This window comes from Rhamphochromis sp. 'chilingali', assembly GCF_963969265.1.
Source record: "Rhamphochromis sp. 'chilingali' genome assembly, chromosome: 3".
Classification (NCBI taxonomy): Eukaryota; Metazoa; Chordata; class Actinopteri; order Cichliformes; family Cichlidae; genus Rhamphochromis; species Rhamphochromis sp. 'chilingali'.
The window spans coordinates 37,942,064-38,086,242 of NC_137931.1; the positions used below are offsets into that span (position 1 = coordinate 37,942,064).

At 40.4% G+C, this 144,179-nt stretch overlaps 5 protein-coding genes across 7 annotated transcripts in view; 3 read left to right on the forward strand and 2 right to left on the reverse strand.

Moving 5' to 3' along the window:
• Positions 1 to 3,404: 3,404 nt before the first annotated feature.
• On the reverse strand, positions 3,405 to 49,459 carry prdm5 (PR domain containing 5). 2 transcript variants are annotated; one of them, XM_080878007.1, is made up of 16 exons: positions 49,168 to 49,457; positions 48,370 to 48,453; positions 45,806 to 45,928; positions 43,146 to 43,311; positions 42,841 to 43,018; positions 41,963 to 42,055; positions 41,719 to 41,840; positions 40,952 to 41,031; positions 37,486 to 37,570; positions 37,232 to 37,389; positions 36,633 to 36,726; positions 33,993 to 34,153; positions 29,641 to 29,734; positions 19,035 to 19,120; positions 8,690 to 8,794; positions 3,405 to 5,138 (listed from the first exon to the last, which is right to left on the reverse strand). In XM_080878007.1, the coding sequence occupies exons 1-16, from the start codon at positions 49,264 to 49,266 to the stop codon at positions 4,974 to 4,976; spliced, it is 1,893 nt and encodes a 630-aa protein (XP_080734133.1). In that variant the 5' UTR covers positions 49,267 to 49,457; the 3' UTR covers positions 3,405 to 4,973. The 2 variants fall into 2 exon arrangements, 1 of the variants encoding a protein (XP_080734133.1); XR_013971059.1 differs by lacking the exon at positions 19,035 to 19,120 and having other exon boundaries at positions 5,001 to 5,138; positions 49,168 to 49,459.
• Positions 49,460 to 62,959: 13,500 nt separating this feature from the next.
• ndnf (neuron-derived neurotrophic factor) lies at positions 62,960 to 73,424 on the reverse strand. Its single transcript, XM_080877810.1, has 4 exons — positions 72,984 to 73,424; positions 66,668 to 66,865; positions 66,192 to 66,316; positions 62,960 to 65,102 (listed from the first exon to the last, which is right to left on the reverse strand). The coding sequence occupies exons 2-4, from the start codon at positions 66,862 to 66,864 to the stop codon at positions 63,715 to 63,717; spliced, it is 1,710 nt and encodes a 569-aa protein (XP_080733936.1). The 5' UTR covers position 66,865; positions 72,984 to 73,424; the 3' UTR covers positions 62,960 to 63,714.
• An 18,203-nt stretch (positions 73,425 to 91,627) lies between these two features.
• Positions 91,628 to 109,920, forward strand: cpeb2 (cytoplasmic polyadenylation element binding protein 2). 2 transcript variants are annotated; one of them, XM_080878663.1, is made up of 11 exons: positions 91,628 to 92,995; positions 94,698 to 94,967; positions 99,120 to 99,210; positions 100,738 to 100,788; positions 101,773 to 101,796; positions 103,625 to 103,798; positions 103,907 to 103,996; positions 104,191 to 104,309; positions 104,629 to 104,743; positions 104,940 to 105,121; positions 106,211 to 109,920. In XM_080878663.1, exons 1-11 carry the CDS (start codon positions 92,051 to 92,053, stop codon positions 106,436 to 106,438), a joined length of 2,289 nt encoding a protein of 762 aa, XP_080734789.1. In that variant the 5' UTR covers positions 91,628 to 92,050; the 3' UTR covers positions 106,439 to 109,920. The 2 variants fall into 2 exon arrangements, with proteins under 2 accessions (XP_080734789.1, XP_080734790.1); XM_080878664.1 differs by lacking the exon at positions 101,773 to 101,796.
• A 5,825-nt stretch (positions 109,921 to 115,745) lies between these two features.
• On the forward strand, positions 115,746 to 128,700 carry c1qtnf7 (C1q and TNF related 7). Its single transcript, XM_080878384.1, has 3 exons — positions 115,746 to 115,911; positions 117,644 to 117,877; positions 120,654 to 128,700. Exons 1-3 carry the CDS (start codon positions 115,890 to 115,892, stop codon positions 121,280 to 121,282), a joined length of 885 nt encoding a protein of 294 aa, XP_080734510.1. The 5' UTR covers positions 115,746 to 115,889; the 3' UTR covers positions 121,283 to 128,700.
• Positions 128,701 to 132,853: 4,153 nt separating this feature from the next.
• Positions 132,854 to 144,179, forward strand: part of cc2d2a (coiled-coil and C2 domain containing 2A) — a 22,779-nt gene continuing 11,453 nt past the window's right edge. Inside the window, exons 1-24 of the mRNA XM_080878381.1 lie at positions 132,854 to 133,058; positions 133,167 to 133,248; positions 133,490 to 133,543; positions 133,710 to 133,790; positions 133,883 to 134,033; positions 135,439 to 135,521; positions 135,603 to 135,704; positions 135,781 to 135,861; positions 135,952 to 136,134; positions 136,241 to 136,397; positions 136,485 to 136,621; positions 137,106 to 137,237; positions 138,927 to 139,136; positions 139,214 to 139,320; positions 139,420 to 139,560; positions 139,943 to 140,099; positions 140,301 to 140,572; positions 140,825 to 141,002; positions 141,118 to 141,271; positions 141,376 to 141,523; positions 142,712 to 142,850; positions 142,934 to 143,137; positions 143,254 to 143,346; positions 143,438 to 143,529. Of these exons, the coding sequence (XP_080734507.1) occupies positions 133,538 to 133,543; positions 133,710 to 133,790; positions 133,883 to 134,033; positions 135,439 to 135,521; positions 135,603 to 135,704; positions 135,781 to 135,861; positions 135,952 to 136,134; positions 136,241 to 136,397; positions 136,485 to 136,621; positions 137,106 to 137,237; positions 138,927 to 139,136; positions 139,214 to 139,320; positions 139,420 to 139,560; positions 139,943 to 140,099; positions 140,301 to 140,572; positions 140,825 to 141,002; positions 141,118 to 141,271; positions 141,376 to 141,523; positions 142,712 to 142,850; positions 142,934 to 143,137; positions 143,254 to 143,346; positions 143,438 to 143,529 (3,008 nt within the window). The 5' untranslated portion in view covers positions 132,854 to 133,058; positions 133,167 to 133,248; positions 133,490 to 133,537. The remainder of the gene's footprint in view (positions 133,059 to 133,166; positions 133,249 to 133,489; positions 133,544 to 133,709; positions 133,791 to 133,882; positions 134,034 to 135,438; positions 135,522 to 135,602; positions 135,705 to 135,780; positions 135,862 to 135,951; positions 136,135 to 136,240; positions 136,398 to 136,484; positions 136,622 to 137,105; positions 137,238 to 138,926; positions 139,137 to 139,213; positions 139,321 to 139,419; positions 139,561 to 139,942; positions 140,100 to 140,300; positions 140,573 to 140,824; positions 141,003 to 141,117; positions 141,272 to 141,375; positions 141,524 to 142,711; positions 142,851 to 142,933; positions 143,138 to 143,253; positions 143,347 to 143,437; positions 143,530 to 144,179) is intronic.

The window sequence follows — 144,179 nt, forward strand, 5'->3', positions numbered from 1 at the left end:
GTTATGGGACAGCCCCCATTAGGGGTTAATTACCTGCGTCTCTCCACCAGTTGTTCTAGAACTGAAAAATCTTCTTGGATGAGAAGTGATTGTCTTCAAAAAACTAAAGAAGTCCAGATGTCTTCTTTTCAAGCTCTCAAGATTGTTTTGTATTCTAGCATGTGACAGACTGCTGCATCCTAGATGCATGAAGGAGCGTTTCCGCAGGTCCTTCCTCCCTGCAGCTGTCAGACTGTACAATCAAAACTACTCCCAACAAACATAAATGTTTACATCAGCGCTGTAATTTGCACTAATCAACCAAACAACTACTACTGTTATAACTCTTACATTATTTTTCTCAGTTCATATAAAAAACCCTGTACTTTAAACTTAATAACTGTACAGTACTGTTTTTGTAACTATTGTCCATGATGTAAATATTTTTTCTGTAAACTTTGTGTGTGTTTCTACTCTGTATCCTGTTCTGTTTTCTTTCTTTTCTTCTGCTGCTGCTGTTACAACCAAATTTGTAATTTGTGGGTTAATTAAAAGATTATTCTATTCTATTCTATTCTATTCTATATGTTCTTAGTCTGTTCCTTGGCATTAGATAATTGTGTCTCTGCTTTACACCTATAAGTTTATTAATGAAGCTTGCTAACCAAGCTTAACACTCCATCTTTTCACTGATAAAAGGCAACTTCTGGCTTCAACCATGGTGGCAGCCAAAACACTGACATCAAAACTTTAAAAAGTTGAGTCCTTGATCTCACAGTATCTACTTCCGTGTTTCTTACTGTCTTTTTACCTATTGAACATTTTAATGTTTACAGTTGGCTAGCTGTACATTCGAGACATTTAGGGTTGATTGAAAAAAGTAATTTCATGATGAAAGCTTTACCAGCCCTTATGACATTACACGCCCTCTTCTCACTGTTATACTTGTACTTTCGGGGCGATCGTGGCTCAAGAGTTGGGAGTTCGCCTTGTAATCGGAAGGTTGCCGGTTTGAGCCCCGACTTGGACAGTCTCGGTCATGGTTTCCTTGGGCAAGACACTTCACCCGTTGCCTACTGGTGGTGGTCGGATGGCCCGGTGGCGCCAGTGTCTGGCAGCCTCGCCTCTGTCAGTGCACCCCAGGGTGGCTGTGGCTACAATGTAGCTTGCCATCACCAGTGTGTGAATGGGTGGATGACTGGATGTGTAAAGCGCTTTGGGGTCCTTAGGGACTAGTAAAGCGCTATACAAATATAGGCCATTTACTTTCTGTTAAGGGGAAGTTTGTCTACAACATTTTTTAAAGTCACCTTTATGACAATGTTTGGTGGGTAGCCTTGTTTGCTGGTTTATAAAACCAAGCAATGGTTTTAGTGTTACAAAGTAAACAATTCACAGGAAAAAAGGAAGGAAGAACTCATGTTTAAGTGCTGGGTTATCTTGAGTATGGTGGCGGTGGAGGGTTTGGTTTTTAATGATGGTCCCCTTCCTAATTTCCACCTAATGAAATAATTCCCATCTACCTGCAGTGATACACCACTTTTTTTGCCTGGAGTGGTGTTTGGAGATTAAATTAAAACCATCGTGTAAGTCACAGAGCGAGAAAGAATATTATGAGAATTGTGAGTGTGTTTTTTTTTAATTTCCTCAGGCAGGCAGGTTTTCATCTGAGGCTCTTGTGTCAAGCATTTGACCTCTTTGCTGGTTTTTTAGTGTCAAGGATTTTTAGGTACTCAAGAGCCACAGTCTGCTTCCATGGAAATATGGCTTGAGGGCATGTCCATCACTGCCGAAAGGGTGACCCAGAATACCCAAACACACCCTGCCCAATCGTATTAAAATTCCTCTGCATGGCACACACATTCCACTTTATTCTAGTCTATAGACGGGAAGGGTACCTGTTGCTACGAAACACCAGCCAAACACACGGGTCAGACAAGCGTGTCCGTGTCATTCCTAACATGACAGTGGTTTGCCATAAATCTGTACCGGCACGGTAATAATACTCCTGCGCAGTGGGCGTGGCTGGTGTTTGGCTCTGTGATCGCTGGTTGGAGCCCAGTCTGGCCCACACTCACAAATGGGGAGGCAACACAGGAAACTGGGGCTTCCAGTAAAAACATGTAATTAGAAACACATTGACTGGGAGCTCTGGCATGATACACCCATCAGGAAGGGAGAGACACATGCAGGCAGGGATGCACGTAGGTTTTTTTTTTTTTTTTTTAAGTGATTGAAGTGGAGGACAAGATCACTGGGTCACTGGGAAAGTCCCATGAGAAAATCCAGTGTTGTAAGACTAAAATGGAAAAGCAGAGACATGGACTGTGACATGTTGTTACAGACACAAGCTTAAGAGAGCAGAGCGATAATCAAAAGCAGGGACATCTCAACACCCAATCTGACCTGTCAGCCACTTTAGTTTGATATGTGGCAGACAATAATATTCCACTGCTGCAAATCCCTACTATTACTACTGTTTACAAGATGCAATATAAATGCCACTGTATTTAAGATTGCGTCAGTATGGCCTGGAGGCCTCGCCACTAAAGAGCAGACGGTGCACAGCACGAGCTTCGCGGAGAGCGTGGGCCTCAGCGTGGCCGGGCGGCTCAGGCCATGCCCTGCATGCCCATGTGGTGAACCAAACTCCAGAGGGAAAGCCAGTTAACCCGGCCACATGTGATCTGAGAATCCTCACTAACCATGCTCCCCTCGAAGCATGTCAGGAGCTCAGAGACACCCTGCAAGTTTATATTTATGTGCAGGGGAGCTAAAATGTAACTAAACACAAATACCTGGAATTAGTTAATAGTTTTAAAAAAAATGCACATGAGCTAAAATGTGAAGTTTACTGCAGCATACTGCAACATTTGTATGATTTCAGGAAGCCAAAGGCACATGTGGCAAGATTTACCAAGTTTGAATAAGACACACAGCTCTCCCGCTTCAGTACGATTCTCACAGTCATATCCTGGGATACCAGATAGCCTCTGCACAAGGACAGATGTGAGAAAGAGTCCCTACATCCACAGAGAGAAACCATCAGAGGCACTCTTTAGTGTGTGGTTTTACAGATCAGGCAAGTGGTGACTGTGGCTTCAGAAAGGGAAAAAAAAAAGCCTTAATTAGCCTTCACTCCCAGCAGACTGCCAACCTAAGAATAGGGGATAGATTAACAACGAGAACTGAACACTTTTAATCAACTCTCAAAGCCTCTTTTTCCTTGTACCCACCCCCACCTTAATGTCAACAATCTACAAACACATAATTACAAAGAGTAGAGGAAATGGATGTTTCATAGGTGATGAGGTTTTATACATTTTAAAATACAAAGGTGTGAAGTGACAATTCACAGTCTCAGAATAAACTGCTGGAAAATGGGCATTAATCAAATGGGGAGTAATTGAAGGAGCAAATGGAAGTAGATGGAAAAAACAGAAAAGAAGTGCACTTTTATTGAAATGCATGAAGTTCTGGTTTGAACAATGATTTAAAAAAGAACAATGTAAACACATATTTTAAGGCACAAAACCCTTGGGACATTTATATGAAACCATACTCTACAAATCATTACCAGAATCAACAGAAACAGTACTTTGCATTTTTTATTTGCCCCAGATTTGGGAAACATTTGTCCAGAATCTGTGACACAGGTATGCTAACAGGCTTTAAGCACCGCTGGTTTTCATACAACAAGGTGTGGGAAACGAAGGAACTGCTCAACCCATTCCTCAAGGTAAAGATGAAGGTCACACCCAACACATTCATCCAAAAACAGATTTCAAGAAAGATGCAATAGCAATATGTTTACAGCTATTGTGTAAAAACTATTTAGGACCTATTTCAGATTTTCTAGGCATTTTCAGAACTCATAATGCTATAGCATGCTTCTAAAAAGTACAGTACATCTGAACAGGTTTGGACCTGTGCCTTGTATTTTCATCTTTACATATAATCTTCCATTTAAATCAGTAAAACATGAAGTGAATGAATGAATTTTTTGTGTTTATTAATTTAAATAAGACTTCTGGCCTGTGCTCTGTGTTGCTATAGGAACCATAAAGCTCAATAGAAAGTCTGCATAAAAAACAACTGACATGGACATCTTGACACCAATCATTGTCCTGTTTTAAGGCCTGTAATTCACCATTATGGCTACTAGAGTTTGTTATTTTTTGGAGCCAAAAACGACAATATTTGGGTGAAAGACTAAAGTGTTAAGTTGACATTCAAATCCATAGATTATGGATATCGATAAATTAATAAACTACTAGATTTTACTCACCAAAAGTGAAATACACTTCTCTGCCACAGACCAGGCTGTGAAATTTGTCAGATAAATGTATTCAAATACTCAAAACAGCACCAACACCACAAATATGGTCAGAATCTAGTTTAGTGGCTCCATTTAGCTAAACAATTTTAGCCGAGGCCTGCAGTTTTTGTCACTTCGCTGGCTTTATTTTTCTGCCCTTGAGACCCATGCTTTGTTTTGCCTCCTGAACAAAAGGGTTTAGCCTCCCAACAGGAAAATATGTAGAAAGTGTACAGATAAAACTAAAGTGCACAGAAAAGTTTTTGGTCACAACTTGTCTTCATCATTTGGCAACTGGCCACAACTGTACAGTAAGATATTCAGAGAACAGTGGAATGGGTCATGTTGTGGCAGTATGTACAGTAACACTGGTTAGAGTTCAGAAAGACCGGAGCAGACACAGAGGCTCCGGAGGCAGATCAAACATATCTGGGATTCTGTTTGTTCAGATCTCCAAAAACAATATGGAAACAGTATGACCGAAAGAAAGTACAAATACACAGTCAATGTTTCAATTTTGAAATACTCGCCTTAATCTTTTCCATGTCCTACATGCATGTATCATTATTAGCAACATTTCTGCTATCTTTCTATCTGCATATCATCTTAGAGCACAAGACTTAAGTTTATCTGAAGAATAAGATCTCGTTTTTAGCCAGTGCTTCCTTAATTGGCTCTAACTCTCCGTTTCCCCGTGGACATTCTCCATATGGACTTTGAGGTAGTCGTTCCTGGTGAACTTCTTGTGGCACAGCTGGCACTCTGCCATCGGTCGGTTGGGGTTGTGCGTCAGCTTGTGCCTGCTGAGCATCTTCTTCAAGCTGAATGAAAGGTCGCAGACCTACAGAAAACAACAAATAGAGGATTATAGGAGTCATAATTACACTATTTAAACACACTTTATTTAAATCTGGCAATATCTGCTCACTGTAGAGCCTCGGTGCAACAAAAATGGGACACGCACTTGGCAACAGAAACGTCTCTTTTCTCCACACTGGTAGCAGGGGGAGGGGGGATGCACGCAACTTAACATCCATCTTAAATGAGGCATTTTACACTGTACAAATGACTTCAGGGCCCTCTATCAATCAGGATAATCCGCCAATGGCTGGCGTTCAGCTGCAGTTTAACATACAGCTTGGAGAATCGCAGCATGTGTCCTCCTCGCTCCATCTGCGAAGAACGTCAGCGCTATGAATTACATTCAGAAAATCTCACAGACAGCTTACATCTGTGGGTGAACGGCAAATATAGAAGCTATGAATGAAAACAGCAGAACCATCACATGATACCATTCCAATAGTTTATCAGGTGGACTTCCACATTTTCATTGATGCGCTATCATGTTGTCATTTATGTTGCTCCAGCAATCTATAAATCTGCTGCTGTGTCAGGAAAAATATTTTCAATTTTGCAAAGTGAAAGAAGGACAGCAGCTGATGAGAGCGAGAGAGAGAGAGGGGCCTCCACTTCTCATGGTATCCCAGATGTTGCTTGATGCTTCGACAACATTTTAATGCTGGTTTGACAGACGCTGCATTCAGAACCCCTCCAGCTCGTCTGGAAAATGTTCCTGGGACTGTGTGATCTCTTTGTCTGACTCAAAATCCACCCCAAAATAAAATCCACATGTTATTTCTATTATTTCTAATAGTTTATATGTTGAATTATTTCTTCCAAAGCTGGGAAAAAGGATCCAGATGAACGCTTGATGTTGCCGAGAGACACGTTCCAGTGATGCTTCACCGGAGATGAATGGGATACTGATTGTGTGTCCTCAAACGACAACTGTAGATGATTCTCAGTGAATATGGGCGCATATGCTGTTTTAGAATTCAATGATCTTGTGGATAGAGGATTAGTGGCGTGTTAAAGCTCAAATGATAATTTAGGAATCCAGACTGGTGCTTTAAGCTTTGTTTGAATAAGACATGCTTGGAATCTACAGTTACGAGCTTAAAGTACTCTGCGTGACTTCAGCGTCCACATCAAAAGTCAATAACAGAAGTTGCATCAGTTTGAAATCTTCTGAGCTTTTGCCTTGAAGACTTTCAGCACAGGGAAAATCCATGCGAGTCGTATTATTATCATAGTTTTGGTTTTGTAGCAGTTTTAGTCAGTGTCTCTTTTTAGTTAGATCACTCACCTTATTTCTTAGTGTTGAGCTTTTTCCTGTATTTCCTGTGATTGTGTTGTTTTATTTTCTTTATACATAGCATAAGTTTGCTCAATATTTGCTTCAACTTGAGCCCAATGGTAGCATTTTTAGGGTCTACTGTAACAGGCCATGTTTTTGTTGAACTTTAGGCTAAAATAAATTTGCATAAGAAATAAACATTCATATTTCACAAGACTAGAATGATTTAAATATGCATTATCAACTCCACATGGAAAACTAGTGTAAGCAACATGAAAACATGCCATGGTTTATCTTTATTATATAATGCAGGTTACTAATTCTTACTGTTTCTCATTTCATATCCCTGTAGCCATTTTTGGCAGGTGGGGGTCAGACAGGCCTCTGCCGCTGACCACCACCAAATTCACCCAGGATACAGCCAGCTTAAATGACTTAGTGGTCAAATATCCAACCAAAATTCTGCCAGAAGTTTGTTAATGGCTAACAAAACTGTCTTGCTAAAGGGCATTTAACCAAATATTAGGGGGGATGTATGTATATATTGCAGTGTGTATCTATACTTTTGACCCTGTGTGGATTAATTAAAATCCCCAATAAATTCAAATTTGTTTTTTAGTAATTAATAATATATTCTGTATAATCATTCCACCCTGGAGAAAGCACAGTTCAAAGAAGTCATTAAAAGCCCCAAATTAACATGACATTCAGGCTCGTGATGAGTGTATGGAAACTTCAGACCACAACTGTGGATGGATGGATGAATGATTTGCTGACGCTTGCTGAAGCAGTGACGCAACCCCTTTGTTTCTCTGCCGTGGCTGTCACATGATCCTACTGATATGTCTCTGTCACCTAATCCTCTTACTGTTTTATGTATGTTTATATTTATGTACCAAGTTGCTGCACTTTTTAATACATCAATGTCATATTGATGGCTCCATTGTGAAGGTAATATGAAGGTAATGAAAGCAAAGAAAATAGGGAGTTAAGGGAGTTGTCATATGGGAAAATGGACCTGCTTGATGAGTCGGTGAAGATTTGTGTCATGATTTCGCTTTCAGAGTTACATTCCTAATTTTGAAAAAAGGCATTTTCAGCTCCTGTTTGTTGTGTACTGACGAATAAACAAGAAACAGTAACTGCTTTTCATACTGAAATCCCTTGAAAACCTCACAATTATTAGGCAAGTTTTAAATAACATCTCTTTTTCTGTGATTTCAAAGAGACTTATGTATATTTATTCACGATAGACATGAGAGATAATGATGTTCTTGGAAAGTGTTAGTCACACTAAACCAAAAAAATATGTGTAGCATCTGTGTGTACAGATTGGACTGTTATGACTAGCAGAAGCGGCTTACATGAATGAGTGTCTCTGTGACCAGGTCAAATCAACAGAAAAAGCTCCAACAAAATAACTTTCTTTTCAAAGTCTGTAAACCGTTGCTTGGGAATAAAAAAGCAATCGCAATGTTAATAATGTTTAAAGGTGTCCTGCAACCCAGACCCCTGTATTGTTTAGCCAGCACCATAGTTCGGCGAGTTCAACTTCCAGGACAGTTGTGGCTTTATAAATGAAAAACAGAAAACACAAAATTGGACAAAAACAAAAGCAGGGAGAAAATTTTTCCAAACACTAAAAACAAATTCTGTCGCGTGTTCTCTCCTCAATCTCTGAGAATAATTATTACTCCTGCAGCATTATAAGCAGAGAGTAATTTCTCCCTCTGATCCTCTAAATGTGTTTATGTGAATCAGCCCACTGGGCCCCTCTAAAGAAGAAAGATCGCTATCTGCCTCTAACTGAGCCCCAACTCTTCCACACATCTGGCCCTATGCCAGCAAAACAAGAAAGAACAGACAGTGGTTGATGGTACGGAGGACCAAAACCGCCAAATTTTTTTAAAAAGACCAATAAATTGTTTAAAATGTAATTAAATTAAGAATTAGATATGACATAAATTGATATTTCTGGTTTAACTTGTTTTTTGGGAAAATAAATGTTGTAATAACTCCCCCATTTATTTTCTTTTTGAGTAAATTTCCTTTGTATTTATTTTTATTAATTTTCCATTTCTGTTGTGATGCTCGCATCAGTCAACCAATAGACACAAAGTTGAAATAAATGATGAATAATTAGTTGAATTTATTTTTCTTTTAATTCTTTAGGCACATTTATAGCTATAATTAATTTACTGAGTCAATTTATATATTTTAGGCAGTTGCAGTGTTCCACAGAGCTGCGCACTCACATCACATTGAAAAGGCTTCTCTCCTGTGTGAGTCCTCATGTGCTCGTCCAGTCCTCGTTTCTGACTGAAGGCCTTGTTGCACTCGCTGCATTTATACGGCTTCTCCTGCAGTGAAAAACACACAAAGGCACAAATTTAAAGAGGGCACTTTGTCTGTCAGTGTACAGCAGAAAAATACATTAAACAATAATTCACCAGCTTTGGTCACATATGGACAAAATCTGGAGGGAAAAGTGTAATGACAGACATATGTACAAACAGGCATGCACAGCACAGTGGAAAACACAATAAGATGTGGAAACACATACATTCACCTTCACGCACTGATGTTTTCTCACTTCACACCACAGCGGTCTCCCTGTGCGTTTTATGAAGATATGAAATGAAAGATTGTACAGTGCCTGCAGTAGAGAGGAAATGAGCACCATAGAGGCCATCAAAAACACATGGATTCCTCAAAAGAGAAAGGAAAACAAAGGAGAGAAAATCTCTTTGAACGCGTATCAGTGCACTGGCACTCTGGGGCTGTAGAATATCACTCCTGCGTCTCCACACCTCATCGGTTTACCGAAGAACATTTCCTCTATGCCTTTCGGAGGCCTGTCTCACTGTCAGTCAAAGCTGCTATATCACAGTGGGTGTGTTCACAAAAATCTCCCAAGTATGCCTGTGTGTGTATGTACAGTCGAACGGTAGGCGTGTGCTCCCCACTTCGAGGGGAAACGGCGGTGACACCTAAAAGACTTGAAGAGAAGTAAGACGCATGTAGATAGCGAGGAGCTGTTTCCCAGTGTCACTCTTTGGAAAGCTGTTTTTGACGAGTCTGGCTGATAGCAGCGACTCTACCCATTTAAAGCTTAGTTGTCATGGGAACAGGGTGAATGCAGGAAGTTAGGGTCCTGGGAAAGGCACTATCATGTGGGCGGGGCAAGGAGCGCCCAATGACACAGGACACAAAAGGAGGTAAAGATCAGGTCCACTGCATGAGCGGCTTTAAGTATGCAACAGTTTGTGTGAATGTGACTGAATAAAAGGGACGATAAAGCTGGATCTGTGTGTGTGTGTGTGTGTGTGTGTGTGTGTGTGTGTGTGTGTGTGTGTGTGTGTGTGTGTGTGTGTGTGTGTGTGTGTGTGTGTGTGTGGGCGAGAGACCGCCGTCTCAAGGAAACAAACTCTGCCTTGATCAGTGTGATGCAAATTTCCACTTAAACCTGCAGCCATAACAAGTTCACTTCTTTTTCCATCAGGGGAGGAGGGTTCTTCTATGAAAGACTGAAAAGGTCAGTGTTCAAAGGTCCCGAAACACATGGATGGACTTAGGTGATGTGGTGTACCCAGAATGCATCACTACGACCCCGGTAACATTGAACATCTGTACCTGGTGGCCTTCACTGTTCAGCAGCTGTTCCCCCTTTGACATCTGACCTGGTCATTCTTCTGGATCTGACCACTCTCCAAAAATGTGCACATCTATACATGCAAGGATGGAGTCTCGTTTAATTACTCCGACAGAGCACATCTTCTCGTATGACATTTGAAAAGCTGGTATGCCAACGGCACGTTGTTGTACTCTATTAGGCTTCAGGCTCCAACCAGATATCAACAAACAGCCCATTGTAGGTTTGAATGGTTTTCAGACATGCTAGCAGCACGGCTCCAGGCTGTGTCAGTCTGCCAGTCTGTCTGCTTGGTTGTTTTTTTTCTCTCCTTTGATCGAGAACGGAATATCTTAACAAATACTGGATGGAGTGCCGTGTTCTTTTGTGCAAACATGCGCTGTCCTTTTTTGTCTAGAACCACAACAAGATTGTATTATTGTGGTTCACAGTGAAATGCCAAAAACAAGAAATCTCACCCAGGTCTTTATGATATTATGGCTTTAATCAATATTAGTCGGTCCAAAAAATTTGCAAAGGTGCAGTGTCAGCTTTGAGTTAATGTGCAAAAACTGACTTGATTAAGATGTTGCCCAGAAAACAAGGAGAAACTGAATGTATTCAACATCGTTCATTTTGTGGTTTAACTTAAAATTGTTTTAATTATAAAGGTGGTGACATTATCAAAATGACAAGCATAGCTCTAGCTTTTTCTTGATCTCTACTAGAGTATTTGCATGATTAATTATTAAAGTTATTCTTTATTTATCTTTTGAATGGAAGATGAATCCGAAAGATAAATAATTCAGAACCAGGACACGCTGGAGAAATTATATCTCTTAGCTGGCTTGAGAGTGCCTGAGTGTAGCTCCTGGATGAGCTGGAGGAGATGTCCAAGGAGAGAAAGGTTGAGACCGGCACTGTTAGTGGATGGATGAATGCGTGTATGAATGAATGACTAATTGAGCTTGATGCACCCACTCAGGTCATCCGCTATCTTAAACAAACAGTTTTAACTCAACTCCATTTAATTTTATTCATTTTTAATTCTATCTATTTTTTTAATGTACTGTATTTCTCACATTAATTAACTGTACATTTACAGACCTCACTTTTTGAAACTTGGCCATGTTTAGTATGAGCATCCACACTGGCAAAATACATATTAACAGAAACTAAAGAAAGGCATAATAGATCACCTCTGAGACTCACGCATGAATCAGGTAAAGCTTTTGCCTTTTGGGAAAAAGTGAAAGGGGCTAATTTCATGAGTAAACCTTAGTGTGACACATTAGTCTTATTAAACTTACATATAAAGCATTAGCATTTAGAAAATAGGAAACTGGGGAATTGGAAATTCTATTCCATATGGCTGAAAGATGACTGGCTAGTGTTTCTGTAACCACAGAACAAACAGCCATATCAGTTTTCATTGAAGATCAAAATTGTTTTAAAAATCCTTTAACTTCCAAAATATCGTCATCAGACGTGTTCCATTTTGGTTTGCAGATGATGTGGTTTGCGGTATAAACACAAATCACACAATCTCCAGTCACATCCATCTCACATCATCTGTACATTAACAGTGAGCTGCAGCTCTTTCAGCCAAATGACATTAATTTTTCTCAACAGTGACTTCATCTGCCTCTGCTGTGTGTAACTGTTCAGCCCATTTCTCCGAGCGCTGTGAGCGAAGGCAGATCTGGGACGCTGGGAACAAAACATCAGTCAGTTTAATCAGCTGCACGCTACAAAATCATACCTGCATGTTCTTACGGAGTCACAGCAACCTGGGCAGGTTACCTTCATTATCGGCACAGTGTAACAGAGCGATGTGCTCTGGACAGCATTAAAGAAGAACAAATCTTTGAAATTAACTATGCTGACAGGCTTCGATTGTCACAGTCAGAGTTGTATAAACTGATGATGGAAGTCTATGATGAAACGCATATTAGGTCTCATTCGTCAAAAGTGACACTAACGCACACATCCAGATGGTTACAAAGAGCGCATGGAAAGTGTCGCTTTGGCAGAGAACTTTAGTGGGTTGAGAAATGACGCAGGAAAATGAGCCGTGTCCCAGCACAGGAAATGACCTCATGACATTTAGAGGGAAGCCTACCTTTTCTTTTCTCCATCCCAAACATGGCCTCATTTTGCAATTACATGTTCACACCATAAAACAAATGCTTGTTATAAATTTTCTACATCCTCAAACAGCTGTGTCTGTTTATAATGAAGTAAAAAAAAAAATCTCTGAATGTGTTCAAAGCAAAGTGCAAGCATTATTTTTCCAATTCTCTCTCCTGTCTTCACTACACCACTGCTGCCTTTTTATCCATAGGCCTTACTGGACAAATTATGAAACTGGTGGTTATTGCCTTATAATTAAATTTACTGGGAAAGTCACATATGTTAGACACGGAGTTCTCACACTATCTTGCATTAGGCAAGGTGTGTGAGAGTTAATTCATTCTTCATGCAAACGCTGCACTTTACACAGTGGTACACAAAAGAAAAACCCAAAGTGTGCGCTCAAGGTAACCGTGGAACAGAGCCGGCATCCCATTCACTCTTTCTGTGTCTGCACCTATTCACTGTCATATCATCCTTTATCTAATCCGTCTGAATTATGCATGGCAGGTCAAATGTCTATTAAGCAGACATCACATATGCTGATCTATTTACTTTTTGAGGTCAAAAAGAATAGTACCAGACACCTGGTTGGCTTGTTAATAATATCAGTGAACCTAAAAAAAACCTCACAGACAGACAAGCAAAGATTATGTCTTCTGGAGAATGGCAAACCACTGACAGAGGTGTAATTATGCGTTAACTGGCAGCAGACAATGGCCTGACAAAGGCTACGTTCACACTGCAGGCGAAAGCGCATCAAATCCGATTTTTTTGATCCTATGCGACCCATATCCGATCATGGTATGACAGTGTGAATGGCACAAATCCGATATTTTCAAATCCGATCTGGGTCACTTTCGTATGCGGTACTGAATCCGATACATATCCGATGTTGTAGAAAGCGACCGCTGTTTGAATGGTTATGTCGCATTAAATCCGTCTTTTACGTCACTGACACAAGACAGACGCTAATTATCAGCGCCGGAGAAGACATCGCGAACGCTTCCTGGCCATCCCGTGTAGATGTTAGTGAAACTGTTGGGAAGACAACGTGAACATTTTATTTGTACTGTATAATCTGCAGATTCTGACAGAAATCACCAACTATCCTTTGAAGCACCGCCTCTCTCTAAAACAGCAATAAGGATAATTATTAGGTTATTTACATTATTATGTAAATAACAAAATAACTTAAAGCAAAAATTGGGAAACGTAAAGTCCAAAGTCTTTATATTAAGGGCCATCAGTTAAATAATACTGTTTGCTCTGGGTCTAAACAGAGCGCGTTGTGAGTGACGTCTTCTTTTGCGCATGCGGGCCGCTTTGAGCGTTCACACTAGAGCGCGTTTGCTGTCGCATTTTATTTGTAGTGTGAACAAGCAGACAAAAAAAATCGGACTTGATCAAAAAATCGGAATTGAGCATTAAGACCTGCAGTGTGAACGTAGCCAAAATCTAGCAAAGAAAGAATGTTAAGGTGTCTGATGGCCGGACGTGGAGCCACACAACTCTGAAGTTGGGCAAAAGATTTGCTCTGGGATGTAGCACTAAAATATACAGCAAGTGCTAACTAGGCCAACCAATATGGAACGCCAGGACTGCCATAATGAATTAATTAAATACACCATTAAATAATTAATTAAATGTGTCAATAATTAATTAAAATTGGAATTAATTAATTCAATAAATAGTTATGACACATGTAATTAATTAATTATTGACACATTTAATTATTTATGTATTTCACATTTTAATTAATTATTGACACATTTAATTAATTAATTATTGACACATTTAATTAATTAATTATTGACACATTTAATTAATTATTTATGTATTTCACATTTTAATTAATTATTGACACATTTCATTAATTATTGACACATTTAATTAATTATTTAATGATATATTTATTTATTTCATTTTGGCAGTCCTGGCGCCTGGCTCTCGTCATGAAATAATTTTATCTGTCAGCCTCACCCATCAAACTCAGGGGGCGGGGTTAACGCTGCCCATGCAGCTTCTCTAACATTTGATTGGTTGCCGTGCAAAGTAAGTCAAAACAGGTCGATCCTAGATAATCGATTGCTTGTGTAGACTTGGGGCAGCCAGTTATCCCAGAATGCAGATCAAATCACAAGCAGCAATGGTGGTGGTGTAGTTTTAAAATACCCCGTTTTTCTGTCACCAGCTACACTTTTAACAGTGTTTTAGCCGCGAATGTCGCGCCGTATGTCTGGTCAGGTTGTCAACATAGAACATGCTTGCAAAAGTGCTCAGATGTTTTCAGAGATTTCACTAGCTCTGCTAACAGTTAGCATGCAGAGCGCACCGAGGGGGTACATTAACCGGTTTGTTTACATATTCCACTCTCCGTGTTCCACATGTTGCATTCGCAGATTCTCATTTTCACCGAACGATCGTCTCTTTCCGCCTGGTCTTGTGTCTCTGTGCTTCTGTAACATAAAGAACGAGCTGACATTTTTCTCACGAAACCAGCGATCAGCTCAGCAGACCCTCAGTTTACCTGCATGCATCCTCCTCCTCATCTGTCAGCTGTTTAACACCTGCTGCTAATTCAAGAAACACGCCTAGTTACCTGGTGATAGTCACAGTTTAACTGCACAAGATAAGTAAATATAGTGTTTTCCCCGAGCGCAGAGCTGCTGGAGCTTGTTTCCTTACAGAGCACTTTATAGGCGAGCCAGCTTTATCAGCGGCTGATGTCCAATCACCAGCACACAGCTTTCAAACCTCAGCTGAGTTTTAGCTCTCAGTGGTTAAACGCTGGACTTCATTCACTCAGGTTCTGTCTGTCGGGTCACGTTTACTTCGCTGTTTTATTTACAACTGAGCAAATCGGTTTGGCTGAGGTTAAAGTTACGTTTCATAACTGCATAGTTTCACAGACGTTTAATGGTTCACTGGCACATGTGTTAGACTGAACTATCATCTAAATATCATCTGTTTTTTAATAGTTATTCAACTGTATTCTAAGCACCAGCTGTCTGTTAGAATGTGATTTTTTTTCTCTCTCTGTTGGCAGAGGTATAAAAATGCGCAGGAAAATCTGACGTGCATGGCGAACTTCACCGACGATATTTAGGGAGGAATAAACACACATCAAACATAAATGAACCATTTGCCTGTCTCCATAATTGAGAGAATTTTCTCTTCTTATGTCAACACTCTCTCTCTTTTTTTTTTGCTTTTTTTTTGCTTTTTCGGTCATGTTATGTTTACCTGTCAAAGGCTTGTTACAAACTATGAAACACATTGTGCAGACTTCTGGATGTTAGAAGAAAACTAATACTGCTCATGAATGAGACTAAAGGCAGGAAGGTGTCCTTTAAAACTAAACATGTTAATAGGACCTCCCTGTTTATATCATAGTTTAAGATATAGCACGTGTATTTCAGTAATAGCCTGCTGAGGCCACTATACGTGCTGGCCTCATATCAAATGTGAAGGCAGACTGAGTCTATGTTTGACGTTTGTTTATATCTAATCTTCCTTTTCAAACATTTAAACAGCAGCGAGTCTGCAGCTGAGGGAATACAAATTCAAATTGTCGGAACAGGTTTGCTCGTTTCTTGGATTCATTTGGTGATTTATTAAATGTATAACTGTTATTCTAATCTGCTGCTGAGTCTCTTACACTTTTCTTTATGCTGTATATTTTCACGTCTCTGGAATAGTTGGCAGTTAGATAGTCAGCTGGGAAACTTTGTGTTAACTCATGGAGCTGAGGATATCGTGGATATGCTGACCTCGCTGCGTGGTGTACAGAGCGAGGTCAGCATGATTAATATTCACAATAAAAATATTAGCCGAACATCATGAAGTCTGTATGTGTTTCATAGTGTCGAACAACCTTTGTACAGTTAAAGCCAGCAGTTACTACATGACGGAAACACCAACGTTATCTCTTTTATGTGTTTATACACAGGTCACGCTGATTACTGAACAAAAACCCAAAGATCAGATGTTAAACAGATTTATTTGCTCTCTCTCCTCCTTAAACATGTTTTTAATGTTAGTTATAATTCAGAATTGGCGACTGAAACACGTAGGACACATAAGAACATCAGGAAATAAAACATCGATAAATATAACCTCAGTAAAAGAAGTCAGCGGGGGTTACTACAGCTGTGTACCGGGGCCTGAGCTTTGTCGGTGGGATTGCTTGCGAGGCGAGCGGGTCTATCCCACGCTTTGCCGTGAGACTGGGACGACATCTCCGAAATCATCGAAACACTTTTGCAAAGAGGCTGTATCTTGACAAACCGACCAGACACATGAAGATTAAACCACTACATTCTAAAAAAATATTAAAACGGTATTTGGTAACACACAAACAGGGTTTTTCAAAGCTCAGTTCTGTTAGCTTCCACATGCCGGTTGTTGTGTGCTAGAAACAATGGCCACCAGGCCAAAGCAATGGTTTTGACTCGATCAGCGTTAACCCCGCCCCCTGAGTTTGATGGGTGAGGCTGACAGATAAAATTATTTCATGATGAGAGCCAGGCGCCAAGACTGCCAAAATGAAATAAATAAATATATCATTAAATAATTAATTAAATGTGTCAATAATTAATTAAATGTGTCAATAATTAATTAAATGTGTCAATAATTAATTAAAATGTGAAATACATAAATAATTAATTAAATATGTCAATAATTAATTAATTAAATGTGTCAATAATTAATTAATTAAATGTGTCAATAATTAATTAAAACGTGAAATACATAAATAATTAATTAAATGTGTCAATAATTAATTAATTACATATATCATAACTATTTATTTAATTAATTAATTCCAATTTTAATTAATTATTGCCACATTTAATTAATTATTTAATGGTGTATTTAATTAATTCATTATGGCAGTCCTGGCGTTCCATAAACCAAGTGCAGCTTTTTCATGGAAATTTTTCTCTGGCCAACTTTGAGACAAACGACCACTGTTTCAAAACTACAGTGGAACCCCGACTTACGAAATTAAATCGTTCCCGAGGGTCTTTTGTAAGTCGAAGCACCCATCGCTCCTTTTGAGTGAACGATAGGCTATAGGCTAATTGCTAACTGAAACAACAATACTTCGTTCAAGTGGAACAGCGAAGCGCAAGTACGAAAGCCAAGGGGTTGTCACATGATTCGGAAGGCATTCTGGGCTCAGCCAATCAGAGCCAGCGGATTTCGTTACGTGGGCATTTTGCCGTAACACGGGCAGAAATATTGCTGTTAAGTGCCTTCGTAACTTGAATTTTTCATTAAATGGAAATGGGGTATTCATAAGTCGGGGTTCCACTGTATCACTAAATATAGACGGTATAAAAGGTAGGCATAGAGATGGTGGCTTCTCAGAATTAACATTCGGTTGCTGCCATGTTGGTTTTATTTTGTTTTGGACTTAAGTTACCTTATAGGCTAGAATGCTAATTTATCATTTACCGCTAGCTAACTTGGTTAGCAAGCTGCATTCATCAACTATGCAGGTACAACTCACACGCACACATATCAACTACTTGATAACAGGCTGATAAAACTGCACAATCTAGGGTGACCAGATCCTACAAACTAAAATGTTCGTCAAACCCTGTTTGTGTGGGACAAAGTTGGACACGTCAACAAGGCTGAAAGAGTCTGAAATGTTCATATCTAACCTAAAAAAACCAATAAGTTGTCCATTTTACCAGACAGTCCAAATATATTATTGCTGCTTTTCTGTTTAATAACACTTTTGGGTTTCAGTTTGAAAGTATCCATAGACTGACACACCTTTTTTGAGCCATATCTAAGAATTGTATCCAATTATGACACACATATGCCGAGTCTCCTCACACAGTGCTTTCCCTTGTGTAAAACTGAAAAATAACTTGTTGTTTCCATGATATTCAACAAAATCTGCACAGCTTTTTTGGTTATTTGGACATTTCCTTGGTGGCATTAGACAGACTAACTTTCTGACTATAATAAAAGTACTGGCAGTCTGTAGTACCCCTCAGCCTCCTAGTAGATGCACCTATAGTATAAACTTCCAAATTCAAGGTCACTTCCTTCTCGAGATGCTGCATTCACAAGATTTTGAGGAGACTTTGTATCTGACCTTAAAGTTGAGTTCATTGAGGTTCAAACATGTCTAACATTTTTAGCTGATACACCTAAGGTATCAATTTAAAACTTCTATGTTGTTTTTTGCCCAACAGGGTGACAGCTGAGGGGTAAAAAGCTTTCCCTTTATAGGTAAATAGGTTATCTTATTGTATATTTTTATTCTATTTTATTCTACTGTATATAGTATATTATTTTATTCTATTCTGTACAGCTGTGTACTGTATTTATTCTTATTGTATTCTAATTTTTGCGTCATAACTTTTGCACTGTCCACTTCCTGCTGTGACAAAACAAATTTCCCACGTGTGGGACTAATAAAGGTTATCTTATCTTATCTTATCTTATCTTATCTTATCTTAAAAGCCAGACTTTAGAAAAGTGCATGTGCTATAGAATGTCCCACATTTGAGAAAATTGGGGGGGATTGTCTCAAAATGTGGGATGGGACATATAAAGAAGGACATCTTTTGTTTGTGCCAGCCATAAATTAGTCATAAAAATACTACAAAAGGCAAAACAATACACGCAAACAAGGTAAAGGTCTGGAAACCGCTCTTTGGGCATCGCCATAATTCATCCACAACAGTCAGCTTTTGTCTGTGACAGCCAAGAGTATAACAGCTTCATTTCGTGTACAATGGTTAGTATTAACGAACAATACAAAACTAGGAAAGACAGGAAAGAAAAATTCAGTAAGAAATGGAAAAACTTACACGAGTGTGTGTGCGGATGTGCATCTTCAGGCCATCGTTCTTGCTAAATGCTTTGTCACAGTAAGGACACTGATATGGGCGCTCACCTAGGAAAGGAACACCATAATACATCATATATGTATATGAATTTGATATGGCATCACAGAGGAGTAAACAGTTTTTGAAACTCGTACGTATATCAGTAAGGCATCACTTGTAAAGAACCCCACAAAGAAAATATGAAAGAACACGTATGCTGCTCACTTTAAGGCTAGCGCTAGCAGCACAGAGGTCGGGAGATACAGCTACCATCAGTGCAAGAACTAGTGCAGTTAGTTCTTGCACATGCAAATAAATGGCATGAAAGTAACTACTTTGTGTACAGCCTTTAATTGGGACCATCAAACATGTGACTAATCTGGCCCAGTGGATGGCTTTGGAAACTGTGAAAACTACAGTGGAGTCATCAGATATCGACAGGTTCATTTGCCTAACTTGTGATTGATTTTAGCTGACAGGAGTAGAGTAGCACCAGGTGTTGTCTTCTCATGCTGTAGCTCATGTGCGTCTAGGTTAAATATGCTGTTTATTTGAAGCTCTTCTGCATACCTTGATTGTAACATGTGGTTATTTCAGTTGCTGTTGCCTGGCTATTAGCTAAAAGCAGTCTAACCATTCTTCCTCTGACCTCTGACATCAAGAAGGCATTTTCACCCAGAGATTTAGTCTTTTTTAGACTATTCTCTGTAAACCCTAAAGATGATTTACAGTAAAATTCGTAGTAGATCAGCAGATTCTGAAATACTCAGACACCAAACAGCCATGTCATGTTTAACCTCCTAAGACCCCAACTCTTACATGGCATGCATTTTTAAATTCTCTTTGCTATTTGGGCTGTTTGGGACCTGATGAATGTAAAAACAAAGAATTTCCAGATTTTTTTTTTTTTTACCTGATTTTTGTCTCTGAGAAAAATGAGATCCACATAAGAGGACATTCATTTGAAATTTCAATAGAACAGTGGCAGTAAAATGTCCTCGTAAGTGGATATCAGGCCGTTGTAGAGCAAAATTTAGTATTTTGGTCTAGACATCCCAAAATGTGATGTCCACATTTGTCAATGCCAGGTCCTAGGAGGTTAAAATCATTTAAATCACTTTTTCCCCATTCTGACCATTTCTCGACGCTGGGTTTGATGTCTAAAACTACCCCTGCTTATTCATATATTCTGCTGCCTTTGTCCTATTCAGTAAACTGTGTTTTTGTCCTGCCCCAATACAAATTTGACCTGGTTACTGGTGAAGAACTTCTCATTCATTGTGATGCACACTGTCTTTCCACTGCAGAGCTAAAGCTTGTGTTGGCTCGCTATCTTAGCTTCAACTGGCCAACCATTTAGGAGCACATCACAGGCAATGTGGCTTCTCTTGGTTGGATCAAAAACATTTAAGCCAACCTCCTGCAGATCCTATCTGAGCACACACCGCTGATGACAAAGAGAAAGTGACAAGCTGTCAGTCAAACGGTTCACTGACACATGGATCTGTTTACCTTGCACTGATCGACGGGCCAGATAAGAGTCACAGAATGGATTTCTAATCTATAGAAGGGATATGAGGTAACCTATACGACTGTGCTGAAATTAAAGATTCTGACAGGATAATACAGTACAAAAACTGACAAAAAATGCAGGTTCCATTATTGCCTAATTTAATTCATACTCTGCAAACTAAACATTAAATTCACCCCTATGTCTAGAAAACAGATACATCAGGAAATCACAGTGATCAGGATTTTTTTTCTCCATGTGAAACTTGGCTGAATTTATATATATATATATATATATATATATATATATTTCTGCCCGCAAGTGCTCACAGTACTATTTAATGAAACGCTATCAAAAACAGATACCTAAAGCTACACATTTGTTGTTCATTTCTTCACTACAAGCATCTAATTTCTTATCAGCTTCACAGTAATCTCTCTTTAGTGAATAATTGTTGAACAGGCAAGCAAGGAATTTTATTGATGGGGGAGATGTTTTACCCCTTTAAGTAATAAGGTTAATTAGCCGTGTTTCCGTGGGATTCAAAATGCAGAGATGCTTATTAAATCAGAAAATCCATCTCGGGAATAGACGAGTAATATTATCCTACCGCTATAAACAGGACTGTGTTGGGGTGATTTTGTGCTTCTGTTTCTACCATTAGGTCCATCTCTGTTTCAACAATGAAAGCTTGGGCAAGGTATGGCAATTTTTTTATATTATTTTCTAAAGACTAAGTTACAAAAACAGAAGGTCGAGGGCTTTATTCTTAACACATCCTACAAAGCCTGCATCTTTCAACATTAAAGCTACAGCAGCTGTCATGTGCAAAACATACAAATTGGGCTCTAAACACACCATAACCCCACCCACCCATCCGCAAGACAGCTTTAAAGAGGCATGAGGAAGAGCGCTCTAGTAATACAACGTGTAACCTCAGGTTGGTGTGCAAAGGATTTACGTGACATATGTGAACTGATTACACGTACTGAAACATGTGCACGAGGGCAGCTCGGCATTCTGTCCCAAAATCCCCTTCTGAGCAATTTCAGCCTCTAGGAGGCCTTTTGTTGACAAACAGGAAAATCTGAATCCCAGATGTGTTTTCAGACAAACCCTATGTCTTATGTAGCATGTGTGGTATCAGGTTAAGGCCCAGCGCTAGCCTTGGGGAGTCCTGGGGAAGGCATTAGTGTGCTAATAGCACCAGAGCACAGAGTGCTAGTGTACTCTGCAGCTTGGATCACATCCCTCCCAGGAGCTGGCTATTGTCAGCAAATATACAGCACAGACAACCACACCCTGCTAACACTGAGCGTTGCTACAAGTGCATACCAATTCACCTACTTAACCTATACATTGTTTGGTTCTGAACATGTGTGTTTCATCAAGAAACTACAAACAGATTAATTGATGGTATCCAATATTTTAAAAAGAGGTCAGTAATAAATATGGTCTCTTCAAACACCCTACTCAAAATCAGTTCTGTTCAACAGTCAAGGCTTTTCCAGGGTTTCAGTCTGATTGGACTAAAACAAGAACCCCTCAATCTCTTAGCGGAACAGGAAATAAACAAATGCTACTTGGAAACCAAAGCAGTAACTTTGGAACATTGGTCTCTATTATTCAGCGTCTGTTCTGCCGAGTGTTACTGTAACTAGAAACCCTCCACTTATTCTCCAGATTGAGCCAGATTGTTTGGGGATTATGAGGGGTGGCTGCAGCACTGAGCCAGGGCTTTATGTGTGTGGAGATGGTAACTGATTTAGCATGTGCTGAAACAGTACACCATCTCTTTGACCCTGGGTGTCTCCCCCAGCCCCCTGCTGTGGCCCTCACACTCCTTGTCTGCTAATCGATCCGTTTGGCACCCCTCGTGCGTTGTATATGTGTGCGCATACGGCCGTGTATCTGGTTAGCAGATGGTCGGCTTTGTCGTTTTGCCTGCCGCACGGCGTTCGTGTTATGGAGAATGCTTTGTAGCTTCGGGGCTCCAGTCTGAAAGACATTAGCGCTGTCCATCAGAAATTAATTCCTGGCTTCCTCCAGTTTGGGGGAGACAGTGGCCCTCCGCTGTCCTTCTCTCCGCTCTGTGCCACATGCCGACAGGGGCCAGGGAGGTAACGTGATATCAGTGTGTTAAAGATGATAAGAGATTGCCTTTGATGAGCCATAGGAACGTCCAACAACTTTTACACTTGACCTTTCCATTATAGCAAAGGGCTCAGAAGTTTTCACCACTTCCTCAAACAATTCGCTCAAAGTACCATACCAAGGTACCTCTATCGAGACGAGTCCGTGCCCGAGCCTCGCCACACATGGTGCAGATCTGATCCAGATGTACCTCAAAACCAAGCCCTCAATCCAAATTAACCATCTCAACACCCATGCAACAGTGACGTACTATTCATCATCGAGACAAACAATAATTCACTACATGGTGATTTTGCTTTACAAGATTGTAACCATGACCACAGTCAAGACAAACAAAGTCATCTGTACGTAAATAGGTTCAGTGATTCCAGAGTTCTGCCAGATGTCAGTTCAGGGGCAGCTGTTCTGGCGTGAGACCGCTACAAGCTGAAACGTGTAGCTTTAAAAACATCAAAATATGGGCTGCATATAATTACTATAAAAAATGATACCATGATCAAGACAATTAGTAACCTCCAAGCTGTGCCAGCAGTATGGATAGTATAAGTTAAAACATTATAGTATTACTATGTGTATTGCTTCTAATATAATTTGTGGTCTCGCTGAGAAACTTATTTGTACAAAGAACAGAGCCTTTCTTATCTTGTGCCAGGGGGCAATCTCTATTACAGCAACCCAGTGTTTAAAAAAAGCACATTGAATATTAGTTTTCTGGCACGGCCATCTGTGTAATTATACAAATGTTACAAAACTCAGGTGGCAATGATTTACCAACGTTATACAGAGCACACAACTGCAGCGCACGCCTCTGAGTAAATGCTAGCATTTACTGGCCCTTGCTCTACATCTGTGGAAACCATATACAGAGAGCTGTATTTACATTATCTACTGTATACAACCTGTTAATATTAGAATGCAGTGTTTGGCACTAATCAGAATCAGAATCAGAATCAGAATACTTTATTGATCCCTGGGGGAAATTATTTTGATTATCTAATGATTATCTGGTGGCCTGCATGGCTGAGATCTCAGGCTTTTCAAATTGTCGGCGTGGCAGGGTTCATCAAGCTGTTAAACATGATGACATTAACAGGTTATTTGTATGTAAATGTGCTTAATGAAAAGAGTAATCTCCATAAGCAGATACACGCCTGTGAATACAAAGTATCTATTTGTAGCCTGTAGTGTGAGTTCTACTGACCAATCACGATTAAGTTGCATGGAGACACACAATATGTGCGGTGAGCAAAAGAGGGACTGTGATTGTCAAAATGTAACCGCACACTGATTGGTTATTATCTGGCAATGATTTAAATATAACAATACAGCAACATTTATAACAACAGGTCAAACAGGAAGCTTTGACCACTGATATCAAAAACCTAAAAGTTGTCCCCAGAGACTAAGTTAGCAGACTAGATTACTGGCTCTCAGATTGTGGAAATAGATATAAGTCATACAGTAGAAAAGCTACAGTAAGCTGAAAAAATGTAATGTTATTGATGTTTTGTCACTTAAGCCTTAATTAATATTTATTATCAGCATGAGGGGCTAAAGTCAAGCTTCTGTTTAGCGAATCATTTTCATATTTTTAATGTGGATTATTAAAACATACACAAATGCATATAACCAGACGGTGCGCACACAAAGCCTGGCAGTGATTTAATCTATTTAGATCTAATTTATCCAACCAGATGACACAAATTAAAGCTAAAACTACAAAGATGAAGACAGCTATGGTGGTTTGATGCTTTTCTTAGTTCTCTGAACCGAGCTGCACCACAACCAGAAAATATATTTTTTTAAGAAAAGGAGCTCTAAGAAAGATCCCTCTCTTACAAATAACTTGACTATTTGTTTTCTTTAAGCCGTACAAGATGATGCTTAAATTAGAAATCTGATTAGAGTAATCTTCTCTCCAATGTCTCTCTGTGTGCTTAACCTTGTTCTGTTCCAGTACTTGATTAATCTAAGGGTATTTAGGGCTAATGTGTTCCTTTTAACCCAATCGTGCTAGGTGACACATAGTGGTGTTGATGCATCCCATCTCATTTAAACAGGACTTATTGCGCTCACTTATAGCTCCAACAACAAGAGTAGTTTTACATGATTTTCAGTTCAAATTAATCCTTATTTATCTTCTGCTGTTCCCTGGCGTGCTGCAGCCACCCTTTAAATCCTTGTTTGTGGTCACCACATTAGTTGTTGCATGTGAAAACTATAATGTCTGTAACTAAGATAAAGATCTCTGCATCAGCAGTGGTATAGGAAAAGAGAAAGATGAAACAGGAAGCAAGATTATTCCATGTTTGTTCCGAGTTTTTTTTCCTCCTCACATTCTCAGGATGTTTCCAACTATGTAATCTGGGAATCTCTAGGCACCTACACTGATAGATAATTGAAACTGCGATAAATAACAAACTGGCTGCAGCATTTGTAAGGGTGACAACGGCAACAATAAACGTTCCTAAACGCCAACCTCCCTTTAAAGACATGTCCACACTAATACGTTTTCGTTTGAAAACACATCTTTTTCTCTCCGTTTTGGCCTTCCACACTGAGACGGCGTTTTTGGTCAAGGAAAACTGAGCTTTTTGAAAACGCTCCCAAAAGTGGATACATTTGAAAGCTGTTTTCGTGTTGCAGTGTGGATTGTGAAAAACGGAGGCTTTCAAAAACGATGACGCATTTTAGTCATATGATGCAGTCATGTGACCAATTCAACTAAGATGGCGGACGGCATTGTACGGCAGTTGTTTTGTTTTTTCCCCATTTTTCTCAGCCCTATTAAAGATTGATATCAGTTTGTACATGCTCCTCATAGCTTTTCTTCAAAGAAGACGGAATGTTAATTTCAGTGTATTTGGTACGTCTCCCAGTCTATATTCTCACTCGCTTTTGCAACTTTGTACTCTTGTGTTACTCGCAGCAAGAACTCCACCTCATTGTCAGTCTATTTAAAAAACTCGGTGCTTTTCCTCGACATTTTGCCGTGATGTTTCAAAGAGCCGGAACATAAATAAACGGCAGACTGAAATGAGGCAGGTCGAATCATCTTACGTTTCATGCATCCGCGGGGAAAGTAAGTGTTTTCAGTCGTTTCAGTGTGGATGAAAAACTCTTCAGAAATGACTGAAAACGATAGTGTGGACGTGGTGCATTTTTAGACGAAAACACCTTTTTCAAATTTATCCAGATTAGTATAGGCGTAGCCTAGGTCATCTTTCTTTGGATGGGCTACCTCTATCGCATGGCTTCTGCAAGCAGAACATCATTCCTCACTCTTAATTGGGAATGGAAACTTCTGAAATCTTGTACATATTCAAGCCAAAATCTTACGCAGAACCTTGAGCACACGGGTGCTGTTTAAAATGTACCCCAAAAATCCCACTAATTGACATCAAATAGAGCAAAACGGCAAGCATTTAGAGCACCTGAAGGCTCATGTTTTAGCTCACAGGGGATCCTTTGCACATAAGCTGACATCACTATTTAAAACTGGCCATTTTTTACTGAGCACACACTATGTATGACAGAAAATGTGGAAAAGTCAGGTCAGCTTTAAAGCTCATGTTTTGTTGTCTTCTTTCTTCTTGTTAAATTTAATTAAAAATGTGCTTGTAATTAGTTGGTTATGTGGGTGATTATGAACTTAATTTTACAACACAATTTCCTTTATGGTCAAAAAGGAATGGTACACTGGAGACCAGTGCACGTGTCAAAAGTCTGACTGTTGGAGTGTCATTTTTAAAGGGTTAAAAATGACACTCCAATTAGTTGTTACGCAGCTCATGGGCTTACACTGCTCGTTGCCAACTTGAAATGTCCTATGATGTCAGTATAACAGCAAGTCACTGGGCTCTGTCAACATTTTCCCTTGGCACAAATAATTTTCATGACCCCACTATGGTTATTCACCACTTCATGGCACACGTGGTGGGAAAATCTGCTCTCACTGAGCTGTGATGTGGATTAGAACATATTCGCTCCATCACAGGGCCAAACAGAATAATTTAGAAAATGATAGAAACATCCATCATGACTACAGACTTCTACAGCGTCCTCATCCAGCTTTTTGACAGCTCGCATTTTATGGGTGATCTCATAAAGGGTGCTCTGTGAGAAGATGCCTGTCTTTGTGGCACTAAAACTAATTTGCCCAACATGATGTTCTAACAAAATTAAACTAAAACTAAATCCAAGTCACATATGCGCTACATCTCTTCCAAAACATTTTATGCTCTCAGGTTGATTTTCTTTCAATTTTCCCTTTAATCCATTTCACACTTTTTCTATCCTCGTTATTCGCCTGTTTCTCTCATAATGCTCCGTAGTGTTTGATGGTAAAGTGATACGGGACGGAAATCTCCAAGGAATCCTTACAAAGTCCTCTGTGTTTAGCAGGTAAACAATCAATGCTGTCTTGTTCCTGTGAAGCAGGAAAGACAAACAAGATCAAGCTTTCCCGCCTTCCATCCAGGGGAGCTGCCGATTTACAGGCATCTAACTCAGCTAGTGGCCTTCTTAGGAGATCACCCATGGAACAGAAAGCGGTTGTGGAGATCTGTACTTACACTAACAGGCTCATTTTATCTACATATTCACAGATGAGCTACATGAGCTGTGTGAAATCACTCTTCACTGTGTGAGAACAAGATGATTCTTGTTAGTGTTGTCGCTCAGGGAACGACTCACGCTGTTCACCAGAGCTTTTTTTTTTCCCCCTTTTGCCCAAAAACACAACAAATAACAACAACAACAAAAAACCCGGCCTATAGAATGAGGGGACAGATTTACAGCTAGTCGGGGTCAAGGGTCATCCGGCTAGATGCTTTCTTGGAGTGGTCTTTTCTCTCTTTCCTCCTTTCTTTCTTTTAGGTGTCCCCTAGGCTCCCACCCCTCCCCCAGCATTCCTCTCTTTTGTTTATTCTATATAAATACGATCAGACTGGGCTGCAGACCACACTGGTATACATTCACCCTTTCTGTTGGTTTGTCCTTCGCACATACACATGTACGCAAACACACAAACACAGCGCACGCACACACAGATACAAAGGGGGCTGTTGACAAAGCGTGGTACGCTTGTCTGTGGATGGCAATTCAAACATACATCAGGTGGACAGAAAGTCTAACAGGCTTCCACAAATATTCCTAAATTTGAGGAGCTAACGCTACAAGGAAGATGAAGCTTTAATGGGTTTAAACATTGATTACATTAGGTAGGCTTCATAAAAAACTGCATTTACTGAGTTTAAGAGGCTTACTACAGGTAAGGCTCAAATAGACAGACAACAATAAGAGGACACGGCTGAGGAAAAAATAGCAGTGGATGAAGTTTAAGTTGGAGTGAGGAAAAGAAGATTTCCAGAGACAGACAGAAAGAAGAAGAGGGAGTGAGGCCAAGAAGTGTGTGTGTGGCCGTGCCAGGTCTCTGCACCAGTCTGTTGGTAAGGAAACGCACAGGAATGTGTAGCTTTCCAGTTTAAGGCAGTTTAATGAACATGCAGGGCTTTATTTTTGTGGTGGTGCAAAGGATAGTGCAACCAGCGCTCCAACACGTTGCCATTTTCTAACATTAAAATGCACTCCGTCTCACTGCTTAGATGTAACATGTGCAGAGCGAAGGTGGGAGGACAGGAGCGTTTGGATCTACAGGATCTACGGATACTACGAAGAACAAACGAGGAACGGGTCTGTTTGTGAGACAACATCTATCTCGTGTGGGTGCATTCGATATAAAGCCACAGCAAGCAGATTATAAGACATGTCATTTGTTAATTGTGCACAAAAATAACTACAAGTAGTGGTTTTATGAGAATGTATGTGCTAGACTAATTCTTGGCTGTGAACATGGATAACATAAACAAAACATGTTCAGTTGGTGAACTTTGCAGGTGCTTATTGTTGGATTTTATTACCATGAGACGGTGCCAGGCTGTTTGTCCTTAACTCCAGGGTTTATGTATGCTCAGCTTAGCTACCCAGCTGTTGGTTGTAGCTTCATATTTAACTACAAACACGAGAGTGGTTTTGATCTTCTCATCTAACTTTGCGCTCAGAAAGTAAAACCATAAAATATGTGCATGATGTAATGCTTTTTTGCTATTTTCTGCTTTTTTTAATTACTTCACATACGAGTGACCTAGAAGATGGATTCATTTGCAGAAATCCTGACACCAAGTCATGCATGTGAAGATAATAAACAGCTACAGTGTGAACTCTGTTTTCACAATCTGACTTTAAAGCACATTTATATGATCTCCCAGGACATGCAACTCTATGGAGCAAGTTCTGCAAGGTTACATTTCCCACCTTCTTCCCAAATGGTATCACGTATGCCCAGTAATCAAAACTCTATGGACTCTCCTGCTTGCATTTGCTCCCTACCAGACTGCCTTTGTACTTCACAGGAATTTGCTTGTGGTTTCCTTCCTCTCTTGATTTTTATTCTAGTTTTTTCCTTGTGTATTTTTCCCACACAGTTCCCTGTTTCATCTCATTCTGCATGTGTATGACTTTCACCTGATTTCTGGATTTAACCTTTTGCCTGCTCTTCGCTTGGATTCCTTGCTATGCTAGCTGTCAACCTGCGTATGACTTCAGCCTGTTGATTAAGCATTTGAGTTCTGAACAAGCACACACTTGCCTCTGATGTCCTGCTTTAAGGCGCTCGCCTCTTCTTCCAACCAATTCAGGAATAACGTTGGTAACAAATTTCCAACCAAACACTTTAAATAAACACTAACCTTTTTAATATAATCATAAATAAAGTAAATGAAACAAAGTTCAGTGAAATGAAAGCACTGCAAATTAATCAGTTTGTACTAATCTGAACTGATATGTTACTCTGCAACTTCCAATGCAGGTGCAGCGGCTGTAAAGTCGATTTAACAAAGCACTGAACCACGGAGGGCCGCTGACCTGTATGGCTGCGGATGTGGACCCTTAGCGTGCCGTTGCTGGCGAACTTTTGCCCGCAGTATGGGCAGATCTTCTCCTTCTCCCCCGTGTGTGTCTGGCAGAGAAATGATAAAAGAGACATATGGTGGATGTTAAGGAAAAAATTTAGAAAATTCACATTTTAACATCTTTGCTACATTACAAAGTAAAATGTGATCAATGGTAATAACTGGATTTCAAAGTCAGAACATGTGTCCATAACCAAGTTATCAAAAAAGATAATTAAGGGGCTTTTTTTCATACTCGGGTCTTAGAATACATCTGTTCAACCAAACACTCTCAGATTTTAGTGCTTTTTTCATTTGGTAAAAGCAACTCCAGAACTATATGACTGTGTCCAGAATAAACAAGTTCTCATAATGCAAGTAAATGGAGATGCTCATGTTCACATGACAGTTGATTCTGCAAGCTTGCTGGATCAAAGAATTCAGACGATACACATTTGCCAGGGTCCAAAACCCAAGAGACCTTTTCTTCTCCCTCTTCTTCCTCTCCCTTCACCTCCCAGCTGTCCACCGTGGTGAGTTCCATGGACCCATAAGGGCCGCACATGCAAACAGAGAAGAAGAACATGTGGCAAGAGTGCACTAGCTCCTCTACCTTTCCCCACCCTACCCCCCTCACTCCGCTCCTTGCTGAAAAGTACACTCTAAATTCTTCCTGCTGGCCTGTTGTAAATTCCCGAGAATAATCGTGAGTATGAAAGGCTCAAACTCAGAGCGACAGTTTCAACAGCAGTACAACAATGCAGGAACACCTCCTCTCTGCCCCCATCCTTTCCTCCGTCACCCCACTGTGTCCCTCTGACACCTCTGGTGTTTCGTTACAAAGGCTCCATCCACACACACACACACACACACACACACACACACACACACACACACACACACACACACACACTCAGTCTCGCACAAACAAGCACAAACAAATCCATTTATATGAACACATGCATCCCAGATGGAGCAATGTTGCATTATTTAATACAAACAGAGAAAATACAATTCATATTCTACCTTTATAAACAGACAGCCCGCAGTGACGTCTGCGATTTCACATGGGAACATCACGTCTCAAATCACAAACGTGCAATTGGCTGGGGATTTCTTTTATGACAATGATTTTTATGTCTGTATCTATTCAGAGTAACCCGGCAATTTTCATTCATCTGTACATTCCTCCAGCATGCCACTAAAAGAGATAAGATTGCAAAGCACACAATGTGTGCACATACATGCTTTCACGCACACACACAAGCGCACACACCCCCTATGTAGAACCTAAATTCAGGCTCACTGAGGATAAAGTATTTACTGTAATACAAGAGAGCTCAGTGAATCCGCTGTCCTGTTCTGCCAGATATGTACATTACTGTTCATTTACATAAGCTACCATTACACACACACACACACACACACACACACACACACACACACACACACACACACACAGAGTAGTGCTTGAGTCACCCTTCATTTCTTTATATTCTGCTTCAGAAAATGGGAACTAGGGGCAGCAATGTATTGAAACATATAAAAACATCAAAGGAAATAAGGCAAAAATTCTAATGAGCTTCAAAGTCAATCTTTCTGTGACCACTTTCATTCTTTAACGCAGCCCAGACTCTCTTAGGCAAGCCTTTAAGTAGTCTTCAGGAATAGTTTTCCAGGTTTCCCGGAGGACATTCAAAGCTTTTCTTTAGATTTTGGGTGGTTTTTATTCCATTTTCTGTCACTGCTTCAGTAATGGGGAGGCCAGTCCATGACTTATAATGTTCCATTGTGTGTTCCAAGGTATGTTTTTACTGCACTGGCACTTTGTTTGGGATCGTTGTCATACTGATAAATGAAGCTGTTGCCAAACAGATGCTTTCCTCATGGATAAAAATCTGATTTAGGCAAGATTCCCAAACCACTGGCTTAAAAGCAGCCCCAAAACTATTTCTCTATTTCTTAAGAACCTAAACATATCGTTTATCTGCTGCAAATAGCTTTTTAGGCCTGCCGCTTCCACTCGGTAAGTTTCCTTGGATTTTTAAGCAAAGCCTGGAGAACTATGGCTCAAGACCACTTTAAAATAGGATAAGAAAGTCTTACTGCTTGGAAGTACAATATCAAGAAAGAAGAGGTTGCTCGAGACATTTGCACTGTACAATATAAAATGAAGCTCAAATTCATGCCATCCATTCAGTTTTGCTTGAACAAGCAAAGAAGAAAAGAAAGCAAAAACTGTTTGTTTCAGCAAATCAGTGTCACTTTCAACCTTGAAATATTTGATTTTTCCTCCTTCTTGTAACATAAAATCTTGGTTCAGGTGAGATGACAGCATTTGTCAAACGAAATGTTTCCATAACGATTGCGCCGACTAAATAAACTCACACTGATTAACCCTCGAGGGTCAAGCACTCAACTCATACTTTCCCTTGTTTCCTGTGGTTTTTGGCTACATGTGTTAAAGAAACCAAACACACACATTTCTTGTGCTTATTTAACTATTTCTGATACTAAGTAGAACTACAGCAATGCTGAATTCACTGAATTTAAAAAAAACTACTCACTGAATCTAGTGAGTAGGGATGCACTGATTTAGAAATTAACAGAAACTTTCAACATGGGCAGCACGGTGGCATGGTGGTTCACAGCAAGAAGATCCTGAGTTCTGTGTGGAGTTTACATGTTCTCCTCCTGTCATCCGGCTTCCTCCCAAAGACATGCACTTATTGGGCGTCCTGTCCAGGGTTTACCTTGCCTCTTGAAATAAGTGGTTATATTCTTCCTCATCTTTGAATATTTAGCACAACTAATGTGTCACAACAGATAAACACTGTAAAAACATGACTTTATTTGGCATTATAACCTGATATATCAGTTTATATCTAATAGAAAGAATTGAAGCAACTACCAAATGACAACAGAGTTCAGGGTGTGGTGTTTGCTGTTTATGGCAAATTCTGGCTGAGCATGGGTACCTAATGACGCGGACGATGAGTGAAACTGATTCATTCACTTGATGAACTAAATCAAATTATTCCAGTTCAATGGCTGCTTCTGTTTCTGTTCTAAAAGACGTCAGATGGTGGCCAGCTTACAAAAACATAACCGGCAACTAGTTTTAATAAACAAGCGATTATTTTTGTGTGTGTGTGTGTGTTTTTAAGTTTAACAGTTTCTTTTTTTCAAAAACTCCAACTGAACGACAGTAATTGAAAAATATCTGTTCTAATCAACCTGCAGCTGCAGCCCTGCATAAACGCCTCATGACCTTGGTAGTTAAAAAAGGGAAGTAAGCTCTTACTGTGATCATAAGAAGTCTGACTCACACGTTTCCTGAGGTTAAGAAAGATTCGTATCCTTCTACATATATTTTAGATTCTCGTCATGTGTTCCGAATTGTGAGCGGAGCTCCAGTTAGAGCGTGGGTGTGATAATTATTTGTGAAGCCAGGTTTGCAGAGACAAACAGTTGCATAGTATCAAAGTGCATATTAAAAACAACTTCAACAATAACGCGGCCAAAAGTGGGGTTGCTCCACGCGTGTAAACACAGTCGGCAAGTTGTCATCTCCTCAACAACCTGACTTTGATCAACGCCAGATTTCTCAGCAGCCTCCAGACACCCCGAGCACTGAGACAGTTCAACATGCCTGTCTTCAGCCCTACTGTTCTGAGACAACCTCCAAGACATTTTCTTTTGCCGTGTGCCAAGAAACTGTTTGGTTTCAATCTTGATCCATAACTGCACCGGACGTTGTCAGATTTAGGGCTCGCAATCTGCAGCGAGATCTGTTCGGGACTCTGAAAGCCTGCGGCGCTAATGGACTAACTGCCATTTCTAATCAACATATGAACTGATTTCCAAGCCTGCTTAGGCAACAACGGTCAAGATGGATGTTTCCAGCAGATTCAATAGTCTGAAATATTAGTATAGTTAGAGAAATCAGTGTCAAGGGGCAAGGAGCAGGACAGAATGTGAAACAATGGAAATATTTTGTTAGAATAGATGTTCACCATGCCATTGATTTTATTACAATTTAGTTTGATAGCAGAGTGATGATGATGGAAAATCAGCTTTAAGCTGCAATTTAGCAAAGTTCTTCCATTACTTTAACATTTATCTCAAAATGGCATATAATCTTAGTAACTGTCTAAAATTTACTTTGCAAAGTTTCACAACTTATTTTCTAACTGTTATGTCTGTGCGCATTTCAAATAAATGCAACTACAATTGTGTTTGAACTCAATTTCAGGACAAAGCCCCAGCAGACGTGCAATCACCGCGTATGATTGAGGTCGTCTGGCTCCAGCTCTTTTCACCCACCTTCTTGTGGCTCTTGAGGACAGAAGGAGTGACAAAAGCCTTCTCGCACAGGTCGCACTTGTACTTCTTGTGGCCGTCGTGCACCACCTGGATGTGGACGTTGAGCGTGTCCTTCCTCTTGAAGGTGGCGTCACACTGGTCACACTTGAATGTTCTCTCACCTGCAGCAAGGAAAAGATGAACATTTGCAAGAGCCTCAGCTATTGTTAAACGTCTGAACACAGAGTCATCACGCACAACAAGAGGGGACCCAATTTCACCAGGGCTATTGTGTGGGCAGATAACTACAAAGAAAACCCAGACAACCATCTTTTAAAAAGCTCTGGTTGCCTTTTATTGTGTATGTGTAGCTGAACACACGCCAAAGTAAACAATAAAATAAAATACTCTGCCATATGTTTGGCCTGTACGTCAAAAAGTTAAAAAACATGCCCTATTTTATTAATCATTTCCCTGAACAGGCCTAAAACTCCAGACAGACAGCTTTTAGACAGTTATGTCAGCTGCTGGGATAGCGAAGCCTGATGTTTTCCTTCACGCCTCGGCTCTCTGCCTCCACACAACAGCTTCTATTGTTCAAGAAAAGATGTTTCAATTATATGGAGATCATTCAATTTCCACAGAGTAGTTTAGATGGAGGGAGCAAGTGGTTACAAGCTTGCACTCATTCTCCTATTACCAAGGCAGATGATGGTCAGCTCAGTGAAAAGGAACACCAGCGAAAGCTGAGGCTCGCTTTGTTTTTTAATTTAGATGGAAACACTCTCGTGATGGTAATTAACGTCAACGGCACACTCGCAAAGTGATTCCATGAAAACACAGAGCAAGGCTTCAGTCTGATAATAAGGTACTCACGCTCCTACATAAGCATGCACAAACTTTAATTTAGATGCAAACACACACACACATGCAGGGGTTATGCCAAAGGTCTACAAATGGGGTCTAAACACATAAATGTGCCCTACCCAAAGCAAGAACTACATACTGATTTGTCACGTTGTTACGAATACACTGCAACTTTAAAGTCGTGTACAGAAAAGGGCTAAAGAATGTGGGATTTAAGAATTATGATGACATAATATGAAAGAACCAAAGGTTTAAATAGAGCGAAGCCTGTGAGCCAGTTCAGGCAGGTAGCTTCAACTGCACTGCTTCACACACACTCTCATGTCAGGCACGTCATATGCCAGACACACCCTCTCAATTTGATGGTCCACATATGCTGCAAAATGTATAAGTATACATTTATAAATATGCTGCTGCTTTCTCTTCTAACCCCTCCACCACCCCAACATCTACCTATAATCTCTGGAATTGCATTTTTTAGATCTAATAAATAATTTCATATCTATAAAACAACTGAAAAATACTGAAACACATTTTGTTATTCTATCACAATAATAACCCCAAAATATGGCCTTTTTTGTTTCTTTTGGCACATTTACACAATAGTTCTGCAGTTTTGAGCAAAATGTGAGAAATGGGTGGTTTTTACACTTGGTTTTAAAGCGCGCGTGTACATGTCTTTTGTTATGTTAAATTTTACATCCTCAGCTAGAAAAGCAGGAAAATATACCATCAGTGCAGGACTTAAAAAGTCAAGTCCAAAAATGGGCAAACTCCCCGAAACATTTTCTCCTCTTTGCTCAAAAATCTGCCACTTCACTGGTGAACACAGAGACCTCGAGGAAAGGCTTTTGACCTTCTTATGGAAGCGATACTGATAGTAACACATATTAGATTCAGGTGTAAACGCTTGAGTGTCTTGGTTCTCTGTCTGTGATCCAACTGACCAAGAAGCACTTAAAAAAAAGTCTTTGAAAATTACTCATTGGCCAATTACTGGATAGCTTTACTGGTACATTATTTCTGTTTTCTCGCCTAGAGCACAATGAAATCACACATCCAATCCTCAAGCCCTATATCCCATTGATACATAATAAAAGTCCTGATATTATATTGCTTCTTGCCGCCTGAGACAGCAGCAGGAAATGCCTTGAGCTTTACAATCCTTTTGTTATCTGGCACAGTTTGAGGACGACTAATGCATCCTGCCAAGACTCATCTGCAGCTCAACTGTCCAGGGAGAAAGTTTCTGTCAAAGCAAAGCATTCAGGGGGGACCAGACAATCAGACAACTGATGTCTTAACAGGGAGACTTTTGATGGGGTTACAGCGTCTGGAAATATCCACAGTGGTAGGGATGAGACGGCAATAAAAACAGTAAAAATACAGGACTATAGCCTGTAAAACTTAGTAGGCTGGTTTTAACGGGGCAATTTTATTTTAAAATGTTGTGAAAGAATGTGGCGAACTCGTCACTTTAAGATCAAAGATGTCTGTTTTGTAAGGAGATATCTACTTACAGCTTCTGAGGCATTATAAGGAGAACACATGGAGCTCAAAGAATCCTGAACAGAAACCTGTGGGAGTAACTGTGTTTCCACTGCAGCTGATCACAATTAGCCAGGAAATGTATGAGCTGGTCATATTGCTGTACTCATGTATGTGCACAGGAGCAGTTTTCAGCAGTTTCAACTGGATAGTAGCAGATTTATCTACTACTATCATCCCAGATAGGGGGTTTCTATGTCAACAGTGTTTGAGGAGTCTGATGGACACATAAATGGTTATACTTACTATTGTGGATGAGAAGATGACGCTGTAAAGAGAAGGGGGTGCGGAACAGCGCTTTGCATTCCTCACACTGGAAAGGCCTTTCCTCAGAGTGCGTCTGCAAAGAGAATCGAGCAGCATGTTTATAAAGTGTAACACAAGCCGTCTCCCGCCTCGACGTGGACGTCGGGGAGGCTTCGTAAATTGATGCAGGAGGATTTTGCTTAAGGCTCCGTAGCCAATTAAGTTTGTTGACTTGATGAAGACAAGCAGCTTGAGGGGCTTTAGATTCAAAGTGCTTCTGTTTTTGCGACACCCGTCTGTCCCCCCCCACCCCCCCCCCCCACATATCTGTCTGAGTGACAGCTCAATCCCAAAAGTAAACACAGGGAACCTCAAGGGTGGAAATGCCCAGAGACCCCACAGATAACAGCAACCAACGAGACCCTGATTGATCACAGCTTCACTAATAATTCTAGCTTTGAAGTGACACTGACTTTTAAGGAGTATCTCCTCTTTGAAAGCACCGATCGTCTGGATACAGTGGTATAGTTAACATAATTTACCTAATTATAGAACATAAAAATCTAAAGTGGATCTTCACATCTTATACACTTGCTCACCTTCTTGTGATTCTTGTAGACATTGCGGTGTGCAAACTCCTTCCCACACAGCTTACATTTGTACGGTTTGTCCTCGCTGTGGATGATCTTATGAGCCGTCACCTGGTCCAAACGCTTGAATGACCGACTGCAGATCTCACAGGTGTACGGTCGCTTCTCTGATCAGTGACAGATTAACAGAGATTATCTCCGAGAAGCAGAGAGAACGCATGAAGCAAAAAGGTCAGCTCATCGTTGCAGCGTCATCGTCTTACCCGAGTGTGTTATCATGTGGCGTTTCAGTTGATTCGTAGAGATGAACTTTTTGTCACAAGCGTGGCATTCAAATATTTCGTGTATCTACGGTACAAGAGCAAAAAACAGAGCGAGAGCATTTGAAGTTTTGTTCTTGCTGACCACTGAAAAAATTCAGGGGAAATGAGCTGCGAAAGTTCAAGGATCTCAGTGTGCGATGGTCAACTGAAACTAAATCTTGTCCGCTTTCATTAGACTGATGTTTACAGACGGAAAAGCAATTAAAGTGATGAAAACTTTCAATCCCTTTTCTGCTTCACAGCACAGTTCCAGTAATTGCATATTCAATAGCTCCCCGGCGTACAGCTACAATAGCATATGCTAATGTAACGCAGCTCCTCTTGTCAGCTGCTTCTGCAAAACCTTGTTCAGCTAAATGATGATAAAGGCAGTTTTTAAGCTGCTTTGGAGCCAAATTATCAGTATGGAAAGTTTGATTTCTCTTCTGTAAGAATAATACTAAATGCCCATTGGCTTTGATTGAAGCTATAAGAACATGTCAGATTTTTGTCAGAAATGTGACATATTTAAAATAACACTTTTAATGGGACTTGATTCTTACTGTAAAAAAAAAATAGGTAATTTATATAAACCCCATGTGGTTGTGGCCTAAATTTATAGAAACATCTTTACTTTACTTTCAGACAACAGTGTGCGATTAGAAAACACATTTACTATAATAGAAGATGTAAAACTGGTACACAGACAGATCCAGAGGCCACACAGGAATATCACACACTCCTATTTTAAAACCCCTTGGAGATCTGAAACTGGAGAATACCGATGCATAGACAGGTGAAGTAGGTTAAATGATTCTCTGCAGAACTGTGTCACTTCCAGGTGACTTTACAACAGTTGCACGGTTTGGAAGAAGCTTGCTGATGAATGAGTGGACAGGGATGGAACAATGTCAGCTGATTAATCTGGATGATAGATGTTGACAGCAGAAAATTACATTTCACAATCACCAACTGGGATAATTAATGAATGACTTCTAATAAGACAAATTATTTGAGACAACTTGCAAACTAATTTATTAACCAACATCACTGAAAAGTGCTGTACAAAATAGGTTCTCAAGACTAAAATGAAGGGATAATTAGCACAAAAAACAGTAGACTAAGATATTATAGTTTTTCCTTAACACCTTTGACTTACTATTATATATAAAATGCATACAACTGGATAGAGAGCAGTTTGCCTAGTCATACAACATGACCCTTACACAAAAAAAGCACATGGTCTTCAACTGAAAATATTAAAGCAGCTTGATATTGCTGACAGCAGCAGGCTTATTTTATGCCTCAGACTTTTCTCTGCAAATCAAGATCTGGCTTGACCGGCGTGTAAAGAATGAAAAAAAAAAAAGGCATCTTTTTCTTCAATTGAATATGACTGAGCTCAGCAAAGATGCTTAAACAGGTTCAACTTGTGCTGGCGTATAAGACCATCTGGTAAGAGATTGTTTTGAGCAGTTGAGATTGTTTTGTTTTGAGTTTTCTTGCAGTCCGAGGCTGGTTCACATTATGCTAATGCAGAAGGGACACAAACTAGAACAGTCATAGATTCCCATGTTAACATGGCCAGCATGAGTATAACCTTTTTGGTCTCAACGGATAGTTTCCCCAAATTGATATTTGCATATATGCATTTTAATCTGCTATGATACATCGCAGCAGATCTCACTATCATCTTGTAAACAAAGGGGTGATGTAACAAATGACCCCTGGCACTCGTTTCCACCTGCTGCACCTCGGCTGGACACTCTTCCCCCTCGTGCGCTGACCATTGCTGTGGATGGTTGACCCCAGGTATTTGACTCATCCACATTCACTATGTCTACTCCTTGCAACTTCACCATTCAAACTGTCTCTCTCTCATTCACACACATTTATTCTGTCTCACTTCTACTGACTTTCCTTCTTCTTTTCTCCAGTGCATACCACCACCTCAATTCAATTCAATTTTTTTCAGTTTTATTTTTATAGCGCTAAATCACAACAACAGTCACCTCAAGGCACTTCATATTGTAAGGTAGACATACAGAGAAAAATCCAACAATCATGCAACCCCCTATGAGCAAGAACTTTGGCGATAGTGGGAAGGAAAAACTCCCTTTTAACAGGAAGAAACCTCCAGCAGAACCAGGCTCAGGGAGGGGCGGGGCCATCTGCCGCAGGCTCTCTTCCACATGGTCCATACTCTCACTACAGATCACTATGTCGTCAGCAAACATCACAAACTATGTGATCCTGAACGCGTTTGTCTAATTATACTAAGTACCAGGGATCACTTTAATAACCAGACATGCTAGCATTAGCTAATAATTTAACACATCACCATCTGGTTAAAATATGTTCACAAAAAACAAGAACAGCATAGAAGAATCCAAAGTGCCAAAATCAAAGTTTCAAAACAGAGCTTCACAGCTAATGGGTAATGTCACAGTGGCTGTGTCCATTTTTTATATACAGTCTATAGTTTGACGATAAAAATGTTTAAAAATGTAGCAAAACAGGCTGGAATAAAAAATAAAATGACAATATCTAATGTCTTTACAAATATTGTGCACCATGTTTTACATGCCTTAAAGCCCATCTGGCAAATCAAGACATTCAGCCACATCTGCTCTTACTGCAGCATTTACACATAAATAGAAGAGAATATAAGCGAAAGCCAAATAGCTGTAGTGTGACCACGCATTTACTTTTTTTACATAAATACCATTCTCTAGTGTTTATCTTGGCATTGTCATAGCAAACGTTAACCCCTCAATCATGTCAGCTACATTATTAATAACTAGTTAATGCAATTAATTTAATAGAATGTAATTGCAAAGAAAATACATCTTTGGATGACCCATGAGCCTACTCAACAGAGGAATGTAGCTTGGAAAAACTTGTCTAATCGCATGTGTTAGACATAGAAAAATCATGTACTGAAAAAGGGTTTATATACACAGCAATAAAATTAATTTTAGCTGTATAAAAATGTTTTAAAGAACTATTTAAACAGCTAAATTCAAATCTGTAATCCATCAGTGAGAAAGGGGACCCTGTTAAAACCTTGTGCTCGGCAAGCAGAGCCTCGTCAATTTCAACAGACCTGTGGGATGAGCTAGTGAAAAAGAAACCGCCGTCCTCTCTCTGCTCTGTCATCCCAAATAAGTTTAAACCTGATCGTAAAGAGGGAATAAATGAACCCTAAAGCATGTGAAGCAGACGCAAGATTAAGAGGTTAGACTGGGTTACAGAAACAGTGGAGATTGACGGATACCACTGTAGAGCGAGAAACGGCACCAAAGAGACATCGCTGTAAAAATGGATTTATGCAAAACTGCGTAAGCTGAGCAAATCCTCTCAGATCCAATGCAAAGTATCCGCCTGGGATAAACTGAGCTGTACAGAAGATGTTAGAGAAGCTCACCTTCCTGTGTTCTTGTAAATTCAGGGAAGAGGAGCATTTTCTGTTGCATATGGTGCATGTGAGTTTCCGTCGTGCACTCCCTATAAAGAAACAAACAAAGTGCATTACAAAACTCCACGTACAGAGCTGTTAGCAATGAACAACAATTTTGGTACACTAACACATCATTACGTGGTTAAAGAAAAACACCAAATGTTTTATTTGTCATTGAACTCCCTTACTCATAGCCCCAGTGATCCCACCATTTTGGGACCAGTGACACCCTCCCTTTATCCCCGTCTGAATTACATGACCCACATCTGTTGCGTCTGATCCACTTCCCCCTTCGCCCACACATTCACACACACACACACACCACTTAGTTCTGACTGCACTGGGAAAAAACATAAAGGCGCAGATCTCAGCTCCATCAGCCTCTCAGATTAATGTCTTAATCTCGGGTTGATATGTAAGGCTGCACAGATTCCCACTGCCCTACATCCCATCATAAATAGCTATGGAAGTCCAATTATCTGAAAGAGTGAGCTGCCCCAGCACACACAGGTCAGCAATTATGGAACGCAAGTAATTAGAGATGTGTCTTAACATCGCAGAGATTTTAACTGATCGAGGTCATGCACTCTAACTGCAGTTCCTTGAGTGCTGAGGCTGCTAATGGACGATTATCTTTATTACATGAAAGTGCTACGCATGTGTACAACAGAGAGAACGAGGCAGTGAACATCACAGAGAAACACTGCGAAACAGAGAGAGACAGAGGTGCCAACCTGTGTGAACATTTTCTTTATGCTTCTTCAGAGCGTCTTTGCTCTTAAATCTTTTGCCGCAGCTCTCGGCTTTACATATAAACCTGGCATCTCCTTTACAGGCTTCCTTATGTTGTTCAAAACTGCACACACAGAGATATCAAAGACGAAAGGAGAAGAGGAAGAGTTATGAGTTACAGAGTAACAGTGGTGCAACTGCATGCTTTACACTGTCCTGTACTATGGTTTGGATGATGCATGTTACCTGGACTCTGAGCCGAATGTGTAATGGCACAGGGAGCACTGATGGGCTTTGGAGTCAGCTGATGGGTCTAGTGACTCAGAACAATGCAAAACACTGGGGGAGGATTGAAAATAAAAACAAGTCCAGGATGACTACCACAAATAATCAAGAGCAGAAAAACATCAGCGTAACATTATTAAAAGATTTTCCACTGAAAAAAGTCAAATTATTTTCTTCTTTTAAGTAAATTTTAAAAAAAAACTGAATTTAAACATTTTTTGAAACAGACTCTTCATTCAAATACTGCAAAATAAAGCTAAAGCTAGCACCCATTTAGCTTAAATTAGCATTAAGAGTTAAAAGAAGGGAGAGCAGTTAGCATATCTATGTCGAAAGGTAAAACTAGAATGAATGCCTCCACTAACCACTCACGTTCAAGCCTCTAGGTCTCTATGCCTGCCCAGACTAATGTTAAATATTTTGTAAAGACTTGTAATAGCCAGGCACCAAAGACTGTTGCTAATTCAGTTTTGGGCCAAAGATGAAATATGACATTAATTTTACCTGATTATGGCTTTAAATATTGGCCAGTGTTTTGTGCAATGTGATCAAATGTATTTACTTGATGTTATTATATGTTTGTGTTAGATTGTGTCAAATAATAGCGTATAAACTGTTGCTTTATGCCATATTAATGTTTTGTGGGGTCAAAGTGATACACATACTTCATCCTCGACTCGAAATCAAAAATTGGGCCAAACTTTTATCTATCTAACACATAATCTAATCAGTTCCCTGGATTGATTTAGCATCTCTTCAAACTTCAGACTTCTCAGAGATCAGAGAAACGTTGAGCATGAAATAAAACTACACTAGAAGTAATGAAAGAGTAAACCCACTGGCGCTGCAGAGCCTGTTTGATGGGAAACTTTTTGCCACAGTTCCTGCATTTGAACTCCTTCTCCTCTGTGCTGGGCCTCTGGTGCAGACTCTGGAGGTGGGCAGCCAGGATCTCTTCACTCGGAAAACTGCTCTCACACAGCAAGCAGGGGTGGTCCTCCTTCTTTATTACTAGTTCTATTAAGGTTAATGAACACAGTACGACATACTGTAGGGCAAGTTTTTTTTTTTTATGTGTGTGCTATAAACTGATCACCTGTAAATGTGTATACATAAGAAGGCAAACTAAAACATTCCACTGTACCCATTTCTACAAGGTGCTTGGCCTCTTTACTGTTCTCATCTTCATCTTTAATATCCTCTTCCTCTTCTTCTTCCTCCTCTTCCATATCACTGTCCAGGTAGCCTATCAGGAGCTCCGTGTCTGTCTCTATGTCATCCACAGCCAGGTAGAAGATGTTCTCCCCGTCCTAAAAAAAACACAAACACAGCCTGAACATTGGCTGAACGTGACTCGATATATTTAACAATGTAAAAATAAAAAATTAAGCCTGGCTGCCCCTGGGGGGGTCCGGGACGGGCGTGGAGGCTTGGGGGTCTGGGGGTGCTCCGCCCCCTGGTCTGGGGTGCTGGCCGGGCCTTGGGGGCTTGGGTCCTGGCTGTTGTGTCGCCGGAGCAGTGGGCGGGTGGGTGCAGGGGACCTCTGGTGCATCGGCCCAACTAGGGGGCTCTCTAACTGGTGGGGAGGTTGTTATATCTTTGCAGGTGGTCTCCTCACTACAGGAGCTCACTCTGCAGGTGGGGGGAGAGATATAGGAGAGGTGGAGAATGAACTCAACCTGGGTGTCTATTGTCTTGTGTAGTTTGGGAGATGGTTGGATGATGGGGTGGGTGCAGTTTTCTCTGGGGTGGAGTCAGGTGGGCTGCCCCGGACTCTGTGGGGCTGGGCGGTGCTGCTGCTGCGGGCCCCGGTCCGGATGGGCCTGGGCCCCCTTGCCCTGGTGGGTTCCAGAGTGTGGGGGTGCCTACTGGGGTCAGCGGGGGAGCTTCATACCCTGGTGGACGGGGCTATGGCTCCCCACACTCCCTAGCAGATCGTTACATGGAGAAACCTTTGGAATACAAGCATGCTGATCCACACAGGTATGCACACAGGTGTACAGACGGGTGTTCACAGACGCGGACTACAGCTTTCTTGGCTGCTGCCTCAAAGCACATTGTGCGCTGTTTATCTTGCGTGCTGCATAATATCGTTTAATATTTAGTATCTACTGTTATCTACTGCTAGCTAGTTTATTGTGATGGTGCTGCTTTTTTTATTATGTTGCTCTTTTTTTGGTTTGCTTTCTCTTCTGTTTTTTTTTTTTTCTCCATACAGGTGATCCAGGTGTTTTGTTTGTTTTTCTTTCTTTCTTCCCCCCTTTCTCACCGTCTCTTCTCCCCTTTGGTTTGCTTTCTCTCCCTCTCTTTCTTTCATTCTTTCTCCCTGTCCTATCCCCCAGTCATGTCTGTCCCGTTTGTAGCAACCGAAAATAAAATAAATTCATAATTATAATAAAGGTCAATCAAATGGACCAATATGGCAAGGCCATGATGATCCACTTGGTAAAATAAATCCGCTTGGCATCTTTCTTGGCCTTAAGACAACAATTCTGATGGCTAAAGATCCAAACGGGACACATAAAAAATTAAAAATTAAAAATTAAAAAATTAAAAAATTAAAAATTAAAGTCAGTTGCTAACAGTTTTAACCTTCTGCGGTAAGGCTAGCTGAACTTATTACACCCTGACAGCAGTCTGTTAATGCTTGATTGAGGCCACAGGTCAAACGGTGAAACTCTTAAAAATATTGTCATTCACTTCCCTGCCTTAAAGGTCATGTTAATAAAATCAAACTGTCATTTGGTTTTTAACTATGGGACCCTAAATATACATAAATAACGATTAAGAGGATGAAAGCTACACAATAAATGTCACCGTTGATGAAACACAGAGATTTAACTCACATGTGTGACCTTTAAAAGACCGATCACTCCGTGTATTCAACTATTAATGGCAGCAACTTGGCCCTCAGACCTCAAATGTTCATCTTCTCTTCCTTGGACTTTCATTTTTCTCCCAAGATGAGCGGATAACCTCTTTTCATCTTTCACATAGAAGCGCAGAAGCTGAACTTTCCCATATCCACTGTACTGTATTCACAAGACTGTGAAAATCGACATTGTGCGTTTGGAAAATTCTGCATATTTTCCGATTTTCATTTCCCGCATAACTGTAGTTAACACATTATTTGTCAATATAATAACTTTATAAAAGCTGGTCTTGGAAATAAATTAAGAAAAGGAATTTTGCAGCTGCAAAATATTCCCTCAACAAAATCCAGAAAAATGTATAAATCCTAAGGACACCAAGGATAAAAACAGAGAAAAGAAACAAATACACTTCTCTCTTTCTCCAACTTAATGTCCTTTTTACGTTAATAACAGCCTTTAACAGTTTAAACATCTGGCAACAAAGAGACTTCGAGCCAAAGTAATTTGTTTTGCAATATAAATGAACTCTGAATTTTTTTGGCAGAAATTTCCCTTTTTGCCTTAAACCTTTAATCATTAGAAAAACAATCAATTTTCAAGCAGTATTCCATTTCAGTTCAGCTTGTAGGTCTCCAGACTTTTTTCTTACCCGTGCTTTTTCTACTAACGTTGCTCTTTTGCAACTACTTTATCTCGCATGCACATCTGTGATTTTTCACACAACAAAAACAATAGCCTGTCATTTCGATCTTGTTTTCAAGGTTTTTTCCAGAAGAAAATAAGATTTCCGTATTTTCTGAGATCAAATTTGAAATAATTTACATAATTTCGAACTTCGGGTTTGGAGGTTTGACAGATGTCTGTAATATTTATCATTTTCTTTCTTTCAGGAAGGTCTGAGGGATTCATTGTCTGCAGAGTGGAAATGTACCTGAATGGCTGCCAAGTTCTTCTGCTCCTGTGAAGGCGCCTGATGGACAAACCGCAGCCAGTTGGCATAGCGGGGATTGCTCGCATCCAGAATATACAGAACATCTCCTTTACTGCCACGGACCTAGAGAGGGGGAAAAAAAGAAACAGCAACGACATGAGCTGTCAGATGAGAACAACTGATTCTTTTTCTTCTTCTTCTGCTCTCATTGCCTTCTTTGAAGGTTCGTCTTCTGTACATCAAAGCGTGCTGGCCTTACATATGAACACCAGTGTGGCAGCTACAGATAACTACATCACAGCGTTTCTACACAAGACGAGATAAGACTGACTTTCAGTCAGGCATTATGGTTCATTTGTCTGCAACGTAATTAAATGTTTCCTTTATCACAGAAAAAACAAGAATGTACTCAGACAGACCCACAAGCAGCTGCATCGTGTGATAAAGGACTGATCTGGGGCTTTTTTGCATTGAATTGTCATACAGGTTTTTATAAGAATATTTACTGTGTTTAGTTGTATTAATGCTACACAAAAACATGTTTCTTAAAGTTGTTATGTGTCTGTTTTCTCCGCTGCAGCTGTTTATGGTTAAACTGGTCTTAATACAGTTGACTAGCTGCTTCCACCAGAGCGGTTATTTGATTGGTTCAGTTTGTCTCCTTTTTTATACAGTACTGTGCAAAAAGTCTTGAGTCACCTTTCTATAAATTTAGCTTCCAGTGATCCAGACTTTCTTGTAATTCTTTAAAGTGGTCTTGAGAAATAGTTCTACAGACTTTCTGAACTTTTTATCTGAACATTGGCTGCTTTTTCACTCATTTTCAGTCCAGTCCTTGTATGTGACCATTTTTAAAGGAATGTTTTGGTTTAGTTTGGTTTGGTCAGCATTAAAACACTGACTCATTCAAGCATAAACAGGCACAAAGCTTACAACATAACTAAAAGAAGCAAAGAACCAAGTTTAAATTACATCTTTAGGCGCTTTAGTTGAATCTATGCGGGAAAAGCCAAATATAACACAGTTTGAAAGACATAAAATTGTTTTTATGGACCAAATAATAGCTCTCAAAGAGCTATTAGCTGAAAACTTGGCATGGGTTGCAGTGTTTCCTTAAAAAATATGTGGAAATAGGACAAGTGGAGAATAAAAGAAGACATGTTAGGCATCAGACAAGCAATATCTGAAAGTAATGACTTTAAGAAATAGAAAAAAATCCAGCAAAGACCTGACAAAGGACCTGAGAGGTGCCTCTGGCCCTTCAGTTGATCCATCTACTGTTCACTGAAGCATCACCAGAAATGGTCACAGTGGAACCGTGGCTGTCAGGAAGCCATTCTTAGTAAAGGGAACCAGGGAGAAAAAACTGAGGTATGCCAAGTTACACAAGACCTGCATCCAAACCTGTAATTTTTGGTTCAAATCATCATCAGTATTTATGGAGGTCAGTAGAGAGGAACAACACTGAGCGTCTGCATCCATCTGTAAAACGGGATGGAGGCTGTCATGGTTTGGAGCTGCATTTCACCCAGTGGCATTGGGAATCTTGTCAAAATTGATGGATTTTGACACCATCAGTACCATCTGTTAAGTGTGATTGGCAACAGCTTGATTTTTTCACGTGACAGTGATCCCAAACACACTTTCAATACAGTAAAAGCATACCTGGATTAAAAAGATGTGCAACACTATCAGTCATGAATCAGAGAGTGCTGACTGTGATGATGAATGAGGGCAGGCATAACAAATATTGACTTACAAAATGTATATATGCAATATATACTGTTATTTATACTGTATTTCCTTATATGTTTGCACATGTTTCAATAAACTGTTACACCCATTTCCAAATTTCCTAGCAAAGGATAAGGAAATGAGGGCTGGCTATAGATGTTTGCACAGTACTGCAAGATTACTCATCCAGTTAGAAATGGATTTGAATGAAATTTTCACCAAAGACTGGTCTTGGCCCAATGTGGTTAACACTTGGAGTTGATCCCAATCCAGTGAAAGATTTTTTGGAATGATGCTTTGACATTGTGAGACTGCAGGATTGGGTACTATTTATTGTCAGGGGTGGTGACATTTTTTGACAAATGTATCTCTTTGGACTTTGAACAGAAATTTAAATGAAACCATGTGACAAGACCAACACTGACTTCTTACAGACATTTTAAACATGACAACAAGACACCACAACACCCTGATTATTATGGTTAAAAATCACAGGCCAAAATGCAGAGAAATACCGGATTAATCTTGAACAGGGTATTGGATTGCGGTATCTGTTAAATTCTTATTAAACATAAGATTTTATTCTGAAATATAGCTTGTAGCTATAGCTGTCGTGTTATGCAGCATCACAGAAATAACACTGTTGTAGTAATTGGAAAGATTCGGGTACGTTACAGCATTTTACATGTTTGGTTTTTGCTATCAGAGGTGCAGTCGTGGGAACTCTGGAGTTAAAACTACTTGGTCTGAAGGATGTCTGTCAAACTGGCTGAAGATTCAGCATTTCCATTCCCTGAGGTTTTAAATTTTTAAAAAAGAAGCGCATTCACCTCCCACATCAGCCTGGTGTCCGAGCTTTCATCCAACTCACTGGGCAGCTTTTTCTCACCAGCAAAGGGGCCAAACTTTTCTCCCTTTAACACAAACAGAGGGATCACTTGTCAAACACGATGCCTTTAAAGAAAACAGTGGCAGCCAAAAATAAATGACATTAAACCATAATAATACACCCCAGAGGACATGATTTCTGCACTGATGAGTGTTGGGTGGATGGTGGGCCCGCCTACTGTTTAATGTGACATGTACATGTGTCCCTCAGTACGGGACATTTTTCCTTTTGACTTCCCAGGGGGCGTGGTCAAATTGTGCCGCTCTTCTTGTTGTATTCATGTTCACACTCTGCAACTTTTACCACACATTTAAATGACCAAACATCCCCAGTACAGACACTTCAACCCACTCATCCTCCGCAACATTCCCACCTCCTTTTCTGCATATATGGCAACAAAGGGTGGGGGGACATGAATGTGAATGTATAAGTTAATTGGCGTGAACAGTTAAAATCTTTACGTTGGATTTAACATGGATGTCTATCCGCGGAACGAGCCTTCTTTGCAGGCAGGAATACGTGAAGTGAACCCGGAGAAACAGCCGGAGTTACTGTAGCTACGTGGCACTTCACGTCACAGACGCCTTGGCTTCTGGCTGAGATTTTGACAGCGACTATCAGTGGGAAAAGGCAAACAGAAAAAAGTATCTACACCTCTGGGAGTCTCTTAAAAAGCAACACGAAACTTTTCCCGCGTGTAAACCTGGTTACAAAGTTGCCCGAGTCAGAAACTACAAACCTTTTTGACTCGCCTCGCCGTGTATAGACCGATTCCATCCTGGACCTTTGACGACTTCAGGGAAAATCTGTCTGGCACATACATGCCCAACATTGTCATCGCTCGGAAATGTTTCCTTTGGTGACAATTAGTTGGCTATCAGATATGTCAGCGGAAGTGAAAAGGCATTGTCAGTATGAATTTAGAGCAGATAGTTTCTTCGTGAAGGGGTCCAGGTTGAACTTCTGTTGCTCCTGCTGCAGGAAAGCGAAGCAGCGCCCTGATTGGTCCAAAGTTTGTAACCAGAAGCTACCTTTTCTGTCGAGCAACACGCTGCTGCCTGTTTCATTCAGCCTGCACTCCCAGCTTACCCAGTCTGACGATGGTTGTGCAGGAGTATCAGAGGAGCTACAGAAATGAAAGTAATGACATTATTTAATAAAGACAGCTCACTTAATGAAAGGCTCCATTAAGAGCTCATAGATTAGTTTAATGAATCTTTTAGCTTTAGGATTAGATAAAAATTTCCATACTTTTATCTAATGTTCTGCAAATTTTTAACTCTAAGTGGACATCTTATGCTCATTTCCACATTTATATGTTTATTCTTATGCATTACCACAGTAGTTTTTCATGATTCCCAGGTTAAAGTAATCGGTGGTTATCTGACACCAATACTTGGTGCAGTCCCTCAGATCGTACAAGCTGTTTTACCTTTGAGCCAACTTTGTTGATTGGCTATTACTAGCAAGCAATAGGTTTGAAACGCTGGTGGGTAGGACTCATGCGCCTAAATAATTTGAGTGATATCTACTCTCTTTGAGATCATCAGAGCTAAGACCAGAACAACTGCTGAAAGAGCAGACTGAAGCTTGAGCTTTGTGCTCTCAGGGATTACTTATACATACACTGACCTCATTATTTGAATCTTTGGCCATGACTAAATATGAGGTTGCAGCACTATCACTGTATTATATGGCAAGAATAAGGTAAAAAAAAAAAAACAGATGTTACTGTTTGGTGGGAAATAATTCCCACCCAAAAAAAAAAGAAGTAATATAAAACAGAATACTTCAGAGTCATTTTGTGTAGTTGAGTAAATGTACTTAGTTGTATTTTAGCACTGAGTATTCTCTATATACAAATGCTGGATCTTAGTAACAATGTAACTACCATAAAGGGTAACTAGATGGATATGTTATTGAGCATCTGTTTGCCCATTTAAGTAAGACTGAAATGAATTCATACATACCATCCAATGAGAAAATATATTACACTAATGCAGTTGTTGTGTAGACTGTAGGAGCTTCATGTGCCAGTTTGAGCATCACTAAAACTACTTACCGTTAGCTCGCAGAGATTAGTTATTACATAGAAAAATGTCGCAATACACTTCAATCCTGCACTTCACATAGCACAGAAATACAGCCCCCCTCAATTACTCCATTCTCCATTAACCCCAGAAACCTCACAATATTGTGATGTTCTGTGTGTTTTGGCTTGAACATATCTGTTCTGTAATTCAGAAACCACACTGTACCAACAAGCAGAAGACCAGAGGCCTGACAGACCCTTTCAGTCTAAAACAGTCCTAACAGCAGGCCAGAAACCACAGTTTACCAACAAACTGAGGCTGCTGGGACAGATTTCTAGATGTCTGTTATAGACTCAACCACAATGGTCAACAACCATGTGAACCAAACATTTATTTCAAAGTAGACAGTGTCCTGCAAGTGAGGATGATGGTTTTCCATTGTTGGTAAATGATGTCCAACATTTCATAATCTCAACGTCTTTGAACCTTTGTTTTATAATAATGAAATAAAACAAAATAATGGTACATATGTGTTTGGCCTGTTTAATTCACATCTTTCTGTTATATATAAATTAAAAATCAAACAGATTATATTTCTTTTGATATGTTTTTCATTCACCGGCTCGTTTTTAAATGCTCATTAATGCAAATATCTAATTAGCCAATTACGTGGCAGCAGTTGTGTGCATTTATGAATGTAGACATAGTCAAAACAACCCACTTAATTTAAACTGAGCATCAGAATTGAGAAGACGGGTTATTTAAGTGACGTTGAACGTCCTGTGGTTGAATGCACAACATGTCGAACCTTGAAGCAGATGTGGCTACAGCAGCAAAGACAAAGAAACTGAGGCTACAGTTCACATGGGCTCAGTAAAATTGGACAATAGAAAGAGGAAAAACATTGCCTTGTCTGCTGAGTGCCAATATCTGCTGTGACCTTCAGATGTTAGGGCCAGAATTTCATGTGAACCACATGAAAGCATGGACCCATCCTCCTTTGTATCAACAGTTTAGGCTGGCGGTGGTGTAATGGTGTGGGGAATCTTTTCTTGGCAAACTTTGGTTCCCTTAGTGTCGACTGAGCATCTACAGCTACAGCCCAGCTGTGTATTGTTGATGACCATGTCCGTCCGTTTATGACCACAGTGTACCAACTCCAGCAGCTCAAATCACCTAAAAATGGTTTCTTGTGCTTGACAATAAATTCAGTGTACTCAAATGGCTTCTAGTCACCAGATTTCAATCCAAAAACGGTACCTCTGTGATGTGGTGGAACGAGAGAGTCCTATTATGGATGTGCAACCCACAAGTCTGCAGCAACTGTGTGATACTGTCACGTCAATTTGGATCAAAATGAATGTTTGCAGTAGTTCCAGGGTACAACCATATACTATCAGTGTGTACCTAATAAAGTGGCCGGTGAGTCATTATTCCTCAAAGGGAACATTGGATTATTATCTTATTGGTTCTGTTTTCCAGTAAAAGCAGCATTACTGTCCTATTAAAGTGCTGGTTTAACTATGTAATTGTAAAAATGTTCATTTAAAATGGACTGCAAGTCAAAACTTTACTTCTCAAAAAAGAAAACAACGTTGAATAGCATCACTATTATTTGAGGAGGCTGAGAAAATGGACTTCAGACTGGATCAGTGTAAAGCGAATACATGACATTTGAAATTAAAGCTCTTTAAAGTGATGCCAGATGACTTTTCTTTTGTTCTTTATCTGACAAACAGTTCAAGCAGCCAACACTGGTTGTGGTTTCACAACAACCATAACTCTTGAATATGGTGCTGTGGAAACGCTGAAAGTAACAGACCTCGCATTATCTCCATTATGTTCTTTTTTTTTTATCTCCCCCTCACCTTGATTTGTTGACTTTCGCCCTGCAGAGAGAGATTAGTATCATCTCTAATCACCGACTGTTTGTGTACATTCTTTTTCTGAACACCTCTTCAGCAAACGTCTCACCCTTTTAATCAGCAGCATGTCAGTGCTCTGTTGGTTTTGTTTACTGTGTTTATAGCCCGTGTTTATGCCACTTGCTTCCTGTTATGTTGTGGCTCTATGCCCAACTGCTCCATGATTGGTCCATATGACAAGCGTTGGTAGACGGCTACGAAGAAGACTGAATCATGATGTACGCGTTTACATCAGAGTCAATGAGCTGGTGCGCTTGAATGTCTCGACTGCTGTTTTTACAGGATTTGCGCTTCAAAACGGGGATAAACATGTCCTTCAATAGGGATTTTTTTCCTCCCAGGTCACTTTTGTATTCGAAATGTTTTCATCAGTGGCTTGGAGTCATATTCCCAGTGTATTCCGGAGAGTTAAGCCATAGGAGAGGGTTACACTTGGGTGACAAGCCTGATCACTGCACTGAGAGGGTCTTTGTGCGTGCCTGCCCCACCCATGTGCTTCTTGGTACATTTCTGCTCCCCCTCCAACCCCGACCTCTCTGTCAGTGCCTTGGCCTGTCAGGGCAGGACGATCAAATGTCATGACCCCTTTTTCCCTCTGTGCCCTCTGAGGACCCTCAAACCCATTAACTTTCACTCGGCTTTCACTAAGATCCCTTGGTTATCCCCAACACCTGCATTGAAGACACAAAGAGGCTCGCAGAGGAGTCTTCCCTGAAAGCAGGGACACCATTACGTTATTTTAGGATCAGTGAGAGTCTGTGGTGGTCTGTACAGATAATTCAATATTTTTGGTGTTAGCGTATCTTGAGCTAAGTTTAGGCATACTGGAATCATCCAAAAATCCCATGGTCTAAGCAAGAATCTCAAAACATTTACTACTAAATGTGAGAAAATTGAATTTTTTCATGTTAGATTTTAAGTTGTCCTCGTTTAATAAAATAGTCATGGAGTTGCACAGGGTTCAGTGCCTAGATGTCATGCAGATGACATGAAGTTGTAGTCATCTATGAAGCAAAATGACATAAATCAGCTAGATTAAGTGCAGATAGTTCTTCAAGGCATAAACCTGCAATGCTCTACTAAATTCTGACCCCTCAGGTCAGAGTTCCAATCAGAAAAGTTGGAGAAGCCCCACCAACACCAACTTCACAATTCAAGATGGCAGCAGTTTGCATGAATAGTAGTAAAACTGTCAAACTTGTCATCTGTACTACTTTTTGGTATATTTGTGACTTGCTAAATAAGTCGTCTAAAAAAAACTGGCCAGGCTCTGTCCGTAAATGTGCTCCATCAGCATTTTTAAGCACAAAAACGAAGGACAGCATTGTATTGCTAGCCTACTACTACTACACTGAGAAGGCCAATTTCACACATGCACTACACCTCTAAATCTTTCTAGACTTTACCTAGAAGTGCTGCATGGGTAAATACAAAAGTCTAATCCACTCTTGGACTCATTTGAGAAGAGTTCAGGTAAGTGTTCAGTGGATGCACAATGTGCTTGAGGCTGTTATCTTTCGAAGCTTCTGCACTCTGTTTAACAATCAACCCTTCCCTAAACCAAAAACAGTATTTCAGTGAGAACACATCCTGTTAGAGCCAATCTATAGAGAAATATTTTGTGTGATACCGGAAGTGTTAACGTTATTTGGCTCTTTTGTAAGTGTTCGCTAACTGTCAGTCTTGACGCCCTCCAATGAGGGGGCTGGAAATGTTAGAGCCAATCTACAGAGAAATATTTTTGATACTGTTTCAGTTATTATGTTACATGTATGATTTTGTATAATATGTGGTTAGAGAATATATGCACAGCGCATGTGTGGTAGCAGGTTAGAATGAGCCAGGACGGTAATGGAAATGTGCGCTGTAGCAGCAAATAGTTTATTGACCATGATATCGTTTGTTTGTATGTACAAGTTAGAAATAAATCTGGACAGCTCATATTAAGAAGTGAAAGAATTATTTTTTCAAAGCTTGGGACAGAAATTCGCCACTACACATCCAGTCCAGATCTATTGTTGTATGCTTAATATAAGAAATATTAACAATATCCTGATCTGATTGAAGACAAACACCACCTTTAGTTCATATGGGAAAATTGCTCAGGACTCCACAGACATGCTAGCAGCTCAGTAAGGCATCACAGCAGAGCTTCAAGTTAAACAGTAGCACGCACACAAGAAATCTCTCTGCTGAAGTAGGCTGCAGATGTGTAGAAACTGTGGGTTACCGAGATCAGCTGATCTGCTGGGATTATGGCTGAGCTTCACTCAGTTATAGCTGGGGTTTTTTTGTTTTTCTAACAACAAATGATTTTTGTGAAAAGGCATAGTTTAATCCAAACAATGGTCAGGTCCTAATCTTAACCAGTTCATTTCAACTAAAAGCTGAAACAAAAGATGAAAAATAAATAAATAATCCAACTAAATTACAAAAAAGTCAAACAAAAAGTGTCTTCCAAGTGAAATAGAGCAATTCCTCCACCACAGCCTGTTCCTCAGGATGACTTTGTTCCGTCATTCTGCCAGACCTAACTTAACACCAAACTTCCTCGTCTACATTTCCTCGGCCTGTTTCTTTAAAGTTGCAAAGTTGTGTCATTACAGCAACAGGACAGGTCAGTTATGAAAATGCTGGAGGAAAATCACCAACACACGATAAATGATGGACCAACCCGTTTAACCAACATGCCTTGCAAGATTAAAGCTATGAGAAAACAATGCAAAACGGGGGGGACTTTAAAAAAAAAATACTGCCAAAAGAGAGGGTTAGGGTCGCCATAGGACATTCCCTTTGAACGTGAACGTACCCAGCCCTGGAACTGAGCCACTCATTGCTGTGCTGCTGGTTGAGACTCTGAAGGCCAAAAACTACAGAAACCACATTTAGGGCACAGTGAAGGAAAGCACTGCATTGAAATAAATACTCTCAGCATTCCTTTTTTTTCTAAGTAAATATTTTCACTGGGGAAAAAGCCTCAGTTTGGCAAACATACAAATGGTTCCACACAAGATTTTCCAAATGGATGGGTGCATTTTTCTGAAATCTCTCAAACCTGATACTGTAGATTTAGGGGCCAGACCACCTTTTGTTTCATGTTTCACAAACCCCCACAGTTCCTTACCACAGCTCCCTATTTCAAGGCTGTCGTTGAATAGCCAGCAAAGCATTTCCTGAAGCTCCGAGGTCACTGGATAAATGATGTTTTCATTTGACAACCCCAGGTCGCCGCTAAAGGAGGGTCTTCAGAGGGAGCCTTTTGAAATTACAGTACTGATGAAGCGTGAGAAATTACAGGCACTTAGAAGTGATTTCATGAGCACAAGAGAGCTTAGGGACCACCCCCATGCAGGCAAGAGGGACCGATGGCAGTGAGTACACAAACACACATGGCCTTGCATGTGCACAGTGTTAATATATAAACACATCCGCACACACACATGCCCCCCCCCCACACACACATATCTCCCTCAAGTGCAGATGAATCAGCACCATAACAGTTTCCTCATCCTCAAATGCGTATCATGTGTTGAGGATTGTTTTTCTGTGTACGATAATAAAATTGACCTTACAGTTAAGTACATGGTGGAGTTAAATGAAAGTCATATTCAGGAGCCAGTCATTGTGTTTTTTCACTGCTTGAGTTATCCTAATGGAGATCGGCTGAGACGAGTAATGCCCGAGGGCCACTGGTCCCTCTCCACCCTTCCTGGGAATGGGCTCTCAGTCAGGATGGGTTTGGAAGGAAGCCTCCGATTTTTTTGCCTGGCCCTCTGCTAAATCAGAGCTATGTAGAGCTGGTTTGGACCTGAGCCTTGGTAATGATCTATCCCTGGAACTGCTGAAGTGGAATCATTTTCATCATGGTCTATGCCTCTTTAGTCCCTAGAAGGGGTTCCCTCTGTGTGCATGTGTCAAGTTTTCAAGCATTATAATTTCATTTCACACTGTTTACTTTGGTGATTTGCAGCACATTGCACCAGTGTGAAACTGAATCATTTAATTTAACCACCCACAAGTATAGTACCAACCCAATAGATAGCAGAAGCCCTTCATTCACTTTGCTATTGAGTTTACACAAAACAGTGTTTCCCTACTTTTCTCTACAACAGAAGCTGGAGTCAAAGCCCCCCCCAGCATGCCCGTCTGGTTGCTGTCTGTCTCTGTTTGGATTCTGTTCGAGCCTCGACTCTCTTTTCACGATCTCTGTCCAAAAGTGTCACTCAGCTCTAAGTTGAGCAGCAAGTGCATTCATGCACACTTACACAAAACGCTCGCACAAATGCCAACTCCTGAAACCTCCCTGAAGAGAGGGTGATGGAAATTCTGCAACAAATTAACAGCTATAGGACTACAAAGCACATCTGTGACATTACATTGGCTTGCTCAGTTTAACAGTACAAACGTTTATTTTCTTAGGCCTCTGCATCTGCTGAAATGTTACACTACTTTAACAGCAGTTGAAATTCTTTTAAAATAATCTTTTTGCGTTTCTTGTTGAGAATGAGGTTAAATTATTCATTAGAGTGGCGATAAATAATCGCTGACTCAGTTGTTAAATTAATCTTCAAAAAGATCTGATTGGTCAGATCTGTTTATTTTCATGCAAAAAATCTGAAAAATAAATGCTGCAAATTCATCCAACAAAATTCCAGAGTCGGTGCGAATGGCTGCGTTAAGATTAGGTGAGTTCAAAAGATATTTCTAACATGCAAAATTTTCACATGAATTTTATGCGTCTTGTGTGTAAAGTCCTTAACAATGGTCACTGGTGAGCTTTAAAACTCTAGGAGGCAGTTTTATTTATCATGCTGCTAGCAACTGCTAGCTAGTTAGACTGGCAGTTAAATAATCATTTTGGGTAAAGGTATTTTTACAATTTTTAGTTTTGATTAAGAAACAATTTTAGCTTAAAATTCCTTTTGATGGTACACTGCCCTGTAAAAGTGAGAAGGGCTTCTTAGATCTAAGTTGGGTGAACACATAAAGCCCTTTTCCACTAGTACCTGGTTGATTTGACGTGACTCGACTCGGTTTATGTTGTTTTCCATTACAATTAAGTTCCACTTAATGTGCGTGGCAATTAGCCGATATTTCTGTGACATCATTTGTGCAACATGAACACCACAACAATGGAGGAAGTCAAGTCGATGGTGTACCTGCTGCTATGCAAATGGCTTTTGACAGACTCAGAGACCACAGTGTTGCCATTTTTCTCAATGCCAGGTTTCAAAAATGGCGTTTTTGATTTCTGCGAAAGAGACGTTCATTAGACTCACTGAGTGATACCACTGCCACAAACTATGGGTCTTTAGCTAGCTATAAGAAGAACCTAGCTCTGTATTCTCTGTAACTACGATAAAACAGACGAAAGAAGACCTAGACTCCAGTCACAGAGGCATAAAGACTGGTTGGCGACCCCACCTGGCAATGTACAAAACCCTCCGTGTGAATGCTTTGGTTGCTAGCATATTGCCAAGCTTGCTCACAGTATTTAGAGAAGATATTGGCATGCCTGCACACACTCGCTAACCACCAAGCATGAGTTAAACTTGAAAAGAATGTTTGCTTTCAAAGTAAAAGTTTGAAGCTGAAAACAAGTCATTTTAAAAAGCCCAACTTTCAAACTGTGCAACCTCAGATCAAGTTGGGATATTTTAGGTGTGGTACCATACACCTCTTTGCAACAAGCAGGACGACTGCAGGAGGTTTGCTTGCGACTAGCAAACAACCTCCTACAGTTACCCACTTATCATCTGAGGAACACTAATTTTTGCATTTTCCCAGTGAAAAGTGGTTCCCTTTGTGACTGTTGCTTTAATTTCCAGAGGCTCGGCCACTAGCTAGATGTCTTAGTGAAAAGTAAGGGACAACCGTTGGGGTGAAGGAACCAAAAATTGCAGTTTCTTTAACTGTCACTTTAGGCTGGCTCCAAAAACAAGTTCTTCTCCGTAGACTCCATAGACTCTTCTATATGGATAGCTTCCCCCTTCAAAGCAGCAGTATGGTGGATGACTTTTGTTATTTCTCATCTATCTGGATACTGAATGTATCCAAATGGATTATGCGCAGGCCACTGTAGCTGATTTCTGTCTGCTAGGCCTCCGTTCCACAAATCAGTTATTCAGCTGGACCTCTCCACTGAATTCATGCTGTTGGTGCTACAGCTTATTGATGCAGGTTATTGGCTGATGCCTTTGAATTCCACCCTCTCGTCCAAATATGGTGGCTAAAACAATATGGTGATGGATGGATGATGGATGATGGCTCTGGCGACAGCCATCTATTTTATGTCATCACTGTTTTCAAAGGATAATATTTATGAAATATTTCAAATTAAAATAGGTCAGCTTTGACTTGAACACAGTAGGAGGGTTCATTTTTCCTCCATACAGGATTTCTTTTTTGTGCCACATAAAGCGCCTAAGCCACCAGAAAATTACCAGCAATATAATATTCCAGTGCTATGATGGACTGGTGGCCTGTCCAGGGTGTACCCCGCCTTTTATCCCATGACAGCTGGGATAGGCTTCAGCCCCCCCGTGATCCTGAATTGGGTAAGTGGAAGAAAATGGATGGAAAATGGACGGCTGGATTATTTTTTAAATTAAGCTCTTTGTTTAAAATGTTTGATAAGAGACATCAAAAGCCTTTGAGCTCAAACATCTGGCTCTATGGGCGCAACTAACATTTTATGACATTTCCAGCCACAGTTTAATTGAGGTGTTATGTACAGATTATTTGTTTTATTCCATACACTGATCACTTCACATATGCCCCAGAATCAGAGCCAGCTCTTCCGTGCACTGCTGTCATTACTACACCACTTATCCAGGCCCTACATGTCTGTCTCCACTCCTCGTCCTACTCATGTACACACATATATACAAAACTCATACATCAAAGTGCTGCACTCGATTCCACGCAAAAGATAAACACGGGAAGCCCTGCAGATGGTTAGCTCTAGGATAGAGGTTTCTCTGTATGTTCATGTTTGCATGAGTGTTTGTGAGGAGATCTCCTGAAAGATGTTAGAAAAATAGAAGTGTCTGTATATTTCTTTCCATCTTAAACCTCTTGGGTGGACCAAAGACGAGGACTTTTTTTTTTTTTTTTAGCACACAGCAGATATTATTCACACATGTAGGATAACATTTGAGCAGAGCTGGCCAGCTTTATTAGTGGCAGTTTACAGGGATATCCATGACAGTCCCATAGCTCTCTGGAAGCTCCTTTACATTATTTCGGGGTAATGGCAGGTTAATGGAAGCCAGGTGGAGCCTCACTCCACCAGGAGCACTTGATTGACAGTGAACTGTGTTGATGAATTGGAGTGCAGCTACCCACAATCAGGGTCGGGATGGAAACATGGCAATTCTCAAACAACAGCTGCTTTTCTTGGCCTCAACAGAGGCGCCATTTCCACTCATCTAAGACTACTCAGTACATGTAGATATGGTCATGCATGTGCGTCTGGCTTTTCTCTTTGCTTGTTTGTGATTAAATGTGTCTATTGACTAAATACTATTGCACCAAGTCCCTCGAATTTGAAGCCTGGATTTTGAGTGTAAGCACTTAAAAAAATAAGTGGAAATGAACAGCGACATTGCTTCATAGAGGGTGGCCTGTTCAGTGTCACTATGTTTATAGTGTAGTTAAAACCATTTGGAAAGTGCGAAGTCCAGAGTAGGATTCTGATGATTGTATTTATGTTTATTTTGCTTTAGAGCAAGGCATTTTTCCCCACTTAAATATAATCAAGATTACGTTCACAGAGTTACTTGGTTTGACTATTAGCGATAAGTGGCTAATTTTTGATAGCTACACTCAACAAAAATATAAACGCAACACCTTTGTTACTGCTCCCATTCCCCATGGGATGGACGTAGAGACCTAAAATTCATTCCAGATACACAATATAACCATCCCTCCCAAACAGTGGTCACAAATCAGTCCAAATGTGTGGTAGTGGGCACATCTGCTATATTGAGATAATCCATCCCACCTCACAGGTGTGCCACATCAGGATGCTGATCTGACATCATGAGTAGTGCACAGGTGTACCTCAGACTGCCCACAACAAAAGGCCACCCTGGAATGTGCAGTTTTTTGTGCTATTGGGGGTCTGGGGACCCAGAACCGGTCAGTATCTGGTGTGACCACCATTTGCCTCATGCAGTGCAACACATCGTCGCATGGAGTCTATCAGATTGTCAATTGTGGCCTGTGGAATGTTGGTCCACTCCACTTCAATGGCTGTGCGAGGTTGTTGGATATTCGTGGGAACTGGTACACGCTGTCGTATACGCCGGTCAAGCACATCCCGAACATGCTCAATGGGTGACATGTCCGGTGAGTATGCTGGCCATGCAAGAACTGGGACATTCTCAGCTGCCATCTGCCCTGAACAATGTGAACCATGATTCATCCGTGAAGCGCACACCTCTCCAACGTGCCAGACGCCATCGAATGTGAGCATTTGCCCACACAAGTCTGTTACGGCGACGAGCTGGAGTCAGGTCAAGACCCCGATGAGGACGACGGGCATGCAGTTGAGCGTCCCTGAGACGGTTTCTGACAGTTTGTGCAGAAATTGTTTGGTTGTGCAAACCAATTGTTCCAGCAGCTGTCTGGGTGGCTGGTCTCAGACGATCTTGGATGTGGAGGTCCTGGGCTGGTGTGGTTACACGAGGTCTGCGGTTGTGAGGCCGGTTGGATGTGCTGCCATATTCTCTGAAACGCCTGTGGAGACGGCTTATGGTTGAGAAATGAACATTCAATGCACGGGCGACAGATCTGGTTGACATTCCTGCTGTCAGCATGCCAATTGCACGCTCCCTCATTGCTTGTGGCATCTGTGGCATTTTGCTGTGAGACAAAACTGCACATTCCAGGGTGGCCTTTTGTTGTGGGCAGTCTGAGGTACACCTGTGCACTACTCATGATGTCAGATCAGCATCCTGATGTGGCACACCTGTGAGGTGGGATGGATTATCTAAATATAGCAGATGTGCCCACTACCACACATTTGGACTGATTTGTGACCACTGTTTGGGAGGGATGGTTATATTGTGTATCTGGAATGAATTCTAGGTCTCTACGTCCATCCCATGGGGAATGGGAGCAGTAACAAAGGTGTTGCGTTTATATTTTTGTTGAGTGTATTATTGTAGCTAATTACTATTGTAATTAGTTTGTTAGTTTGTTGACGTCACCACTTTTGGGTTTATATTCTTTGATATTTTTAATCTTGACAAAATCAGTGCTGCAGTAGCAGAGCTACAGTCAATCTGAATCATTCATTTCAGTTCCATAAACTTGTTGTAGTAAGAAACTGTCCGATTAAACTGACACAAAAAGGCTATCCTGTTTGTTTCTTTCTGGCATATTTGGTTTAAATCATGTTTATTTTCAGATTGATTTGACTATAAATGAAAAACAGAGTGACAGAAAGTCAGGTGGCAAAATCCGACTCAAAATTAGCAGAGGCTGTTTTTTATTTATGATTCACCGAAAACATTCTTGTGTTCATGTTGATGTCTTAGGAAAAATGTTTAGTAGCAGACCAAGAGTTAGACTGCAGGCTATTTGTGTTTGAAATGCAAAAACGGGTGTCATTGGACATTAGAAGGTTAAATTTGTCATGATATGCATAAACCTTGCATTGACATTATTTGAAGTAGATCTTTGGGAGATTACTTGATGCTAAAGGGAAAACCTTTTGCTGTAAGGCCAAGTATTTCTATGGAAGGGTGGAATTTGGCCATTAAGGCAGCTTTCGATTACACCATAGATATTCTGTTCTCATTAAAAAAGAACATAAGATGAAACACCAGATATATCATATCTATTATATGTCATATGTATGGTAATGTGAGCAGAACTACTGCAGTACAAATTTGGATTTTTAAATCACCCATCCGATGCTCAACCTATTACAGCTTTTTTTTTTTTTTTTTTACATCATTTTATACATAAATTTATCACTTCCCTTTCATGGTTGGTTCATCTTCCATCAGCAAAGCAAGCTACATGCTCTCCATTTTCTTAAATTTACAGTGGCACTAGTGTACAGAACAACAACACTGTATGACGATTTTTAATTTATACTCTTTTTATAAAATTACAGATTACACGGGGACCACGTGATACAGATGGTTCATACTCCCACCGGTAAAAAAAAATCAGATCAGGCTCTTTGCAGATCATCAAGACAATAACTTGTTCTCCAGAAAAAATCAAGAAATACACTTGAAACTAAATCTATTAGGATATACGCTCATTTCCTCATTTAGCCACTTGTGATGATATCAAGGGGTGTTTTTATTTTTTAAGATATATGCTTATTTACAGCATATATCTTATCTGTTGTTGTTCTTTTGCTGTTGCAAATCTTTTAGAGGGTCATGTTTTGATGTCAAAATCCCTCTTAGTATTAGGTTGTGCTTATGCAGCCCTGATTTAGATGTCTGAGTCTATAATCACAATATGCTGTTCAGCTCTTTCTCTGAGAGCCATGATAGGGATGTTAACTGCTTGGCAAAAGAACATGACACCCAGGGTGACACGGGGATTACATGTTCTATATTTAGTCTTTATGTACATGAATATTGGCAGGACAGCTCTGTACATGTGACACACACACACACACACACACATACACACGCACACACATACACAGCGATACAGTGATAATAACACAGATCTCCAGCACAGAACACATTTACAAGATGGGCTCTAGAGCAAACACTGGCTGAGATACACACGGGAATGTCTGAGCTACGACAACTTCCTCATAAAACTGGAATTTTCTTGTAACAGTTACTATTGTCATCAATAAAACAGACAATTAAAAAGAGAGATGAAAAGTATAAAATAATTTAAATTCCTCCTAAAATGCGTCATGAATATGCGGTGACAGATCTATACAAAGTGGGCAGCTACTGTATCTCCTTGACACACTGAAACCGAAGGATGCAACAAATATGACAGACAAAAGCGAAAGTCATGCAGCAACAAAGGAACAGAGAAAATGAAAAAGGGGGATCTTCTTTGAAGTTCTGCCCTCCCAGTGGCAGCATGATGTCAAGATGACAAGCCTGGTAACAAAGCACCTCACGCTATGGGCCACCCAGACGTGCCACAATGAAATGTAAACATAAATATACAGGTTGAAATCTCTCTCTACAAACAGTTCAGTCCCTGCCACGGGCCCATCAGCTGTGTGAGTAGTCAGTCTGTATACACTCCTTAGTAGAATATCACTTAGAGTTAAATAAACTTATTTAATATATATATTTATAATAGATTTATTCTTTGCAGAGTCTTTTAGCAGTATTTCCTTGTTTTCACCAGTTTGTTCTGGTATTTTACTGAGTGGCCACTGTGTCCCACCACGTAAACGTCCAGCAGGTAGGTCTTTCCTGGCTCCAGACCTGTGATGGTTTCTGTGGTCACAGCTTTCTGCAGGTTCGGGCTGTGGAAGTACTTGCACAGGACCTTTTCTGACTTCCTGCGGGTCTCTGGTCCAGCACATTGATTTTGTTCCCGGCGCCGCTGCTCCTCGCCGTAATTGTCAGCCACTTCCTTGCGGTAAATGCAGTATTTGTTGCGGTCCTGCGTGCCCAGCCAGGCCACAGTGACGGAGGAGCAGGTGCGCAGCTTGTCAAAGGCCTTGATGCGTGTATCCTCCGGAAGTGAAGGGAAAGGCTGTTTGCTGCTGGGTCGGGTGCTGGCAAGCACCTTCAAAGTGGAGGCTCCTTTTCTGCTGCCACGGAAACGGATCAGGTATTTGGCTTTTGGCTTTCCCCGTAGCTGGAACTGCCGTATCCCCTCCACATTCTGGGAGAGCAGCAGCTTGCCATCTCGCCTCACCTGCACCTGCACAGCATCCAGACATGTGTGTACAAAAAGAGTGACCCTCTGGTGGGAAGACACGGGAGCGAAGCGCAGGAACTTGCTGCCCTTCCTTTTGATGAAAACCTCTGATACTTTGCCGTCCTTCAGCTCAACTGTCTTCTGACGAGCCTCCTCTTTAGTGCGGGCAAAGGTTCCCACATATGCTGTGCTGGTGTTGGTAGCAGCATTTACTGCAAATACATCAAAGTAGTACTGTGTGTCTGGTTTTAGGTCTGACACCGTGAATATGTTTTTATTGCCAATGCACACCTTCTGGATGTCTGATACCCTGGGCTTGGCTGCGTATGCCCGTGAGATCTTGTTACTTGTGAGGCCCCGGTCTTTGCCGAAACCATTGTCAAAGCCAAAGTGCACAAAGTCGAACGGGCTAAAGTCTCTGCCGGGCTTCGGAGCCAGCATGAATGCATCGTCAGTGCTGATTTTAGCCTCGGCAGCACACATGCTTTTGAAATTGTGCTCCTTGTTGATCACTACGCAGTACTGCACAGGCTGGCCCATCAGCAAGCCGGTAGGTGTCGGTTTCCAGGCCAGTGTGACGGTGGTACGGCCAAGTGCAGTGACATCCACGCGGGGGTCATAGGGCAGCTCTGGGTAGGGCTGGTCAGACTCCGGAGTCGTGGTTGCGTACACCTTGAAGTTGCTGTCTTTCTCAGTGGACAGCAGTTCAAGCTGGTAGAGACCAGAAGGCGTGCTTGTGGCCACATAGGACTCCACATCATTGCCCTTGTAGGTGAAGAGCTCCGTCCCTTCATCTACTGTCACCTGCTGTTTCTGTTGGTCCAGAGGTTCAGGCTCTCCTGGAAGATAAAAACCAAACACACACAACATGAGCTGTTTGCTTTAGTCACCAAATTAGACAACCCTTGCAATATTTTCTTTTCTTCTTTGGCTTTGATGAAAGAAAATTTCCACCCAAACTGAAAACTGTTTAACGCTGCAAGATCATGACTAAGCCTCATGGATCATTATCCCACACCCATGGAAGCCATGTTTTCACTCCAAACATCCCCAAAGATCTCAGGCCAGCATTCACTCAGCCTTTCTAGGGAAGTTTTGCTACAAAGAGGCGCCTTGTAGCTTCTATGTGAGAGGGACAGTCTAAGCTCTTACTCCAGCTTGAGCAAGAAACCATAATATTATGTTTGTCAACCAGAGAGAGTGTGCTCAGCGGTGTACTAAAAATTAAGCTCAAAGATCAACTCCCAATAGAGATTTCTAGCAGGAAAAGGCTGCAAAGACAGGAAAGATTTCACTAGCTGCTCTGTTTCTGCACCAGTTTTCGTGAAGTCACTGCCACTGCATGAGTCCAAATTTGTCATTATTCTTCCAGCTCAGGATGAATTCTCTTCTCTTGAAGCGCGGTCAGTGTCCACAACAGTGTAACTACCCATTTGATCTGACAGGAACAAAGACACACATGCAGGTGCTCATGTCTGGACATTCAAATATATGCTCACATCACACATCAGTGCTCTAAACCACTGCTTTAGTCATCTGGCAAGATCTCCTCTGCTGAAAGGACACCTTCCAGATGGGAAAAGGTTTTAATGTGAAGCAGAAAAACAGAAAAAATGAAGGGAAAAAGGAAGACAAACAGACTGAGTGTAGCGGGATTTATCTTAAGAAGACCGAGGCGACCTAAGTAAAGGGATGTAATGTCTTTGATTCTTTAGGGTGACTAGAAAACCACTGAAATTATAGACATCAAATTGGGCCGAGTCAGACCTCATAAGTGGTCAGACTAGACACTACATCTGTGACTTAATTAAAACCCACGAAAACACAAAGCCTAACATCACTGCGTAGGTTAATTGTGTGTGGGGATAGTCATATTTCCAGATAACGTGTAATTAACCTCTTCCACTGCTGCCTTATGTCAGTTATACCTGATCCTCCTCCGCTGGCGTCTTCTGGCAGCTCCTGCAGAGTGAGTTTCCACTCCAGAGGAGCATCACAAGGTGTCACGGTCACAGACAGGGGTGTGTTGTCTTCTTCCACCACAAAGTAGTACCTGTGAAAATAATAGGCCAGATATAAGCACCAGTGTTCATCATAGTTTGACATTATCCTAAATAATATGTGGAGTAAAGGCGTGAGCAGACTATAATAGGTGAAGCACGTGGTGGCATATAGTGTTTTGCCTTGAGTGGAGAAAGACTTTCTCATCTATTATTTAGTTTTTGCATCAACATAATAGATCCTATTACAGGGTAACATCTGATGTTTCCTATCTATTTACAGTAAGTAGACATCACCAGGTTTAATGTTTCCTTCAATGATTGAAGCAGTCACCAGCACACGGTTTAACTGGCTCATTTTTTTAACCACCACCCTGATATTGTTTGTCTCACAGAGCTCTTACCTTTTGGGTGTGTCTCTGAAAAGATAGCCACTGATCTCAGCTCCGTCCGGTATGACTGAGGAGTCGTGGAATAGCGACTTGTCTCTGATCTGCATCTGAAAAAGACCTTCATCTCTCGTAGGCAGTTTCTGGGCCACAGATCCCAGCCCCAACAGTACTAGCAGCACCACCACGCTCCAACCTTTACACTGCCTCATCCTGAAAGACACAGAAAATTGACTTCAGTTTCATTCAGTGTTTTGTGATTTTTCGCAGATGCTCCTGATCGTCTGAGCAAAGAATTCACTCTTCTTCTTCTATGGTTCTTAAATGAGGATGTGAAAACCACATGACACAAAGATGTCTTTAAGTAGCACTTTATTAGCCTTTTCTTGAGTATAATAAGTTAATCATTGCTTTGCCTGACTCCTTACAAATAAGAAACCTTTTCAACTCAAGGTGAGTCTGTGAATGACCTTATACCACAAGACAAATTCAATGTTAGCAAAAAGCTGATATGCTACAGGTGAATTTGCCCATTAGTTTAAATTTCCTTCATCTTCACATAACGTTTACTTTCATCATCCATGTTTCAGTCTATATGCCTACATATAGACACACCTATACATATATAACCACAACACGGACAACCTTGTCAGTTGCATTGACTCACAGGTGTCCCGAAACAGACAGCTGGAGCCAATCATTGTCTGTTAGTCCTGTCTCTGCCATTTGATATCAATAGACCGGATCGCTTCACTGTGTATGTGGTGGTGGTGCCTTTTGGAGCATTTTATCTAATATTATGGCTTGCTGTGTGAGTCAGATGATTAAAAGTTCATGCTTCAGCTTTGGTGAGTAAAAAAGGCGAGTAAAATTGCTTGCTCGGTAACCAAGCTTGCTAATGTTAGCATTCCACCCTTTTCTCCATATAAGGAAACTTCTGGCACAAAAAAACACACCGATACAGTGGCGAGATCAAAATGCTACAGCTGACACTTCAAAATACAGAGTCCATAACCAATGTGTGATGTCATAGTGGCTATGTCCCTCGATTATTGAGTTAATATTAGCATACAGACTTGGATTGGCACAAGAAATTCCATATGTGTCACAGTAAAGACAAAAAACCTGCACAAACGATTTTTTTAGCCGGGTTATTTTTATTCTTTTCTTTCTTTACTAAGCTAAACTAATCAACCGTTCTTCCTAAAATTTCTAATTATTAGTTTACAGAAAAATTTAAAAAAACTTTGATAAAAGAAAAAGTTTAAGCATTTTTATTTCACATTTATTCGATCTGAAAGTACCCTGGGCCACCGCTAACACTGGCAGCATTAAAGTACCATGCACAAGCTACAGAGGAGAACATACAAACTCGAAACCACCTGCTGTGAGGCAACGGTGCTAACTACTGAGCCACTGTGTTCCTCATTGAGCTGAGCTGGCTGCTTTCATTGTTTCCAGTCTCATTATGCTAAGCTATGCTACTTGACTACAGAAAAGGCTGAAACTTGATGTTTAGCTTACGCGCATAAAATTAATATCAATCTCTCTTCTCAGCAAGAAACTGTATACCACACTGAGTACCTCGTGCGTTAATGCACACTGTCAGGAAATATTAAAGGCTCATATTAGCTAAAGTATGTCTAAGATTTCTGTTTTTCTAATGGAATTTCTAAATAACCTTATTTTATCTCTCCTTTTATTTTGACATTGGTTCAAAACTGCTGATGTTAATGAGTGTGAGCTGTGACATGCATACAGTGTTTTAGTGAGCTTCTGCTTTTGTCCGCAATGTAATATATTTTATGCTAAAATGTGCTTCTTATCCATGTTTTCCTCCTAGTTTCAGCCTTAATTAACATTTAACTTAAAATCCTGATCACCATCTGGGAACGAATCAGAGACGAAGAGCCCCTGAATGAGTACCCAAGGCCACAGAGAGGAAGGGGGATTAGATTTAAACAGGAATGTGTGAAGGAAAAGATATTGCTTGGCACTCCGGGGACCCACGCCGTTTCATAAAAAGCTTAATATAAAAATCTCCAAATCCATGTAGTTTAAGTTTTATTGACACTAATATAAAAATGTTTGGAGATGCAATCCACAGTTGGAGCTGCAGCCGATGTGGCTGAGAGGCTCTCACGTATCCCCTGTCTATTGATTTCTGCCCATTGATTGCAGCTGATGGGAATGCCAAATCCCCGGTGATTTAATCAGTGTAATGATGGCAGATTAGCCAGATACTTTACTGCCATTTACTGCAAGTGAGATGGTGTCCTTTTAATGACCCCTCTCCCTTTCTCTGCTCGCCCTCCTTTGTCTGTCTCCTTCCCTTGATCACAGTTTTTTTTTTTTCATCAAATAATCTCTTTCACACTTGTACACACACATCCCCTCCTCTCGGTTCGTCTTTATGCTTTCTCCTCCTTCACCGCCTCCCTCAGCAGAGGCAGATAAGTAAAACCAGAGGACTCGGGCATGGACGAATATCCACACTACACACAGGGCTTCATTTCTACATTATAGTCCTTTAAAAACACAAGCAGGGAAAAAAGCCCATGACAGCTCCTGTCAGTGTCTCTGCTGTTGTCTGAGCTCAGCCTCCCGTCACACCGCCAGACTTCAGAGAGCAAAAGGAAAGCCGCCTAAGTGGTACTTTGAGGTTTGACTCACACAGAGACTTGAGATCCTTATCGCCTCGGCCTGTCTCATTCCACTTCAGAAACATGTCAGTTGGAACAAAGACATGTCTAATAATACTTAAGACAGTGCTGAGGTAGTACGCGCAGAGTCTCTCAGTAGCATGCACAGCATTTCTCAGAGCTGCCTTTCTTTCAAAGATCCCAAAACACTCCACAGACACAACGAGGGCCTCGTCCCCTCACCCGGCTTTGTCCGCCGCAGTCACACACTGAGGTTTTTAATCACCGCTGCCTTAAACATTTGATGCGTGCCTTCCTCGTGCTCTTCACATGTGACACCACATACTGTATATTGCAGGGAGATGACATCTAAATATCAGAGCAGTTGTGTTGGGTCACTGTGGTTGCATGGACCAGCGCAGAGTCAACATGGTCACACAGCCGGCGCTGGATGTGCTTTTACATGCAGGCCTGCACCATTCTCATGCCACAGAGTTCCCTTACGAAAATAACACATTAAAAAAAGCTGCATCTGGAACAAATAAAGTCTAATGTTTAATTAGAATGGGGAAGAATGTATGATCCCAATTTAGGGAATGGATAATTTTAAGGCAAAGTAACCCACAGTCGTGTCAACTTTGTTTTGCTTTTGCCTTTCATCTCTTTATTTATATATTTATAGGTTTTTGTTTCACTTTCATTGGTATTTGCCAAGTATTTTCTGTAGAAAACATTGTGTATTTTCTAATTGGCAAGCTGTGGAATTTAGAGAACTGTGTAACTGGATTAAAGGACAAATGCAGGAGTTTACAATGGGTGAAAATAGTCCCAATTTTCTTTCCCATGGCTGTCTTTGACACATCTAGAGTATCCGTCTTAAACAAATAAAACAAGAAAGGACCCCCACCTCCTTTCCCTTCCTGTGTAATCTGTAGAATTGCATCCTATCAATTGAGTTTCTACTTTAACAACTTTGACCCAGCTCTAATTTGGGGTCATTACAAGCAAATCATGTGCACAGCCAAAACAAAAATGTTCACACTTTGTATTTAAATCTCCCAGATGGATGCAATCATTTCAGCGACATCAATCCGTAGCAGAATCAAAATCGTTTACGATCCACTGAAGATTAAAGTGAGAAAAATATCAATTACATGCAACCATTTGGCCACAACTTTCATCCACCTGATCGACTCTGTGTGCATGTGTGAGAGGAGCGTATTTTCAGCAAGAACATGGTGATTATAAGCACGTGATTTTCACGTATGGGGCTTTTTCTGATCACAAGGCAGGCTATATCCATGCAACCCCCAGCCTTGTCCTGCGTGCGTGCACGTATATGCTCACGTGTGTGTGCGCAAAACACCCCCCACCACCACCTACACTCTCTCACTTCACTTTGTTTCTCTCCTTCCCTCCAGCCCCTTGTCAAGATGGATAAGCCTCCTGCCTGCTGCCACATGGAGCTCATTAACAGAACGGGAGGGAATAAAAGACAGTTTAATTTCAACACAAATAAAGAGACATTTCGGATTCCACCCAACAAGACGCCTGGCATGAGCTCGCAGGACCTGAAGCCTCTGTGTGTTTTCTTAAAGGAAGTCTAGATTTATGGCGGGTCCTCGGTAGCGAGCTCCATCATGGCTGTCACTTCAGGGCCAATGTGGAGATTAGAGTAAGTAAAGTATATGCAGGAGCCAAAGAGGGAACCACACAGGACCTGGACCTGTTCTATAGGTAGGCCAAACCAAATCAGGTCTGGTGCTCTTGGACAGCTAAACAGCTTATTAATAAATTGGTAGAGACTGTGGTAAACACTCTGATCCAACAGTGGAGATTTTAATCTGGTGTGTGTGTGTGTCCATACTTGCACACATATGCGGGTCCAAACCATTGCATTCCTCTGCTCCACTCTGTGTGTAAGTCTAAATCATCACTCAGGACCTGACTCCTCGCCATCCACAACATCGCTCGCAGTTTGAGTTTCTGAGCTATCCACATCATCAGAACCACTAAGGCTGGCACAATAGCATCATGGAAACCAGAGCCCAGTTTCCTTTCCTTCTTACCCTCCCCTTTCCTCTTCGCTCCTTTATATTTCATCTCTAATCCCTGCCTTTAGCTCTGCATCCTGGAAATTCTCTATGAGGGGGTCGCGGGGGCGCTTTCTGTGTAAAAACAACTCAAATAGAATTGAGGGTGGGGGAGTGGCGGTGTCTCTGACTGATGTGCTGGCATTGTGGCTGCAAGGGTGATTAAAGATTACAAGAGAAAATGCCCCCCCATGGGAAAGTCATCCACCCACTGCCCATCATCCGGTGTACGCATGCACGGGCCTGGCCCCGTCGTGGGAAATGAGTCAATCATGATCCGGTATGTTGTGCTTGGTTGAGGAGGCAGAGAAGGGGAGCACAGAAAGCCTGTTCAGCAGCTAGTGCGAGCAGGCTCTGCCTCTTCTTGTGTCCATCTGAGGGAGCATAATGAGGAGCTTTGCAATGAGCGTGCCCGGGCGGGGGGAGACGAGGAGAAGCGCATGGTGTGTGGATATGATGAATAATTTAACAAGGAAATAAAAACTTTGCGCCCTTAATCTTCCACCACTGACTCTGGATATGTGACAAAAGGCAGCGGAGAGGCGACTGTATATACACCACTGAAGCCTGTCACTTCTCTGGACGCAAAACGGCTATAGCAACACTGGCGGAATTCTTTCAGCCAGAGAGTTTTCATATGCAAATCATGGTTTAGTTACGGTATGCGACGCAGACCTTCCCATTTTAAGACTTTTTTGTTCATGATTCATTCTCCTGAGAAAGTAGAAGGGAGGCAGTGTGGCTTCACCCTGCTGCTAAATACAGTTATTCAAATCCCCACTCCGGGTATGTCTCTCATTAAACACCGACTGAGAGCCTCTCACATGGACCGAATGAGGAAAACAACTCCCAACACCAGCTAAATTATCATTAATCTGCCTGGAATAATTCTAATTGAAACAATGCAGACGGTGACAAGTCAAATAAATCCAATTTTTCACTTATATTAAAAAGCAGTTCTTCATTACGCGCTTCACTAAAGCCTGTCTGGGCTCTTACAGGTGCGTAAAAGGAACCCAGTAGTGACACGGTGAAACTAACATTTATCAAAACTGTAGTCCTTATATAAAACTTTTACATTTTACAACTAAAAGCGAACAGAGTGAAAACACCACAATTGGTGCACAGGTAGCTAGAAATACAGCATGTATAGAAAAATCGCCTGTGTTGGGTGCTGTGTCACCCCTGGGAGCATGGGAACTGTCGCGAGGCACAAAACAAGAGGATTTTCGTAAAGTTCATCAGCTCATCTGCCCCGTGTGATATAAAGCCCAAAACAAAATAAACTAGAATTAAAAAAGCATGCGAGTTGTGGCTTGAATGAAATGCGTTTGAAACTTTTAACTTCCTGGAGTTGTAAACCGCAAACCGTTTCAAAGGCACCAGCTACTTTACTCAGAGAGTCCGACTCTGAATTCATGCGGAGCTTGCATGCATATTACAAAATAAATAAATAAATAAATAAAGCTACAGAAAAGTTTAAGAAAATAAAGAAGTTTTTTCTCATATAATTGCTCGAAGAATCGGACAAACCGCTACACTGCAGAGAAATCAAGCGAAAAATAAATGCATAATCTTTACAAGAGACAGTCTTACCTCTCGCAATATGAATCGACGACGTTATCTGCAGAATGGTGTCTGTTTTTCTTTAAAAGAAAAAAACTCTTACAAAAGTGCTTTAAAACTAAATCGATTGATGTAAAAATAAAAAAAAATAAAAACACGCGCTGTCCTCTGCAGTGTCCAGTATCCCCTCCTTTAGTTTTCACTTCTATTGTTGGTGTCTATCAATCGGATTAGACGACTCTGGTGCGTGCTTGCAGTTTTCTTGTGGATTGAACTGGTCTCTGGTGGGCAGGAGTGTGTGTGAGAGTGTGCGCGAGTGTGTATGAGTGGGTATCCCGAGTGCTGGCAGTGCGTCCCTCCCCTGCCGCGCCGCTGCTATTGAAACCTCCACTGGATTGGAGGCAAAACTAGTGCGAACTTCTTCTTCTTCCCTGCGCTCCAAGACAGAGAACCAGCCCACTCTTTCAGCAGCAAGCCACAAAAAATATCCCAGCAAGGACCAGACTGAGTATTACTCCCAGGTGTGACCGGCCCTCATACTGAAAGCATATAAGGAGAGGGAAACAAATCCACAAGCCAAAAATCTTAGATGAACAGAAGCAGTGTGTTGCTGAAAACAGCAAGATGCCACCTGAGCGTAACTCTAACTACTCGTGGTTTTTAGAGACCGGGGTTCCCCCCACATACTTTTATTTGCAAGCTGTTTACTGTGATGCTCTCTTTAAATTATTAGTTTAGGCAGTAGCGCCCTGTTGAAGTCACGCAGCCCTCGGGGCTACAGTGTGCAGGCAAGTTTCATCATGGGAATATGATACCTGGGAGGGCGTGAAAAACATGATCAGAACACACAGCTTTAACGGCGTCACAAGAAACAAAACAAAATAAAGACATAACATTTTCTATGTGGAATGTGACAGTGAACCTGCACCAACACAGGGTTTAACTGTGGAAATTCCCAGGGAGGTATTACTGGAGTTGTTGTCTCTTCCTGGGTTGAAGCCCTGGGAAGCAAATATTTATCCAAGATAAGAGCTCTTGACTGTCTCGGAAATGAATTGTCCGAAATTTATGACTTGATGGGTGTCCGTGTCTGATGACAAGACAATAGATCTAAAGGAAGCTGTCGTTTCCTGAGCTTCCTACACAGGACCGTCTCTAAAGTGGTGTATCTGCACATCTTCACACATGAGCGGCTGCAGGTTTCGCGCTGCTTCCTGCTGGTTCAACAGTAGCACCTTCATCTACAGGTTGGACCAGACCTCCCATCAATGCTTCCTACTAGTTGTCGAAAACAAAGGTTTATGTTTTCATAGAAAACAAGTTTTGTGAAGATTTAACCAGTGCATGTAGCTGCACTAAGAGGCTTAATCTTTACAGAGAGCAAGTAAATTGTGAATGAAAAAAGAGACACCGACAAACATAAAGATATCATTTTCATAATGTTTTCTATGATTTGACAAAATTAGAAAAACAATCCTGGATTTAATGAGCATACATACTGGTACAAATTTGCTGTGTCGCAAACTCCTGGCAGCAAAAAGAACGACAGTTTTGGTACAACAGCGTCATCTAGCGTTTACCAGAATAAGGTCACACAGGACACAAACGTTTGTAAGGACATGAACACAAGTGACTGCACAGCACAGAAAAGTTTCAGTTTAGTTGTCATGACGATTATTTTACATAGCAGATTTAAAAACACAGATGCTGACAACAGTGGCACACAATAAGCGATTGAAACAAAAAAAGCATTTAAACTATTACATTTAAACAATACACACAAGTGGAAATCATTTCTTTAAAAAACAATATATACAGAGTGAGAGAAGATAAGATCATAAAAGTGCATTTTTCTGTGATGCAGAAACTGACACCACAGATGTAACCCACACAGGTGTGTGATGCCTGGGTTTATGATCAGTGTTGCTGTGACTTCCACATCCTTGAGATGAAAATAGATGCCAAATTCAAACTGTTATTAACCCCACCACAAAGCAGTGAAAACGAATCCACTCTGGGGACACGTATATTCACAATAACCCAGAATCACACACACACACACACACACACACACACACACACACACACACACACACACACACACACACACACACACACACACACACACACACACACACATGCAGTGACCCGGCTACATGCCAGAATCTTGAAAACATATCCACACCAGGGACAGTTTAGTACGGATGGAGGGAGGGGGTGGAAAACGCTCCTGTAATCTTAATCCCTCTGCACTATTCAACTACAGAGACTGAATCAGTCAAATTTTATTAGATTTACTAAACATTTGCACACAAGACACATTTTTGACCTTTCACCCTTTTCAGGAAGTCAGCGGAGCCACTCGTGCTCTTTTGTAGCGACGCCCTGTTTCACACGTGCACGTCTCATACAGTAGATGCATATATGCTCACTGGGCGGGTTCACTCAAACATTGGTGGAATTAACCACCTTCCTTAGAAGACATCTCAACAGACAACCTATTTTTGTGAACTAGGATTATTTAGTAAAATTGAAACTGTTAACTTGCAAAATCTCAACTCAGTGCATTTTAACTTGATCTGATTTCTTCTAAGATGAGATTGTACAGCCAAGGAGGCTAACATGGTGAAGTTAAGGAAGTAGAGCATTTGCTATGTTCACCAACTTTTACTTATGGTAATATTACATGTCATCATCTTTGTTTCTTTCTTTGATTTATGTATTTTTCTCTTTATTACCTCGCTTCCTGCAGGTATTTATGGTACTTAGTGTTTACTGTTTGCTTTCTTTTTATCTCTGTGTATCACCCCACTCGTCCCAGCCCGGTGAGGCAGACTATTGTTTTCAGTGAGTCTATAAAAGCATCTTTTACAGCAATAAATTCAAGTCGTTTTTTTCTGTATGACTATGTGCTTTATTCTGTAAAGATCCTAGATTATTAGAGAGAAAACTCCAACAATTTGGTGACAGTGGGAAGAAAGAACTCCCTTTAAACAGGAACAGACCTCCAACAGAACCAGATTATTAGGCTCAGTGCAGACGTTTGTACATTCTACATTTTGTTGAGACACAAATCAACAGATGTGGATGTATCCTTCCACCAGAACTTTTTTAAAAAGTGTAACAGAAAAATAGGATTGACCGCTCATTCATGCAGTCAGCAGCTGTCTCTGTGCATGTACTTGAAATCTGCTCAAATGACACATCACAGTTGGTGTACTTATAATGTAGTGTAAAAAAAATTAGTGAGATGGTGATCTTTGCGTATATCCTTTGATGAGGAATTTTACATTTCAGACTCTAGCAAACCCCTGCCAATTCCTGTGTAGAGAAGCAGTATGACTAGTGGGTCAGCAAAGACTTACCCTCTGGGAGTTCATGAATGCCTGCGCAAAATTTCAAAGTAATAAATCCTGTAGTTGTTGAGAATTTTCAAAACCATAGTGGTGAAAGTGTGAGCCAAAGAAAAACATTTAAAGCTTATTGTTGGAATTGTCCATAGAAACTGGAATAACATTTATGTTAGACACATTCTTGGTAAAACTGTATTTTTTTAATGGTGGTAAGTGAGAATAATGGCCTTTATAATTTGTGTGAACCAGGCTTTTATCTATGTAAGCTTAACCCGGTGAACTTCAGCAAGGATTAGTGGTTTATTATCAGCGTGAAACTTTGTGGGGCTGACATGTTTGCTTTTGGATATCAAGTCACACACTCAAGCAAACTTGTTTTCCATCCTGATTGTTTTCTCGTAGCATCAAAACGTCAGCAACTGGTGTTCTTTTACATTTCCAGCCACTGCCTTAGACTGAGGTTTTCTAATGGAAACTGATGTCTTAGGTTTATGATGTAAGAGAAAATGTGAAGTATTTTGTGGCTTAGGTCAGTCTAAACAACAGATGCATGTTGAGGGTCTTTATATACTGGACCCATCCTCAGTGTTTGCTTTGGGGATTACTCTGTCACTGATTGCTGCCTCATCTGACTGATCTCCTTACACTTCCCCAACGACTTAGGTAATCCATTAATGCAGGGAGGTTAGAAAGTAAAATCTTACTGGACTGAAATGCATTTATATGATGCTGAGCAGAGTCTTGATGGTGCAATCTGCACCACTCACCTCAAATCCATTTAAAGTTGTCTGGGAGGCTTTCTGTCACAGCTACAAAAAGGTGACAAGGTCTGCCTTTTAGCAGTCTGCTTACTTAAAACGGAGTTCATCATTAACTCAGCGGAGCTGAGAGCCTTCTCCAGATAAACCACTCTGTAAACATCTCCCCCCATCATTTTTTCCCTCTTGTGTCTTGTTAAGGGGTGCAGGGAGGACAAACACTGACCTAGCTAAAGATGGTACACATCTTCTCATTTTTTTCTAATAGATACAGTGGTCAAAGTATGCAGTTTTGCACACTGAGTGATACCGAAGGCATCATCAGAGCAAGATAGAGTGGGAGGAGAGGCAGAAGGTTACAGTTCAAGGGAAAGAATGAGGGAGGGAAGGATGCAACGGGAAGTTGGGCCGTGCAAGTTTTACCACATCGTGTACCCACCTGGCCTTTAACAGATACCTTTATCATCTCGTACCAAATGAACCTATGAGTGGAGATAAGACAGACCTAAACAGGGATTTTATTACATTTTTATGTTAAAGAGCTCCATTAAATTTGCAAAGACAAATACGGATAAACCTACAAACATTTAGGTTTTGTGAGCAGTTCCAAAATTAGTCTATATGCCATCTTTTAACTCCCTCATTCACTCATCTTCTCTTTTTCAAAAGCTCTTTTGGCTTTTGTGGGAACAAAAAAAAAAGAAGACTAAAAGCCACAACTGGAAGCAGATGAAAGGCAACAAGAGTAAAGAGCGAATGTCGTGTCAGCATCTAACGTCTTCTCATTATCCAATAAGAGAGAAGCAGTTGTCAGTGTCCAACTTCATCCTGTTATCCAGAGAGAAAGATGGATGGTAGTGGTGCCTGAAATACTCAAGGGACCTGGAGAAATAAACAAAGTGCAAACTTTTAGTCTCACGATCACTCACGCACCGAGGGAGATTCTAACAGGAGTCTATCCTGGGCCTTTTTAGTGAAACTCTAGAGCATAGCTGCTCCAGGCATGGTATTCCCATTGTAAACACAGTCATGAGGAGGCAGAGACAAGTGGAGGAGGATCTGCTCTCCCCAATCTGTTTTCTGTCTACAAGCGAAAGGAGGACAAACTAGAAACATTACATCATGTGTAACATATTACACAACCGGTGTTCACACTTTTGTCCTCTAAACAGAAACTTCAAGTGATTATCTTTAAGATGTCAGAGACCATTTAAGGTTATTCTATCCTCTGCCATAGTCTTTACATGTATTTACATTAGCCTCCTATATAAAGTAGTTGTTATTGTTAATCGTTGTCGCCATTACAGCCCTGCATTCAAATTGCCTACATATACAGTAGCTTATTTAGGCTACACTGTAAACTGATACACAAAGTAGCCGCTCAAACAACACTGGCTGCAGCATTGCACCAGAACTTGTGGTTATGACTGAAAACAATCACCTCAATTTTCATAGAGTACAAAATAACATTGTCTAATATGCATCATATTCATTCAGCTGGTGTTTTTTGTTTTTCCTAGATCTTTTTATAGTAACATCTCATATCATACCACTAATTTCTAAATCTAAATTATGTCACATTTACATGCATCCGTTCACTAACTAATCAAGCTATCAATCATAAAAGTCATAATATGTAATATATTGTCTAGTAAATTGTATTTGCATAATAATGCGTTTATCACATAATGTGACACAAAAGGTTATACACTGAAGTAAAAGTACTTTTATACTTACCAGTACTAGCTCAATGATCTCTTTAAACCCATATTAATCAGGCAATGCACTGGATTTACATACAAACGCATCTGCAAAAATGAGAAACTGAGAAATTCCTCGCAAGTTTTGCATTTCAACTTAATCTGGTAAACAAACAGATTATCCTTTTATGGCATTGCTGTGCTAATCCAGTGTTTCTCTTTGTGCCAGAGTTTCAAAGGCACTGGATTTACATATCATCATTTATGGTGCAGCTAAAACTAGAAACCTGCATTGCATTTTCAAGTGGATAAATTAGCAAAAAAACAAAGGTATTATAATTCAGTGCTGAGTCATTAACTTGCACTTTACAAGGCATCATAATGCTAAACAAATGATGATAACGATGATTCAAAAGTCGATTAAGCACGAGTGTCACACAGATTTAAAGTTTCTATCATGCAGGGAATGAATGTTGCAATCACCACAGAGACCTGACAAAGCCCAGCGAGGTGCTCAGGCTTTATTAGATTTGTTCTGTGGTTGTCAAGGGGGACTTTCTACAAAAATACTGAACATTCTGACTATTGAGGAAGATTTTCAGTCGGTCCCTTAGGAGAAGTTGCAGGGAAAGAGCATAAAATCCTCTCAGAGAACATTCCTCCAACAATATCACAGCCTGCTGGAGCAAGCCAACTTTATAGCTCTGATATGAATTACTAGAGATGAACGAATTTACCCAGCAGACACACACACACACACACACACACACACACACACACACACACACACACACACACACACACACACACACACACACACGCTTACAGCCGTGGAGAAATATTCAGATCACTGGTCTGAAAAACATATAGACGAAATGCATTATAAAAAGATGTCTCATTGACTTTAATGTGGGCACATTAAGAGCTGAAGTGGGATTTGAGGAATTTAGTCCGTGCTCTGTACTGTCACGTCTGTTAAGGCAATTTGTTGAACAAGATCTGAGATATCTGAAGGGAAACACTGCGCCCTGCTGGCCAGAGACACACACTGTATCTATTTTTGAAGTGTCACAATCATAATAAGCAGTCATTAGTTTTTCCCGTATAGTTTCTCAACAAATTACTTTGTCACAAAGTAATTCAGAAACTTTATTCCACAAACAACAATAGCAAAATCTACACCAATTAAGGGCCCATTGGATACAAGTTTGAGCAGTACTGACATAATGTCTCAAAAGATATCCAGTACATATGTGTAATATATAATATAGTCTCTGAATGTCCACATAATGTCATCTAAAACATATATGACCTTTATATATACAGTTAAATATGAGGGTAGATAATATTTTTCTTTTTCTATTTGATCCTTTAGAAATACAACGCCAAACAATCCTCAGTTCTACATAAATTTACCTGGAACTATGTTGTAAAGCAACATATAAAGTACATCGACTTCATCAAACTTCACCTCATTCTATATATCTGCATCCACACTGCTGTAGCTTCCAATTTCAGTATCTATGTTCAATTATTAAATATTCTTCTTTTCTCATAGTTTAAACAGTCCTTTGAAAAAAACAGTACACCCCCTACTACTTTCACAGGAATGAAGAGTGTAAGTAGCAGGCAGGTGCTGCTAATCAGACGCACTTTATTAATTAATCATCAGCAAGTTTGAGTGTCTGCATGAAGGTGTAACTGTTTGCAGTTTTCAGGTCTAGTGGATTCAGGTTTATATTAACACAGTGCCACAATTTTCCCAGTACTGGACATCCCAGAAAAGTCAGGCCTCAGCTGGCATAATAAACATTAAAGATAATGACGGGAGAATTAGACTGAGACTCAATAGGAGCTGCCATGAGAAATCCTCTTCAGTCTAAACAGAATCTATCAGCATGGCTTAGTGTGCGATATACTTTTACATTCTCTTTTTCACATGATGCTAATAGTAGAATATCAAGTTAATCTGTTACAGATTAAAAGTCAGTCTTCAAACTGATCTAGACTCTCAGTTAGAGAGACTTTTTATACACTTGGCTGTGTGCATAGTTGCTGAGGGGGGATATTCCTTATATGGTCACACAGCTCCTGCTGTGAACACAGAAGCCCCGCCCACATGCTGTTCCATAATTTTTTTGTTTGCTAGAGGCAGCCAATTTAAGAGTCTTTGTTGTGTGTAAAAAAAAATTGTAAAAGTTCCCCCGAAGCTCAGACAAATCTACGGGTTTCATCTAAAAACAGACTTTTTATGGCAAACTTGCCTTTCTTGTTTCCCTTGTTCCCCTGTGATGGAAACACTAAGAGAGATAAAAACAAACAAAACAACACTTATATAGGAATTACTTTAATTAAGGCTTTTTTATGGACAGGATTAATGAATACAGGCATCAAATATTCTATCAAGGTACTGGTGCTGGTGCTTGTCTATAAACACACTCAGTGTTTATCATAATTAATGACCCCAGCAATAGGTGTGACATTTTTTAAATCAAACCTTTGTTTCATTATGTGGATTTTCATACATCCACATTATATGTTTAAAGAAAGAATGATTTTTGTGGCAGGTGACAGGTGATGAATAATATTAGCTCTGTTTGTGTCTCTGACAGTGACAGGCACACCTAAAAGAAACCCTTACCTGACAAGCATTTAATGACTGTGACACTAATCTAGTTTTGACTGACTTTATCAAGGCATCTTATACAAACCCCTCCATAAACCTGCTCGGGAAACCATCTGGCTCAGCTGCTTTTCCGCATTCACCTTCCCCAACCTTCTCTGCACCTTCAATGGAGAAACTGTCAAGCTGAGAAGCTGACAAGTCAACAAAGCCAAAGAGAGAGGTGGGCTATTCAGGGAAAGAGGGTATTTACTATGTCAGATAAAGCCTGTTTCTTTTGTCTGACCTTTCATGGCTGTCACCTGGACTGTGCATATTCAAGTGAGAGGTTGTTTTGGAGTTCTTCAAAATATTAAATTTGAGGGTATTTGTGAAGAGAATTTTGTGTTTGCACATGTCTTGTCTCAAGAATATAAAACAAACCATAAGTGCTTGTATAGATTGTATTGATGAGCTTTGGCTCAAATATTCTGAAAATTTAAAAAACTTAAACCTTTAACCTTTCCTCTCTTTTTTTAAAAGGAGGCTTATCAAACTCAATTCTAGTACAACAGTTTTTTTCTTAGACTCTGTAACTTCATGTTATAAAATGATACTTATTTATCGCATGATGGTGCAGTCCCTCAATTCATCCTCTGCCTGAATAATAATAATAACAATAATAATAATAACAATAATAATAATAATAATAATAATAATAATACATTTATTTGTATTGCATGTTTTTAACCACACAGTTACAAAGTGCTACATTTGAATTGAATAAAACAACACATTAAAAATAAACACACATTTTCCAGCACACGTACACACAATCCAACAAACAGTCTTACATTACAGTTTTTCTCAGTCGCTTTGGTGCGTTTCTCAGATCAGAATTGAAATTCTCATAACTATTAGTTCAACCTCCACAACACTCAGTCATTTGTGCACATCATAGTAGCAATTTCTCCTCTCTCTGAACAAACTGCAAATGATTTTGGACATGAATCAGTTGCTTCCATACATTTCCCTGCTGCTTTCTGACATTTCCATTTGCTTATGTCATGTCAGTCAAAAGTAATCATACCTATGGATGCTGAATAGTCATTCCCAATAAAACTAATAGTCATACATCCATTGCTTGAGTCATCACACACAAAATTGTTGAACTAGTTATCACATGCCAAATATTGGCCATCTGTCAAGCAAATCCTAAACCTTTCTGTATCATTGTTCTTGGAAATGTCTCCGAAATTGAACAATTGATCTCAGGTGAATTACAGCTGTCACTCATGAGGAGGCTCTACCAAATGGGTGATTTTATGTTTACATGTATTCTACAGTGAACAAGTGACTGTAGCATATTTTTCTTTTGCACAATTCTGTAGGATTACAAACACTTCTACACACTGGAAATGTGAAACGTACGTATTCAGTGTCTTAGTTACTCCCAAGACTCCCATAACATCTACAGTGACTTTACTGCACATTTCAGATGGCTGTACAGGTAGGCCATAGTGCTGTTGTCAGCATTTTCAGGTGTCACCAATTGTTTTTGCAATGGGAAACACTGAAATTATAAACTGTCATAGTGGAAACATGACAATGCCATTTGACTATCTTGTTCATAAAGATGGTGTCAAGACTTTTCATTTTGATGGCACTGACAGTTTCATTGACATGGATACTTGCTTTTGAGGTATGGATAATCAATTCTGTGCATGTGACGTGCTTTTGCAGGCTATCCACTAGGTTTTGCAGTTTGCACTAATTGTTTTGGGAAATGCACTAACTGCTGTGCAAATGTTAATGGTGTTCTGAGAAACGCACCAAAGCGACTGAGAAAAACTGTAATTACAACATCCATTTATTAGATGCTAAAATATTTGCATTGTGTTTCGTTGTAGCCAGCTTTGATGTGCCTGTAATGTGATATGAGGTTAGTGATGATATGTGGTATGGTAAATGGTCATTTGTGCACAGGCAAAGCCTATTAAAGGAAGGCAAGAACAAGTGTTTTTTACCACAACAAGTTATACCAGTTTTCCTCTGAAGATAGATAGATAGATAGATAGATAGATAGATAGATAGATAGATAGATAGATAGATAGATAGATAGATAGATAGATAGATAGATAGATAGATAGATAGATAGATAGATAGATAGATAGATAGATAGATAGATAGATAGATAGATAGATAGATAGATAGATAGATAGATAGATAGATAGATAGGACAGCGTTACTTTTTTCATAAACGAGCAATCTAACTAATTACTATTCCTATCGTTACAATGCCGTTACAGTTACTGAGAAGAAAATGCGGTCCGTTACTATTTTTTAACAAACAGACGGTTGTGTTCAGCTTACAGCATTTTATATCAGTTGTACGGAAGTAGCTGACTACTTAGGTAATCTGGACGCTAAAGCTTTAAGCAGCTGCGCGCGCTCCCGCGGACGGTCACGATCAAACCTAACCTAAACCCTAACGTTTAGCATGTTTGGAGCATGTAGTTAATGTGTTGTCTTGTGTAGTTAGTGTGTAGTGTTGTGGATAGTTTTGTGTTGTGTGTCAGAACAATGAGGAGACTGCTGTCTCCAGGTAGAAACAGGAGTGGTACACCTGCTGCTGTCAGACCTGCAGGTATCAGGCTGTGATGTTGTCCTTTATAGTGGACAGAAATTATTTTTTTGGAGTGGCACAAATAATTTGTGCGGCATCTTATTGAACGCAGAACAGCTGATTGTTCTGTAAATAGTTTGAAATGGTTATTTAAAAAATCAAGGTAAAAGGTAAATGGATGCAAATAACTTTGTTGTTTGCAAAACTTGTGCATATGATTTTAAAATTGACAATTTATATTTGCATTTAATGTTATGAAATATGATTCATTAAACATGTTTGTGGTTGAAATAGTAAAAAAAAAATATAACTTTTTATACTCAGATTTTATGGTTTTTGTCTGATTTTAGATCAATTGTGTTAATACAGCATGTCAAAATGAAAACATAACTGTAAATTCAGACACGTGCTGAAAAGGATGATACCAAACAAGGCAAAGTAAATAGTTTTTAAAGGTAAAATGTAGAGGGAAAATCAAAAGTAGTTAAAATGGCCAAGTATATCCTGAACCCCAGAGGGTTAAACGTTTTTGTTTTGTTTTTTTAAGTAACCAATAGTTACTTTGCAAGTAATTAATTACTTTGAGATTATATTGTAAATCAGTTACTAACTCAGTTACTTTTTTGAAGAAGTAACTAGTAACTATAATTAATTACTTTTTCGAAGTAACTTGACCAACACTGATAGATAGAGAGAGAGAGAGAGAGAGAGAGAGAGAGAGAGAGAGAGAGAGCAGATGCTACTTATACCACTAAGTGGCAGTAATGTGCAAAGTTTCTCCTTCCTCACAACTACTGGGCAAAGTTATTCAATCACTTATCAGTGATCAGAATTATCCAGATTTCTGTGATAATGAATTTAACATCTCATTTCACTGTTTAGCCCAAACAAAACTATTTAAATGTTTAACCATTTTGATATATTTTTTACACTTAATAAAATCTGTGAAAATGTTAAATGTGTTGTTAATGAAAATAGTTTGTTGATGAAGCACAGCAGTTCCCCTATGATGGAATAACATCAACCCACATGAGAATTCTTCTGTGTGCACTTTAATTAATATTTATATAAATATATTAAGGTGGGTATAAGGTATGAGTGGGTTTATTGTGAGTTCGACAAATAAAATGTAGTCATGGAAATTTCTGATAAATCTGAAATTTATCATAATGATATAACAAAAACAACATTATTGCAGGGTTAGTCTATATACAATACAGGGTAAGCTTCCAGTAGAAAAGGTTCTGTACAGTAGTAAAACAAATCTAAAGAAGTGACGATTATTGCCATTTTAGCTGTGCAGTAAAGAGAACGTGGTCATTGTGTTCATTTTCCAAGGTCGAATTAAAATTTTCCACATTCATCCAGCAGGAGAACCAGTTTAACGATACATAACTAACTACTTCCACATATTCCGTTTTTAATCTGGAATTTTTGTCCCAGAATTTTTAATGTGAGAGTGGAATTTATTTTTTCCAGTTTTTATTATTTTGCTCACTTATTTATTAATAATTAATTTGTTTCGTATTTGTTGTTTTTTATTGTTTTATTTTGCATTTCTAAACAAAATTATTGTTTATTTTACATAAGGTTTGATTTATTTTCTTCTTTTTCCTTGTTTCCTATTACTGTTATTGGTAACAAACCTTTCATTTCCTTCACACTTGTCTCCAAAGTGTGACACACAGAAAAATTAATTTAGATCATTTTTCTTAGTAAAAGAACAAATTTATTTTTAAAATGATAATGAATGTTATTTATCGGGACATGAGAACATCAGATGTTAAAAACAGGAGCACTAAACCTAACATGCGCAGTGTTGTCTTTTATTTTCTTTCAGATGAGGTTTCACAAAATAAAAATGATGATCTTGTTATTTCAGTGACAAATACTACACCTGCTTTCTCTCCCCAAGACATCTGTAGCCCTGAGGCACCTGGCACTGATGACCTTTGACCCCCAGCTGTAGCTCTGTTCTGGTGACATCTGAGACGCTGGTTTACAATCTATGGAACACACATGCAGATGTACACGCAGACTGACACACACCTAACTGCATTACCTGCAATAATGCATTACAATGACAAACAGGTGCTTTCAGAAAACACAAACTGTGCGTGTGTGTGTGTGTGTGTGTGTGTGTGTGTGTGTGTGTGTGTGTGTGTGTGTGTGTGTGTGTGTGTGTGTGTGTGTGTGGTTAGGCGGGTGCCCTCGTTGTTTCTCTTTCAAACATCATTAAAGGCACCCCCATATGTCTGAGACCCCTGTTGAGGCTTGACATTAGCGTCTGTGTCCATCCTATTCATGTATTTGTGTGCAAATAAACGGTGGATGGAAAACAGAAGGCTGGAGGATGTTATCTAGTCATGCTAATGTTTGCTGTTACAACAAAGCTCTGGCTTCTGTGCAACAAGCCAAGGAAATCTACCCTGACATTAAGATAACTGCATCTCTTTCTCTCTCTCTCACACACACACACACACACACACACACACATATAAGCTGAAGCAAAGAGAACAGACAGATGTGATGTGGACATGATCACTGGAGAGCACACATGAGAATATTGGGAATAAGATTAGTGACAAGAGCCAGGAGAGTCTTAGACAAAGAAAACAGAATGGGGTTGATCAAATATGATAAAAGCTTTCATAATTTGAGGTTTTGAAGTTTGCTATATTGCTGCAAGGTCATATACAGCCTAATCTAGTGATAACACCCTGTCACACTTCTAATACGTTTAAAGCATGACAGATGTCCATGGTCTTTCTCCGGCCTTGGAGAAACGAGCCACCTAATCAGTGTGGCAAGCCTTCTGCAGTGGGTCATAAAATGCAAATATATGCCGTTCATAATGCTGCCCTCATTCATCTCAGAGAATAGTACCAATCATAGATGGAGGACCGTTTTTGATTGATTCTGAAGAAACAGTGGCTACAAGGAGGTATGACCAGTCTTGAGAAACCCCTGCTTGGATACAAGATAAGCTTATCAAGGCATCTGTTATCACGCTGTATGTCAGTTTGTTTGTGAGTTTGTGATCTAACATGGATGTAACATCGTTACCAACACTTCTAACTGGGTGTTTGTGTTTGTCTGTGTCCACGCATGTGTGTGTGACTAAGATAACTGTTTGCAGAAGCTTTATCAGTCAGCAAACACAAAGAGCTATTCGGTGCACAGAGAGTCACAACAAAGGGACAATTTAGCGCAACAAAGAAACCTCCATCCTGGAGGCCATGCCGGGTGCAAATTGGAACGAAAGCCCTCCCATGTGCTGGTATTATAAATTTAGGATAGGATGCTAAATTGGAAGCATAGGTACAACAAGACAGTGTGCTCAGTTTCTCTGGTAAACAAGACAAATGTCAAAATAAAGCATCAGTTTGCCATAATTTTATTTTTTCCCTGTTTACACACAGTGATATCCAGCTGTACATGTGCTTATAATACTTACTCATATTTAGAGATATCAGCTGACACATTGCTTGCAAAGGTCCTGAAGTGTGTAACACAACAACAGGTGAAAAGGTCCAGTTTGGTGACTAGAACTCGCTGAAGTGGTAGTTCGGATTGACGCAGCATCTGTTGCAAAGTGAATGCTTTACTGCTCTGTTGTGGCAATTTACTGGTCGATCCACGTTCCTGGCCTCACTTATGACCATGAGCTGTGAGTTGGGACCTAATGAATGATATTGCAAATAGAAGCAGATGAAAGAAGTCTCTTCCAAGGTGTATTAAGACTTTCCCCCAGAGAGAGGGTTTATTTTACTTGGGAACACAGTGCTATTCCCTAAGAAGTGATGGATGGATATTTATGACAACCGCCTGTGCTAGTACGCCAATCAATACAAGTGATCTTACCCCTTTAAGCCTTAGATTAGCTCCAGAAACCAAAGATGCATTTTGTAACAGGCTGTAAACATATCATTTTCTGAATTAAAGTTGGGAATTTTAAAATAGTAGTCTGTGGAGAAGTGTAGCAGCTATATGAGGAACTGGAATTTGCTTCCAAGTTAGCTTCATTTTTCAGCCTTTTATTTTTCCATTTTAGAAGATCATTAAAATGTGCAAAAGGTTTTAAAGGATGAAAGAAGAGACTGATTCAGTTATATAGGAACATGTTATGGGACTATCATATAGGATTTTCTATAATCTGAGGCAGATTATCCAATGGATATTCTTGGCACAAACTCAGGGGCTCACACACAGTTGAGGTTCTTCCTCCTTTCATAATGAATAATTCTTTATTGTTATTAAAACAGTTTTTATTTTTTTATTTTTTTATCATAAAGTAATTAAGTAATTGGTCTCTGTTAGTCTCTCCCAAACTCAGCTGGGTATCAAAATAAATGAACAGAATAGAGGCTGGGTTAGCAAATAAAAGAGGAAACAAAAAAGAGGACAGGGTGGGGACTCTGATCTGTCATTTTTATGGAAATTACCAACTGACAGTTGTTTTGTTCAAAATCAGAAAGAAAAGATTGCAGTTCAAATTAAAGTTGTTATGGAAATGTTCAGCAAGACATCAAGCATGTTAATTCAGAGGCTCACAATTATGGTGGTTTACTCTATTATGAAAAAGCTTGGGAAGCTGATTTATTATTTAATACAGCTCTAAGTTCATGATATGGATATGCATGTAATGCAGTTCTTCTCAACAGATAACATTAAACTATCATTTTGGCCTCTGAAAGCACACTTGAAGGAAGTGGAAGGTTGACCAGTGTTTTTTTGAAATGCTTTTTTTGTTTGTGGATTTTTGTTGGTGGTGTTTATGGTGTGTCCTGCACCTCAGGGCCACTACGCCTTACACTTTAAAACCTCATCCCTTTCTACAGTCAGTGCACATATTGCCCTAAACCAAGCTACTGAGTATAATGCTAAGTTTTAGAAAGTTGTTCCAATGAAAACTGCCCGTGGCAAGGTCTTTCATTTAGCAAGATTAAAGAGGGACTGACTCTAGAAAGGTAAACAGTTGTTTACTTTTTTGCATTAAGTTAAATGCTGTAAGTAAGAGAAACTATATTATGCCAATCTTTTTATATTTTAGTAATTAAACAAATATTATATATCTTAAAAACTGCAACCCCCCCCCCCCCCCCAAAAAAAAATCATCTTTTTTGTCATTCAGATTGATCTGAATTTAATATTAGCATTTATGTATTTACAGATCAGACATGAACACATTTTGAATCTCCAGGTACTCACTGAAAAACAAAGGGTTGTTGGTGCTTCTGTCTAAGGAAACAGTTGCAGCCCTGAAAGAATAGTTGCGTGGCATGCAAAAGGCATACATCCTGTATGCTGGGATGGGATTATAAAACCTGAATCACACACACTCGTGACTCTCAGAATACAATGTCATCAGCGCTGATGAATGCATCCGTGAGATAGAATGAGCTGATCAGTGGCATCGGCCCAACCCTTCAAAACATACAGACTGAGAGAGAGTGAGAGCCCTGAGTCAAACAGGCTAATCAAGCACACAAAAGGAAATGCAGATTACCTGTTGCTATGACGACTGCAGCTGCAGTGTGACTGCCATCCTCTCTGACAGAGACCTAAATAGATCAAGCTTTATAAACATGGTGAAATTTGAGATTGCTTAGTGGGCCAGGTGCTTTCTCAAAACCTGCTTTGAATGAGCGTAGCTACTTTATTTTAGCCACATGATGCACCCTCATGATCCAATGACATATGCTTGCTTGTATCATTATACTTGTACTTGTTGGCTCGATGTTTCAACATACTCAGACAGTTCGATCTGAAAGTGAATGCAAATATGGAGAACTGTGTACAGTATTTGGACAGATGTGTCAAATTTTGTGTGTGTTGGGCCAGGTGAGAGTCACAGAAAAGACCCCCACCCCCTTCCCTCCTCTCTCTAACACCAACCCTGCCTCCACCCCATCTACCAGGGTAACCCCCACCGTGTCACCCCCCCCCCCCAACTCATCATCATCATCATCATCATCATCATCATCATCATCATCATCAGGCGCAAGCAGCTGGCAGCCTGCCCCATTTAACTCCCTGCTGCACTACTGGGCTTGGCTAATCACTGGTGCTCAGCTCCAACTGTGGCCACCACACCTGCCCCCTCACTGGTGGGATTGTCCCATCTGGGACCTTATCATAGGGAATTTCCGGGGGGGCTTCTTCTCTCTGCTGCTTTATGCCCAAAAGACATAGGTGCAGTGAGTAGGGGGAGGAAAAATAAGACATCAGTGATAGGGGTCAAGTGCTTTCAGTGATCACTTTCAGTCTTACTTTAAGTTCAGATTGACTGTAAAGACAGAGATTCACTCTCCAGTATACACACATACCAGTGACTGTAATAGTTAAATATATATAACGCTTTATTCAAAAATATTTATCAAGTTCTTGATAAAATTATGGAATTGGCAGCACCGTTTTCAAGCAATACGCTATGTGTCATGTGAGCTATCATCATTAGCAGGGACCAGATGGTAGGTCCATCATGCACATTGCTTTGCTACTCTGGTATTTGTCTACCTCGTTAAAAATCGCCTTCAAACAGTGATGCCGCGATGATTTATTCAGTTTCACTCTTTAAAAAAAGTGAAATTCTTCATCCATATTTGTGCTAACATAGAAAATGCAGTGGAGTAACACACTGAAAGTGGGCTTTCTGTCGAAATAAGAACGGATTTTTTTTCCCATTTGTATACCTCCAATTCCCAACGGATGCTTGTTTTGTATTTTAAAATGAATTAAAGGCATCTACCACTCAGCTGCTGAGGGAAGAGACCATCTAAAACATTCTGTTGTTTCTGCCTTGTGTCCTAAAACACAGTCAGTTGGTGGCATACCCGGGATGCGCTCTCTCACTCGCTCCAAAAAGAAAAAGATTACCTAGTAGCCACATAGAGCTGCTGCTGGTGGCAAATCATATGTTGGGGTTACTTGTCAGCTTTGAGTTCAGTGCAGGCGAAGAAGATTCATCTCCCCTGACACGCGCTGACATAGAAAACTATATTTAGCTTGTCGGCGTACATGCGTAAAGTGACGCTGGCGCAGACGCACGCACGATGGTTGTGGACTGAATACTGATAGGCACGGGCGGATGAAAACTGTACAACGTGTACCCTGGAAATGCTTGAGCTTTTTTCAAAGCACTATTGGGGAGACATGCAGAATAGAGAGGCCAAAGTGGCGTTAACATCCAGTTCAATAAGAGTGCGTAATGTATCCTGGCTGGGCGTTTGAATTAGGCTTCTGAATGTCACTTTAGTTGAAATAAAATATTTCAAATTAACACCATGTATTGTGAAATATAAATACGAAAGGGTTATTGGCTCTTGAATAGTTGACGATGAATATGAATATGATAACTGACTAGTAGTTTGCAATGGTTGCTATAGGGTCACTTCGCTACATGGCCATACAAATTAGTCACGCGGCAGTATTAGTCATAAAATTATTGGTCATAATTAGGGCCACAGTCAGCCTACAGTGGCCTTTTTTTGCTAGGGTTTTAGGCCTACTGCACTTTATGAATAATGAAAAAGTGACGTAAACAATGCGGTCCTCTTTGCAGCTCGGGCTCGAGGCGGGCGCACAGGCGTGATGCGGTCGTGACGTCGATTGAGTCGGGGATCTTTAATCCTCTGCCGCAGCAGCACAGCCGGTAACCAGAGGAGGGGGCAGAACGGTCGGACAGGAATGGACCGTACAGGCTAGGCTAGTGTACAAGGCCTAAAAAGCTCGGTCTTTAGTCAGATGATAATATCACCGAGTGAAACAGAGATTAGGCATCGAGCGAGCTGACTATTTGCACAGGCCAGACCCCCTCCTCTCAGCGCTGTAGTCTGCAGCCTTTTCACACACACTCTTTGAATAGACCTCATTTAGGAACGCTGGTTAAATATATTCTCGTCGGCATTTCTTGCCTTATTTAAACGTCGAATTTAGTATTTTACATCGGCGGACGGATACTACGCCTCGTCCTACCGGTTTTCCTCCCTCTTTTCGCCTTTCAGCAGCGTCGCCTCGTCCCTGCTGTTTCTGTCAGTTGCTGCGCATCAGTAAAACATGCAGGATGACCCTGTGGGGGTGACAACCACACAGTTACCCCCGTCAACCACGGAAACGGACCGCAGCAGCAGCCCGGTCAGCAAACCCGGAAAGCAGCCGAACCAAACCGACAGGCACAACGACGGCCAGCTGAGCTCGTTCACGCCGGATTATAACCACGTAGAGCAGAAGATAGCTTTCCCTGATCATTTCTGCCCGACGCAGTCTATCTGTGACCTTCAGCACAGCAGAAAAATACATCAGCAGTTAGGTCAGCACACTGAGTTCAGCCCCACAGAGCCGACCCCACCCCAGGGACGTTTCAGTCACCTGCCGCAGAGGCAGCCCTTCTCCAAGACCAAACTCAGCGCCGCTGACCCCCGCGGCTCTCCAGTGGAAGAGGCTGAAGCTGATGCCGCGTCGCCATTGCCCACTTCCGTAAACCTAAACAAGATCCAAATGGACTCCCCTATCGCCCACCATATAAATAACGGCAATGGCAGCAGCAGCAGCACCGGCAACATGTTGTCCGGAGGTCTCGGCGCCGCGTTCCCGAACCTCCCCACCCAGGAGTTGCAGAGCGCCAGTGCGGGTTCGTCTTCACCTTCCCTCCCTGGGTTCGGCACCCCTTGGTCCGTTCAGACCAGCTCCTCTCCCCCGCCCGCACCCAACTCCATCAACCCCATCCACGCGAACGCCATTAACCATATGCCCAACGCGGACTCTGACAACAGCTTCTACCCAGGTATCCCCTCCTCCATCAACCCGGCCTTCTTCCAGAGTTTTTCTCCGGTGTCAGCTAATCCGTGCGCCGGGATTAACGTGCAGGGCTTCAGCGGTCCTTTCTCACCCCAGATAAACGTCCCTCAGCAGCCGCAAAGTCGCAGGTCCCCCGTTAGTCCCCAGATGCATCCCCAGCAGGGCGCCTTCCTGCAGCAGAGGAACAACTACAACCAACATCAGGTGAGCTGCTGGGGAGCATGGCCGGGTCTCCTATTCCCATTAATGTAACTATCATAAGCGAATGTAGATATTAAGACTCTCCAAATCTGTAGCCAATCCATTAGGTCTATAGTTTTGTGAAAGCTGACTCTGGCACGTCCTTGGGTTGGGGATATTTTGTCACAATGTAGTTATAAAGCCTTTATAGATTAATGTGTGTATGTGAATTCATGTATAATCTTTACCTTGAATAATAAACTATTTTTATCTTGATGCATAATGACAAATGCATAATGCATTATGCAAGGGCTCAAGTCTACTCTTTAGGCAAAGAGAGGGAGGGGTGAACAGGGTTACAAGGGAGCATCACTGAATCTAGCTGTTGTTCTCTCCTGGAAGCTGGCTGTGGGATGTGGTCACATGGCACAGGGCCATCCCTGCCTTGTGGTGCACTCAGTGGGAATACAAAGGTTTGCAGGGTTTGTTGTCGTAAATGGGTGCTTATATTTGGGTGAAATGAAAAGCGTCCAGTATCTTGGTGGTGTGATGGTTGTCGGTTGCAATGCCCTGAGGAAATGCAGCAACAGCAGAAGCTCACATGAGCAGTCCAGTCATGCAGCAGTTGGGGGTTTGTAGCCTTCAGCTTCAGGTTTCTCCGTAATGCAATTTGCACATTGGGTGTGTGCATGGAAGTATGTATGTGACTGGGTGTGCCTGTAGTGCATGTGTGGTGTTCCTGTTTCACTAACCTTTAGCCCTTTGCTCTGAGTCCTATGTAAATATATTTTCATGAAACCAACACAGACAACCGCATAAAGGTGATCCCCACCATTACGTGCAAGTTCAATTTTAAAGTGAAAAACATAAGAAAATGCTGCATCTTTTCTATTTTGTTAGTTACTAAATGCATATTTTGTGAATCGTGTTTTTTGTATGTGAGGTTTGGTACATTCATTTCTAACAGGACTCTAAAACAGCCTCTTTTCATGTAAATGTCCTTCTAGAAGCAAGTTTTGGTACTCGGCAGCCATCTTGAAATGTCTCTGGGTGCTTATTGGATCTTTTTTGTTTGTTTGTTTGTTTTTTGGAAGCTTCATCTTAACTAACTTTAATTTCAGTGGCAACCAGGACATGGATTTCCCAACAGTAGCTTTAAAAAGAGCGTTCTTTCAACTTTGCTCATAGATTTTTCCATTTCCCTTTCTCAGAGTGCTGAGTCTCTCTCTTATGATTCTGCTTAAAAGCACTTCTGTTATCCTTTTTTTTTTTTTTTTTTAGATTATTAACTCTGTTCCTCAAATACAGCACTATTAGAACATGGACGTTGCCAGTGAGTCCAAAGGTTTTCAGTTTACATTAAGCATTGAGTGCAGAAGAAACAGAAAGTTGTTTCTCCTCTGTGTATGATTCACATGTGAGATTAAGCACAATGCAATCCAATGCATGATGCTTAAGAGGGGACCCAAGGTCCAGGTGGAGAGAGACTGTGTGTAAGTTACAGAGGTGGTGTTGCAGCGCACAGGATACTTAGTATTAGTCTTAAAGCCCTAAATCTTCTTATCCAGCCACCCGTTACAGGAGCAGATCAAGCTGTGGCTGTGAAAGGAAAGAAAGGCAAGATAGGATGAAATGGATGTTGTAAATACAAAAAATATTTGTGTATTACAGACATGATAAAGCTCTCAGTTCTCTTTAACTCCATATTATCTTTATGTTTGCACAGCCCATGGTGAAACCATCTCCCTGGGGTAGTCACCAAGGCAATGGCTGGGGCTCCGGGGGGATGTCCTGGGGCCGGGACCACCGCAGAGGGAGCGGCATGGGTGTACCTGGCTCAGTCAGTCACGTCTCACCCCTGAAGAAGCCCTTCTCAAGCAATGTCATCGCTCCTCCCAAGTTCCCACGCTCTGGCGGATCACTGGGGCCTAAGTCCTGGATAGAGGAGAACATGTTTCGCACAGACAGCAACAGCAACACCTTGTTGCCCCTGCAGGTATGTTTTGTAGGTTTTGTAGGATCATTGGTTTGGTGTGTGTGGGGGGTAACAGAAGGGTTTTTGTTTGACAGTGTGAGAATCAGTGGGTTTAAAGGTGGGAAAGAGCTGGCGACAGAGGTTAAATCAATCACACGAATTAGATGTTAGACAAATTAAATGATGAAGGTCTCTGAAGGGATAGTTTTACTTAACTTTACTTGATGAGGTATAAACTAAAAGGGGATAATAATTCTTTCTATCAACAGGAGAAACATAAGCAAGAGTTTTTAGATCTGAGGATCTCGGCTGGGCTGCTTTATTTTCAGGAAGTTAACGCCTTTTGCCACTAAAACTGCTCCTTTGCCAAACTTTAAAAGGTCATATTCCAAGTTGTGGTCTACCTAATGAAAGTATCAGAAATACAGTTGTTTACTTGCATAAAATATTCAGGTTTTTGCTATTATTCAGAAAGACAAGTGTCTATACTATGGTCTTTATATGGCTAATGAAAAGTTACAATTTCACTGGTACTTGCAATGAAACTAATGAAAGTTAAGTTTTCTAGGTAACAAACTCACTCCTTCTTTTCTTTAAATACCTTCTTAAATAGACTTGTTGTGTAATACAAAAGGCCTCTCGAAGAGCAAATGATATTTAAAAGTAGATGTGTTTCTCCCAATGACCAAAAATGTGGGATTTTCTTTTGGGTAGGCATCTGTAGCCTGGCTTGGCAGAACTGACAGTAAACAAGAACGAGGTCGTGTGGAGCAAATGACATCAAAAGAGTAAATGCACATTCCAAATGTTCTCTATACATGTCTAAACAACATATTACCACATCCATTCCCATATCTTCATCAGAAAATTGACACTACAATATGCTGCCTATGTGTCTAATTTCTGAATATTGTCACGTTTCTAACATTAATGATATATTTTTTGTGTACTTAAATGAACTGAGGGACTCTATGATCATCAGTGCATCTACTTTCCCCTTTTAATGCTTCAGGGTCCAGATGGTCATCGTTTAGTCATATTTTAATCACATCGTTCTAATTTTCCTGCCAAAAACAAAATTCCCATTTGTTCACAAAATTGGATTAATCTTCGTCTCTTTCGTGTCGCTGATACAGTGTTTTTCCAGGCTCAGAATGGGCCTCTGTGGGATGACTAAGTACAGTGACTTACCTAATTTAACAAAATTTTCTTTTTTCTCACTATTTCTTAAACAAGAACGTCTGTTGTGTGTGTTAGTAAATGAAATCCCAATTCACAAAACTGATTTAGGAAGATTATTTTATTACAGTTACCTCCTGTGTAGGAAAAATGTTTTTACCAGAACTAAAAACATGAACTGATTTATAACCCCTGAAGACATTTATGTAGTGCCTTGTGCTCGGTTTATTTGTGTATAATTATCTTTAATTAATGCATTGAACCACACACAGAGTCATCCATTTAACTTTTACACGTTGCACTCAGAATGTATCACTTTTGTACAACACACAGCTTATAGCACATGCTTCAGAACCAAGGCTTGCAGCACAATTCAAGTGATGCCCCATATGTCACTTTTATATTTTTCTTAAAATTGGACCCAGACACTTGTGATCGTCATAGTAACACACCTCCCGTGCACACACTGAATTAAACCTTGCCTGGAGTTTCAAGTTAGCAATCAAACTTACACAGAATGCAGAAAAAAGCAAAGTAACCTGATGTGGAAGATTGCGAAGCCTAGATCTTTGCCAAGTGTAAAGAGACGTCTGCGTGTGCCGTGAGACTGGTTGCTATTTTCAAAGAACATAATTTGCATTGTGATTTGATGTTTCGATTCTCGTGCCTGCAAAGAAATGGAGTCATAGTCAGGAAAGCCTTCAGAAAATCTCCCCCTGGGATACAGGCACTTTGAACAGTGTTTTACTTGTTTTGAATTGATATTACTGAGTTCTTAGGAACATTTATGAGGCAGTATTGTTCCCTGAAACTCCATGTTTAATATCATTCTTTGTCATAGTTTATCATTTCCAGTGCGACTTGCATTGAAAGAGCTCGGTGTTGCTGTTGAATTCTTCTATAAAATCATTCAGTTATAGGCTTCATGTAAGAGACATTTTAATGTTAAAAACTGCACAGCTTGGACACTCAAAGTGCATCAATTGATTAAAAGTTTAAATGTGCCTTTAAGGACCTCAACACACAATTAATATAAAATCAAATCCACAAAACCTTTCAGATTATGAGCGACTTTGCCTGAATCAATTCTAAGATTAATGCGGGTATGGCCGTGACTCATTCAGACCGATCTAATGATATCACCTTATTAATGGTGTCACCAAATGGTACGACTGTTGCTATGAGCTCAAATTATTAGTATTATCAGTGCCAAGAAGTGCAGCGCTTCCTATTCCAGGAAACAGACGCGACTGCATGGATTGTTAATTTCCATAAACAGTGTCACTACTGGAATTTTTCAGATTCCAAGTCTTTTCCTTCCTTCCTCTCTGTTTAATGTTTGGCAGTCAGTGACAGACTGTATCTCTGCTGTGTCATGTTTTTAACATAACACAGAGGTAAACTGGGGACAAAAGGAACAGCACCTCTGCCTTCAGTTAGCCTTTAGTGGGGCTAGTCACTTGTTGTTTCTCTAAGAAAGGCTGCAAGTTTCCTGCAATTAACTGATGTGATCACCCTAAAATACTATGACGCTAAAGAAAAAAGATCATCCAGCAACGTCAGGTTTCCCATTGCTCATTGTCACCCATTACATCAGTCTTCTTGTTAACACAGAACCCTCCAGAATCCTTGGCCTGTCATGAAAATTACTCAAACTAAATGATCAACAGTAAACAGGTTGCTGTTTAGCACTTCAAAGAAAAAACACGTGCACTATTGATGTGATGATAGAAATATCACCAAGATTTCTTCAAGCCTGGAATATTTACATGAAAAAATCTGTGAAGGAAAGGGATATTAAAAAAATTAAGCCAATTTAAATTAACTAGTGGTCCGCTGGCAAGCAAAAGGTCCTGGTTCAATTCCAGCTGGAGACACAAATCCCCTGAAAATCCCCACATCCAGCCTGAAATTTGGCCACCCATCCCCTTTGGCAAGGAAGCAGGCAAAAGTCGCTGTCCTTCGTCTCTAAAGTTGGCAGGTTTATGACACATAAAGACCAGTGTGAACCTGTTAATCATTCTCATAATGCAGCAGTGAAAGGGTTTGGTCAAAAAGTTCCAAAACTATTAAAAAGCAAAAAACACTCACTTTAAAGTTGGCCCCCTTCAGGATTGTCTCACTGTGAAGCTCTGCAGCGCTCAAGCACTCCTGCTTCATTTGGACCACTCCCCAGACTTGAAACAGAGCGCTAAAGTGAACCTCGATCTCAAACTAATCTGCGTTTTTACATCTACCTGAACGTTTTCACATGACAGTGCACTCTAGTACAATGCAGGGAAACCGTTTCTGGTTACACCAGCACAGTTGTCACTTATCATCAGCCGTCCTTGTGAAATTTGACTTCCTGTGATTTTGTCCCCTTACCTGAAATGAAGTTCAAGTTGAAGCTTGACCAACACAAATGCAAGAAGTTGCATGCTATTGCATTTTAATTGTAAATTTTTTGATAGCATTTTGTATTTTGCGCAGTTACCGTGTGATCATTTTCTGAATTACTGTTGCTTACACAGAAGCGACATGCTGCTATTAACTATCATAGAGTTGGGACATTAGCCTGTCATTGTGCTGTGTGTTATAAGGTGGACTTGGCACTCTGGCTAGAATAATAAGATGATCAACTTCACTGTTCTGCTGACAAACTCCCAACCTCCATCTCAGCTCTATTGTGAAATGCCGCTCCTGGTTTTAGTTTCCATTTTCTCTCTTTGTCTGCATCTTGGAAGCAGTCCAGAGAGCTTGGGGAATCCGTTGTGTAGGCTGCCTGTAAACTTACCTTTAGACTCCTGAAGTGAATAAATACGGAAAAAATGTTAATCCGAGCGTGAGGCGCATGTTAAGCCAAATACCCTGTGCTTCAAAGGTTTTATTATTCATAAGCCAAATCCCGAAGGTGTGTGAGAAACGTGAGGATTTATTCGTGCACCGTGACGTTTGTTTGTTTTGTCAAACTCTGGATGATTAAAAAAAGAAATGTCACCTGTATTTTTTCAGGATCGCACCAGGATGTACGACAGTCTGAACATGCACTCCCTGGAGAGCTCTCTGATTGACATCATGCGAGCTGAGCAGGATCCGATGAAAGGTAAGCTGGCCTTTCCCTTTCAGTCTCAGTTCGTGGGGTCAGAGGGAGGCGATCGTGTTCGCGGAGGCAACCCGACATCGTGCAGGGAAGTGACAGGCCCATTGCTCCCAGAGCTGTGCTGTTTTTCCACACACCAGCTTATTTTCTCCCTGCTGAGAGCTTAATACTTGTGCCACCAGCTGCACATTTACATGACCTTCCAGCTCTGATCCTGTTCCTACTTAACCTGAACAGCACACTGATCTGACTCAGAGCTGGAGGTCAGGAAAAAGAGAAACCATGGCATTTTTCTTTACTAATATCAGAAAACATCTGTAACTGTCAAACGTGTATTTTACACCTTAAAAATATATTAACGGATCTGTGTAACTGCTGAATTATTCCTCACTTCTTGGCAGGACCAAGCAGAGAATTTATCGTAGATCGACACTGTCCTGGCCTCCTGTGCTCAACTGCTGGACATCAGAGGAGCAGTGTCAAATAACAGCTCCTACTGACGGCTGCTCGTAGCTCTTTTACAGCCTGACAAGCCAAAAACACTCTCACTTTAAAATATTACAAAGAAGAAAAACTCATCACTGGTTAAAAGACAAACAGTTGAGGTTTGCAAACACGTATAAAATTTCCTGTGTGGATTTTCTCATTTGCATTTGGCTAAGATTATTACTCAACCTGCGCCCTCCTTTCTTGGGCGAGTTTCTTGTTTTTCCTGCCGGAGCAGATGGAGAGGACACAGGCCAGTGTGCACAGCAAAGCATGGGGGGTTGGGGGGGTCTACTCTAATTTTAGATGTGATCACACTTTCACACGCTGCATATGACAGCTAAGAGAGGTGAGATGGAAGGGGGGGTTGCAGGGGTCCGCTCTGCCATTTATAGCACTGACATGGTTAACACAACACAGCATTCTGGATAACGGCTCCAAATGTAGCTTCTCATAAGGCAACACATTTTTAATATATTTGTATCTTATTAGTGACTTAATTTATCTGACATTTCACAATGAATGCTGTGATCTAGAATTTGGTATTTGTGATTTTTGATTCATTAGTACGATTGAGAAACCACTGTAAAACTAAATATGATGGGAAATTGGGTTACTATAACAAGTGTTTTTTTTCCTCAATCGTTTCCAAAGCAGAATGTAAAAAAAAAAAAGGGGAGAAATTGTCTTGTTCAGCTCAGAACTTGCTAGGTCTTTGCATTAAAATGTTGTTTTTTTTTTTGTTTTTTTTTAAATGGACGTTGTTATCGCCTTAAATAAAACAAGTAATTCCACTGTAGTTTGGTCGGAAAGCTGAAACAGTATGTGGTCATTTATGGGGGAAAAAAACATTTGCTCCTGTTTGTGCTCAACTTAGACATGTGAAAAAACAGTTGTTTTTTCTGTTTATGTGTGTGCGTGCATTTTTGTGTGGTTATTCCCATGTACATGCATTGGCTTTGCCCTGTCTTCTCCATCTGCTCTATGTCTCATTCCTATTTGTGTGTGTGTTTTCTGCGTGTGTGTGTCTGTTTCTCACATCAGGCCGTGTGGGATGCCCTAACCCCGGGGCTGACGGCCTACTCATGCTCAATGGTAATTATCTCCTAGCACCATCCTCCTGTGTCTGCAGCTCTCATGATGCTCCCACCATTACTCTTTAGCCTCATTAGACGCACTCACTGTGGTGCAATAAGGCCACGCAGTGTCACCTCTGCTGCATCTGCTGCAGAGTATCTGACAGTACCCGTTAAATGGGTTCAGTTTTTTTAACCAGCTGTTCAACTGTTTTGTTGGCATTAAAGTGGCTATGTGGTATAACTGAAAATTTACTGTGCTCGTTTTGTGTAGTACTTGAATGACAAAGGTTGTTCCAGGTTGCCTCCAATTAAATTTTCTTGTGTTAATTAGAATAATTGTTGCCCTGAATAGTCCCTGTGTTTTTGTTTTTTTAGCTTCACATTTGGAGACACATCCAGTTGTCAAAAAAATAAAACCGTGTTTTGTAACAGTATTAGCGAGACATAAATCGGGGTCAGACAACATTTGGGAGTAATTATGAGTGTTTTTAATAAGTTCTGGTTGCCATTTCCTCCTGAGACTCAATAATCAGAAAATAATTTTTGTCCCCTTTTCAACGCCATCTATGCTGCTGTGTGTAATTAGATTTCTTGTCCCTGCCAGAGCATATTTAGGGCTTTGGCCTTTAAACAGTTTTCCTTTTTCTGGTTTTTGATCGCATTTAAAACCTTTTTGTGCAAAATAACAACATTTGTGTAAATGTCATTTATAGGCTTCTGGGCTTTCTGTGTATTGCTTTCATCAAGTATATGACAGATGCAGCCCCTCAGGCTTCCTTGCCACAGCATTTAGGAAGTTTGGAAAAAAATAATAATTTTTGTTTTGGGTTTCAGGAGGATTTAAGTCCTTTTTTAAAAGTATCTCAGTTTAGCTCATTAGTCGGTGACTTGAATAAAAGCTGGTTGGGTTGGATCAGCAGATTAAAGTCTACAGTTACAAATGCCCTCTGAGAAATGTTTCATAGCTGAAACTTGCACTCTTGTACTTTTCTACATGCAGCCAGGAGCTATGGGAGGCGTCGAGGTAAATTCAGCTTTCTCTAGCGTGTCTCTTTACTTGTGGCTTTTTCCTTGTGGCATGTGTTATTGCTTAAATAGATACCAAACTGAGGCCTTAAGTCTGGACTTAGACTTCACTGTTTTCTGCTTTTAAATTTGGGAACACAGAATTTTGCTCATCAAATTTCTGATTGACTATTAAAAAAATATACAAAGAAAAATGTGTTGTTTCAGTATCCAGACATACATTAAGTTTAGGGTTTCATGTTTGGTGGTGTTTATAGCCTCTGCTCTATGGAAACCCAAAGTATAAATAAAATAGGTTAGCATGTAGCACTTTGTATAGATTTTTGACTGTGTGCTTAAAATAAGGTCTGTGTTTTACACAAACTTTAGATATTTTCACGTTTTGTTCCCCACTTGTGAATTTTGAAACTGTATCTCAAGTTTTGGTAGCAAACAAAGGAGGTTAGTGATAGTCAGGCTGAAGTCATGCTGCTAGGGTGCAGCTTATTTATACCTCAAAATATGTGTTTTTACTTCTGCCAAATGTATCCACACTTAAAAAAAACTGTGAAAATGGATTGAATATGTGAAGATTATCTTGAAATCACTCGGCACCTATAACGAGGAGCCGCGCAAACCTTTAAAGAGAACCTTTATTTCCCACAGAGCTTATTTTCTGCAGAAGTCCAAAACCCTGTAGAAACATCCCATTGGTTTCTAAAAATAATAAATTATTAAAATATACTAATCTTCTAAAATATTATTATATCATTCATGTTCATAATAACAGTGATTTTATTCCAAAACCCCGACACCACCTGTTTGTTTGAGAAGTTCTGTTATGGACCTCCGAGCTCAGTATTTTAACCATCTACATCTTGGTGTTTCTGAACCAGATGTGCTCGACTGTGAAATGGCAAGCTAACAGGGTAACGACTTGTCAATGATAAATTATTATCCTGAATAGTCAATATGTAATTTACAATAAGGTCTTGATATTTTCTTCAGTATGACCTTAAACTAGCAGCTGAGCCCATAAATCCTGCAGGAAAGTGTTCTACTGAGACCACAAATAAAGGGAAGTGAGGGTTGTTGTTTTTTTTGTTTGTTGTTTTTTGATTTTGCAACCACGAGTCGCCCCCTGGTGGCTCATAAAAAGAATCCTCTTTTAAGCCACTTCTGTGATGGCTTCACTTTTTTGGCTTGTAAGCTGCGTCTGTCCTTATGCTCTGACAGAAGCAGCTGCTAGTTGAATCAGATTAATTTGATTGCTTTCCTTTGCTGGCTAAAGACTTTGGTCCAATAATTCACATTTTATCTAATATAATGCAAAGAATGTGATAAAGAAATCCCCTCATTTCATTTATATTTGCTATATAATGAATAACTTAATTCATTATTTATTCTTTTAAAATAACTTGTGTCGTCTGGTATATATTTGAACACTTTGGGACTCCATAGTGCTTAGCCATTATGTTAACAGCTTCGCTCCACTCGGCCTGCCTTTCCACACACGCTTTATCTGCCACGCTGCTCTGGGTGGAGCACACATGATTGCGTGTCCCAGTCTCGGATCTGTAAAAAAACAAATTGTACATAATCCTCACTTTAAGCTGGTGCTTGGCCTCACATCCACTCAGCAATAAAGTGCAATAAAAGCAGAAACATTATTTTATAGAAAGCCTCTCATCTCAGTACGTCCCTGTCATAGCAGAGATGTAACATTGCCTCAAGGAGAGGAAATGTGACTGGGATTGGAAACATGTTCGTGAGGGTTTCTGCTTGTGAATGTTTAATAGCATGCTTGACATTTGCTGTAGCCTTGCCTGCCTTTTTTTGTCCACCAGGCCGCTCCTCTCTCTTCCCTATTGATGACAATCTCCTTGATGATGGCCATGGCAACCAGGGTGTCCCAGGAGTCCTTGGCTCTCCCAACTGTTACCCTCACCAAAACGGGGAACGCATCGAGCGCTTCTCTCGTAAGGTGTTTGTGGGAGGTTTGCCTCCTGACATAGACGAAGGTGAGTAAAGAAATGATTTCATGATTGTGTTGTACTGCCAGTCCTTTAAAAAAAAAAAATTCTATGATTTATCTCCCTACTCACGTGTCACATGTCAAATTCCCTTAGATGAAATAACCTCAAGCTTCCGCCGCTTTGGTCACCTTGTGGTGGACTGGCCACACAAAGCAGAGAGTAAATCCTACTTTCCGCCTAAAGGTATTAGCAAAAGCATCAAGCTCACCTATTTATGGCTGGTTACCAGTATTTACATTGAGCCTGCACGGTATTATGATATGATGCAAATAAGTGAATGTCATTTGAATAGTGACAAACCAAGGTGAGCACCTTTGTTATACCCTCTCTTGTTCTTATATGCATGTACACTGAAGCTTTTTATATACGTTTCCTAGGCTATGCATTCCTGCTGTTCCAGGAAGAGAGCTCGGTGCAGGCTCTGATTGAAGCCTGTATGGAGGAGGATGGGAAGCTTTACCTGTGTGTCTCCAGCCCCACCATCAAGGACAAACCTGTGAGTTTTTCAAAAATTGCTTTTAAATCTTTAAACACTTAAATAATAATAATTTAAAAGATGGGTGTAGCTTTTGTGTCTGAATAGTGATGCCAACATGGAAGTACCTTAAAATGACTTCATTGTGTCTAACAGCCAGAGCGAGGGACTGATTTGATTGCAGGCACATGTGGTTAAAGCAGCAGAAAATATAGCAATATCCATCTTTAAATATACTCTGTGGCACAGCAGTACCAGCTCGCTGTGAAAAGAAGCTACATGGGCACAATTTTCCTATAGGGGGGAAAGGTGATCTAATCTTGTTAGACTTTGACACCAGGTGCAAATTCGTCCTTGGAACCTGAGCGACAGCGATTTTGTGATGGATGGATCTCAGCCTCTTGATCCCCGCAAGACCATCTTTGTGGGCGGCGTCCCTCGTCCTCTGAGAGCAAGTAAATATAGCCAACTTGTTTCTCTACGACTAGTATTGCATCTCAATAGAGATTAATTCAAGCTATGCGTGCAATGATAACTTGGACTAAAAATAAGCTTCTGATAGCTTCTCTTCTGTTCTCAAATCCACATCTTGTATCTGTTTTTTCACATATTTAAATTCATCTTTTTGTCCTCTGTTCATTTTTTTACTAGTCGAGTTGGCCATGATTATGGATCGCCTCTATGGTGGAGTGTGCTACGCAGGAATTGATACAGATCCAGAGCTCAAATACCCAAAGGGGGCAGGACGAGTGGCTTTCTCAAACCAACAGAGTTACATCGCTGCCATCAGCGCGAGATTCGTCCAGCTGCAGCATGCTGACATTGATAAGAGGGTATGACCACCCTCCTTTCATTAATATTTCCCCCGTCTTCGACTTTTTAGTGTATATCAGGGTTTCAGAATTTTTTTTGTAATTAAATGTAACACTTTTTGAAACCTCAAGAAAAGCAGCACACTATCAAAGGAATGTGGTCATTTGGTTTATAGAAACCTCTGTGCTCAGTGTAGTGGTCAGTGAAGCACTTTGTTTCACTGTTCAGTGTTGCTGGTATTTTGCATCTGTCAATGGCAAACAGTTTTTTCTGCTACTGGCTCTTGTTTCTTCTCATTTATTGGATTGGATGATTAAAAACTAAAGAAATAAAACATGTTGGCAATTTAAAAATGTGCTAATTTAACAAACAGAGGCCCCTGTAGCATGTGGAAACACCAACCCATTCTACAATCAGCAATCATTCACTCAAATAAATGAAACCAATCGAACTTCAGTAGATTAAGGTGTTTGGCATTGGCAGAGAAGATTTAGCAAGTTTTTCATGGGCACAACCCACATTCTCAACGCTGCTGCCCCACCCTCAAATGTATGTTACTTAGAAATGTAGCACCGTTTAGGAGAAATAAACAGGTTTTCCCACTTGTTACAATGTAGACATAATCAGCCAAACTTCTCTAGCTTTAATGTTGCACATTTGTGGGTTGTGACATTGTATGCAAGAACATAAGATAACATACTAATTCCATAAAGGAACAAAAGATGGTAGGAATCTACAGTATGATACATATTTCACTAAATATTTTATTTATAAGCAGAATCTCAAAATTTTACTAACGATCACAAATAAAAGGCTTCGAGATATTTTATTACCGTAAATTAAACTTTTCAGACTTTAGGAATCAGTAGGATTCATGGTATATGACATAGTTGTCATGGTGATGTGTAATTTATGCCATTCGCGCGTGCAAGTGTGTGTGTATTTGCATCTTTTTGTGTGTTATCAGCATCCCTACAGAGAAGAAGGGGCTTGTTGTTATGATAAGCAAACGCTTGTTAGGGCTGGTTAAATAAGGTTTTCTCTCTGCCTGTGCTTCGTTAAGCTTGTTTCCTTCGTTACAGCTGACATTATGTCTCGTTAATGTGCAGGTGGAGGTGAAGCCCTACGTCCTGGATGATCAACTCTGTGATGAGTGCCAGGGTGCTCGTTGTGGAGGGAAATTTGCTCCTTTTTTCTGTGCTAACGTCACCTGTCTTCAGTACTACTGCGAGTTCTGCTGGGCTAACATCCACTCCCGTGCCGGACGGGAGTTTCACAAGCCTCTGGTTAAAGAAGGCGCCGACCGCCCTCGCCAGATTCACTTCCGCTGGAATTAGAGATTGCGACCCCCAATTTCATGGTAACACAGTTAGGGGAAAGGGAAATTAAACACTGGCTAACAGGAAAAAGAGCATCGCTCAGCCTCTCCTGCTTCCTAAGCTATCAGTATAATCAAGTACATAACACTATACAGTATATACTATATATCTATATATCTTTTGTAGCAGCCAAACACCACAAGCCTCAGTTTTTCACCAAAACCCCCCGCACATCTCAGGCTCTGACAACTCTACAACTCTTTTGTGGTACTTTCATCTTTTCTAAGAGGAGATTTAAAAAACAAAAAAAGAGATTGATTTTTGTAGCTTTTTTTATTATCATTATTTTTGTATGTGAGATTTAACGTAGATACGGGAATGTTTTTGCATGGGGGCAGCTTGTCTGTCTGTCTGCTGCTAGCCACCCCACGGTGCGTTCAGTGCACACTTGTTTCTGGGAAAACCTCGATTCTATAATGTTGACGCCTGCCCCGGGTCATTAACCAAAGGTAGAAAAAAATATAGGAAGCTTAAAATTGACACATTTTCTGCCACAAAGCAAACCGTTGTTTGTTTTTAACTTTGCCATGGGCTCTTTCTTCTTGTTAGAGAGTTTATTGAAATGTAAAAAAAAGAAGACACTAGGGTTATTTTTGCGCTCATACTGACCCGTAGAGTGATACCTCAAAATACAAAATCTGCTTTTCTGCAACTGTATTCAACATTTATACTGACCGAGCTATTTCAGAAGCTTTGCTGCTATATATACATATATATGAATAGATGTGTAGGTATTATATTTAATGCCATTTATAAACCTGAATCATGTAAAACGAAATGCAGTATGCACTCGAACACTTCTGGCCCCCATTGCCATAGAAAGATTTAAGAGTGCATATAATGACAATAGGCTTAGCTACACAAATAGCATGCTGGATATATGTCAGGAAAAAACAAACCACTGAAATAATAAATGCAGACAAGACGTAACAATTCTATAATGAGTAGCATGATCATCAAGTACAAATGCCTAAGAGGGGAAAAAAAATCAGACTAAGATAAATGAGTTAAAAAAACATATTTAAACTTGCATGCTTTGATGTTTCTCTGTTGTTTGATCTGTTTACATACTAACAATACAAAAAGTGATATTGGTTCTACTGTAGACTTAGTGGATGCCATCACGTTGTCACGTGGTGGCTTGTATAGCAAAAAAACAACAACAAAAAAATGCCATTGAGAAGCAGAGTGGTGTTCAGTGGTTTGTGTTTGTGTGTCGTCCATGTGCTGTGTGACTGTTGTTAGTGTAGACTGAGGCTCTAGTTTAGCTATCAACAGATTTCGTAGAGAAGAATGACTCCACCTTCACTCTTCCTATCCATATCTTTGTGTGGTTCCAAAGGCTAATCTGGTGTAGCTTCACCAGCAGACCAGACGCAAATGAAAGACTTTGTCAGTTTGGCGTGCTCCGTGTTATTGAGCATTGTTCAAACACACTAAACTGCTTATTTTGTAATGTAACAGTCAGGCTTCCATGCTGTGTGGCTGCAGCTCCATAAATCCAAGGAAACACTGACGCAGTTACCGGAAGATGAAGCATCTCCACATCTCCTCACCACACTTGTCCACGATGAAGACAGTGACGCGTGGTCTTCGCTAAAGATGATCTTTTTCTTTTTATTGTTTGTTTAATTTCCTCCTCGACCCTTGAAAAACTCTTTAGGGACAATCTTTTTTGTGAGGACGGTCGCCCAGCCGTCTGTTTGGTACTGTACAAGTGTGTCGCTCTCGTGTTGTCGTGGTTTTAGTGTCTCATGCCCCTGTGTGTGTGCTCCTCGGTATCAGTGTTCAGGCGTCAACTGTGTACTGTTACAAAACCTTAATGGAACTGAGACTAGTTGAGTTGTGTAATTGAAATTGTTTGTGTGAACAATTTACTCATCACTGGCCCTTCAATATGTTGTTTTTTTTTGTTTTTTTTTTAATATATAATATACATTATGCACTACTTTTCTGTATCCCTGCTCGTTTTCCGTCTCCTTCACCCCTTGTGTTTAGAAGCGAATTATGAAAGTTTTCACCTATTTATAGGTAGAATTTATCATATTTTTTCCCCATAATGACTTATTTAAAGTGTAGCGTGGAGCAGTGGTCTTAAGTTAGCTATGTTTTGTGTGAGTAGAGCAAAAAGCAAATGTTTTCTAATATATTCTAAAATGGTCCGGGTGTTACGAGGAGCGGGAGTCGGAAAGGCGTCGCGGCCTGCAACCTGATGGGAGGTGAAAGCTAAAGACTGGGCTCCCGCTCTGGCCCCTCTTCCTCCTCGTGGCTTTGGTTCTCATGGCGTCTGATAATGTTTGAATATCGTCACCTGTAACACTTGACTCGTGCTGTTTTTGTGAGCTTCTATTTTCTATGTTAAACACTGTTACTTGGTTCTGTATGTGTCCTTGCTTTTGTAAAAATCATATTTATTTCACTATTTTTGTAGACGAAAAAATGAGTTGATTTTGATTGTATTTTTCTATTTAAATAGGACTGATATTTCGATTTTATTTACCCCTAATTATGTCCAAAAGTTTTGGTTGACAAAGAATCACATCATTAGTAACATCAAAGTTTTTGATATACAGCTGATTCTTATTTTGATACACATGACACGTTTGATTTAATGGAAGGAAACATGAAGGTTTTATTATATTCTGGGAAGACACTTGAGATTCTCCCCTGTTGCATCGAGGCCCCAGCTGCCTGTCCTCGTAGATGCTCTGAAACTTGAATATAACACATTTTGAAAGGCTGACTAACCTCGAATCTGTGTTGTGATGTGCAATACTGTTTCTAATGTTTGTATAAAAGTAAGAACTACAGTGTAAACCTTTTTAATGCAGATTTATTTTTTTCATTGCATATTTTGCAAATTTCTGATCCACAGTGTCATTTTTTACTGTCAGAAAAAGATACCCCGTTTTTTCATTGCAAGTATTTTTAAATCCAGATATCTTTGTACTGATGTAAATGATTGTAGTTATTTTGGATAGTGTTTTGCTAACAAAAGGAGAGACTTTTTCATGCATATTTCTATTTCTTTTCATCTTGTTTTTTCCCACATTTTCTTTTATTTGATAGTAGCAGGTTCTTGGAATAATTTTTCATATTTAAATGTCATTGGTATTATTTTGTATTTTTATGTGAAAAACACTATATATAATTTAAAGATGCTAATTGCTAAAATATTATTTTGAGTTTAATTATTTTTAAAGCTAAATATTTGTAATTTTATTGTTAAAGTGACTAATTTCTAAATCAGAGTTTGTGTGTATAGCTTCACAAAAGTCGTTTATGAGATGTTTGGATTGTAATTATTACTGAATGGTTCTTTGATATGCAAAATGAATATCATGTTTATTTTTATTTTTGTTTTTGTATTTAAATGGGGTGTTGATTACAATCTCTTTTTCTTTCTTTCACTTCCTGAATAAAGACCCATTCTGTTTGGACATGAGTTTGCTGGATATCTGGCTCTTGCAGACACTTTTTATACTTTAACTCGTTCAAACACATAATGACATGTAGTATCCAGTGTGTTATTGCAAGTGAAAAGACTATAGTTAGAGATTAAAGGTTAAAAAGCGATCATATCCAATAACTATTAGCTATTTTAGCTTGTCGTGCTAGCAGATTAGCATTTGCTAATTAGCGAAAACACTGACTATACTGAAGTTGGAATTTATCACCAAAGTGTCGCCTCTTTGTTAACTTCAGGTTGAAAGTCGTATTTTTAGCATTTTTGTGTTTTGGGGTTTTTTTTTGGGGGGGGGGGAGTTGGCTGAGAGGGTGGAATGCTAAGTCATTATTGAATGTTTAGCTTTGCTAGCATGGTATATCTATTGACAATGAGGCCTGCTAATTCATATTAATAAATATTTCACTCACTAAATCTGGAGCAAAGACATCTTAGAAAGGGTCTAAGTACAGTTACAGACAAAGCAAATGAACAGTTATATCTTCTGTTCATCAAAGGAGATGAAGGTACAACACATAGTATTAGGGTTGCCAACTCCCTGAAAAATAAATAAGGGACACCTCGTGGCCAGGGCCGGGCGACCCAATTGTCTTCACCCTTCCCAGTGTGGTGAATTTTCTAGCTCTTTTTTTGTGTGTGAAATTATTTTTTTAACCATTTGACTTGAATTTGATTTAAGTAGATGTGTATTCTTTGTGATATGAACACATGTGAAACAAATGATCATTTAGCCATTTATTTTTAGCTCAAAATGACAACATTAACACGATAAAACAGGTCTCCTTCTTAAACAGAAGCCTGTCATGCTTAACTTTTGAGAATATAAGTAAATCTTTCTTTAAAAGAACTCTGTCCTGCTTAACTTAAAATAATAGAAAACAATAGAAAGAAAAACATTCTTGTAACAGTGCACATTTAGTGCATTTAGTACAATTGGCTTCAGTTGAGGTATTATTTCAGCTTTTCTAATGCTAATCAGCTGCTCCTGTTTGTAAACCCACTTGCTCCCATGATTACGCATCTTAACTCATCATCATTATTCATCTATGTATTACTTTTATGTATTAGTCATCTATTTGTTGTAATCATCTATTCTTGCAGTTGTTTATTACACAAAATAAATTATATTATCACACTTCTGGCCACATAGCGCTGATATTCACTGCACATGCCCATATTAACTTTTTCCAGCCAGGTGTTTTCCTTTTCCCATTCTTCCCTTTCTCTGAGGGGAACAAACATTGCTGCTCTAATGCTGGGCTTACACTGTGCAGTTTTAGGCCCATTTTGAGCCGATTTTTGAGTGATCGGACCGATTTTGGCCTTCATCGTGCATCGTGTAGTATACGTGGGGTAACGAGAAGTGATTAACACCTCACGACCAGCTCCCGATCATCAATCGCTCGTGAGGGTCTCACCACAGCCGCTCACACTGCTCACGCGCAAACACGTAAACGTTGGTGTAAAAGATGGAGCAGCACGGCTGTGCAGCGTGTGATCTGGACACAAGCGATGGAGGCACAACTTGTAGAACTTTGGAAAGCTCATCCGAGCCTTTTCGATGTGGCATCACAAAATTATCACGACCACAACAACCGTGAAAATAGTTGGATTTACACTGCTGCTCAATCACAGCTGCCTGATCAATGTTTTTCATTAGCAATTTAGCAAAGTTGATGGTGGTGGTGTGTGTGTCTGTGTGAGTGTAAGACGGAGAGAGAGAGCGCGACAGATTTTCTGTTATAACCTTCATTTTATGGAGGCACAGTGTGAGCACTCAGGTCGCATCAGAGCATCGGGCGGTATAGTGTGAGACCTGCATCGTGACCTACCAACTGCGAGTCAATCGTGCAGTTTGAGCAGGAGCTGAATAACGTGACTGAAAAAAATTGCACAGTGTCTGCCCAGCTTTAGGTTTACTGTCGTCCGAGACTTGCACCGCAGTGTCTGCGTTTGTTTCCCTGTTGGCCATGCTTCTTGTTGTGGTCATTTGTTGTCTTCCGGTATTTTCTCCGTAAGCGACCTTTCCTCGACCAATGAGATGAGTGGTAATCTGAATTGTCATACTCGTAAGTGTGCTGTCAGCTCATTGGTCACAAAGCAGGAGAGGGGCTGGGAATTATGTTTTCAAACAAAGCGTTAATTCCATTAAAAGTTATAGACTACTTTTGATTCTCACTGTATTACGGGACAAAGTGCGTCCCTTATTAGCTCAATACGGGACGTGTACTTTTGTTTCGAAATACGGGACGATTCCGTATTTTAAGGGACGGTTGGCAACCCTACATAGTATGGAATATCACACCCCTGCATGTTCTGGCTGAACATATTCATGCCTTTAAGGCAGATGACTTGCAATAACGTATGTGGCCCTGCCTACACATATACCCCCGTCATCAGTCATTCCTCAGTTTGATAGCTGCTCATCACCGTGCCAAACTCCTTCAGGGAACCAAAGTTATAGGCACAACTGTTGGTCTCCTTTCAGTCGATTAACGTGGTGCAACACATATAGCATGGGACATATATACATGGAATCAGACCAGCACCACATGGTAGAACCAGCAGAAAGGACAGAATAAACCACTGAATGGGCTGTAACATCCCAACAATAAAACCAAACAAGTGTGTGGTGATGATAAGCTAGCTGCAGTACAAATAGCACACTCACAGGGAACCCTTTAAAAAGCGCCCATGAAGTTGCCATTCCACTGGTGGAATGTGTTCCTACTCCCTGAGGCAAAGAGAGACATTTGGTGCCCTACACTAGGGAGATAGCTTCCATTAACAAGTGGGAGAGCCTTTGTTTAGACAGAGCTCTACTTCTAGCTGGATAGCAAAACAGAGAGCGACTGGTCACATAAGCACACATCCTGAGCGCAGTCAATATAGGTATGTAGCACAAACACACCAGACCCAGAGAATGCCACCTCAGAAGCTCAAATTACATAAAGGTACAAGCTGCAGAAATAACCTTTTGGTAAATATGTGCCATTTGGGTGCAATACAACCTTGAGACCCTCAGAAGAGAACTGTATGCATAAGGGGTGTACAAATAAGTCATGAAGGTGATTTGGTACCATATAGATAAAAATTTAATATAAGGTCACCCACTTCCTTTACACAAGCCAAAGCAAGAAGCAATGCAGTCTTGTATGAAATAAACCTCATATCCACAGATCCAGTGGGTTCGAAATGGCCCACAAAGGGCCTCCAGCACCAATATCAGGCAGTAAGTGTTGACCCTGAAGAAAAGAAGATCCCATACCTGGAATCACCCCACAGGGTGCACCCTCCATTCCTTCACCAGGGAACAAGGGTGGCTCTTAGTGACAGAAAATGAGTGAGACAGCTTTAACAAGGGAAGGGAGCATGTGCACATGTCATCACAGGTCATATGCCTCAAAGGTGTAAATACAGGTGCCAGGACACATGGGGACGTGATATCCCATATTATACGTGTTGTACCGAGTGAATCGACTGAAAGGGAACATAGTTAGATAAGTGCTTCGAAATATTTCACAAAACATCATCACAGAACTATTGAAACCCTGCAATCCTACCAGAGCACTGAGGTCTACAAACCAGCTGCTCTCAGACATTCTTAGATCCAGGCTTAAAAGCAGAAGCAACAGAGGCTTTTCAGTAGCAGCTCCTAATATTTGGAACAATTTACCTTTATACATAAGAGCTGCCCAGACTCTCAACCATTTCAAAACACTTTTTAAAACCTACATAATAACAGTAATGAGGGCAAAAGATTTTCTTAGAAACATTTGAAAGATTTTTTATTGAGTCAGTTCTTGATTTTCTAGCTTGATAGTCTTATTTTTGCATTTTATTTTTGATCTTATATTGTTATTTGTATGATGTATGTATTTAGCAGGATTACCACCTGTAAAGCAAATTGCCTTCAACACAGCAACGTGACAAAGAAATAATCCCAGAGGTCCGTCAACACACTCACATGTCGTGCTTGGTGCCATCTAGGGGTAAATGTCAGAAATACAATTAAAACCGAGGTCAACTAGACACAAATGAGTTCTGTCATTTATTAATCTTTTTTTTTTTTTTTTTTTTTTTTTTTTTGGCCTGTCCCGTTTGGCTCTTTTGCCATCAGAATTGGAGTCTTCTCTCACCCCCGTTCTCTGCGACCTGCTGGAGCAGGGGGGCTAGGACTAGGAGGAGGAGTTGGCCGTCCGACTGCGGTCTGGAGTGTGGAGCCTTCCTGCTGCTGCGGAGTCGGGGCGGTCTGCCTCCCCCCACCGCAGGGAAAAGGGAAACACCACCTGGGTCTGGGTGCAGTTCCCCCCTCCAGGGGCGGGGGCACCTAGACCCGGTTTGTAGAGTACGCTTGGGGAGTGTGATCGTGTGTACAACGTCTCTTTATGTCTGTCTCCACGTTGGTTGAGTGTGGAGTAAGTGCATATGAGAGCATGAGGGTGGGAATGGATGTTTGTATCTGTGTGTGCCTGTATGTCTGTGTCTATATGTCAGGTTGGGTGTCAGGCGCCACCTCTCTGGGGACATCTCAGGCCCTCCAAGGTTTGGAGGCCTATCTCCCCCTACCACCACTTCCCCTGCCAGTGGCGGACCCCCTCAGACATCGGTGCGTTGGTGGTTCTTTGTGTCCGGGGATGGGCGTCCAGGTACACACCGGCTCACTCCTTGGCGGCCGCTTATCGGGGCCTGGAGCCTGGGGCTCGCTCGGGCCACTTCGGAGGTGGGGTGCCCCCGGCCTCTCGGCCTGGGGCTCGGTCACTCAGGCGCAGCTGGCGGCCGGCGGAGCTCACGGGCGCGTCACTGCAACTCCCCCTGGCTTCTGCTCCGCGGCTGCTGAGTGAGCCCTCATCTGGGACTCTCCTCAGCTCTTTCCGGGACAGTGGCGCAGCTGCCCCTCTGTTGGTCTTCCTTGGTCTCTTGTGTTCTGGGGGCCTCTGGATGTCTGGAGTTTTGATCTCATCCACACCTGCTTCATGCCCTGGAGGACGGGGCTGTGGCCCCCCCACACCCTCTAGCAGATTATTACATGAAGGAACCTTTTAAAAAACAAAAAACAAGCACGTCCATGCTCACAGGTGTACACACGGGTGATCACACCCACAAACTACACCCTTTTTGGCTCCTACCTCAAAGCACACTGTGTTCTGTTGATCTTATGTGCTGCACAATAATGTTTAACATTTAGTATTTACTGTCATATTCCCATATATCATTGTGATGTTGTTTATTCTATTACTCTTGTTCTCTTCTGCTTGCTTTCTTTTTTCTTTCTCAGCAGGTGATCCAGGTGATTGATATATGCATTTTTTTTTCTCTGCCCGTTCTGTTGGTTTTTGTCTTTTGCCCTTCTCCCCCGTCCCTCTTCTCAGCTGTTTCTCTTTCCCTCTTTCTTTCTCCCCTTCTTTCCCCCAGTCAAGTCTGTCCCGTATTCAGTAAGTGAAAATAAAATAAACAATAAAAGGTGAATCAAATGGACCATTACGGCAAGGCTGGGATGGTCAGTTTGGTAAAGTAAATCCGTTGGGCATCTTTCTTTGCCTTTAGACAACAATTCTGTCATTTATTAATCTTGAAGATTCCAGTTTCTGACTTTTACACTGGGAGTCTCACTCTAAAAGAGTCTTCATCAATGACATAATGGAGTTTTTTCTGTATGCACATACTGGGCTTGCCTGGCTAATGGCTGTTTGCCTTAGGACATTTATGAGGCAGAAAGAAGGGAGTGGATAAAGGGGAAAGAGGGAGAGATGGAGAGAGAGTTGCACTGAAAGGAGTCCTGGCTGCTGCTTGTGCTGCTGTACTGCACAAGCAGCTGATCTCTGCACATAGATGTCTGACAGTAACATGTTCAACGGGGACTCGAATCTTGTGAAAGATGAGAATCTGAGCAGATAGGAGGACGGAGACACTCAAGAGTGAGAAGTTTGACCTGGTTTGGGGATGAACAGCTGCCAAGTGTTGGGTAAGAACATGGATTAAATGTCTCTGTCTACTGGTTTATTATCACAAGACGTTGTTCGTTCAGAATGTTTATAAAAGTGATGAAAACTTTCTGCTCAAAACTGAGTACTTCTACCCACACGTGTTTTCTAAGCTTGTATAGTCAGATTGCATTGCAGTGCAATAATGCAATGAAAAGAAGTTACATGTCTAAAATGTCTGGTGTTTGTTTCACATGCATCTATTTCTGACATCAGAAACACTTTAGTAGCTGTCGGTCAAAGTGGATGAAAACCTTTATTTTCAGTAAAGGACTTTTTTTTTTTGGTGCAAAGTCTGCCTCGCTCTACATGTTTACAAGAAGATCAAATGAATGAAAAGAGCTTTTTTAGATCTTCATAGTAAATAAACATCTCTTAGGGAGCGCTATGCAGCAGGAGCTTTTAAATAACGCATATTACTAATGCGGCTTAGAAGGACTGCGTTTATCTGTGTTTGGATGTGTTTGCATGCACAACACAGCTGTGTGTGTAAACAGTTGTCCACTTCTTTAAAGACAGCGTTTTTACTAATGCTGACATCATTGCTGCAGACTGGAGATGGCGGGCGGGGTTTCTCTCTCCCAGGACCTCACATTGGCTCTGTGGCCAGTTCATTACCCGCAAAATCAAAAACATACTACTCTTACAAGAAGGAGGAGAGCAGCCTGCGTGTATGTGTGGTGTCTCCTTCCTGTTTAGCTCATCATGTAGTATGCACCTAATTTGTCTAATGTGCTTGCATTGACAGACAAACCAAATGTGTAAAGGCAAAGAAAAACATGCCGTAATAAATTTTTTGAAAAGGCAGACAAGGGGATTATCCTTCTTTGTAGACCTGACACATATGTTCCAACGCCCCCGCTGACCAGAGACAAGCAGCAGATGCAAAACTCACATTCTCACGCCCACATGGGCAAATCTGTGTGTGTGTGTGTGTGTGTGTGTGTGTGTGTGTGTGTGTGTGTGTGTGTGTGTGTGTGTGTGTGTGTGTGTGTGTGTGTGTGTGTGTAATAATCAAATCTGCGAATCCAAAAGATTTTCACACAGCGGAAGACATTTTCGGTATGTTTCCATATGATTTCTTTGCTGTGGAATGTTTGATGTTGAACATCAGGATGCAGAATCACCATTAAGTGTTTTTGCTTTTAATGCCTGCTTTACGTTCTGTTACAGAAATAGAGGTGTGATCATGTCTCCTTCTTTTCTCTCTTACATGTATGTATAACGCCATTGCTTCATGATCGCGTTCCCCTGACAGAAATTGTTCTGGGTGTTATGTCATGGCTCGGGAATGTTTTGGCACAAAAAGAGACAAGACTTGGAGCAGACACAAAGATTTCGCTTGAAGTCTATTACATGCAAATCTGTGGCAGGATGAGAACATCGGCATGTGAAAAGGAATCAGAAGCAATTGCTTCTCATTACAAAAATCACATCTGGCCTCATGCTGCATTTGATCACAAGTTTGATTCACTGATATGCAGTTTCTCTGTCTGACACCCTGACAAGAACGTTTTGAGTGTTTAATGGCACTGATCAATATAATAGGACCGCTAAGTGTCTGGACTCACTGATTCATTATTGTTCGTTATCTGCCTCCTTTGCCCAAACATCTGCAAACACAAAACTAACTTGAGAGTTGCTCGGAACTTTGTGAGTTAACGTGGAGACACAAACATCTATATTAATGTTCTCTTTTGGCTGTATATACAGGTTTGAAGATGTGGACCTTGATGGGATTTGTCTGTCTGTGGCCCTGTGTCTCGGGAGAGTTGTTTGACACCAAGCTCAAAGCCCCACGACTGATCTGCAGTGTTCCTGGGTCACCCGGACTGCCTGGCAAACCAGGTCCCAGCGGGCCCCCGGGAGCAGATGGGAATGTGGGTATCCCAGGAAGAGATGGCAGAGATGGCAGGAAGGGTGAAAAAGGAGAAAAGGGTGACACAGGTATAATATGAAACAGATACAGTATTACTTTATGTCTGCTGATAAAGAAATACTGCCAGTGTGTGCGTGAAGTGAAAAGCTGGCGCATAGAGAAGATAAAATGATGTGTGTGAAAGTTATTAAATGATCTCTCCTACAGGACTGGAGGCTTAACAATAAAGGGGAAGTCAATGTAAACACACATCAGGTCTCCAACTCCTTCAATCTGATCATTACAGACAGCACTGTGTGTGAAATGCCAACATTTATTGTAATAAAAAACAAGAAAAAGGTGCACCTTTGCCATAAAGTGTATCAAGTACAGTTACTGCCACAGGTTCTGAGGATCATTTTAGGGAGCCAGCTTATGATTGAGAAAGAAAAATGCACACATGCAATACATTTAATTAGTGCTTGTAATGTGTCTGTCCTTAGAATGGTGGTTTATGTCGCTCAGACTCATTTTCGAATTAGCTTTATAGTTTTTAAACTAGCTTGAGATGGCAAATCCTGGGTGTAAACAGTTTGATTATTTTAAAGCAGATGCTGCATGTGTTGCAAAAATCTTCCATAATGTTATTACAAAATATTTGGAAGGGCTGTACCTGTTAGCCTCATCCAACAGAAATATTATCCTAATATCAGCCTGTGAAGTCTGAAATGCCATAAATCTGTCAGGGATAAATAAACGTCATTCACCTGTGTTTTCCATTATGCCTGGAAACAGGAATTCACTTTCAACTGAACATGGAGCCACAAAGTTGACAATGACTACCCATCCTTAAAGGCCAAAGGTAAATCTGTGCTAGATGAAGAGGATAGAAGTAGCTTTGAGTGGATGAGAAAGACAGATTTGTAAAAGGATTTTCTTTAGTGAAAAGTTCTGGTGTTTGTTCTCCTTACTGTGCTGTTTCAGACATCGTTCTTTTAGTTTCGCCTCCATTACAGTGAATTTTAAATTAAACAGTCACTACATGATCAAAGACACAGAACTATTGAAACCCTGCAATCCTGCAATCTTTAGCTGTAATTCAAGAGGCAAAGTGATTATTTTGCATTGACTATTCATTTTTAAACACACTTCTCATTGTCAGAGGCTCAAAAGTAATTGCACAAACTAACATAATTTTAAAAAATTCAAATGTAAGGATTGTTTTTAATACTTATAAAGTCATGCCTTAAGTCTAGAACTCACGTCCTTGCACACATCAGATAGCATAGCATAGCATAGCATCTTTATTTATAACGCACTTTACATCCAGCAATGTTGACCAAAGTGCTACAAATATAAAACAGAGAGGAAACAGTTTAAATTACATATAAAATATCTTAAAATTAAAAATCATATAATTAATAAGAAACATATTAAGAGACATCAACAAGTCCTGCTGTGCTAAAAGCCAAGGTAAATAAATGTGTTTTAAGAGGTGATTTAAAAACAGATCAAGTAAAACTTGGCGATCATAGACCAGCAGGGAGTCGACATCATAACAAAATAAAAACATTAAAACAGAAACGTGGAGGAACAGACGGCGAGCCATACACATCGGCGCCATCTTACCCAAGAGCACAAACCCTGCACAAGTTTACACAAAAAAGCTGTAAGGTACAAATGCAACACTTTGAATCATCTTCAGATATCATCTCTCCTTCATTTATCATGAACAAGTCTTCACTTCAACCACATATTGATTGTTTGACTGTGATGAAATTCAGAGGCATAACTGCTGCACTAACCATATTACCCTGGGCATTCTTTGTTATTATTCCTGCCAAGAAGGTTATGTGATTGGATCGGGGTTTTTTCTTTCCCTCTATTTGGATTACAAAATTATGGATGGATTTGCACAAAACTTTTACCAGTGATGTGGTTTGGCTTCACCACTCGTAACTGATTAATACGTAGATCTGCATCCAGGAATTTGGAGCAAAGGACTTGCTGGTACTAGATCTGAATTTATTCACAAACACACAACAATTTGAAGTACGAAAAACTGTGTAACACGGTCTTGGTGTTCTCAACAAAATATCACAAACTAATCCTGATGTATCCTGGTTCATGCACGGTGTTAAGTAAATTCCTTGGTAGCAGTATGCAGCCTTGGTAGTCATATGCAATCTCCAGCTGCTTCTGTTAGAAAGCATCCTTGTGGGTTTAGGTGTGTGAATGTGTAGATATATTGCAGTAAACTTTAGGTTTTGCATCACAGTAATGCTAACAAATTTGCTTATACTCTATAAGCTGGGTATATCTGAACTTTCCCATGGTTTTCTACAGGCAGATTAGCTTAAATTTCTATTTTTTACTTCTTCAGATTGTTCAGAAAGTACAGTTTTAGCATAGGAAAATCTTCCATAATGTTATTACAAAATATTTGGAAGGGCTGTACCTGTTAGCCTCATCCAACAGAAATATTATCCTAATATCAGCCTGTGAAGTCTGAAATGCCATAAATCTGTCAGGGATAAATAAACGTCATTCACCTGTGTTTTCCATTATGCCTGGAAACAGGAATTCACTTTCAACTGAACATGGAGCCACTTATTAGGAAAAGCCCTGCAGAAAAAAAACAATCACAATCACAATGTTGCCTGTCTCCAGGGTATTTACTGCGACAGTGGTGCTGACTGAATGCACCGAAGGGTTAATCAAGCCAGTTTGAATGTCAAGTGACTTTGTTCAAAGGTTGACTTAATCCCTGACAATGACTGGGGAGCTGTGTTTCTGGTTTAACAGTAGTCAAACTGAATCCTTCAATTAGAGACTGATGTTGCAAGCATTGTGTTTTGCTTTCAGGAGTGAAGGGCAGGGTAGGCCCGACAGGTAAACTTGGAGAACGAGGTGACCGCGGCCCTCCAGGCAAACGAGGCCCTACGGGAGAGAACGGAGATGGTGGCTTGCTTGGACCTCCAGGACCCGACGGGGAGAAAGGGGACAAGGGCAAACGAGGACCGCGGGGCACTGCGGGAACCTGCAAATGTGGCAGCCTCATGCCTAAATCTGCTTTCTCTGCGGGAATCACCAGCAGCTACCCTGCAGAGAAAACCCCCATTAAGTTCAACAAGATCCTCTTCGATGAAGGCGGACACTACAACCCACAGACGGGCAAGTTCATCTGTGCATACCCAGGCATTTATTATTTCTCCTATGACATTACACTGGCCAACAAACACCTGGCTATCGGTCTGGTGCAGAATGGTCAGTATCGCATCAAAACTTTTGATGCCAATACAGGAAACCATGACGTGGCATCTGGGTCCACCGTCATGTACCTGAATCCAGAAGACGAGGTGTGGATGGAAATCTTCTACCATGACCAGAACGGTTTATTTGCAGATGCTGGCTGGGCTGACAGCCTCTTCTCTGGCTTCCTTATCTATGCAGACAGCAACTACTTTGACACACTAGCAGATGACTACGCATAGAGCCTGAAAAACTCAAGAGAGAAAACCACAAGCTCCTATTCACTGTCACACACACACATATAAAGACTATATTTTTATACCAATATTTGTATTGCTAGTGTTGAATTCTCCCAATTCTTTGAATCTTTGGGCTGAAGGAGGGACAATACTCGGTGTATAAATGCTCAATCAACAATCATTTATTTCCATACAATTCAACAGTCAGAGCATTACAACGTCCGGACGGGAGAGATGCTACCAGAGGGTCAGGCACATGTCTCAAAATGGTGACGGGTTGCTCAGCTTTTTATAGTCTCTAGTGGCCCCCAGCTAGTCGTAAAAGCCAAAACATCACATTTTTCTCTGTTACAGCGCCTAAGTTATGACCTCGGCAGTTGTTTCTCTGCTTTCTGTAAGGTGGGGGTGTGGAATGTGGTCTATCTATCTCCCCTGTCTTTAGACACAGAGTCTCCTGCTTACAACCTTCTCTTCATGATTCAACAATTAAGCATGTCAAGAAAACAGTGTAACACATTCCCAGCAGATCAAGGATACAGAGTGATGCACATTTATCTAATGAACTAATATGTGAATATGTTCTGTTAACTCAAAAGTATAATGAGAACTAAACTACATACAGCTCACACACTCTATATTAAAGGGTATAATGTGATCTACAGCAGTATTCTAATTCAACTACTTTGATTACATATATAAGGTAACATATAATAACAGAATAATCTAATAATTCCCCCTTTTGATCTCTGAAAGAGATCACTTACAACATGCACTCCAGGGTCGCAAGGTTCAAGTTTCCTTGATCCTGAGGCCCTCTGTCCCCTTTAACGGGTGGACCATATGTGGGATGACCTCTGTGTTCACGCAGTTCAGATGCAAGCAAAGTTAGATTTACAACCATAACAGCAGTTACAGATGACTCTCCCATCACTCCCCAATTCTCCCACAGCTTTATTTTGGTGCTCCAGTTTTCCACTCCCATTTTAATGCCCCCTTATACCTTTCAAATGTACTTAGACTAGAACCTCTGTCTAAGGAGCTTTTAACCTTTATTTTTATTGCTGCAGCTACCAGTGTCTTCCAGTTTGGGTGATTCTCAGCTTCTTTCTTCGACCTCCGGGGTTAGACCACCCTTTAGTCATTGCACAGTTCTGGGGATTATTCTGCCCCGATTTCAAACAAAGATCTGTGTATTTTGGGGTCACCGGCGTGTCCCCCTTTTTGCCAAGAGCCTCTTGAACCTCGTTGGTCTGGTGTTCCTGGTTTTCGCCAACCCCTTCATGGTTATTGCTATGTTTGTGGGATCCATCTTCTCCAGGAGCCCAAACGTCATGACACTTGACCCCAGTTGCTGTCTCGGCAGTCCCTACATCTGTCCCTGCTGTGAAGGGTCCTCACATCTCCGGGTCCCCGTCTGGTGTCTGTTCCTTTCTCTGCAAGAGACAGAAAACCAAAACACCTCTCTCCCTAGCCTTGATAATCTAATATTGTTATCCATTGTTCTTCTAATGATTCAAATTTGGTTTAAAATATTATGTTCAGGACTTATTCTAATCATAATCTATGTGTGTGTAAAAGAAATCAAAAATTAGTGAACCCTTTCTAAGTCTAACACATTATAAGCTTAAGTTTTACCATAGCTAATTTATTAAACACAAAAATAAACTCATAGAAATTTTCATATCACCATTGTTTGATGTTCAAACTCAACTTCCACTTCCCCCTTTTTTGACACACTCCCATGTGTCAATTCACCGGAGCTAGACACTTAAAAGAGAAGGTTGGTGACATCATATCTCAGAAAGTATCAGAAATTCTTCTCTCGAGTACCGTTGCTCCAGCCTTGTCATCCCTGAGGATCTTCGATCCCGAAAATGTCCCTTCTCCTCATGTAATAAAGTCTGTCATCCTTCCATGCCCTGGTAACTGGTCCATCCAGAGGTGTAACATTTTGAAATGTACATACAACAAGCCAAACCACACCTTGGTCACACCAACCCTCTTCCGCCCCGAAGATGTCCAATGCCATCCTAGTATGGACTGTCAAAAGTGGCTTTAACGCTGACTATCCTGACAATCCATTTTATAACGTTTCCTGGTCAGATTTGCCAATCTCTGCACCAGGGTTTTAAACTTTTCGCCATTTCCATTAGTTGTTATTTTTATTTAGTTTCGACTCCAGATTTTCAATTTTTACCAGTTGTAATTAGTTTTTACCAATTCTTTGCTAGTTTAGTGTAGTTTTTATTTTCTGAAAATCCTTAGTTTCAATTTAGTTTTATTTGTGTTTTGCAAAAATTAAGTGTAACAAAATCCCAGTTCCATCATATCAGTCATGCTCTTCTGGTTATCCTTGGGTGTTGAGACTAATAACTATTAACTCTTGCCGCACCGAGTGGTCCTAATTTTGGTTCAAGTGAATTGATAACCTTTTGAAGGCGATTGTTTCACACCTTTATTTAGATGTCCCAGTCCTGTTGTCTCGGGATACATCACGCTGCCTTATCTGGGGTTAGCTGTTTTCTGGGGATGCGGGTTGAGTGGGTGAGCTCTTCAAGGAGGGGGAGTGTGCTCCCCCTGATGAGGTCTTCTAGGTAAGCTAGGTTAACCTTCTTGTGTGAGCTTTTCAAGTGCACTTTAAGGTTAGTGGGACTTTTAGTTTTATAAATGTCCCTCATGACCCCCTGATGACCCAGTATTTCATTTTTGCACACTGTAGTACACATTTTAGTTTTTGCTTGTAGCTCGCATACTCTACTTGCCACTCCTCTAATTCCTGATGTTTCTTAAGAGAGGGCAACAGTACCTTTAAAATTATATCACATGTGTGGGGGTGTGGCCTTGCCAATTGTTTTGCCCACCTTTTCAAAATGGCTGGCGTGCCCACAAGCACATTTCATGGAAAAAGAAAGGTAAGCTTGATATTTACATTTAAAATGTTTTGTTAAACTCAGATTTTTATTTTATTCTTTTTGCAAGTACCCCTCCTCGGTGGCGAGAAACTGTTGGTGTGGTCAAGTGGGTGCTCTAGAAACAAACGCTCAGGACAGAACAGTTATCAGTCATGTACTTCCTACAAATTTTGCATATGTTTTATTTCATATTGATCCTCTGAGTGTAATGGTACATTTTAATTTGAATTTATCCAAACTAAACACAATATTTTCTTTATTTACTTTGCTCTTGTTCTTTTTCAGTACCACATCCTATCAAATGTCCCTGTCGATTATATTCTACATTTAATAACTTACTATTTCAAGTGAGAACCTAAATCACGTGGACCAATGTTTATTATTGCATATCTCTATTCTGAATGTGGCCAGTCATTCATAGGTATTGTTCCATTTTGGCGATTTTCCTCTATAAAATTTAATTGACTTTTTACAGTGGCCTGCTATGGTTAATAATAACATATTCCAGTCATGAGTGGTATAAAAAGTCTTCTCCACTGTAGCATTTGGCATTCCCAATAATATAACATGATACCTTACTCAAAACACAGCTAATATAGCACAGTTTTCTTAATGCAAACATCGGTAACTCAAAATCAGCAACCACAGTGTTAAGTCTGCAGTTCATACTTATGTGAAGCTAGAGTCTCCTCCTCCAGTCTCTCTTATCCTCCTGCTCCTGAAAAAACAAAACAAAACAAAGCGAAGCATCCACCCTTCTCTTGTCGGCTGGGTGAATTGTTTATGAATTGTTTATTGGCATTTACTAATCCTAAAGTTGGTGCAGTCATTGTCTCAGTATCAAGTCAGTCAAAACTTTTAGTCGTCAGTCCATCACAGTCCATTCACATGCATACCTCCATACACATTCATACCAGATGTTGCTGATAATGGAGTCTCCCGCGCAACCTATTCGAGCCTCCATCACCAGCAAGATGACGTCATCATTTTAAAGGAAAACAATTCCTTGTTGTTTTTTGGGCCGGATTGACTCGGTGCAATCCTTTTAGACTCAGAACTTCTCAGTGTTCCCTATAAGTGAATTTCTCCCAAGCCAATTACAATCATGGAGAAGCACACTTTGCAACTGTTTTTGTAAGAATATTTCATAGCGCTTTAAATTTCAATCTTTCAGGCCTGGTTTAAAGAGCTGATTGTTAAATCATAAACTCACAAAATATCAACATATCACCACCGGTGGATCACACCTCTCAGATTTTCTTATCTCAGTGCACTGTAACAAAACGAAAACAGACATAACCAACAAAACACTAACAACAATAACACAAACTAGGGCCCATTGCAGACATGTCCAAGCATAAAACTATCCTCTCTCGCTTACGAGAAAGAACACAAGCCAAAGCTCACTGATAAAATCAAGCTAGCGCTAAACAAAACCAAACAATCAACCAGAAATTCACAGGAACATTTTGCTTCCTGCCGGGACAATATTGTGTGGGAATGAGAACCTCAGGTGCCGTAACACCTTTTGTTCCTCCTTGAATTAAAACTCAATCACAGAAAATGCCGTACTCCGACCTAAAACTTACACTATTAATTCATCATTTTCACTCTGTGCCACTGTTCCTCATCAGGGCTGTGTGAAGCACAGCAAAGAATTCAGTCAAGGCCTTGAGCCATAAACAGACATCACGCACAGACATTGTTTTCATAACCAAACTTTTTTTAGACCTTATTCCTAAAATCTACATAAATGCCCTCTGGGTGACATATAACACATTCTAAGTATTTAATGGTAATCAATGGCTCCTCATAAAAATTATGCATTGGGATGTTTGTGTGCAGCATTTTGCATATCAGCATAAGCAAAGCATTCTTCATTGCATCAGCGTGTGCATGTGTATGTGTGTGCATCACTTCTCAGTGAATCAGCATTCCAGTGTGTGTGTGTGTGTGTGTGTGTGTGTGTGTGTGTGTGTGTGTGTGTGTGTGTGTGTGTGTGTGTGTGTGTGTGTGTCATTTCTCACTCACTCAACGAGTGCACGTGTTCATGTGTGTATTTCACTTCATTCTGAATCTGTGTGTTTGGAGACGTGTGTGTGTGTGTGTGTGTGTGTGTGTGTGTGTGTGTGTGTGTGTGTGTGTGTGTGTGTGTGTGTGTCATTTCTCACTCACTCAACGAGTGCACGTGTTCATGTGTGTATTTCACTTCATTCTGAATCTGTGTGTGTGTGTGTGTGTGTGTGTGTGTGTGTGTGTGTGTGTGTGTGTGTGTGTGTGTGTGTGCATCACTTTCCTGTTCTGGTGTTCTGGGTAAACCACTGCCTGAAGCATGCCCTGGGGTCCTGCCCCCCTCCTTTTCAGTTTGTTTGCGACCATTGCTGCTGCTGCTGCTCAAAATTCAGTCCGTCCTGGTTCTGACCCCAATTGGGGCAGTCCTTTCTCCAGTGTCGATGTTCACCGCAGGTGAAACCTGCATCTTCTTCTGTGTTTTTGTCCATTCTGAGGTGCCTTCTGTCCTCAGTTACTCCTCTTGTCTCGGTCACGCCCTTTTTCGCCACCCGATCATCCGTGTTGGTCCATCACTGTCCTGCACAGTGTGAATGCAAAGTTATCAAGGTCAGCATTCTTTCGCTCGGCCTTACTTTTCATTCGGGCTTGGCGGGCGTCTCGTCACAGCTCTGTCAGCTGACGCAGTCTGGGAATTTTCCCCCATGTAGTGAAACGGGCCTTAGGTTTAGTGCTCTCCGTCTCGGCTGCATGAGATCACATTCCTGCAGCTCTGTTGACATTCTCAGGTCGTTGTTGTGGGTCCAGCTGTTGCAGCATTTGGTCAGTGTCACGTATGGGGGAGAGCAGGAGTCCAGTCAGCCTCGGCTTTCAGGGCCGGCAAAGCAGCCTGTAATTAAATATGTATAGAAAAAACAAAAACAAAACAAAACAAAAACAAACAAAAAACAAAAACAAACGAACAGGAAAATGATGTTGTGTTGGCTGTGTTATTCAGAGGGGAGACAATGGGGCCAGGCCCTGTGTCAGCCTTCTCTCCCCCTTTTTTTTGTTTTTTGTCTCCCGATATAATCAACTCCTAACCCACCAAGTTGACAGGACAACACCGGTATATGTTAAAATTCTTAAGATCATGTTTAAAAGCCCAAAAAAGGAACTTTCTTTCATTCAGTAATCACTTTTATTAATCAATCAACAGAAAACATGTCACAATTTGAATCTTTTAACCACTAAATTTGTTGTGTCTTGCCTGGTTGGTTAGACCAGTGTTCCTTTTTTTTTTTTTTTTTTTTTAGTTAAATTGTTGTCCTGCAACCCAGAGGGTTTCTTTGTCAGTAATGTATAGACTTCATCATTTAAGTATGTTAATTTTTCTTTAACCTTGCTGGAAAATCTTCACGTGTTCATGAGTGTAAGCTGTTTCTTCATTGCGTGTATGTGCATTTGTATAAAAGCAGGTTAATTTTATCTTTTCTCAAACTAGGCGTTACCTTAAAAGGAGCCTTTCTCTCAGATTTCTCTGCTTGTGTGTTTTTGTTTCACCTTTTTGTTGTGATGCTCCGGACGCCTTCCCAACCTCCACAAGTCCGTTGGCCCCAATTTTATGTGTTAAAACTTCTCTTAATTTCTCCTCTAATTCTCTCCTCGCTGCTGTCTTTTTCACAGCTGCTGATTCGTGCTGGGTGTGGTTCCCATTACCTATAATTTTGCTTCGACCGCTGTGCTTGTGGGGGCAGTTGGTCCAGGTCCGCAGCTTCCTGTATTAACACACTAAGAGATTTATTTAATTTCATTTTCATCACATGTTAAACAGATAAGCAGGCAACCCGCCTACCTTGACAGCGTAAACTGTACGCCAGTCTCCCAACACATTCCTCTCTGTACTCCTCCATAATTCTCCACTGCACACCTCTTACTATCTCTCCTTTTTATTTTTATTACACCACAGAGTAATACACCCAATTATGCCCGTCTATCTCTATGTGGCTCCAAATTCCCTCTTTATTTTAATTTCACACTCGTCAGGGGACAGGCACACAACAATTTCAACCACTGAAACGAGGAATTCAACCTTTTTATATTTTTTTACTAATCTAGACTCAACGTTTGTTCGCAAAATGTGTCTTGTTCTAGTCCGGAATAAATGTGAACCCGTGATTACATGGCCGTTCCAGTGTTATTTCCGTAGCTATGCGGGGGCCCTCACCTCCCCAAGTCACCACCTCGGCACCCGGACGACGCCGGTCCTGGCCACGCGTCCACGGACAGGAGGGTCGCCACTCCTAGGGCAAAATGTTCCACAGGTACACTAGGCATCAACCTTTGATCCTAAAATGTGTATTTGCTCTAATGTCCTCCTAATCAAACACATCAACCGTCACTGTCACTGTGTTCACGCTTCACACTTCACACAAAAAATACACTCAGAGCGCGCCTCACTCACACTCTCACTCAGTGCGCGCTTTACCCACAAGACAGCACCCAGAGCGCGCTTCGCAGCTTCACACACACACTCTCACCCAGAGCGCGCCTTCACACTCACACACAACACTTTTCCTCAGCGGGAATTTTACACAGAAACCTCTGAGCTCAACTATTAGATCTTCTTAAAGCACACTGCACCATAGACCAAAATACCCCTTTCTCTGCGCTTATGACCGCCACCACGGGGCAAAGTCGCATCATAAAAGTGATGCTTGCATCCCCGAAGTTATACCTGACATCATAAACCAGGTGTTGCTATGTACTTAAATTTTACTTTGTATTATGACCGCAGCCCTTAAAACTCGACTGACGCCACAAACCACCGTCAAAACCTCTATCCAATGTACTAAAACTAGCACCAACCACTACTGCACTTCACGGCCGCACCACCGGAACACGCCGTATCATAAACCAAACCTACGGACGTGTTTCGCTCTCGCGTTGCCAGCGTTCAACTGCACCGTGAAGCCAGCATCTGCTTTTCCTTAAATCAACTTCTATTTCATAGCCGGCAAAAGCCAGGACGTCACTGACACCATAAACAAAATAAACAAACCTCGACTTCAATGTACTGGACTAATGGCCGCGTCTTCAGAATAAATTCTAATGTATTATTGCTACAGAAGCCAGTATTAGACAAAATTAAATGTGGAAGGTAAAGTGGCTGCAACTAGTCCAACGTAGTATCTTATTAGTATCTCGGTAGAAGCAGTTTACTGCAACTAGTCCAACGTAGTATGTTATTAGTATCTCGGTAGAAGCAGTTTATTTAACACACTGGAATTCAGCCTCAACTTATGTTGTTAGTATCTTGCGCCAAAAACCAGACACCGACAAATTTACTGTGAAAATACATGTGACTCAGTGAACAGATTAATTTGGAAAGCCCAATATGCACATTTGGTATTTATAATACAACAGGCTGTGCTTACCTTTTTATTTTTGGACCGGTCCTCTGTTCACCTCGCCTCACGATCTCACCAAAGGTCAAATCTGCACCTCCTCAGCACACCAAAGATCCGGGTCACACGGCACCAAGTTGTTGAATTCTCCCAATTCTTTGAATCTTTGGGCTGAAGGAGGGACAATACTCGGTGTATAAATGCTCAATCAACAATCATTTATTTCCATACAATTCAACAGTCAGAGCATTACAACGTCCGGACGGGAGAGATGCTACCAGAGGGTCAGGCACATGTCTCAAAATGGTGACGGGTTGCTCAGCTTTTTATAGTCTCTAGTGGCCCCCAGCTAGTCGTAAAAGCCAAAACATCACATTTTTCTCTGTTACAGCGCCTAAGTTATGACCTCGGCAGTTGTTTCTCTGCTTTCTGTAAGGTGGGGGTGTGGAATGTGGTCTATCTATCTCCCCTGTCTTTAGACACAGAGTCTCCTGCTTACAACCTTCTCTTCATGATTCAACAATTAAGCATGTCAAGAAAACAGTGTAACACATTCCCAGCAGATCAAGGATACAGAGTGATGCACATTTATCTAATGAACTAATATGTGAATATGTTCTGTTAACTCAAAAGTATAATGAGAACTAAACTACATACAGCTCACACACTCTATATTAAAGGGTATAATGTGATCTACAGCAGTATTCTAATTCAACTACTTTGATTACATATATAAGGTAACATATAATAACAGAATAATCTAATAATTATTAGAATGGAGACTTATCTATTGTTTTAAAAGTATATTATTTGATAAAGTCTTTATATGTTCGTGATTTAATTGGAATCAAATAAACATTGTTGAAATGTAATAATGGTTTACATGTTTCCATTTGCAAAAAGAAGTAAAACTGAAACATGTGTGAGACAAAGTTATTGGACAATAGAAAGCTGAAAAGTGAAAACAGGCCAGCCATGTGTTTGTTATTGGTGATATTTCCAAAAACAACAGCTGCAGAGGAGAACTTCCTCCTTTGCTTTATTTAGTGCAAGAAATATTAGCACAAAAAAAACATAATATGAAACGTAGAGACCATTCTGACGTGGTGGAAATGATGGCGCAATCCTGGCTACCTCAGATAGCAACAAAAACCAACTAAAACTATATCCTGGCCCCTAAAGCCAAACAAAAAAAAAAGAAGAAACAATCATGTGAACAAATAAATAAGACACTGAAATAAAAAAAATCAAAGATAAAGTTGTGTACCAGAGTTTGTATTGGTTTTGGTTTTTTTTTTTTTTTTTTTTACTTAAGCTAGCTGAAAATATGAACAAAGCGTAAGATCAGCGAGATGGTCGTCAACTTCAGAAGAAAAAGGGCAGCAACTTCCCGATGGCTATCCTGGGATGGGATGTTGGAGGAGTGACAAATACCTGGGCGTCCACAGCAACAGCAGGCCAAACTGAAAGACCAAAACAGAGGCTGCATACAAGACAGGGATGAGCAGGCTTTATTTCCTCAGCAAGCCGAGATCCCTTAGCATGTATAGCAAAATCTTAGAGCTTTAAGCCAATTGGTTGTGTCTGTGTGTGAAGTTTAGACAGCTTATGTGGAGGAGGAACTGTTATGCAAATTTCCTGCTGAATAATACTTTTGCTTGAATTATACTCCCTCTCCCTCTGTTTAAGAAAACTTTGTTCTGAATGGCTGTTCCTTGTAAACTGAGGAAGTCTAAACTTTTGGCTCACAGGAACTGCTTGTACACTGACCTTATTATTTGAAACTTTGACCATGTTTAATAGGAACATCTGGCTTTGTAACAGTATATATTTTGTCATGTGAAGATGTTTTCACAGGACTCTTCTGAAAAGCATACTCTATGATTCAGCAGCTATTGGATCATTCTTTAGCAGCAACAACTTGAAGCAATTATTTTCTCTGTTTTTATCAGTTTCTCATATTGGAGGAATTCTTCCCCACATTTCTTTACAATGTGACTTCAGTTGATTGAGGTTTGTACATGCACAGCTCTCCTAAGGTCATGCAACAGCATTTCAGTGGGGTTGATGCCTGGACTTTGACTGGGCCACTGGGCTAGCTTTAACTCTTGATGGTATAACATTTGACTCTATAATACAGAAGAATTCATGGTCCACTTGGTGACTACAGTGATCAGACAAGCCAAAGAGGTATGAGGTGTATGTTGTGTTGATTTTTTTGCCAAACATAGTGCTGTGTAGTTTGACCAAATCTCCACTTTGGGCTCATCTGTCCAACTAAAACTGTACCAAAAGTCTTGCCAACATGCAAACGTAAACCATGCTGCCAACTTTTTTTTAGAGAGTAGAGGTTTCTCCTGGCTTTCCCCTTCCACATAAAATCCATACTTGTTCTGTCATGGTCCTGAGTCTTCAACCCAGTTTTTGTGTTTGTTATGGTCTATGTTTATGTCTTTTGAGATCAGTGTTCCCTAATCTCTCAAACCAGCTGGATGGAGTGGGGTTTTTTTTCCCATTTCTCTGAGAATTTCAAGGTCTGACCTTATGGTGAATTTGCTGGGATGTCCAGTCCCGAGTAGACCTGAGAAGCGTTGTGTTAACACACACCTGAATGCTCCAGACCAGCAAACTGCTAAAACATCTGCTTTAATAGAGGTGCTCAAACTTGCTGGTGATCAATTAATCAATAAATCAACAACTGTACTTAGTTTTTCATAGTAGAAATGCATAGACTCCTGTTCAGATGGCTGTAAGCTTTCTTTCTTTATTAGGAAGGGTAAGAAAATAAGCATCACAGGTCCACTTTAGCAGAAATTAAATTTACTGATATACAAATTCCCTAGTATTGTAATGACAATCATTATCGACCAGAAACCAAAAAATGTTAAAAACCCAACAACACAATAAATAATAGTAAGAAAATCCCAACACAAAAATAAAGCAATTGAAAAAATAGACAATAACAAACTTAGTACAGTTTTGTTTTTCACACTACATAAGATAGTGTTATATTGTGATATTATTTGTTCATACATTTGACGTTTTTATGGCAAAATGTTTTTTAAAAAAACACTTAATTTCATTTTCTTTTACCTCTTTTTTAATTAGTTTCGCTGTACCCGGCATTCTAAATGAGCACGGTGCAAAACAAAAAAAACGGATCTGTACCTTCTCGGACTCCGTACTACGCGGGTTCACGCGTCACTAAGCTGTTTGATTGACAGTCAACTAGACGAATGAAATCCAAAACTGCTTATAAGTTTAGGTTGCATCGGTCGTCTTCCAAGGTAGGTCGAGAAGTAGTTTATACCGTTACTAGGCAGCGATAACGGAATTTGTTTGCTTAATGTTAAATATCTAATAATTGCGGGAAAGGTGCTTATGGATATCTAGCTGCAGTAAAGTAGTGGTTTTTATTTCAAACCGTTTACTATTGTTGAGAAAAAGCATCGCAAATCTGGCTTCCAAAAGGTAACGCTTCTCTCTTTGCTCTCAACCATAAATAATACGCCTGTGAGATGCTAAGCTAAGCTAATTTGTTTCTGTTTTAAAACAATTTCATTTCTGTTTCTGTTGCAGTGATATACGAGAAAAACTGCATAAGAAACGACGGGCTTTCCAAGAAACTCTAGTTAAGAAGAAAAATGAGGACGACGTCCAGGTAAAGTCACAGGCTTTGAAAACTTGGTTATATTTTTTTTTTTTTTTTTTTTACTGTGAAGTGACAGCTACCTTGTCAAGTTCCGCCAGCATTAAATGAGCGAGCGTCATTCTTTCCTGACAAGACACAACATGACCGGAGGAGCCAGGCTCATTTTGAACACACTCAACATCAGAAATGCACACAGGAGCACAGATAAGGGAGCTTGTAACGCTTTAGTAAATCTAACTGTACTCGATAGGCTCTGGTTCCTTCTATCAAACTGAGTGAAGAGGACCCACGAACTACAATGGAGGTTGGTGCCCTTAACTAGGTTTTAGCTGCTCATTCCTGCTGGCTGCTGAACACCAACTTCTTACCTTCTTCAGCCTTTCTTCCGGCTTTAGTGCGCTAAATACCAGCTTGGATGCAAGTTTTCATTTTTCTGCTATCCATATAAAGTGTATCTTTGTGTATGCCAGGCGCCTGAAGACGGTGAAGAAGATGAAAGAGAGGCTTTGAAACGCCATTTAAGAGCTGAGAGACAGAAGAGAAAGAAAAGGGTAAATCTTTTGGTATCCACCTCATTTCTGTGATTCCACTAATGGCACGGTTAAAAATTCTAACAGTTTTGATTGCTTCTGGCTTTTATTAGCTGCTTGAACAGTCTTCCATCCAGAAGTCCCGTGATGCTGATGATGTCAAGGATGTCACTTCCATCCAGCAGTACAGTGCAGATGAGGGACCATCTGAGAAAGCGGACGATTCAGTGGTTTTATCGAAATCTCGCACTGGTTCTCAGAAAGGTCTGTGTTTATGTCTTAATCAAATGTACCTCTACTCCTTCATCATACAAGTAATGAGTGATCTGGTAACAACACAAAACAGTACTCAACTGTTTGTTTTTTTCCCCAGGCTATAAGACCATAATAATGATCATCTTTATATGTAGTAGACGTTTCATACAAATATAGAAAACTTGTATTTTTTTATTTAATACAAAAATAAAACCTACAAGTCATAAAATCATAAAATTAAAGTGTCATGTAGAGAACAGAAGAATTTAGGGGAAGTTACAAAAATTCTTAAAGGGATTAGAAGGCAAAATCACTGTAAAACATACTTTGAGTCATTGTAAAAAGCCTAAATTGGTGTGATGTGATACCTTGATTTAGGTTTGGTTAAAAACTTTGCAGCTTAGCTTTGCATAGTCTAGAGGCAATTAAAACGTGCTATTAGAGATCAGTTCAGTTCACTTTATTTATATAGTATTGATTCACAGCAACAACCACTTCAAGATACTTTATTTTGCAAGGTAAAGACACTACATTGTTTGAGAGAGCCCAAACATTTTTAACTGTGAGTGAGAACTCAGTGACGTTGGTAGAGAAGAACACCTTTTTTAATAGGAAGAAACCTTTGGATGAAGCCACCATCTGTCACTTGGGAGGTGCAGTGAAAGAGGAGGGGGAAAAAAGGGAGAGTAGAGAGACCTCAAACAACTAACAGTACAAACTCTGAGTGAGAGAAAAGCTGATAATATGCAATCGTATCATACAAATGCTTAGTTAATAATAGAAGGAAGTGAGGGCATGTATAAAGAGAATGAAAGCTAGTTGGCTCAGGTCACATACCTGTGGAGGTATGGCGATGTCTTGGAGAAAGAGTGGTTGTCTTTTTAGCCAGACAATTTTAGGGATAAATGAAGAAGAGGTGTACTGTTACCAGTTTTCAAGAACAAGGGTGATGTACAGAACTGTAGTAGGTACAAAGGGTATAGTTGATAAGCCTTACCATGGAACTATGGGAAAGAAATGTTGAAGCTAGGTTAAGAAGGAAGGTGGTGATCAGTGAGCATCAGTATAGCTTCATACACGGAAAAAGCACTACAGATTCTATGTTTGCTTTGATAATGTAGATATGTATAGAGAAGCTCAAAAGTTGCTGCTTGTGGATCTAGAGAAAGCATATGATAGGATGGTAGTGAATCTTTCTACGGTATATGGGTTGGAGACTGCCACATGGCCTAGGATTCTTAAAAAGCAAAACTCTTTTACCTGGGTAAAGAACTGAAAATTATGTATGATTTAAATCTGGAAACTCTTAATCAGACACCAGGTATCCAAATGTAAGCAGCATTTAATATCAAAATTTGACAGAAGGTAGTTGATGTTGTTTAAGTGAGCCTTAAACAAGTGCTTTGTGCTCTAGGTCTCACCTCAAGAACTCAGCACACTCACCATTTAGATGACTTTGTGAAACGACGCTTGGAAGAGAAACTAAAAGCAGCCAGGGTAAATGGAGTTTCTTTTTCTCACACACAGCACACGATCTGAGTGAAATTGTTGCTCTATAATCTGTGGCTTGTATTTCAGTCTAAAGGTGAGAGCCTTCAGGATAAGGAGGCCTCTCTCGAGTTTCCCAGTCGTCTCCATAGCCTCAGAGACAGAGACACCGTAACAAGGTTTGACAGAGAGGTGAGCCTCTATCTCACCTTAACTGGGCTCATGTATTGCTTTCCATTGGTGGAAGTTAATTCCTGGTGTTTCACAGGCTGATGCAGACAGAGCTGGAAGACGGGACTCCCCTCCACCCCTCAGCACCAGGGTCAGGTTCAGAGAAGCAGCAAGACAAGTAAGGCATGGATTGAGATTGAAATCCTGTATACAAAAAGCAGTTGTATAATGAAATTTAATGTATTCATTTTATTCTTTGCAAATACAGGTAGGAAAAGGCCTGCCGACAGCTGAAGAAGCATTCAATTTCTTCACGTTGAACTTTGACCCCGATCCACCAGATGTGATTGAGACGAGCAGCAGGAAAAGACAAAAACAGAGGAAAACAACAGATGAAGACGAAGAGCATGAAGATGTTGATGAAGATATTCAAGAAGAAAATGAAACCCAGGTAACAGGGCAACCAATATTTTTTTTTTTTTTTTGTCAAAATTATTTCTTACCTTTTTTCATTTGCATAAGATGGACTAACTGCCTCATCTTCATCCTTCTCTCAGAGTGAAGAAGCTCCTCTTGTACAAACCCAAGAAGATTTATTTGTCATTGACCAGTCACCCCAGGACTTCTTGGAAATAAGGAAAGCCGAGTATGTCGGGTACCAAAAACTTCTTCAGCTACAAAGCGAACTCCTGTTTACACCCAGCTTTCGAACAGGTATATAATATCATGTCTTAAATATTTTAATTCACATCTGCACCTCCCTCATATGGGAAAAAATTATATTATGCTTAATTTTCATAGTTCCAACCTCCATCAAACTGCCTGAAAACATGAAACCTCGATACCTGGAGGATGAGGGTCTCTATGTAGGGGAAAGGCCTCCCGTATCCCTGACCAATGAGAATATTCTGGAGAATCGGATTTTGAAAATAGAGGAGGTAACATCAGCTAAAAAGCCAAAATTTCCTGAGTAATTTTTAAGGTATTTTCAATTTAAAAAAATAGTTTTTTTTAATGTCATTGAGTGAAAGACGTTTTTGATCCCCACGTAACACATGACTTAGTAGAAACCCTGGTTAGCAAGCACAACAGTAAGATGTTTGTTATAGTTGGTCACCAGGTTTTCACGCATCTCAGGGAAGATATTGACCCACTGGTCTGACCTAAGTGTACTGCTCTTATATTAAAGTTTGTGTATAGCAGTGTAACAGTCTGTGTTGTTCATGTTTTTGGAATATAGTTTAAGGAGACACATCACTTTTTCTTGTATTTTGATTAGAGTGAAGACCTTCTGGGTTTTTGGTTGACATTCTACCTCTCTCCATTAAAATAAAACTACCATAAGAGACTTTTCATTACTTTGTTTTATTATATTATTATCTGTGTATTCATATCCCTACTGTGTTGTTTTTATTTGCTAAGGGGAAGAAGTGGTTTGGAGATGATGGCAGGATCATCGCTCTGCCTAACCCCATCAAGGAATCATCCACAAGACCCCCCCTTTTCCACATGGAGGAGGCCCTAGACCCTGCGCTACAGACTGTGTATAGGAAGGTCTGACACACACACACACCAATCATTTTGTTCATTTTCATCATCTAAAGCACTGTTTGCATTCCTACACTGAGGGCGTTGCGATGCCCTCTCTTCTTTTCTAACCTCTTTGCCTTTTAGAAAAAAGCAAAAGGGCAGTTTGGCATTTGGTACAAAGAAATAGAGAGGAGGTATGCATTTGTTATTGGAGGACAGATCAGTGATGGAGGCCAACACATCTGTGATATGCTATCTTCTCAAAATTTACAGCAACATCAAAACTCCAAACTCCATTTGTAGACGTTAAAAGTATTGCAAGCTGTGAAATTACATCTGAAGAAGAGCCAGCATTAAAATTAAACCCTAGCTTTTCAAGGCTTTACTTTTACCCCTTACTTATGATTTTTAAACAAGAAAGAAGAGCATGGCTGTACCTTAACTGTTATTTTATTATTTATTAATCTATCAAATACTTTGATAATTTTTTGAATAATAAAACAACACTTTTGAAGATCCCTTTAAATTCTTAAGTTAGCTGCTTTGTTTGACAAGCAGTGAAAACAGTTAAATATGTAATAGTTTCAATAAAAACACTAAAAACCTTTATTGGACTATTTTTCAGGGTTGTCCTTGTTCCCAGCAAGAAACGGTTGTCTTCAGACATGTTTGTCTTTTGTACTGCATTTCCTATCTAGTGATAGGGAATGGATAGGGTAGTGATACGGTAGTGACAGTTGCTAGGGAATGGCAAACATGATTCAATGCACACATACTTCCTACTAGATAGCTGACCGGTTAAAGAGGTGCATCTGAAATTTGTGTTGTCACATACACTTCTGTCAAGTGAAGTCTAGTTCATGGCTGCATGTGTTACACAGAGAAGAGAAGACACTGGTGATAGCTTAACTTGAGTTGAAGCAGCCTCATTACAATAATTTCATTTTAACTTATTAATTATTATTACTTTTATTAAATAATATTAAAAATCAACATTTTTAAAACAACAGTGAGAAGATGAATAATGGGGGGAAAAAATCACCAGTAAAAATGTTCCCAGCTGCCCTGACCTAACCGTGCTCACAGTTTCCATGGCTTACCTGCCCAACAAAGTGATGAAGCCTTGTGGAAAATAAAATGTGAAATAAATGGGTAAACTTGTGTAAACAAATTCCTGGATAATTTGAAACGGATGGATGAGTGTTATATTTCCTGTAATTCATTAGACTACATCCGCATCTTTATTAGAAGCAGTTGATTCCAGCCTTATTAGCATTTTACTGGTATGTGTGGTGTGACTGTCCAGTTAAACAAATATGTAAACCCTGAAAAAATAAGTTACAGATACAAAGGGCTTTGAGTTTAAGCACAGTCTTTATCTCTAGGGAAAACAAGTAGTTATCGTCTCTTGTTCATATTTATTTATTAAATTCTGGAGACGGGCACAGCTGTCATACGTGTTCATCCTGAAAACACAGTGTTCAGGGTAGTTAAGTTGGGTGTTTATAGCACATTATTTTCATGCATGACTTTGCATTACAGCACTCCCCTGATGGTGCTTTCAATCTTGCCAGCTATTTCATGCTTCCTTTAAACTGGCACATACTTGGAAACTTGGAAACACACAGGCAAGGCACAAGTGCCAAGTATAATTCATAGTGGTTTTCATTTCCCAGGATAGTGCATGATGGATTGTGTTATTCTGTCTCCCAGGCGGTGAAGTCCAAGTATGCAAATCTTTACATTGCTGGTGCAGCAGATCCTGAGGGAGACTACCAGCTTGATGTTGATGTCTCTGGGCTGATCTTCTCCCATCACCCACTTTTCAGCCGCGAACACATCCTGGGCGCCCGCCTAGCTCAGCTGTACGATCAGTACCTAACCAGGCAACGCAATAATCTCACAGGTCACCTCACTGACAAGGTAAAGTGAGCTATGAAAGGGACTCCAGAGTTTATATGCAGCATTCAGTGTGTTTAGTGTCTTATTTTCTGCTTTAGTTGAATGGACTAAGGAATGCACTGCGGAATATGCTGGAGAGCCATAGTGGGCTTAACCCCACTCAGGCCTTGCAGCAGAGGATTTCTGAGTATAATCTGGAGGTTAGGTGAGTTCATCCCTTAGCATCCTACGAAGTCCTTGTAGCCTAAAAACATGCACTGTAACATTGACTCTTTGAGCAGTAGTGTTTTTCCAAATATTACAGGAACACTCGACATCTCCGAGACAGTGAGCAGGAGAAAGACAGGACTCTTCTGAAAAATATAGTTAAAGTGTGGAAGGAGATTAAAGCCCTGAGAGAGTTCCAGAAGTTTACCAATACACCCTACAAGCTCTACCTCAGAAGGTAACAGCTAAAAGTGACAGAAATTTCAGTGAGGCGGTAACAGTAAAATAATGTGTATATTCTTTATGGGGATGTTTTATGCAACTCCATAAAAATACTAAATGGGGTCTGTTTTGTTTGTCCTATTTTTTTTTTTTTATTATATTTGTTAATTATAATTGCTAACGTTAATAATGGCCAGAGTTTTCAAAGTCCCAATCCCCGTGAGCCAAAATCTGAGACTTCCAACACCCTAAATTCTCCCTGATTTAAAATCTGGTATTGTTTTATCACTCATCCCTAATCGATATCAGCTGGATAGAGTAAGATTTGCTCTGTAGAGAGTTCTCCAGATTCTTGTCCCAGTGTCATTAATCTGTTGTGCTGTCTATTGCCTCTTCAGGGAGAATGTGGATCGGGTGTCAGATGAGCAGGACTATGAAGATGAAATCTTGGCAGAGGTTGTAGAATTAGAGGCAGAGACTGAGGAAGAATACCAGAATAAATTAGCTGAGTACAAGAAACGGCTGGAAGAATGGAAACTCTGCAGAAAGAAACAGGTGCCTACATTTTTACCTGCATTCTTCATCTAATCTTCCCCTGCATACGACACATTTCAATAAATGTTTTTTAATAAGGATCATGCATGCATTAAAAAAAATTGAAAATGTGGTTTAAAGGCAGTCCACCTGACTTTGTATGTCAAATCATAATGTAAAGATATACCCACACACACACCTCCTCATGTTCACTGTTTTCAGAAAGCCAAAAAGAAAAAGCAAAAAAAGAAGAAGAAAGGTCAGGCACAGGATGACACTGAAGGAGAAGATGAAGAACAGGATGTGAGTGAATCAGAAGGACCTACTGACGAACCCCCCCCAAAGCCGGAGCCCCCAGAGAGACCAGACCTTGGCTCCATAGAGCAGTGGGTGAGGGAGAAAGCCCTCAGGATACGTAGAAAGCCAGGAGAGGCCATCCTGATTCCTGAGCTGTCTGCATCTGCAAACATCACTGCCAGTGAACTGTGCCCCAGGTAGACACAGCAGAAACACAAAGAGGGTCTAGGTTTCTTCAAAACATGTATGAACCAATCAGCAAAGAGTAAATATTTGGGTGAGGGTTGTTTGTTTTGTTTTTTTATTAAAATGAGAAAACTTAATAGCAGAATATTTGTCACAGGTGGGAATATCACACCTATTTGCAGGTGTTTCAGTTATGATGATGAACTGCACTTTCACTGTGGTTTTGTGAATGTTTTCATCACGTTTGTTTTCTTCGTGTTTAGGGCCGAAAAAGCTCGAAGAGAAGATGTTGCCAGGCGCTCTCTTTTCACCAAGATCCTTTATAATGACAAAGAAGTTTCACGAACAGACAGTCGCTCCCTGAACACCGACTTCAGGGTGCACTTTGGACAGATATTCAATCTCAAGATAGTCAACTGTCCCCAAAGCATTAGTTTGCAGGTACAGTAAAGAGTGCTGAACATGCTGCCACTTTATGTATCCACGCATTTACTTGATAAATGACTGCTGTGATCTATTCTAACAATTAATTTTTGTGTTTACTGTGTGTGGGCAGGTGTTTGAGGAGATTGGGTCATCATGCTCTCTCCTGGCTCAGGTGTTTCTTCCAGTGCCAGAACCCTCTGTTGTGACAGGCAGCGTCCCTCTTGAGGAATTTGAGTTTAGTAGCAACCAGAGAGTGATGTTTGACCACGAGGGAGTTGGAAGTGGTACATTTTTTTTTTTTCAGATATGAAATATTTGAATATTTCAAGAATACTTTTAATTATACTAACTTATCAACTTCTCTCTTACACTCTATACACCTTCTCAGATGTGCCCCTCTCCTTTGAAGCTGATGGCAGCAACAAGCAAAGTCTTTTGACTTCTGGGAAGGTCTCGTGCTGTGTTTCTTGGGGTATCGGGGACGATGATGTACCCCTTGCGCCTCCTATTTCTCAACAACCTGGTGGCGTTCACAGGTAGTATCTTTCTTGATTTTCCTAATAGAATTATGCACACCCCACTTTTCAGTTATTTATTTGTAAAAAATGTTTGGAATCATGTATGATTTTCGTTCCACTTCTCATGTGTACACCACTTTGTATTGGTCTTTCACGTGGAATTTCAATAAAATTGATTCATGTTTGTGGCTGTAATGTGACAAAATGTAGAAAAGTTCAAGGGGGCCGAATACTTTTGCAAGCCACTGTGTATATATATATATTACATACATATATAGTGCTGTCAGCGTTAATCTCATTAAAATAACATTAACGCTCTAACTGCATTAACGCGGCAAATCTCCGTTGGCAAGTTAGCGCGGATCGCCCCGTGTGTGGGTTGCATGGCTTCAACGCGTTAGCACGGTTAGCTCGCTAACATTTGTCAAACATTTTACAGTGTACAGCAGGAGAAGTTTTTAAAGGACTATTTTGTGTTTTCTTACTGAAAAAGCAAATTTACACCCCCCCACCGAGACAGCATAACTTTTCAGCATGTTATAACTGAAGTGATCTGAGACAGCACCTATTCTTTGCTTTCAGGTTTTTAAAATAAAGGCTATTACAGGAGGCTGAGGAGCTTATTGTCCCTTCAGATGGTAAAAACTGTGATTGAAAGGAGGGAAAGCCAGATGCAACAACCACATACACTGAAAAGCAAATCAGAAAACTGAAGTGTATGACAGACTGTGCAATGGCCATCTCTATAAGACTATGGCGTGTCCTTGGGTTAGGATGAAGTGCTATCGTGATACTGATTTTCTGCCTGTTGGTTGGAATTGGTTTATTACTGCAGCAAAATATGCAGACATATGAAAAAGAGAGTTTTCACATGACTGGAGGTTGAGATTGGTGTCTAGGCATCAAGCTCATCACTCCTTATAAATATGTTGCATATAACATTGGGCCACAATGTGGAAATATGCCCTTGCAGGTAGATTCTGGCATGAAGGAGTTGAAATGGCATGAAGCAATGCCAGATCGGGGGGATGTGTTTGGTATATGAAGTTGTCAGTGTCAGTCCAACAATGTGTTGGTTTTTAAATTGATCTCTAAATGTTTTACTTTATCTTCTGTGCAATATAAAATATTACAAAATTGCTCAAAGACTTGTTGTTGTTGTTGTTTTTATGTTATTGTCAATACTGATCTGTCTGTGTTTCTTAGTGGCAAGGGCCATCTTGATGCTGTTAGCTACATTGGGGCATCTGGACTATATGACATGAAAAAAATTGGTGAGTGGGCCAAGCAGTCGCGTCTGGATCCAAACGATCCGAAAAATGCCTCCATCATGCAGCTGCTAAAAGTGAGTATCAGAAGATGGCTATTTTTAAGGACATGAACGCATCAAATGAAACATTTTCCCATGTAACTCTGTGTTTTTTACAGGTGGCCAGTAGTGGAGAAGTAACAGCTCCAGAGTACTTCCGCCTGGAACATCTCCAGGAGGAGTTTAATTTTGTGACTGATGAAGAGTTAGAGAAGTCTGGAAGGTTTCGTCTGCTCAAGCTAAGGAACCAGGAAGTTGCAGAGTTTCGGAATTACAAATTCATTCCTGCTTTAGAGAGGGAGGTCACTGATACGGTTTTCCAGGTCAGCTTTTCAAAAGTGTATTGCAGAATATTATCAATGTGGTATAATGAAGATGCACAAGCTCTATAAAAGGATAATAGTTTTTTTTTTCTTAACTTTGGTTAAAATTATTTCAGGAATATGAAAAAAGATTGAAAGAGGGAGAGGTAATTGATACCAAAGAGCATTTGGATTCACACAGAGCTTTAGTGGCCAAATACCTTCAGAAGGTGAGCTTTTTAAAAAAGAAAAAAAATTCATACGCAAGTATTTAGCACACAAGAGACTTAAGTGTTGTGTAATCCTGGCATTTGTCCACAGATCCGAGAATCAGTCATCAACAGGTTTCTTCTTGCCAAGCATCACTACCTCCTGTCTGATTTGGTGACAGAAGAAGAGATACCAACCATTGGGTAAATATGCACTGCTAGCAAAAGCTGAATAGCCTAACTCAAAATATACGAGCTTTTTTGTTTGTGCTGTGTATGTTATGTTTTCAAGTATGGCTATTTCTTTCTTTATTCACCTGTGGTGCAGTGTACATTCACTCAGGTACTCTCCTTAAGTACAGATTTAAGGTATTTGTACTGTACTTGCATCTTGTCATTCAACTGTACTTTTAGTCTACTGCTAATAATCTAATGATGTTGTGCGCAACTGACACAGAAGTCACTTTCCTGTATTAAGCACTTTTACGTTTAGTATTTAACACTTCCAGTGCAATACTTTCTTGCACCAGAGTCATAAACAGTACAGTATTAGTACTTTCAAAAAAGGAACTGATAAAAAATACTTCCCTCACCACTAAAGCTAAGGCTAGGAAATTTCACGTTTGCTCAACAGTCATCAGAAAGAGTTGCAGGGCCAGCATAAAATTACACGCTGATGTAACTGTGCATTTTGGCAGCTGCTGGGTTGGTGTATTTGATCCTTAACTCAACACTGCATTCGCCTGTCTAATTTGTTCTCTCCTCTAGAAGTTAATACATTGTTGTGCTAGAGCTGGTTTCACAACATGTGGACATGATAACAGAACATTTGAAATCAATTTCAGTCCTTGACT

What these genes read in the sequence shown, in the direction of transcription:
- prdm5 (XM_080878007.1), bottom strand. Translation starts at nt 49,266, where the DNA reads ATGACAATGTTGGGCATGTATGTGCCAGACAGATTTTCCCTGAAGTCG. An exon ending in AAACAGGCTCTGCAGCGCCA is followed by an intron (nt 42,056 to 42,840) that starts GTGGGTTTACTC and finishes ATCCTCCCCCAG; the next exon opens with TGTTTTGCATTGTTCTGAGT. An exon ending in TCATCTTCTCATCCACAATA is followed by an intron (nt 34,154 to 36,632) that starts GTAAGTATAACC and finishes TCCTTGCTGCAG; the next exon opens with GTGAGAGAACATTCAAGTGT.
- ndnf (XM_080877810.1), bottom strand. Translation starts at nt 66,864, where the DNA reads ATGAGGCAGTGTAAAGGTTGGAGCGTGGTGGTGCTGCTAGTACTGTTG. An exon ending in TTCAGAGACACACCCAAAAG is followed by an intron (nt 66,317 to 66,667) that starts GTAAGAGCTCTG and finishes TTATTTTCACAG; the next exon opens with GTACTACTTTGTGGTGGAAG. An exon ending in CGCCAGCGGAGGAGGATCAG is followed by an intron (nt 65,103 to 66,191) that starts GTATAACTGACA and finishes TTTATCTTCCAG; the next exon opens with GAGAGCCTGAACCTCTGGAC.
- cpeb2 (XM_080878663.1), top strand. Translation starts at nt 92,051, where the DNA reads ATGCAGGATGACCCTGTGGGGGTGACAACCACACAGTTACCCCCGTCA. An exon ending in ACAACTACAACCAACATCAG is followed by an intron (nt 92,996 to 94,697) that starts GTGAGCTGCTGG and finishes ATGTTTGCACAG; the next exon opens with CCCATGGTGAAACCATCTCC. An exon ending in CGGCCTACTCATGCTCAATG is followed by an intron (nt 100,789 to 101,772) that starts GTAATTATCTCC and finishes TTCTACATGCAG; the next exon opens with CCAGGAGCTATGGGAGGCGT.
- c1qtnf7 (XM_080878384.1), top strand. Translation starts at nt 115,890, where the DNA reads ATGAACAGCTGCCAAGTGTTGG. An exon ending in GAACAGCTGCCAAGTGTTGG is followed by an intron (nt 115,912 to 117,643) that starts GTAAGAACATGG and finishes CTGTATATACAG; the next exon opens with GTTTGAAGATGTGGACCTTG. An exon ending in AGGAGAAAAGGGTGACACAG is followed by an intron (nt 117,878 to 120,653) that starts GTATAATATGAA and finishes TTTTGCTTTCAG; the next exon opens with GAGTGAAGGGCAGGGTAGGC.